This window comes from Sceloporus occidentalis, unplaced genomic scaffold (genome assembly GCF_023333645.1).
Source record: "Sceloporus occidentalis isolate IW3139 unplaced genomic scaffold, rSceOcc1.0.p SCAF_2, whole genome shotgun sequence".
Lineage (NCBI taxonomy): Eukaryota > Metazoa > Chordata > Lepidosauria > Squamata > Phrynosomatidae > Sceloporus > Sceloporus occidentalis.
This window is the reverse complement of record NW_028316982.1, coordinates 50,523,212-50,667,390: the sequence shown is the minus strand read 5'-3', so window position 1 is coordinate 50,667,390 and position 144,179 is coordinate 50,523,212. Positions and strand designations below refer to the sequence as shown.

General features: G+C 42.2%; 1 protein-coding gene across 6 annotated transcripts; it reads left to right on the top strand.

The window, feature by feature from the left end:
- Nucleotides 1-40,567: 40,567 nt before the first annotated feature.
- On the top strand, nt 40,568-140,492 carry SLCO2A1 (solute carrier organic anion transporter family member 2A1). Of its 6 annotated transcripts, none has more exons than XM_089509358.1 (19): nt 40,568-40,872; nt 45,638-45,809; nt 46,866-47,022; nt 47,156-48,762; nt 57,864-58,079; nt 61,292-61,483; nt 101,093-101,230; nt 108,414-108,576; nt 113,836-114,048; nt 115,288-115,386; nt 119,901-120,034; nt 122,585-122,666; nt 124,657-124,821; nt 125,006-125,195; nt 130,782-130,932; nt 131,388-131,557; nt 133,313-133,377; nt 134,677-134,800; nt 139,365-140,492. In XM_089509358.1, exons 5-19 carry the CDS (start codon nt 58,002-58,004, stop codon nt 139,483-139,485), a joined length of 2,085 nt encoding a protein of 694 aa, XP_089365484.1. In that variant the 5' UTR covers nt 40,568-40,872; nt 45,638-45,809; nt 46,866-47,022; nt 47,156-48,762; nt 57,864-58,001; the 3' UTR covers nt 139,486-140,492. The 6 variants fall into 6 exon arrangements, with proteins under 6 accessions (XP_089365484.1, XP_089365485.1, XP_089365488.1 ...); XM_089509359.1 differs by having other exon boundaries at nt 45,634-45,809; XM_089509360.1 differs by lacking the exon at nt 40,568-40,872 and having other exon boundaries at nt 44,900-45,809.
- Nucleotides 140,493-144,179: the final 3,687 nt, after the last annotated feature.

Genomic DNA, 144,179 nt, shown 5'->3' with positions numbered 1-144,179 from the left:
TCCATTTGCTTAAACTTGTTCCCTTCAAACTGATCTGTTTTTCTGATTGATTTTATCGCCCAGTGTTCAAGAACTCCTTTTAATGTTAATTTTAGGGATGGGAGGGAGTGGGAATTGGGAGCTCATTGTATTTTTATCTATTGTTCTATGTTTTTGATTTTATTGTTCTTTCTTTTGTATGCTGTTACCCACCTCAATCCAATACAGGGAGAGGCGGGATATAAATTATTATTATTTTTATTAAATCATAAGTCCAGTATATCACTGAATGTAATGGTAATAGTTGTGACCTAAACAACAAGCAAAATTAAAATTGTATATTTAAATTATAATACCACATGCACAGTCTAAATATATGTATATGTCGATTGTATCATTTGGTTAAAGTGAAAATTTGATAAGATGTGATGTTTTAAAGAAAAATTTTAAAGAATATTTTTTAAAAAAATAATAAATTTTTAAATTTTGTAAAGTGACAAATTTCTCTTCCAACTGAGCCTCGCCCCACTCAGACTATGCCTGGCATTTTAAAGAGACACATCTGAACACATAGTTTTTTGTGGGGGTTTTGGGCTATGTGTCCATGTTCTAGAAGAGTTGCTTCCTGATGTTTCACCAGCATCTGTGGCTGGCATCATCAGAGAATGCTTGCCTGGAAAAGAGTTGGGTATACAGTATATATACTGTGTCACCCTGGGAAAGGAGGAGTGATTTGCATGTATATTGTTTTGTTGCTAATGGCAGGGTGAAGACTCAACAAATGCAAATGAGAAATCTCCCAGGGTCAGGAGCTTCCCAGTAGACAATGAGCACTAATCAAGCAGACATTAATCTTCCCTTGCATATCCTCCCACCCTGAGGTCTGCCATTAGCAACAAAATCTTTGTAAAATGAAGCAGACTGTGCAATGACTAGAGTGTCGCTGGCGGAAACATTGACTTTTGCCCAACAAGACACTCCATAGAAACTTTTTGGGTTCCTATGGAGTGGCAATAGATGCAGCAAAGAATTCTTTTTATGCTACATGTATTGCAACTGCAAAGTCTTGTCCAGCAGAGCTGTTCAGGGTGGTTAAAGAGCTAACTCAATTGCCTCCCACCCTGAACCTGTTAGTGGGATCAACTATGGCCTGCTGTGATGCGTTTCATGATTTTTTCATAGATAAAATCTCTCGGATAAGAGTTGATCTGGATGCGGGCATTATAACAGGAACTGTAAGAGAGATGTCCAGTGACTCCGTGGACTATGTTAAACTGGATCATTTGAGTTTGTAAATACCGATGAAGTGGACAAGCTTCTTGGAAGCATAAGGAGGACAACATGTCCTCTCAATCCTTGCCCATAATGGTTGACTGCCCAGGGTGGGGATGCAATGAAAACATTACTGCAATCCATAATTAATATATCTTTCAGGGAGGGAAAATTTCCATCAAAATTAAAACAGGCAGTGGTTAAACTGGTCTTAAAGAAACCCTCCCTGGACCCCCTGGTGAGAAATAATTATAGACCTGTCTCCCTCTTACCATTCTTGGGCAAAGTGATTGAGAGGGCAGTTGCCTTCTAGCTCCAGGCTGTCTTGGATGAAGCTGATTATCTGGACCCATTTCAAACTAGCTTCAGGACAGGATACGGAGTTGAGATCACCATGGTCGCCTTAGTCAATGATCTCCATCCAGGCATCGACAGGGGAAGTGTGACCCTGTTGGTGCTCTTGGACATCTCAGCAGCCTTCAATACCATTGACCATGGTATCCTTCTGGAACACCTGAGGGAATTGGGAATTGGAAGGTCCCCTCCTAACTCTCAGGTAGACTCCAGATGTTGATGCTAGGGGACAGCTGCTCTTCTAAAAGAGAGCTGACATCTGGTATCCCTCAGGGCGCCATTCTGTCCCCCATGCTATTTAACATTTACATGAAGCCGCTGGGTGAGATCATCTGGAGACATGGGGCGTGGTGTTATCAGTATGCTGACACCCAAATTTATTTCTCTATGTCCCCAACTGCTACAGTGAATAAGGATGGCATCTCTCCTCTGGATGCCTGCCTTGGGTCGGTAATGGGCTGGATGAGGGAAAACAAACTCAAGCTGAATCCAGAGAAAATGGAGGTACTTGCAATAGGTACCCCAAATCCGAGGATGGAGATTTGCCAACCAGTCCTCAATGGGGTAACACGTCCCCTAAAGGAGAAGTTTGCAGTTTGGGAGTACTCCTGGACTCATTGCTGCAGTTGTCATCTCAAGTGGATGCTTGGCTTCAACTCCGGTTGATACACCAACTGTGCCCCTACCTGGACCAAAAGGACCTTGAAACAGTGGTACATGCACTGGTAATCTCTCAATTAGATTCCTGTAATGCACTCTACATGGGGCTACCCTTGTACCAAGTTCAGAAGTTTCAAATGGTTCAAAATGCGGCAGCCAGATTGGTCACCAGTAAATCTAGGTTTGACCATATAACACCTGTACTAAAATCTCTTCACTGGCTGCCGATCAGCTTCCGGGCACAGTACAAGGTATTGGTTATTACCTTTACAGCCCTACATGGCTTGGGCCCCAGTTACCTGCAGGAACACCTCTCCCTACATAATCTGCCCCACACTCTCATAACATCAGGGAAGAATGTACTAGGATATTATAGGACTAGATTAAAAACCACTTCCCATAGAGTGTACACTGCTGTGGCTCCTCAGCTATGGAATAGCCTACAAGAAGAGATTCGGCGAGCCTACCCACTCAATCCTACATAGGGTCTGTCGGACTGAAAAATCAATGTTTTCACTTATGGCTATGATTGTCTGATTATTGCATGATTAGAACTGAATGATGAGATGATAATTTAGTTTTTATTGAATTAATAGTAATTTTAATATTTCATTGAGTGTATTTATGTATTACATAATAGTATTTTGTTGATCTAATTGCATGTGTATTATAGTTTTTATTGATGTAATCCTGCCTCGATTATTTATCTGTAATAAATAAATATTATTATTATTATTATTATTATTATTATTATTATTATTACCATCATCTCACTGACTCTCATGAAATGTTGAAAGGTATAAAAAATGTGAACCTTCAAGGTTGGTGAAATTATTTATCTGAAATACAACTCCCAGAATACCCTAGTGAGTATCACCAATTGCCATTCTGGCTGGGGAAATTCTAGCCATTTTGGTCCCCAAAAGTAACTTGTCCAACCTCGGGTTGAGCACCCTGTGCTGTTGCACTTCATGCAAGAAGATATCTTGGGCTGGGCTCAAAGTAAACATTCAACAAGGCTGGTTTGCTCTTTTCTGAATGGAGTGGAAAGGTGCCCCTGGAAAGCCAAGAAAGACTTGTGTCTGGCACTGAATATCTGGTCAGATCTCATCCAATTATTATTAGCTCTTTTAAAAATAAAATCCAGTAAAAAAAACAAAATCTTTCAAAAATTCCCTGTGCAGTAGCAAGTTGGCTCACAGATGCTAAGAGGGGCCCTCCCATCCAATGAGAGTCTCTGCAAGGAGTGTGTATTTTTCTCTTTCCTTCTTAATAGGTCTCTAGAGGAGCAGGGAGGAGGCAGAGAGACTACAGGAAGATGATGACTGCATCTATTTCCATCAAGCCATGGTGGACATGCCACTTAATGTTTCCAGTCAAGAGAACAATATTAAAGGAAAAGACAGGAGAGACACAGGCAGAAAATTTAAGGGAAGGTATTTCCATAGACGTCTGTCCTTGGAAAAGAAAAAAAGAAGGGGATCAAGGGGTCAAATGACAGGAAGAGTCAATGTAAAAATGGCATCTCATATCACTTGGAGCATTTCTCAAAAGTTAACTTACTTGCTTGGATTTGAGTCATAGTTTTTCCCAGGTCAGGTGACAGGGAAGCACAAAGATAGGTGGTTTTATTGTCTCTTTGGCGCCAGTTAGAGGTGGGTGGGGTCTGTCTGGTGTTAATTAAGGGAAGAATCTGATCCAAAGAAATTCAGTGGAGGACTGTCATCTCCCTCTCCCAAGATGACAAGTCTGCAAATCCAGAAACAAATATTGTGCCTTTGCAGGATAGATAAACTGATTTTATGAAACATGACCATATATCAGACTAAGGATATACATATGTGAGAGTGTAATCAATGGTGTGTGTGTGTGTATCTATCTATCTATCTATCTATCTATCTATCTATCTATCTATCTATATCTTCATGGTCTGCGAATCATACAAATGGGTGCACCTGCGCAGTGCTGCTCGGAAACTTCTGGAATCCCTTATAAGTCCCCTGCCTTTCTGCTCTTTCCCCAGTTCCTTCTTTCTGCCACATTGACTGCTTTAGGAACTTTGCTACTGGAATACACTTTTATTCTCTGGAAATCTTGACCTCGGCTTGCTTGACCATTCTCAATTCTGACCCCCCCCCCCCCATGTGTTGTTGACCAATCTGTACATTCTTCGACTTCGATTTGAATTCTGATTCAGCTTATGATGTCTCCGGCTCCGTTCAAAAAGTGTGATGTGTGTGGTGGTAAGATCCCCAGACAGGATCCCCACTTTTCATGCCTTCTCTGCCTGGGTGAGGGTCACAACACTAAGACTTGTGCCCTCTGCAAATCTTTGACTCCCCAGGCCAGAAAAAAATCGAGACTCTTGCCTCAAGGCTACCTTGTACCAGCAGGCTCTCCTCCCTCCGTCAGCCTCCCACTCCGCTTCTGCACCCGCGGCATTGGTGTCTGTGCCTATGGCTTCTGTTTCTGTGGCCCAGAGCTCCTCCACTGAGCCTAGTGCCACCGCCATCTTGGTCCCTGAAAGGGATGTCTGAATGAGCCCACCTGAAGTCCAAGTCTAAGTCCTCCAAAAAGGACAAGACTAAGCACAAGGACTCGAGCTTCAAGAAGGATTCGGCCCATGACAAGGATTTGAGCTCCCTAAAGGAATCGAGCTCTAAATCCTCCTCTAAAAAGAGGCCTTTGGATTCAGGAGAGGGTTCTCCTCACAGCTCTTCCCACTCCAAGAAAGCCCAAACCAAGACTCCTGAGGGCACTCAGTTGTCTTCCAAGGACCATGCCACCTCTTCAGTACCTAGACGAGGCTCGTCAGTACCAGCTGAACCTGAATCTCTCCAGGCTTGCTGAACGCCGGTTTCAGCTTCGGTCTCTCCTCCTCCTGCTACTCTGACCTTTCACCAGATCTCTAATGACAAGGACGACACTGTTATCCCATACAAGGCTCTTCTCAGGGTTGACAGTCTCCCACACCTGTTCCTCAGGTTCAAATCCACTAAGCACAGGTTCACCAGGCTCCTCGGGTTCTTCAACAGGAAGAATCCAACTATGACAGTGAGACGGGCAGGTATTACGTGTCTGTCAGTCACAACACCATCCGTCGTCACTTTGGCCAAAAACCCACTGTAACACCAATGACTTTGGTACCCTCTGCATCTTCGATACTGAGGTCTCATCCCACTGTGGTTGCCTCTACCCAGACATTACCCTTGTATTCTCAGGCAGTGATTGCTGATGACGTCTTGGAGTCAGACCATGATGTGTCCCAACATGGCGAGTCTCGTGCTTCACGCGCTGAGTCGGGCTCCTCGGATGAGGGCGCCCAACACTCCTCCCAGGAGCTTTTTCAACCAGGTGCTTCGTCTCCCACTGATGACGTCCATTCCTTAGCGGAGCATATCATCAAGATGGGTAACATGCTGGATCTTCAGATCACTTATATGGAGGATGATGCCACCGACCCTATCAAGAGGCGGGTCCATGGCAAGGTTCCGACGCCAGCTTCCATTCCTTTGCTGCCTTTGTTGGAAAAGATAGCCAAACGCTCCTGGGACGCACTGGCTTCTGTGGTGCCCACGACCAGGAAGATTGAATTCTTATATAGGATTTCTCCATGCTAATCTTCTTGGCTGTTTGCCCATCCCAAACACAACTCTACGATTGTTGAAGGGTCTCAGCAATCCTTCACACTGAAGACTTCCATGTCTCCTGCTGACCGGGAGGCTAAAAAGGTTGATGGCCTGGCAAAGAAAGCCTATGCCTCTTCTGTTCTTGGACTCAAAGTGGCCAATTATAATGCCTGTATGGGGGCCTACATACAGTTTTTGATGTTAAGGATCTCCCCTATTATTCCCGACTTCCGGATGACAGTTAGGCCGTCCTGGTGGAGATCAGAGACGAGGCACACTCTATTGGGGGCTGGCTAGTAACCTCAGCCCGACACTCCACTGACTGTTCTGCTAAATCCGTGGCGGCTGCCATCGCCTTGAAGAGACACACGTGGCTTCCTTCTTTGGACCTGAACCTGAACGTGAAGGCCACCATTGAGGACATGCCATTCAACGATGCCAGCTTGTTCAATCATGAGACAGATGAGCGCCTCAACTTCAAATACCGCATGAAGGCAGTTGAGGAAAAACATGGTATATCCATGCCTTCTCAGACCACCTTTCGGAAGCATTATGGAGATCAGCAACAGTGGTATGGCTAGGGCCAACGGCCCTTTCAACAAGACCGGCAATACCAGCAACAGGAGCACCAGAGATAGAGCTACAATCCTCTTCTTCTTCTGGCCACCACCAGCCCCTTGTTCAGTACCGTAAGAACTACCGTAAACAGGATACCGACCAGGGCAAGAAGAGATCCTGAAGGGTCACTGCATGCTCCGTTGTCTCCACCAGGTCCTCTTTTCTCGACATTTTGAGGCCCTTCTCCTGGGCCACTGTGACTTCCGACTCTTGGATCCTTGACATCATCTGTAAGGGTTATGCCCTTGAGTTCGAACAGCTCCCTCCAACTGGAGCTGTTCTTTCCAACCTCCCCGCCCTTCAGACACCCTTCTCAACGAAGTGTGCACTCTTTTAGCAAAAGGCGCAATTTCACCCATGGATCCTTCACAAGCCCCTAGATGTTTTTTTCTCCAGATATTTTACAGTCCTCAAAACCGATGGTGGCCTTAGACCCATTTTAGACCTGCGACTCTTGGACTCCTATTTGGTCTACCATCGATTCCGCATGGTAACTCTCGCCTCTATTCTGCCCTTTTTACACCAGGGCCTGTGGTTCGCGATGATCAACTTGAAGGATGCATACTTCCACATGGGGATTTGGGAGAGTCATTGGAGGTTCCTGTCCTTTGCTGTCGGTTCCGACATGTACCAATACAATGTCCTTCCCTTCGGCCTCTCCACAGCTCCAAGGGTCTTCACCAAATGCATGGCTCCAGTGGTGGCTTATCTTCACCAATGAGGGTCCAGAGTCTTCCCATACCTGGACGACGACTGGCTCCTCACGGCCTCCTCCAAGGATGAATTACAGAGAGAGGTCGACTTCGCCTCGTCACTCCTCTTGTCCCTCGGGCTCCTGGTGAACTTGGAGAAAACACATCTCATCTCAATCAAGCAGATCAGGTTCATCGGCACCATCCTCGACTCTGAAGAATGTGTCGCCTATCTGCCTCCGGACCTTTTCCAAGCTCTTTGCACTGCGGTCAGGAGTTGTCTCGCTCACAGACAAGTGAGGGCCAGTGATGTTAAAATAGCCATGGACACATGGCCTCCACGACAATCTTGACTCCGTGGGCAAGGCTACGGTTTCGGCCCCTCCAGTCATGGCTCCTGTCGGACTTCAATGCTATGATGGACCCTCCATCCAAGTAGATCACAGTTCCGAGGCCAGTTTCTCGCTCGCTCCGCTGGTGGCTCGACTCTCAGAAGTTTTTGTTGGCATGTCTTTTTCACCGTCTCAGCCTCAAGTCACCCTAACCACGGATGCATTCATGGAGGGTTGAGGAGCCCACTCCTCAATCCTCTTCATCAAAGACAAGTAGTCCCTGGACGAACAGACTCTTCACATCAATGCCCTAGAGATGCTTGCCGTGGAAAAGGCCCTGAGAGCTCAACATCATGCTCTGCATCTGGGAGTGGTGCATTCCGAGAAGGATTCTGCTCCAAGCAATCCACTTGCCAGGAAAAGAGAACAACTTGGTCGACCAGTTCAGCAGGTCTTCCACTGCTTGCCACAAGTGGATGCTCCGTCTTGAGATGGTCAATGACCTCTTCAGTCGGTGGGGAACCCCACAGATCGACCTCTTCATGACCGCTCTCAATAGCCACTATCCCCAGTTCTGTTCTCGATCGTGCAATGACAACTCCCTCAGAGACACGTTCATCTTCACTTGGTCAGGAGAGATGCTTTACACCTTCCCTCCATTCCCACTGATTACCAGGGTGGTGTCCAAGATGACAACAGACCACTCGGATGCCATCCTAATCACCCCTTAGTGGCCAAGACAACCGTGGTTCCCTTCCCTGCTCCACTTCTCCCAGGTGGACTTTCTCCAACTCGAATTCCAACCAGATCTCCTCACTTTCCAGGATGGCCGGTTCGACATCCGGACATCACAATCTACCGATGGTGGCGTGGAGGCTCCGTCCCTAGACTCTCTCTCTCTCCCTCGGTACGTATGGTGATCCTGGCAGCCCAGAAGTCAGCCACCAAGAAATCCTACGCTTCCAAATGGAAGAAATTTGCTGATTTTCCCTCTGCAAGAGACCTCTCTCCATCCTGGGTGTTGACATCGGTGGTGCTGGAGTTCCTGATGACACTTCTGGATTCGAGGCTGTGCCTCACCTCCATCAAGTGTTATCTTTCTGCCATCTGCTCCCATTATCAGTTTGATGGCAAGCCTTCTTTTTTCAGGGACCCTCTGGTGAAAAGTTTCCTGAAAGGTTGCAACAACCTCCATCCTCCAGTCTCGGTAGCAACACCTGCTTGGAGTCTGGATGCTGTGCTATCTTGTTTGCAATCCAAGCCTTTCGAGCCCATGGCCACAGCTGATTTGAGGCTGCTGACAGCCTTCCTTGTGGCCATCACTTCTGCTCACCATGCCGGCAAACTCTGTGCCTTGCAGAGGGATCAACCTTTCCTTAGATTCCATAAGGATAAGGTTGTCCTCTGTACCAACATTACCTTTTTGCCTAAGGCGGTGTCACCCTTTCATATGTGTCAGGGCATTGTTTTACCAACCTTGGCCTCGAACCTGACCACCGATACCGAACGTCATTTGCACACCTTGGCTGTTAGGAGGGCTTTGGCCTTCTATTTGGACAGAACTACAAGTTCGAGCCATTCCGAGAGACTGTTCCAGTGCTATTCAGAACCGAAAAAGGGACTGCCTGTTACCGTGCAGAGGCTTTCCAAATGGGTGGCTGGTACCATCCACCTCTGCTGTGAACTGTCGGGTAGACCTCTCCCTGACAGGGTTCGGTCCCACACAACTAGGGTGGTAGTGACATCCTCCGCCTTTTTTAAAAAAAATAATTTTTATTGAAATTTAAAATTATACATTATACATTTGACTGGGGTCCCCTTGGATGATGTCTGTAAAGCTGCTGTTTGGTCCCAGCCCTTGACTTTCATCAAACATTATAGGCTGGACACCAGGGCCAAACAGGATGCAGTCTTTGAGAGGGCAGTGTTAGTTTCAGGTTTACATTGATTTTGCATTGCATTCTCTTGTTGGCTTTATTGTGTTCCAAGTTATTTCTGCCTTGAAACTGCTTTTTACATGCTTGACAATGGCACCTTGGTCAATGCCTTTGTGTTATTTATAAACTGTTATCAACGAGTGTCTCAATTGCCAGAACTGGCATGATTTACAAGATTGACATGGTTTACACATGTGCCTTATGACTTGAACATGTTTGAAAATGTGACCCTATTATTGTTGATGCTTTAAAGTACTATTTACTTAATAACAGCAAACACAGCTTTAGTTCAAAGATCTTTATTGTGTTATTTAATAAACACAGCTCCATTTGAACCTAACTTTGGTGTCATGACACTCCCTCCGCCACTGACCTAAGCTTGTCAGTCTAACCCATTTCATAGAATCATAGAGTTGGAAGAGACCGCATAGGCTATCCAGTCCTTTTGTATGATTTACAGAACCATGAAGAAGAACAGGTTACTCACCTGTAATGGTATTTCTGCGAATGGTCATCTGTGAATACATACAAATCCCACCCATCCTCCCCTCAGTGTCTTGCTCAACGTTGGCTCACTCCTATTTCGCTTATGTGGCATAAAATTCGAAACTGGGGAAAGAGTGGGAAGGCAGGGGACTTACAAGGGATGGGCGGAGCTACCGCCAAAAAGTTGCAAAGTTAACTTTGCCCAGTGATTCCAGAAGTTTCCGAGCAGCACTGCGCAGGCGCAGTACAACCCATTTGTATGTATTCACAGATGACCACTCGAAGAAATACCATTACAGGTGAATAATCTGTCCATATATGCCACTGATTACATTCTCACATAGCTGTATTAAGTCCTTACATGGAAATTAAATGTGAATCCAATTAGAGATAAGACTACAAGTCAAAGTAAAAATATTTTCGCTACTTATGCTTCCAATTGTGGGAAGGCTGTCATCCCCATGTTTATACATAAGTTGAGCTGAACAACAGCTTTTGAGTCTTCCTCAAGTATACCATTCCCCTGCTTGAAATGAACTATGGCTTTTATCCTTGGTCTGAAGAAATGGTTCTCAGCCACTTGTCTTCTAGAAGTTCTTGAATTCAACTCCAGGAATCCCTGTCCACAGGCCAAGCTGGTTGAGGCTCCTGGGAGCTGAAGTCCAAAACACCAGAAGGACCAAAGGACTAGTCTGAAAGGACTAGTCTGAAAGGAATTTGAATGCCTTTTTGACTCCATCATGGCAGCAGAGGTGGTATGAACAAGATTCACAGAATGATGCTCTTCTCTTGAGTTGCCTTAAATGTAAAATATTCACAGATTCTAACAATCATGGGGGCTATATATATATGAGCAGCCCCTTTTTGCCCCAAATGGAGGTAGTGGCAACCGCACGCCACGACTTCCAAACAGCTTCATTTATATACTGCTTTATACTGAACTAACAGTGTCTAAGCAGTTTACAACGGTAAGGGAGGGAACAAAAAGAAGCAGCTTCTTCTTGCTCCCTGAACGGGGTGTCATAGGTGCAGCAGCGCCCCAATGATGCACTGGTACGTGCCACAATGATGCCCTGCCAGTGGCAGTAGGGCTTCGAGCTTGCGGACACTCAGCCTTCGCCCTGCCCACAGGCTGGTGCTTTCCCAGAAATCTTGTGTGTGGCACCTTCAGCAGTGGACTTCTAGATAAACAAATCTTTTTTTTGATTCAATACAAGAAAGCCCTTTGAAGAAGCAAGAGAAACCTTGCTCAGTCTGATGCCCTTCAAGTTCTTTGGATTGTAACTGTCATTATTCCCAGCCACCATTGCCAATCAACAGTCCAAAACATCTGGAAGATAGTAGGTTTGACTGGGTACCACACCTGAACTGTGTGTGAGAAAGAGAAGAAAGGGCAGAAGAGAAAGAAATGTTTGGAGATGATGGGAGGCAATTTAGGAAGCTTCAGTCCAGAGATCAGGATTGGTGAAAATGCAGCTCTTCAGAACTGGTTAGACTGCATTTTCTATGAGCTTTAGCCAGAAAATGATGTAGAAAGATGGGAGTTACAGTCCAACAAGATCTTCTCTCTGTTGCTTCCTTTGCACTTGGGGAGTGCCCTTGCCTCCTGGACTGCTGTGCGGAGCTGTTTGTTTTGCTGCCGGGCGGTTTCCTGGGTTGTGAGAGGTGTGCAACTGCGCACCAGCCCAGGAGCCGCCCACGGACTGCTTTCCGGACTCCACCTCAGCGCACTTATGCAGCTGCGCAGTTGCACACATCTGTGACTGTGCGGAAGGCAGGGGAGACGAACCTGCGCCAGCTACCTGGCAGAGAATGATTGCAGTATCTTCTCTCTGCCTTCATTGTTGTACTGTGGTGGGAGGTGGAGGGTATGGATGTGGGGACTGCTTTGGCTGGGGAGGCAGAGGGTAGTTCTCTCGGTACGAGCGGGGCTCCTATTGAGGTAGTGTGGGGCAGGGGGAGGTATGGCGGTAGGAGAGTGGATCAGCGTTACAGGGGAAGGCGAGATCGATGCTTAATATATCCCTCTTCTATCCAAAGAGATCTGAGGGTCATTCCAACCGTACCACAAACCCTGTCTCTGCTCCTGTGCAATGCCAGGTCTATCAAGAACAAGACCCACATTATCTACGACCTGCTCGAAGATACCAACTGTGACCTGGCTTGCATTACTGAGACCTGGCTTGGGCCTGAAGGGGAAGTTGTGTGGGCTCAGGCCCTACCTGCCGGGTACTCAGTGAAGGATCAGACCAGGTTAGGTGGGCGGGGGGGGGGGGGGGTGTTGCCTTGGTTCATAAGAACACCTTGTCTCTATCCAGGAATCACGTTCGTCAAACTTCCTTTATTGAGTGTATTTACTTGACCCTGAAGGCCAGGGACAGTCTAGGGATTCTGTTGGTCTACCGGCCACCCCGTGCGCTAACAGACTCCCTTAACGAGCTGACACAGTTGGTTTTGGAGCTGGTGCTGGAATCCCCCAGGCTCTTGGTCCTGGGGGATCTCAACATCCCCTTCGCAGCCAACCATATCCCATCTGGTGCGGCTCGGGAATTCATGGATACCATGACAGCCATGGGCCTGTCACAACTAGTCTCGGGGCCTACGCATTCTGTGGGTAATACACTCGATATGTTTTTTTGTACGGACATGGAAATTCCGTGGGCGGAAATAACTAATATTTCCGCCCTGTCATGGACGGATCATTTCCTGGTGGAGGCAAAAATCAAGGCATCTACCCAAATCCCTCCTGGGGGTGGTGGACCGATTAGAATGGTCCACCCTCGAAGGCTGATGGAACCCAAAAGGTTCCAAGAAGCCCTAGAGGGGTTTATGGTTGGAAATGACGGCGATTCTGTTGATGCCCTGACTAACACCTGGGACACTGATCTCTCCAGGGCTATACACAGTATCGCTCCCAAGCGCCCCCTCAGGCCTGCTTCCAAAAAGAAGCCCTGGTATAGAGAAGATCTCTGGGCAAGGAAGTGGGTGCTGTGACAGCTAGAGCGTGCCTGGCGGAGATACCAGCGCTTATCCGACAAGGCTCTCCTAGACCAACTTTTGGAGGACTATGGAGAGGCGATAGATGCAGCAAAGAACTTGTCCTTTGCTGCATGTATCGTGTCCGCAGAGTCGCGTCCAGCAGATCTGTTCAGGGTGGTGAGGGAGCTAACTCAGCTCCCTCCTGCTCTGAACCCTATCCTTGAACCATCTAAGGCCTGCTGTGACCAATTTAACAACTTCTTCGTGGATAAAACCTCTCGGATAAGGTAAGGTCTTGATGCTAGCATTGGTGCAGAACCCGGAGTAGAGGCATCCAGAGCTTCCGTGGACTCGGTTATACTGGATCACTTTGAGTCGGTAAGTACCGAGGACGTGGACAAGATCCTTAGAAGTGTTAGGAAGACAACTTGCTCCCTCGATCCCTGTCCCTCATGGCTAGCGGCTCAGGGGGGACCGGTAGTAACATCCATGTTACACCGTATAATTAATACATCAGTGAGGGATGGGCAATTTCCAGCTAGCTTAAAATTGGCCATTGTAAAACCATTGCTAAAAAAGCCCTCCCTCGACCCCCTGATGCATAATAATTATCGGCCAGTATCGCTATTGCCATTTTTGGGTAAGGTGATCGAGAGGGCGGTTGCAATCCAGCTTCAATCGATCTTGGATGAAACGGATTATCTGGACCCATTTCAAACTGGCTTTCGGGCGGGCTACGGGGTTGAGACTGCCCTGGTCGCCCTGGTCGATGATCTCCGTCTGGGCATGGACAGGGGAAGCGTGTCCCTGTTGGTGCTCTTGGACATCTCAGTGGCTTTCGATACCATAGACCATGGTATCCTTCTGGAGCGCCTGGCAGAGGTGGGAATCGGGGGCACTGCGCTCCAGTGGTTCCAATCCTACCTCTCCGGGAGGTTCCAGATGGTGCAGCTGGGGGACGTGTGCTCCGACAAGAGGGCCCTGACATCTGGAATCCCTCAAGGAGCCATTTTGTCCCCCATGCTTTTTAACATTTACATGAAACCGCTGGGAGAGATCATCCGGAGGAATGGGGCGCGGGGTTATCAGTACGCTGATGACACCCAAATAGTTTTCTCTATGTCTCCGACTGATTCAGTGACCAAGGATGGCATCTCTCCTCTTGTTGCCTGTCTGGAGTCGGTAATGGGCTGGATGAGGGAAAACAGACTCAGCCTGAATCCAGAGAAAACGGAAGTGCTCATGATAGGTTCTCCTGGCCCAGGGATGGCGGTATTTCCACCTGTCCTGAATGGGATCACGCTTCCTGTGAAGGACTCGGTACGCAGTCTGGGGGTGCTTCTTGATTCGTCACTCCACCTTACTTCACAGGTGGATGCGACGGTCAGGAGCACCTGTTATCAGCTTCGGCTGATACGCCAGCTGCGTCCCTACCTGAGCCGGGGGGACCTTGAAATGGTAGTACATGCTCTGGTAACCTCTCGTTTGGATTTCTGCAATGCACTCTACATGGGGCAACCCTTGTACCATACCCGGAAACTGCAATTGGTGCAGAATATGGCGGCTAGACTGGTCACTAATACATCTAGGACCAGTCACATAACACCGGTCTTAAAAGACCTTCATTGGCTGCCCATTCGCTTCCGGGCGCAATACAAGGTGTTGGCTATTATCTATAAAGCCCTAAATGGCTTGGGCCCAGGGTACTTGGAGGACCGCCTCTCTCCATTTAATCCTCCCCGCACACTCAGATCAGCTGGGAAGCAAATGCTAAGAGTTCTGGAGGCTAGATTGGCTACCACCACCAAGAGGGCCTTTTCTATTTCGGCCCCCAAGCTCTGGAACTCGCTCCCCGGCGAGCTCCGCTCGGCCACCTCCTTAGACCAATTTAAGAAGGGGCTGAAAACACACTTTTTTGAGCAGGCATACCCCTGACTTCTGTACGCTCTCCCTCCCCTCCTGACAGCACTGTTGAGCTGGCATGAGATATGGTTTTGTTATTTGTATATGGGGGGATTTTTAATATATTCATGTTTTAATATTTATATCGTATGTTATATATGCTGTTAAACTGCTTTGATCAATAGAAAAGCGGTATATAAATAAAATTTTATTATTATTATTATTATTATTATTATTATTATTATTATTTGAAGAATCATTGAGTATTCTCCACAGAAATTTAGGTCTGTAAATCATTATTAGACAAGCAGCATATGAAACATCCCATGTTCCATTTAGAGAGAAGTGCCAAGTATCTTGGACTGAAATATACAGAAACAGCAAAAATACCCACACAGATATTAAGTACAGTCATACCTCCAGTTGACCCTTCTTCATAGAAATGTTGAGTCAGTATCTTCTACAAACTTTCATCTTTTGCAATAATTTTATCATAGCAGTGCTTATTAATCAACCTGAACCAAGACAGGACCCTTTTTTTGCAGAGGTTTCTCATTTCTTAAAGACTGTATCAAGAAATATATAACATTCTTCCAAAAGATTAAAAACAGAAGATAACTCTTTGCTCACCAAGCTAAAAGAATTTGCTTGCAATGGTAAATAAATGTTTTTCCCTTGATCGCCTCCTACATTTTCTAATTAATATTTATTAAAAGCCTAGTTAGGTAGTGCTGAAAAGCAGAAACACACACACAAACTTCATGCCATAATGCTTTATATAACTATATGGTGCAGCCACACTGTGTGTGCCTTCAGTTGCTTGTCAACTTATGGTGACCTCATGCATTTCATAGGGTTTTCTTAGACAAGGAATACTCAGTGATTAATCCAGTGTAGTTGTCTATCACATTTATAAAACCTATAAACATCCCTAAGTAACAGTAAGGCTCTTCCCAACTGGTGCAGATCTGTTAAATAAGTGAAAAAGTAGTAGGTCAACACTTACATTTATTTTCTGAGTGATGTATTGTTTTGTTGCATGTACTGTAATCTAGATGTAACTGCTGTTTTATGGTTGTAATCCTGCCTCGATTCATCAGGAGAGGTGGGAAATATAAATAAAATTTATTATTATTATTATTATTATTATTAATACTACATGAGTCCCATTTATTCAGTAGATTAACTGTAAATAACAATTGGATTTAACTTGTAACTTGAACTTATATGAAGTACTGTATATGCAAGCCTTTCAACTCACTGTCTTCAGGAATATCATATCGACATGGTATCTCCCATTGCAGGATCTTGGCCATAATATCAACAGGATGTGCAACATTCATACACTGCACATTTATCTATAGTACACAATGTGGTTATACATTTGATATTTTAACTGTCATGGTTCCACCCAGGGATTTGTACTTTAGGGACTTCTAGTGTGATCACCTGAACTACAGTTCTAAGAATTACAGTTCTAAGAATTACAGTTCTAAGCAGTTTAGCACAGTACAAATTCAAGGTTTACATAGGGTTATGTATGGTATTGAATAAAGTATAGTTTTTGAACACGTTGGATTCTGAACTTATTATGATTAAATATAATTTATCATGATGGTAATGGGCCTAACATCTCCCTCTCCCCAAGTATATTATTATTATTATTATTATTATTATTATTATTATTATTATTATATTTTATTTATAGAGTGCTGTAAATTTACACAGTGCTGTACATAAAATAGAATAAAATAAAATAAAAGTGGATCTGCCGGTGGTGTGCATTCTAGTAAATAAAATATAATACAAAATTGATATGACAAAAATAGAAAAATAATAGATTAAAACATCAAATAACAATCAAATAATGTCTGGGAATGCTTCCCTGAACAAAATTGTCTTTATCTCAGTCTTAAAGCTGGATAAAGAGGAGATGAACCATACTCGAGAGGGAAGGAGGTTCCAGGAGTGAGAAGCGACCAAATAAAAGGAGTGGATCTGAGCTGGAGAAGTAGAAAACCTCAGTTGGGACAACAGTCCTTGGTTACCAGAATGGAAGGCACAAATGGGAAGGTACAGGGAAAGAAGATGCGATAAGTAAGGAGGAGCCACCCCATGTAGGGCTCTAAAAGTCATCCACAGGAGTTTATAATGAATACAGAGGGAGAGGGGAGGGATGACAACAAAGAGAAATATGATCATAATGGTGAGCCAACATAATGATACGTGCAGTTGAATGCTGGACAAAAATCAAAGGACGGAGATGAGAAAGAGGAAGCACCACCAGAAATCCAGTCGCGAGACTGCTAAGGCATGGCCTAGAATCTTGGTGGTGGAGGCCGAAAGAAACGTTCACATTTTAGTGATGTTATAAAGAAAAAATCTACATGTCTTAGCTATAGCTTGAATCTGAGGGATACATGACAGGGAGGAATCAAAAATGAAACCAAGACTATGGGCTTCCTGCACAGGGTGCATACAGATGTTGTCAACAAGAATTGAAAAAGAGTATTGAACAGTAAGCTTGGGAGGAAAAACAAAAAGCTCAGTCTTGGACATATTGAGCTTTAAGCGCTGGTGCCACATCCACCGAGAGACAGCATTGAGACAAGAAGATACTGCTCAAGACCCTATTCTACAATTTCCTTTCTCTTTTTGTCTTGTGTAGCTACAAGGTAGAAACCAGAAGTTCTACTTCTAACTTCACTTAATGCTTTTTGAATGTATTAATGTTTTTGTTTTTTAGTTGTTTGTGTCCTCCATTTACAAAATATGTCCTACATTTGTCCTACATTTTTACATTTGTCACAGTTTGGAGGTAAACAGTTGTAGCAACCCTATATTAATTTCAACAGGCCATCTGTATTCAGCAAGTCATCTACCTGTTGTACTGTGGTTCATAGATTCCTAATGCATGGGAAGGGGGTATTTTTGCTAAGATTTGATTGTGAAAGTTCAGCAAGGCTCAAACCTTTCCTCGGCCTGTTACAGACTGCCAAAATAAAGCTGCTTCGGGTCTCTTTGGAGGTATGCTATTTAAATGATGCATGGGTCCTACGAGTCCGGAGGTCGCGCCAAAGCCACACTCCATTCCTAAGCACTGGAGTGCAGCTTTGGTGCAGCTTCCGGATTCTTAGGATGCATGCATCATTTAAATAGCATACAGTGGTACCCCGGGTTACGAAATTAATTCGTTCCGCTGCCGCTTTCGTAACCCAGAAACTTTCGCTAGCCGAAATGCCCATAAGGCGCTAATAGCGAAAGCCGCGATTTCGTGTGAAATCGCGCCGAAAAGCACCAAAAATTTTCTTCGTAACCCGGAATAACCTTCGTAACCCGGAAACATTTAATTACATGGATTTTTTTCGTAACCCGGAAATTTCGTAAGGCGGCGCATTCGTATCCCGGGGTACCACTGTACCTCCAAAGAGACCCGAAGCAGCTTTATTTTGGCAGTCTGTAACAGGCCCTCCTTTCATATTGCAGTGCTGGAAACTATTCCATCCCTGGAAATGACTGTATTAGTGGCAGGTACACTTAGGAATTGGAGATACTGGGAACTAAGCCTAGAACTTCACACATGCAGAGCATGTGCTTAAACTCTACATTATGGTCTTTTGCTGAAGCCATTTTGCCTAGATAACTACAATTAAATCGTTTTTAAAATTGGCTTGTCAAAACAAATGACCATAACAGGAGCCTTCATCTTCATATAAAGATCACCAAATTTAAAGATGATAGTGGGTAAAAATGCCTCTCAAATTACATCTGTTTTAATGCTGTGTGCCTTCAAGCCATTTCTGACTTATTGTGACCTTAAAGTAAATCTTTCACAGAGTTTTCTTGATAACAGAGGGTTTGCCATTGCCTTTCTCCAAGGCTGAGAGTGTGTGACTTGCCGAAGGTCGCAAGTGAATTTCCATGGCTGAGTGCGGATTTGAACCTGGGTCTCCAGAGTCTTATTTCAACACTCAAACCTGTGCACCACATTGGCTCTCTTTTGAAATTAACTAGAAATTTCTTCTTGTTGAACCGGTAAAATAACTTGCTCTTACTCATTACATTAATTTTGGAGTGTTCCTTTGTTATACCTTCACTCCTCAGTCAAGTAACTAGTTATAGATAGCTACATGACTTGTAACTTTATCTTTCCATGTTCTCAGGGAGTGAAGGCAGTCTGCTTCTGTTAAACTCTTATCACCTAAATCGGGATGAAACCAAATTTGCATTTTGTGAAGACACACCCAACTAAAGATGGTGGCAGATTTGGGTGTGCAACGCCGGTACCCTGGTGAAATCAAACTCTTTTACCCAAAAAGGCTCTGATGCTGAATGTAAAGTTCAAAAAAGGGGGAAGTTTAATTTAAAGAACAAAAGTAAAGAATTTTCTCCTCCCCAGCTCTAGATAACTTGAAATAAAAGATACTTTACAGTTTGATTTTTAGTAATCTTCAGGATGTCATCTCTCTGGGTTTGATCTTGGTTTGATCTCCTCACTCAATGGAGCTGGTGCAGGGTCTTTCAGCTCCTGATTTCTTTTACTTGTTTGATGTAGGTAACTAATTTGGCTAACTTGTTCCTGGTAACTAAATCAGCTAATGTGTAAGAAATGCCCTTTCCGGCTGTCTGGGCCTGTTTGCCACCAAAAGACAGCTCTCTGCAAGCTCACAGCAAAGACTGCCTCAAACTAAAAGCCTCTAGCTAACACAGAACATGCTGGGAAGGGGCAAACCAAACCTGGAAAAATGCAGGGAATCCTACAGCTTCTCCCACAACTAATACAATGAACATTTCCTATACTAAAACATACTATGGCCTGAACTAATATGAAAGAAAATGTAGGGGAAGATTCAAACAGTCCTGGCTGGACAGCACACATGTATTTATTATAATGTTCTTTTCTCAGGATGAAAACATGTGAATAAAAACTCTTCTTTTTGAATAAACAAACAAGTACTGGAAGGCTATCCACTCCTGCAATATTATTCCACGATTTAATAGTAATTTTCTTTCTTTCTTTTTAAAAACAGCTTGTTGGGTGACAGAGTACATATCCTCTTCCTCCATTCATGGTGCTTAAAATAGTTTCACTGTGTAAATGCATCCAAAGCGACCAGAAGCTACATTAGAAATGGAAATTATGACCTGTGTTGCAATGTTTACCAACTTCCTCTGTGGTTTTTCAGAGATCAAACCATCCCTTTGACAGTAATGTTATTCTCCAAATTCTTTGTCATGTTTTTAATATTTAGCAATAATATTTGAAGGAAGGAAATCTGAATGTAGCACATGAGTGACATGACAAGGGAGGGATTTAAAAAGCATATAAATTGTGGAAATAGTGGTTAACAGTACTATCACAAAAGACTGGGAGCCTCCAGCGAACCATACTTATAATGAGCTGCCAATGTGACCCTGTTGTAAGAATGGCTAATGCTATGTTCTGTTGTATGAGCAGGTACAATGGCCAAGCCTGACCCATGGGGTGATAGTAGCTAAATCCAGAAATGAGTACTGTATCCTCCAGCTCTTAAATCCTTGCTTCCTTGTCTGAGGGTCCCTCAGTGTTGCAAGAGTAGGTGGGAAAGCAAATGTAACTGGCTCTGTTTTCTGTGACCTTTTGGCTCCTGCTCCACTGACTATGTCCTTTGCCCTATAAACCAACAAGTGCAAACTGCCATAGTCCGGTCTCAGCTTCTTGAAACTGAAATTACAGCAACCACACTTGGCAAAGAAGAAGTCCAGGCTCCTAGTATGTATGATTCTTGGCCAGTCCAGAGGCTTCAGGGTGGAACTTTGTTACCTCCAGACTTTGTATGGGCCATACAAACCACATGTACTGATTGAGCTCTCAGTTGAGACCTCAGTAGTCAGATGTTCTTCTTTACCCAGAACAGGCCTCTGTTTGGAAGGCTGACAGCAGTCCCCTCCATTAGAAGATATCCTTTCTTTCAAGGGATACCCTGTCCAAGTTCAGCTTAAAAAACAAAACAAACAAAAAAACCCACCCCTCCTTCCCAAGAAATGAGAACCCTAAGAAAAATGTTCATCAATAACAGGTAGCCACCCAGGAAGCTGATTTGACCTGAAACACATCTCAGCTGGTCACAGTCATCCATACTATTGTTAGATGCTGTCACTGTTGCTGTTATCTACTTTGAAGTCGACTGACTTATAGTGACTCTATTATAGGGTCTTCTTGGCAAGATTTCTTCAAAGGAGAGTTAGCATTTATTTCCTCTTAGTGTGAGACAGTCTGACTTGTCCAGTCGTTCAGTATATTTCCATGGTTAAATGGGGATTTAAACACTGGTCTAGTCTTAGTCCAAAATTCAAATCACTACATCACACTGTCCTGCAGTGTATTATACTCCTATTATATTCTTATAAGTGTTTTATATTTCTATTTAAATTATAGGCATTATTTCTAAATTTGGATCTTGACATATTCAGGTTTTTTGCATTTATTCATGCTCTTTTTTGAGTTATGCTTAAGTGGTTACTCTAGTGCTGGTTTCATAATCTGAAAATGTGCAATATGTACAAGTACACAGGAAGGAACAGACAAGAATGTAAAAGCCTCTTAACCTTCATTCACCAGGACAGGACATTTTAGCCCCTCAGAGTCATGTCTTCTTAGAGAATGGAACCAGAGATGCAATATAAGATTTCTATAACATTGTCATCACTACAGTTGTAAGCAATGTCCCCAGATTTCGAGCACTTGCCACATACATTGTTCTTTTCTTTTTGGGTCATTTCTTTTTCAATATAATTAGTGATTTTTGCCAGAATGCATCCATTTGCTTCAATAAAATGTCCCCCAAATATAATAAGACATTTGTTGGCCTTATATGCCCCCCTTTTTGTTGAAGTAAAGTGGATCTGCTCTACTTATGAACATCTTGGCCCCATTTGAAGGAAATTAAAATTTCTTCCTTTGGGGACACACTGGACTTATGAAGTCAGGAAATTTCCCAAACACAAGAAATTATGCTTCATTTCACTTCATTTAATTTCCACCTTGTATTTTCTGATGCTGGATGCCTGATTCTGATTCTGTGCAGACAAACATTGCTTTGGACATGAGACATTTTTATGCCACACAACTTATTGCAATTCTCACTGACGTCAGAAAATACCCAACAACTCTCACAATGAACTATTTTTTTAATCTTAGTACATGGGGGTTAAAGAATGATCCGTTATTGTTGTGTGCCTTCCAGTCATGTCTGACTTATGGCAACCCTAAGGTGAACCTATCATAGGGTTTTATAGACCACACCAAATTTAGCAGAAAGATTCTGCAATATTGATACAGCCAAAATTATTGATTTTTTTTATTTTTGCAGATGATCTCTCACTATAGATAAATTCATAGAGCGGTATCCCATCTACGTGTCTAAACACAACTGCATGTGACTGTAAATCCCCTGAATTAGTAGATTTTTATGGAGTTTTGAAAAATCTTTGCAAATGTCCATCTATGACGGGGCTAAGCAACTTCTCAAAATCTGGGGTCATGGATGCTGTCTTCCCTGGACCTCTGTAGAATATGTCTCCCACACCCCACCTCCAATTAAAAAGAAAAATCTAGAAAAGTCTCCATGTACGTACACACACACACACACACACACCAGGTTTTTGTAGGACACTTTCACCTGCTACTCCAGTGTGATTATTTAGGCCAAGAGGAAGCCTGTTTTTAAAAACCAGGAGAGTCCAGAAGTCACCTCCAGTTTAAAAAACTGGAAAGAAATTCCCTGGGGCCCAAAGCAGTTTGGGAAAGAGAGTCCTCACAGTCCCCACAAGGTTGGACATTATGTGCCTTTCCTAATATTCTTGGACTACATCGTCCAGAAGCCTTGACTATTATAGCCAGAGGTGAAGAATACTGCATGCTGGTTGTAGCATTTGGACCCTCAAATCTCAAGGCCTGTAATGCTCCTGACCTCGCAACTAAGGCCCTGTCCAGACCAGCCTAAAAGGCCGGCCTGGGGGCAGAGTCAGAGCGTAGCATCCTGATGATGCATGCCTGACTCCACCCACCCACCCCCCCCCCCCGGGGTGCCTAGACAATGCAGCATCAAAGGGCCACTGCTGCTACAGCACTTTTTCAAGGATACAAAAGGGAGACACTTTTTGCAGCTCCTTTTGCGCCCTCAGAAGGCTGGATTGGGGCTGCGTGTGAGGTTGCTGCGGCCCCAATCCAGCTGAAGAAGAGGAGGCTGGAGGCTGGAGGCCGCACCTTCAGGGCTGCTTGTACAACCCCAAAGGTTGCCAAATTTCAGGGTCTGACCCTGAGTCTCAAGTTCTCATGGATCATTTCCAGGTAGGACATGAGGGTGCAAACTCTCCAGTTTTGGGTGAGCTCAGTTCCAAGAAAAGGCTATATGCAAATTTCCAGCTCAGCTAGTAGAGCAGCAGCTTACTACTGCTCTCATGGCTTAATTGATTTGTTGCTGCAATTTGCAAAGACTCTTTGAGTGGTCTATGTATTTACTCAGCTTCTTTATTTCTTCCCAGTAATTGTTGTACCATAGCTCACCCCCCCCCCCCCCCAATTCTGGTCTCCATCCACTTTCTCACTAGAAACAAGTAGGTTAGATTAAATGCTCCTTATCCCAAGTCCCTAAGTAAATGGAATAATTTTTCCTTGATCTAGAATACCTTGATCTAGGTCTAGTATCATCCCCTTTAGCTAAGATTTTTGTCTTAATATCCAATCAGGTAAGTATGTTTTTTCTGTGTTTGACAAGCTATGAACAATTGAACGAGGAGGTGCTGAAAAGTTCTCAGCCTGATCAAGAAGGGAATTACAACCCATGGAATTTACATGCTATTCCACATATTCACCCCAAAGTTCAATGCACTTGGCACATAATTTCCAAAGTTTCTTCACCCACCCACCCACCCCCACAAAAAAACCAGATGTCTGGTCACTGAAATACTGCTCTATTTACTGCTCTGAATCATTCAAAAATTTCCTTCCTTTCAAACTCTTTTTCAGGTTTGGAAACAGGAAATAGTCAGGTGGAGCATGATCTGGAGAGTAGGGTAGATGTTCTATGCACTCAAACCCCACATTCTTCAAAACATCCATTGTTTTGTCTGCTCTGTGAGCTGGTGCATCATCTTGCAAAAAGAGAACAACTTCCGGCATTTCCCCTCACCTTTTAACTTCAGCGTCTCCTTTAATTGGCACAGCAAGTTAGAGTAATATTTTGCATTAATTGTTTAGCCCTTCTCAAGATAGTCAGTCATCAAAATACCTTCCTTATCCCCCCCCCCCCAAAAAAAAAACTGTGACCATTAACTTTCCTGCTGATTTTTGAATCTTGAATTTCTTTGACCGTGGCAAACTCAAGTGCCCTCACTGCAAGGACTGTTGTTTGGTCTCCGGATCATAGTGATACAACCATGAGTTGTTCCACGGTGTGATGAGTTGTTCCAAAACAATATCACTAAATTGCTCAAAATACTGCAAAATCAACTTAGAGGTATCCACTCCATTTCACTTTGGGTCAGCACTCAAGAATATAGACAGTCACTTGGCTAACAACTTTGGCATAGCCAACTGGTCATAAACCCAATACTTTCCCAGGATCTCTTTTGTATGTTAGCATTTATTTTAGCTGAGATCTACCATCTACCAAAACCAGTTAATGATTAGCTCAGCTATTTCAGGAGCTGACATTGTTGAAGGCTTCCCAGAACTTGCTGTGTCTTCAGATTCAAAATCTGAAAGTTGGCACACCACTTCTTCACAGATGAGTATAATGGTCCCTTGCCACTTGATGGTTGCATCGTACACTGAAGGATTTCCTTTCAAGTTTTCTTCTGCAGGAAGAGGAAGTTCATGTTGGCCCAAAGTTCAGCATTTAAAAATTCCACACTTTTAGTTGACAAGGGTCCTGTCTGCATTGGACAGGGTACTCTGGGGCAGCCCAGAGTATCCTGGCCTTGGACCTACCCCAACCTTTGCCAGTTATGTCAGGCCCTCCATTCCGACTTTGGTGGCTCTTCACACATGCATTCTGATGTCTGGTGTGGTAACAGCAAATCATTCATGCCTGAGTTTAGAACAAGGCACCCAGTATCAGTCTCAGTGCTGTACCCCTCATTCCACCCTCAGAGCAAGCAGCCCATTGCTACATGACCATAGTGGGTGGCATAGTGTGATGCATTTCAGTAGTGTGATGCATTACACCTGAAAGTAGAAGCAAACAGGGATTTTTTTTAAAGGGGGTATATCCTGGGTATATCAAGAGGGGTATATCTTGGGTTTATCACATGGGGGAAATCCCATGCAAAAACAGGACTTAAAAGATAGAAAAAACTGCAAAAGCAGGTTGATTTTCAAACATGTTGTTGTTAAACTTGTATTAACCCAAACAGAAAGTAAACAAAAGCTGCTCCTTTTTATTTCAGGATTTTCTAAAAGTAAAAAGGAGTGGCTTTTGCTTACTTTCCCTCCACTTTCCCTTTGGATTAACAATAATTTATCAAAGACGCTGTGTGAAAATCAGTTCCAATTTAAACCCCTGTTTTTGCACAGGATTTCCCCCATGTGATAACCTTCAGAGACCAAGAATTTACTACCTCAGAGGGTGATGAACTCTCCTTCTTGGGAGGCCTTTAGACAGAGATTGGATGGCTATTTCTCTGGAGTGCAGTTCCATCTACTCTATGATTCTATGATTACCAGTATAACAGTAGTAGCAACCAAGGAAAACTAGTGCTTTAAAGCAAGATGACCTGTGTTCCAGGAGATTTTGTTGATAAACTATTAATTGAAGATATCTCTGTTAATTGCTGTTTCCCATGCTCAAAAGTCTAAAGCCTGTTTAAGTTCTTGACTCCCTGACAGACAGGAATAATTTGAGGGATAATTTCAGTACATTTGAAGAGGACATTGTTCTGCTATGCTCTAATCAGGCTTCAGTCAGTACAGTTCACCTTGTTTGGGATGCTGTGTGATTCACAAAAGACATTAATAAATGGATGACAGTTCAAAGGACAAAGGTAAGAAGTGTTCGGAATGCAAGACCTATGAAGAAATGCTGAAACAACTTGGCATATTTTCTGAAGGAAAGTGTGAAGTGTAAAAGTGATAAATGCTCTTTGATTTTTTGCAATGAGAAAGAAAGCAACAAGGTAGAGGCAGGGCATAGAAGGACTCATCTACCTTTCCATTCCTGCTGTTTTAAAACCCAATGTGATTTTTCACTCCTCCTCAGCTTGCAGATAGAGAGCCAGGAAAGCTTATACTGTACTATATGTGGGGGGATGCACTGAGTACCTTTGAGCAAGTTACACACTCTCAGCTTCAGTGAATCCTGTCATACGTTCACCTTAGGGTCACTACAACTCCCAGGGCTCTGGGACTTCTGGTTTTTTTTTATTTCTACTCTGCCTTCTTCTTAAAGCTGGAGCTCAAGGCAGGTTGCAAAGTAAAAAAAAGAAACAAAGGTAGACATATACGTAACTAAAAACATGCAAAATTGTTTAAAATAGTATTAAACTGTTACAAAATGCAGTAAAATAACAAAATAAAATAATAAAACAGATAATAAAATAAAGCATTCTATAGAATTCATATAGCAAGGACATGTCAACTTGAAAAAGGACTTTCAGGAGCCTGAAATTCTCATTCTCTCTCTTTTTGTTTCTGTTTCTCTCTCTCTCTCTCTCTCTCTGTCTCTGTGTGTGTGTGTGAAAGAGAGAGAGAGAGAGAGAGAGAGAGAGAGAAAGTGTGCTTTTCCTACACATTTTTCCTACTGTTCCACCTTAGCTCCATCCTACAAATGTCACAAATAAGAGGATGCTCTTCAGACCTTAGTCCAATAACTAGTCCTAACTAGACCAAGCCAGCTGAATCAAGGAAATAATAATAATAATAATAATAATAATAATAATAATAGGAAATGTACATAAGTGTAAAGCAGCATACCCACCAAGTCTCCCAGTTTGGCAGGAACAATCCCAGTTAATCCTACCATCTCATTTTCTCAACTGCTTTTAAAATGTCCTAGTTTTATTTTCTTCCCTCCTTTTCCCCTTTCATCCTCGACTTGCTGCCAATTGATTTCAAAGTGCCAAAGTAGTTGGCACTGTATGAACTCAGCAGGAAGAGAGGAGAGAGAGGGTGGAATCATGCTGTTTCTAGTAAGCTCTTTTTCCCCTTCTTCTTCAGCATTTCCTGAACTCAGTACATATGTTCCTCTGCTTAAATGAGTAGTTTTGTCTGTTCTTCCTCATTAATAATTTTTCCTTCTTGTAGCCTTGCCACACACTTTTGGCCATGCTCTGATGTTGTTCAGCTGCATGTCTCCTGTTTTTACCCGTGAAATGTTGGAGGGTATGAAGCAGTGAGACCCAGCATGATGTAGTGGTTTGAGTGTTGGACTACAGCTCTGGTTATCAGGGTTCAGTTCCCTGCTTGGCCATGAAAACCCACTGGGTGACACTCAACCTGAGAAAAACCTGTGATAGGGTCACTAGAAGTCAGAAACGACTTGAAGGCACACAGTGATGACGACAACAACACAATAATGAAGCAGTTGCTTCAGCGGGAGTACTGTAGTTGAGAGTAGCAACTGAATTTAGTCTAAGACTCTTAAGATACATAGGGGCCATTCACATTACCATTTACACCGGTTCTGAAATCGATTCTTCCACGTGAAGTTCATATTGGGCCTGATTCCGTCACAATCCATGTTGAGGCTTGCACAAGGAAATGCCCCTTACCCCGGGGTATCCAGAATCGGGCTAAAATCCGTCTTTTCTGAAAAGACCTGGGTTCTGCGAAATATGAACTTGCCCTCAATCATGATCGGGGCAAATTTAGGGAGGGATTAAGGGCAGAGGGTGGGTAGAGGGCAGAGCATTCCCTCCCCTCATCGGAGGGGAGGGGGAGAAGGAAAGAGCCGAAGGAAAAAGGGGAATCTGGATGCAAAGGGTGACAGGAGGCAAAAGGGGAAATCAGGGTGACGAGGGCTGCAAAGGGCTGGCAGGGGGGGAGATGGAGAAAGTGATGGAGGAGGAGGAGGAGGAGGAGGAGGAGGAAGGAACCGTGGGAAGAAGGGAGCCATGGAGGGCATCCTATAATGGAGCAGGAGGAGGAGGAGGATGAAGGAGCCAGGGCAGCTCAGAGGGAGGTGAGGGTCGGAAAGAAGGAGGAGGAGGAGGATTGCCCAGGGAAATAGGGTTGTGGGGCCAAGCTGGGGGATGTAGGGAAATGGATGCAACAGGAGCAGCCTCTGGGTGCTTGCTTATGCTACTTTAATTTCATCTTGCTCCTGGATTATTATTATTATTATTATTATTATTATTATTATTATTATTATTATTTGAGGATGGTACAGTCAGAATGCCTTTGCTGCATTTCCCTTTTATTCCCAATTGATTCCATGGGTCATTTGGAACTGACAGGTCACTCTCTCTCAGCCTCAGTGGAAGGCAATGACAAAGTGTAAGCAGGAGGAAAAAGGTCAGTTCAGTTCAGGCCAAAGGCAGGGCATGAACGGAGCTCCCATCAGGCACTTTCCTCCCTTTTTTACTTTTTTAAAATTAATTTTGACAAAATGTGTGCATGTTTTGTTTTGTTTTTTCTTTTTAATTATTTTTGGCTTTCTATGCATATGTTCTTGGCAAGAGATATATATAGATATGTAGATATATAGATAGATGGTGAGCAGGAGCAAGGGTCAATTCAGGGCAGGTGGGGGGGCAGAGCAAGACAAGCCTCCCCTATCCATCAGGGACCTTTTCCCTTTGATGTGTATTTTTTAAAAATTATTTTTCTCTGTCTATGCGCATATTCTTTCCTTTGGAATGACTGCTGGATTGCGAATGAATGTTACCAATCGAATGTAATCTTGCAACTTGGCAAATTGATACAGCTTTTGCTAGGGCAGCCTATTTTTTCCTTTGAAATGATTGCTGGATTGCGAATTAATGTTACCAATCGAACGTAATATTTCTCTTTACAATTATGTAAATTGGCAAATTGATACAGCTTTTGCTAGGAATTCAGGGGTAGCCTGGGGACAGCAAAAAAAAAAATACATCCTTTTCTGGCATTTCGAGGTGAGGATTTAATATTATTGTTATTATTATTATTATTATTATTATTACCTGTGTATGAGGTATTCTGGCGTGGCAAGTAGTGGGGGATACTGGATGCATTAGCTTGCATTTTGGGGTTGAAAATGGGGCCAAGGGCAGATCATAATCTACAACACTGACCAAATGCCCACAACACACACACACACACACACACCAGAGGTTTTTAAATTTGACAAGTGGTGCCTGGTCCTTTAAAAAAAAGGAGGGGTGGAAAGCACACTTCTGATGCCCCTATCAGTGCTGGAAACGTTACCTATGACCATCGCGGAACTAACTTTGATTGACAGCCAGGCACCTTCACCTTAAACCCAAATTCTCCAAGAGGGCATTCATGTTAAAATGCCCCTGATTGGTAGTCAGCACTTGCTTCCGGAGAGATTCGGGAGGGGCCCCCCCCGAATTTGCCCAGTTCCTTCCAGAGCAATGCCGCCAGTGTGAATGAGCCCATATTTTACCATTTTCTTGCAACTCATTGAATGGCATACATGTTGTTCCAAGTGACAGTTCTGTCAGAGCCAAGTACTTTTTTAGTTCAAAAAATCAAGCACTGCAACTATTTGCTTTAGAAAACTTCCTGTCACACAACACCTAAGAGCCACAGGACACCCGTGAGACTTCTTGTGACACATCTGCTGTCACACAAAGGCTGCCATTCTGATGGTTGGCCTCAAGTAGAATAGACCAATCCAATCAATTGTTTAGAAAAGTGAGTCAACATATAGGTAAATCCCACTGATTCAGTCGGTCTACTCTAGTGAGGCCTAACAGCGGGGTTTGGGTCAACATCCGTTTTAGACTGCATTGTGCAGTTGAGGAAAATAAGAGTTAGGAATTCAGAGCACAAACTATGGGGACATTTTTCCATGTGTGCTCCACTGAAACAAATGGAATGGTCATAATTTTGCACATGCCTGATTCACTTCAATGTTTCCCATACACATTGGACAGGAAAACCTCTCTAAGGATGACTGAACTGCAATATTTTCTGGCCTCCTAATTTGTCATCTCACTGACATTTGGTGGACTACTACATCACTTCCACAATTCTATGCACATACATCTTGTGAGGAAATACAGGGTGACGCATACAGAAGCATGTTGGAACTCAGTTCTGCTTTTTTTTAATGGTTTCTCAGAAGAGTACTGGTTGTGCAACTGAACAACCTAGCAAATTCAATGTAATCATAAGCACATCACAAGCTCTTTGCTATATCAGACCAAAACCCTATCTTGACCAGCATTCTTATTCTATCTAGTCCAGCCAACCAGTAACCTCTGGGAATAAATGCAATTGCACTCTGGCTCCCCAGAAATTGGTATTGGGAGTCACGAGTATCTGATTTCACAGCTTTCAGTGATTATGGCTAGTAGTCATTGATTGTATCATGTTTGTAAAAGGAGATACATGATAATATTGCCACACTTTTCTTTTAATCCTTCAAATAAAGCCAGCAGATTATTGTTATACCTTTTACTCACTCAGTGCTGAGCTGCCCTTCCCTTTCCCTTTGTCTAGGTTTCTAGACAAAGGTTGGTAACTATGACCGAGACTCACCCTCCCTCTCCCATTGATCTAAATGACCATATCCATCCATCCATCCATCCATCTTCAGGGTGTCTCATTTCAGGATGGTCTTCCAAAGAAAAAAGCAGTTCGTACTGCATTCGCTTTTCAACATATCAATGGATTCAAACTGTGCTTAGTTTGGCCAAAAAAGAGAATGACTAAATTAACTCAAGGGCTAAAGAAAAAAGCACAACTCCCCTCCCTCCCTCCCTGGTCTTTATTTTTACCCCACCTTTGTCCCAAAGTGGGGCTCAAAACAGCTTACAAAACAGAGAAAATTGCAAATAAATCACATATGGTTAAAGAGTGATTAAAATAGTATTAAACTATCCTTTCAACAAAAATGTAACAGAGAGTGAGCCTAATCTCACTAGGAAAGGCATTCTAGAATCCAGGAGCAGGCACAGAGAAGGCTCAGACCCACCTATGTGTGCCTGTGAAGGTGGGGAGCAAGAGAAATGCCTTTCCCAAAGATCTTAGAACTTGAGTAGGTTCATAGGAGAAGATACGGTCCTTCAGATATTCTGGACCAATATAGTACATATAGGTCATGTAGGTTTATAGGTCACAAATAGTACTTTGACTTGTGCTTAGAAACAGACTGGCAGCCAGAGCAGCTTTTGTAATGAGGAAGTTGTGTATTTATCTCCCCACAAATGAGTTCAGATCCATATGTTTCACACAAACACAAACACACACAATCAATTCTTCACTCTTGCAGACTCTGGATATGAGGTGCAGATTTTTTTATTTTTTATTTTTTTTTTATTTTTTTTTTGAGAGAGAGAAAGGAGTCTGCTGCAACCACTATATGGTGTGTTTAAGGGATGAAGTCACAACCATGATGAACATTTATGGAGAAATGGTACCCAGAGACATAGCTGCACAGTGCAGAAGGTCACTTCCTCTTTGATTTTGAAACTATTTGGGGTCTACCTGCATGCAGCAATAATTCCTGCCTTTAATAAACAATTGAGAAATCTAGAATTTATTGTATGACATGTCTACTACAAAAGGTAGCAGCTTTCATTCACACTCAGTTTTCTGTCATACAGGTGTGCACACACACAGACAAAGGCGCGTTACAGACCGCCCGTTTGGGGTGGCCTGTATCCAGCCCTTGCCCCACTGGATCGGGGCCTCAGCTGTCACAGTGGCAGCCTCTGAGGCCCCGATCCGCCGCTTTCCAAGCCATGGGGAAGCGGCAAAAGGCCGCTTCCCCACAGCCTGGAAAGGGGTGTCCTTGGGGCTTCATGCCCCAAGAACACCCTACGGCGGCAGGGACGCTGAGAAAGGGGCCACTTGGCCCCTTTCTGCTATGCGTCGCTGGCGCAGTCGTCTGAAGACTGCGCCAGCAACACAAAGCTGGAAGGAGCTCCAAAATGAAGCTCCTTCTGGCTACGCGGAAAGGGCGCCCCAGGCACCCTTGCACAGAGCTGCGACGAAAAATTTGCGCGGCCCTGTTTGGAGGCGGCGCGGTGGTGATGTCCCCATCGCGGCACCCATGTAGAATGGACGCTGCCATTTTGTACATCCCCAGGACGTACTAGGGTTAGGACATCCAGAATGGACGCCCTTTCCTAACCCTAGTATGTCCTGGGGATGTACTTTACGCCCATCTGTAACGGGACAAAGACACCTTTCCACTAACTCTGTAAACATGTTATAAATCACTCTGCCAATGTAGGATCCATCAGTATACTGATGGGGGAGTGGTTTCCTGTGGCAAAACAATATGCTGGCTGCAAAATATCTCATAGCTGGCTGGGAGGGAGAAAAATGCACAATACCTCTACGATGTAGCTCAGTGTTGTTACCCAGTTTTCTGGTATGTGAGAATTTGTTTTTATCTTAAGTCTTAATAATAATAATAAATAATAAAATATTTATTTATAGCCCACCTTTCCGTAGATCAAGGCGGGTTACAACAATATCAGTTACCGGATAAAAACACGATAAACAGTAAATATACATTAAAATCACAATACAATCCACAATATCACAATATAACAATATCCAGCTAGCATAGGATGTTCAACAGCAAAAATAATAACAGTGGGGGGGGGGGAGGAAGGAGGCTACAAAGGGAAGAATTAGGGGAAAGCTTTTTGGAACAGGAAGGTTTTTAGTTCCTTCCTGAACCGGTCAAGGGAGGTGGCCGAGTGGAGCTCACTGGGAAGCGCGTTCCAGAGCAGAGGAGCCGAGATGGAATAGGCTCTACGCGATGTTGTGGCATATTTTGAATCTGGGACTCTCAGCAAATGCTTCCCAGCTGATCTGAGTGTGCGGGGCGGGTTATATGGGGAGAGATAAAAGTCTTAAGACTTAAGAGAAATGCAGATCATGAAACTGTAAAGTTAAGTATAAAAGGGAGGGAAGGAGGGAGGGAGGGAGAATTAAGCTTAAATCCTATTGGATAGTTCCAACAGAAGTTGACCCTTTGAACAAGGAGTAAATGCTTATGTAAATCTCCTTGATTTAACTAGGGCTGCATCTGCACTGCAGAATTAATGCAGTTTGATATTGCTTTAACTGCCATTGCTCAGTGCTATGTAATTCTGGGATTTGTTGTTTTGTGAGATATTTAGTCTTCTTTGTCAAAGATCTCTGGTGCCACAACAAACTACAAATCCTAGGATCCCATAGGATGAAGCCACTATAGTTATAACAGTATCAACTGCATTAATTCTGTAATGTAGCAGCAGCCTGGGACTAGCAATTAGATTCGGGCCTTAGGCTGCAGTTCTACGCACTTACCCAAAAGTCTCGTTTATCATAATGGAACTTTCTTTTCTAAGAAGACATGTATAGGATTGTGCTGTGAAACTCCAATCCTATATTCCACTTTGCCTCAGGATAAGCCCTTGGTGCATGAGTTAGACATCCATAGGATTAGGGGATGGAGAAAAATTTTAGACAGGTTTTTAAAAACAGAATATATTGCCAGATCAGGGCCGCAATGGATCTTGGAGCTAACAGGCTGTAGCGAGGTCTGTACTGTGTCCTTTAATGCTGAAGTCACATCCAGACCTTTGAAAACTTCCATTTTTTAGATAAAATGAAATGGGAACCTCTGGCTTGCCTGTTTCCTTCCCCAAATTCAGCAACTAGCATGGCTGTTCTGGCTGAAGAATCTGGGGAGCTGTTGTAAAAAAAAAAAGTAGGTTTACCAAGCTGTGTACTTCCCACTCTTGTGCATGTTTGTTGCTGTTCTGGACTACACGAGCAACAGTACTCACTGTCTGAATATTAGAAATAGGTGCAGGTGCAGGGGGAGATAAAATGAAATGGGAACTTCTGGCTTGCCTGTTTCCTTTCTAGTAGGTTACTTTTCTCTAATAAGTTGAAGGGCAGAGAGCCAGCAGAGGTCTTTGCCTCTGCTCCTTAGGAAGTTTTAATGATAACCAGATCTTAATTCTCTACAACCCCCCTCCTGCCCAGTTTCCAAAGCTGTGGCTTTTGTGCATCCAGACCTTCCTGTGTTAAAGACAGACTGTTATTGGCTTGTCCATCTGTTTTTAATCCTACCATGGACAACAGCTCAATTCTGTGCCACATTTCACTGCCCTCTCCTGACCTGACCTTCTCTCTGAATGATTCTTGGCCTCTGGGGCTTGTGCATGAACACACCATATGTGTGCACACAGACACAGGTTACAAGGCGTTAACTGCGCAAACTAGCACTGCCAGTGGAAAGAATAATATTGTTCCTGAGTGAGAAAAGATATGGTTGTTTGTTCTCTGGGAGGGAGCCCCAATTTCAATAGCAGCAGCAACAGCATTACAGTATTTGGTACATGCGGTTTTGGGAGGTCATCAACTTGTTTTTTGGAAACAAATAAAATGCTGTTTTCATTAACAGTTTTGTAAAATAAATACAATTTTGTTCAGTCCATCCTTCCAGTTGACTCTCTGCTTAGTACTGGACCAGGCTTTTCCAGTCAGGATCACCACTCTTGTCTGAAGCCAGACTGAAATGGTTTTTCAGGTTTGAGAGACAGCCAGTTGGGACCATTCACAGTGCCATAACAATATAGCCATCCTGCTGGATTTCATTTCATTTCATTTCAAAATGCTTGCACACTGTCTTTTTCTCTCCAAGTCAATTCTAAGCAGCTTGCAGACGCAAACAAATACCATTCAACTAGGGCAGAGGGGGGGGGGGGAATATAACATGCATTTGTATAAGTAATCAGGCTCAGATACAAAGAAGGGGAGTTGGAGTTACATGACAAGGAAATGTAAAAACGACTGTCTGTGACAAGTCAGCTAAAATCTTTTTTCAGCCCACAGGCACATTTGTAATTCTGCAAAGATGACGTGGGTTTCACCACAGAATTGCTGTTGTGAGGGAAGTATTCCAGTTACCATAATGGTTGCCCCCTTATTTCTCTTCTCTCAGAATTGCATCTCCCATTATGAAATCCTACACAAGTTTACTTGGAGAAAAAGTCCTACTTTGTTCTGTGAGACAGACTTTGCATAAGCATTAAAGTAATATGCTAGACTCACGGTTCTCCAATGGTGGGGTGGGACCCCCCAGGGGGCAAGAATTGCTCAAGCAGAGCACAAGACTTGGGAGCCCTGATTCCCCCACTCCTCTTCACAAACTTTTGCTATCCTAGAAGGGAAGAGAAAGGCAAGGAGATGTTTGGAGCAGCTGCTGCTGCCTAAGGGAGGAGTAAGAAAGCAGGGAAGCTCACTGGATCGTGGCCTCTGGGGATCCATCCTGAGCCACGCTGCTTCCTCCCCCACTCTATCATCACTGCCCCAGTTCTTGGGATGAGGCATTGCTGCAGCCTCTACACATTCTCACCCTGGGTACCTCTCTTGCAGCCTTATCACATTAAAAACAAACCCAGCAGGCAAATGGAGAGAAGCACATTTATCTTTCAGTCTCAGCATTACTTCAAAGCATTTTTATTCTCTTCCAGTCATAAAAGCATGAGAGAGGATGGTATAACAATGTCCCTTTTGCCAAGTGGATTTTTGCAGCTTGGCAAAAAGGAAACTTTTATGACACCTTTATGACCCTCTCCCACACTTTTCTGAATGGAAGAGAATGAAAGAGCTTCAACATCATGCAGAGACAGAAAGATAAATGCATTTATCTCTCTTTGCCTGCCGTGTTTGTTTTTAATGCAGCAAGGCTCTTGGTGTGTGACTGACTTTCTGCCACACACTAATTCTCTCTCACACACTCAGTAATGCCCTTTTTCTGACTCTGTCGCTCATATATGTTCATTCAAACACAATCTCCCTCACAAATTCTGTCTTTCTCCCTCCCTCCCTCCCTCCCTCCCTCCCTCTCTCTCTCTCTCACTGAATCACACTTTTAATCTACTTTATTTACATACTCACATATAATAATAATAATAATAATAATAATAATAATAATAATAGATTTATTTCTAGCCCGCCCAATCACGAAGAATCCAGCTGGGTTACAACAATAAAATACAACAAATTACAATAGAGTTAAAAAATCAAACCCTAGACCTACCCCCCCATTCCCAGTACTAAAACAGAATTAAACAGTAATAATATTAAAACATTAAAAACATTAAAAACATTAAAAACATTGAACAAACAAAAAATAGGCAGAAACATTGGCGGGGGAAAATAGACAGATGACGGGACACTTGCATATACACAAGTGAATGTTTCTGTGTAACCGTGTATATGAGGGAGTAAAGAAGTATGTATGTGATAGTTAAAGAAGAATGAAAGAGCATGACTGAGTGCATACACATCTGTGAACATTCACTTATGTGATGCAGCTGTGTGAGAGACATCTGTGTAAAATGTACACATGTGATAAGTATTGCATTTATTTAAATAAAATTGTTTCAAATTTGATGATGCTATTTCTTTATAAAATGTTAAAATGTGAATATATATAAATGTACAAATGAAAATATGCACACTAAACAAATTATTTTTATTCATATACTATGTCAAATGGGCACAATGTCCACATGTAGATGTAAAGGGGATCACAAGGGTAAAAAGTCTGAGAACCACTGAGCTAGACAGACTTAAAATCTAAAGTGGATGTTTAATTAGTCTTAACAAGAGATGCCAGACTGAGAATTGAAGAGGGCTCCTGCACCTTATGTATAATGTTTATACATAAGCAGGAATTTCAGCAGGTAAAGTTTTGTTACACAATGAGTTAACAAGCAACACCTACTAAAATTAAAGGCACAGGAATCCTCACCAGTTTTTATTCAGCAAAAATATCCCCCCCCCCCCCCAATCTCTTGCTTAAACTACTGCAATCTTATCCTGTCTGGTCTTCCATTGTCCCACTTTGATCTCCTTGTGTCTAGTCATCTGCTTTGCTATTCTGATCATGTGACAAACCTCTCATTAAATTTGTACACGCATCCATCCACATTTGCTAGGGTTAGGGGTACAGGATCCCTGTGAATGTGGAAAAACCACAAATAGCAAAAACACTATCATTTCAACTTATCCTTCTTTCTTAAAAGACTGCTCTTTCTCCTTAACTACCATGGACATCATTCCCAATGGATGCTTAAATCTACAGATGGCAAGTCTGTGGACAGCAAGGCCCCAGTATACCTTTAATGAAAAGAACAGGAATCTTTTTCTCTTATATTTTTGTCATGGACCTTCATGTCCAATTATTGTAGGGTTTTTTGTCTTTTTTTTCTGGGAGGAAGTCTTTTGTAAACTTCATGGCTCTTACTTGCCTATTTCAGACTGAATTAGTCCAGCATAACCTTGCATTTTCCAGAAGTCTGGAAAAAATCATTTCCCCATAGCTACATTGAGAATTGCAGCTAAATGCAGAAGAAATAAGGCAGGGTCAATGGGTGGAAATTAGGTAGAAATCTGTCTGTTTTTGTATGGTGTGGTAACAACACAGAAACAAGAATGATGATCAGTCTTTTAAAAAACAACACTACTTGTGCACAAAAGAAATCTAATATCATCCCCTTGTACAGGGACTCCCAATTATGTTGAACTGTGTAAATTTACAGCGCTTTATAAATAAAGGTTAATAATAATAATAACTACAGTTCCCTTCATCCTCAAATAGCTTATAATTTTAAACTTTCAATAAAGATATTATAAAAAAAAACAAATAGCTTGGTGGTTCAGGATGATGGGAGTCATAGTCCAACCCAGCTGTAGGGTGCTAGAAGGCATCTCTTTTAGCAGTACCCTTGGCACCAGCATATTATATGCAGTGGTAAGAAGCCCACACCGGGCATGCTGACTCTGAGATTAGACAGTTGTAATAAAAAATGTAATGTTTATGCTCTCTGATGGAAAGCAATCAAAGAACAGTTGTTTCCTACTTATTTGTACTATATCTCTGGATTTTATATGTGTTTACTTTATCCACCAAGGAATATGCATTTTAATTGTTGTACCATTTGTTGTCTCTACATGCTCATGCTCAGGTCTGTTAGTATGGGAGGAAATTATTTATATTTCTTTTCAGGTGTACATAAAACATGCATGTTTATACTTTTGTTATTTGAACACTTTTTGTCAGCTGCTGAAGAATATTTTGCTTCGAATGAGAGCTGGTAAAGAGACTGAAGGAGATCAAAGCTGCAGATACAGGATAATGCAAATAGCATTAGCACCCACCCACCCACATAATTTGAGCATGTTTGCTTTTGATCCTTCAGGAATTTGTCAGGAATGTGTCACCTGCCCCTGAGAGGGACAATCATTTCATCCTGTAAAGAGTGAAAAGAGTCATAAAATTTCCCACATGCTCCATCAGCAAGGAGAATTTTACAACACTACTGTTCACTCATACCAGGCGATATCATGGGAGGCAAAGAATTATAATATATGTGCTATCACCTCCAAGGAAGAACTATTTGCAGGAAAAGAACAGAGTGTTGACCAGACTCCAATTATTCTTCAGGGACCCAGAAGTGTTTTAAGGCATATAGGAGAAGTGCTCTGATCTGCCTTTTACATTTGCTTATTTAATGGTCAAACCTTTACATGAAGAATCAGCATGATGTAGTGGTTAAAATTAACTCCTGAAGCTGCTGTAAAGCCCTGCTGCAACCATAGGCAACTATTGGCAAATATAATGTTGTGAGCTTTCAAGTCATTTCCGACTTCTGGTGACCCTAAGGCAAAACTATCGGGGGGGGGGGGGTCATGGCAAGGTTTATTTGGGGGAGGATTGCCTTTGCCTTCCTCTGAGGCTGAGAGAATATGACTTGCCCAAGTTTGTCCAGTGGGTTTCCATGGCTCAATTTGAACCCTGGTCTCCAGAGTCATAGGCAATTAGTGGACAGCACTTACCGCTGCCAAATTAAATTCTAATTCAGGATATATCCTGATATCTTCGCATACATTTTGCCACCAACACCGCCAGCTGGGTACAGCCTGGGTAACTTCCGGCTAATATCTGAGCTCAGCCGGCCTTTTTTCAAAACCAGGAAGCTCCCAACTTTGCAAATCAGCCAGTTGAGCCTGGATTCTAGCCGGAAATTAACCAGGCTGCACCCGGCCAGCAGCCCAGCAGCAAAATGCATGCAATGATATCAGGATACATCCTGAATTAGAACTGAATCTGGCAGCAGTAAATTGCTCTATTTAGATATGCGCTAACCTCCTATAATCTAGCACTCAAACCACTACAGTACACTGACTCTGTGATAACATAGGACATGATAATATATAAGAGAGGTCTTCTTTTTCAAAACAGCTTCCAGATAAATTCCAGTTTAAAAAAAATGTTACCAATATTTTGACACTTGTTGGGACAACAAAAAATGGATCTGGAGGGCCACATGTGCCCACACCTGTTTTAAAGCATTGATGTTTCAGCATGGTAGTTTCTTTATTTTTTATTTTTTAATTAGTTTTTAACCCACATACCTTATTTTAATTCATGTTTAGCACTGCCTTAGGTTTCATTCAGGAGAAATAAGATATAAATACAATACATATACATATATGCATATAAAACTCTGATAATCTGCCATCTCACACTGCCAGGGACTGCGGTGGCTAGAGTTTTTCTGAACTGTAACCTCAAAAGTAACTTTTCCAAATTCTGAAAAATGGAGTGGTGAGTGTACCTGCACAAATTTAGGATTAAATAGGCAAAATGCTGTGATAATAGAAGGTGAGAAGCAAAATAATAATAATGAAGTGGGACAGCATAAAGCATTCATTCAGATGAGTTCCATGAAGGAATGGTTTGTTCCTTTTTATAAGGTCCCAACTTTCACATTAAAGTACAGATCTACTAGGAACTGGAGAATTGTGAAGTTGAAGGCTTTCATGGCCGGCATCCATAGTTTTTTGTGGGTTTTTCGGGCTATGTGGCCATGTTCTAGAAGAGTTTCTTCCTGATGTTTCACCAGCATCTGTGGCTGGCATTTTCAGATCTTTCTCTGGAGATGCCAGCCACAGATGCTGGCGAAACGTCAGGAAGAAACTCTTCTAGAACATGGCCACATAGCCCGAAAAACCCACAAAAACAAAAACAAAAACTGGAGAATTAACTGCTAACACATCACAGAAATATATCTAGAATGGACTAATTCCTGTAACTTGTTCTAGTGACACTGATATACATTTAATGAACAAAATCTCTTCAGAGCTGAGCAGACTGCCTTTAAGAGATCCTCTAGAATTCTGGAAGTCTTTTTTTTAATAAATAAATCAGGAGCTCCTTCAAGTGAAGTGGTCTGAAGTGATAACATTCCAGAAACAAATTCCACTAGACCATGCCCAGCCCTGGTATGAGAGAAGGACTTGATCTGTTCAGAACACTGCAAATGTATATTTTTCAGTCCTTGACATCTTCATTGGCTCTCAGCCTGTTATTTGGTTTAATTCAACATACTTTTTAAAATCGTTTCATAGCATGGGTCTCTGGTAATTGAAAGATAACATTGTCCTATGTTTACTTCCCTAGACACTCAAATCTTTATCTGAAGCCCTTTTTTGAGTACCCATCCAATGTGACGTATGGTGTATGAGTAAAAAGGCCTTTTCAGAGGTTCTCTACAGAGCAGAGGGCCTTTCACACTACATACCTTCAAAGCTGATTCAACTTTAATTGTCATGGCTGCATCCTAGGGAATTTTGGAGTTGATACTTTGCTGAGGCACTAGAGCTCTCTGGGTGTAAATTCTAAATACCTCTTCCTAATCTATAAATCCCAGGGTTCTATGGAAACTTGACAGTTAAAGTGGAATCTAGCATTTAAAATGTAGTGTGGATAGCATGATGGTGCCTACTTTAATATCTTGTAAAGTGCTGGGTAAAGACTTTTTTAAAAAATTCCCCAACTTTTGAAAAAGTTGTAGCTTTTAGGTGAGTAGCCATACAACTCTTTTGACTTCTTATTTTCAGTTCTTTGATCTGTTTTTAATCTTGTTTGGTGTTTTAATGAGTTTTTTAAAAATGTTTTGTATTTTAATCCTACTTTTGTATTTTTACTCTTTGATTACCTCTTTTGTTGCATGGAAGACTACAAATAATATAGATAAATCAATGATGCATTTTTGGGCTGTCCTTGTTAACTGTTAATGAACTCGAGGTTGCTGTTGTTGTTAACTGCTACTAAGTCAACTTCAGCTTATGGTGACGCCATGAATGAGAGACTGCCATGTCACCTTGTCATCAACAGCCTTGCTCACATCTTGCAGACTAAGGGCCATGGCCTCCTTAATTGAGTCTATCCATTTGAAATGCAGTCTTCCACTTTTTCTACTGCCTTCTACCTTATCAAGTATTATTATCTATTCTATTGAGTCATATCTTTTCATATGTCCAAAATACAACAGTTTCAGTTTAATCAACTTGGCTTCTAGGTAGAATTCAGGCTTGATTTGCTGTAAGATCCATTTATTTGTCTTTTTAGCAGTCTATGGTATCTGTCAAACTCTTCTCCAGTACCACATTTCAAATGAATTGATTTTGTTCCTTTTAGCTTTCTTTACTGTCCAGCTTTCACAACCATACATAGAAATTCAAAATACAATAGCATGGACCATGCTAACTTTAGTATTCAATGGTATGTCTTTACATTTCAGGATCTTGTCTAGTTCCTTCACAACTGTCTTTCCAAGTCCTACCCTTCTTCTGACTTCTTGACTGTCCTACTCTCCACTTTTTATCTGAGGGGTTTTTGCTTACATCCACAAGTGTTACAGAGGAGAATACACTAAGCAGACACCATCTTTTCTTTCCATTTCAACTTGTTTTATTGGTGTGAGACCTGCTCTTTCTCTTTAGAGAGCTACTAGCATATGCCATAATGCTTTCACTCCTTGTGGCAAGAAAGGCAATTTTCACCTAAGGGAATTCAGTTTAACATTGCAAAAAACAGCAATCCCAGGAATGCTCTAAAATATAGATGTACTAAATCATACATATTTTTTATTTTGCCACTAGGCACAGTATAACTTAACAAAAGGTAATAAAAGAGCCAGAAATTTAATGCTGCTTCTCTTTTAGATGCAGTAAAACTGCTTGCTATTTCCTCTGTGTTTAAGCCCATTGTCCATCTGTCAAAATTCAAAATGAGAAGAAAAATAAGATAAAATATAAGCAGCTCAAGAATCTCAAAAGAAGGGAAAGTAACAAGGGGAAAGCAGTGAAAAATGAAACAGGGAAATCTGTCCCCTGCTGTCTTAGGAGTTTTCCTTGAACAATTCCAGGACTGTGTGAAACCTGTTTCTTAGGTGCTCAGTATCATACCCACCATCCAACAGCAATTGAATGTTGTGTCTCTAGCAATATCTCCTTTTCTAAAATGAACATTTCTAGACAAAATAGATATTCACCAGTGTCACCGATAGCAAGTCCTGGCTCATTACACACATTTCAACACTATCTGACCCACTTCATTTCCATACACAAAGGCTAGTTCCCAACGCCTTTGTCCACAGATGATCATAGTTAAAACTGGACTTGTGACGGATCTCTTCTGGAAGGCCTATCCACCCAATCTGCTCTAAGAGAGTTAGAAATACCCCACCTCTGTTTGTAAAGATATGTATTTTAAATGATGATTTAGTCTCTGTATTATATTGATAGTGGTTTTACTGTTTTACTGAGTGTATTTTATATGAAATTGTAGTTTTTTATCTTGTAATGTTGTTTCTATTGTTGTAATCCCGCCTCAATCCACAGGGAGGGGTGGGAAATACAAATAAATAATAATAATAATAATAATAATTATTATTATTATTCACAAAGGATTTTGAATTTGAATTGACATTTTCACAAACCAATGGCTTATATATGTCTGTCCCTGGTTTCCACTCTACCAAATGCCTCTGAGGAAGTAGATTTATGTCTATGAAAGCTCATGCTGCCAACTACTTTCTTTAGTTAGTCTCAAAGGTCTAGATGTTCTATCTACATCAAAATTAGGACCATCCAAGCCATCATGTTTTCCATCACCATGTACAGATGTGAGAGCTGGACAGTGAAGGAAGCTGAAAGAAAATCAACTTGTTTGAGATGTGGTGTTAGAGAAGAGTGCAGAGGATACCAAGAAGAAAAATAAATGGGTCTTAAAACAGATCAGGCCTGAGCTCTCCCTGGAAGCCAAGCTGACTGTTGTCATATTTTGGCCACATAATGAGAAGAGATGGTAATAATTCTAGGAAAGGTAGAAGGAAGTAGAAAAAGAGGAAGACTGCATGACAGATGAATAGACTCAATCAAGGAGGTCACAGCCATGAGCCTGCAGGACCTGAGCAGGGCAATTAAGAACAGGGGGGCTTGGAACCACAGCGTCTCTGTGAGTTGAGGCCAACTCAAGGGCAGTTAACAATAACAACAGTGGATTTTATATAGTGGGGGTACTGTGATTTGACAGTGAGTTATACCTTATCCCAGGCCTCTCCTTCTGAGGCCCCCTCAGAGGCCGGGAAGGAGCCGAAGGAGCCGCCTGCGCGGGTGTCCCCCTCCTTCTTCCCGGCCTCTGAGGGCCTCAAAGCCCCTCAAAAGCCGGGAAAGAGCCGGCAGAGCCACCCGCGCGAGTGTCCCCTTCCTCCTTCCCGGCTCTGAGGGCCCCGAGGCCCCTCAGAAGCCAGGAAGGAGCCCTTGGTGTTCTCTGTGCAAAATCCCCTCTTAGCACCTTGTGCCTTTCTGGGTTGAGACAGTGTGCATGCTTTCTGCCTTTTATTTTGAATTGCATTTTAGTAGTTTCCATGCTTGTAACTATTATTATTATTATTATTATTATTATTTACTTGTCCTTGGTGTTCTCTGTGCAAAATCCCCTCTCAGCGCCTTTCTGGGTTGAGACAGTGTGCATGCTTTCTTCCTTTTTTTAAATTGCTTTGTAGTAGTTTCCATGCTTGGAACTATTATTATTATTATTATTATTATTATTATTATTATCACTCCGGGGGTGGAGCATGCGGCCCCGCCCCTGGAGGGTGGAAGCTCCACCCCCAGCATGCAGCCCCGCCCCCAGAGGGTGGAAGCTCCACCCCCCAGCTTCAGCCCCCCAGTTGTCTGAGGGACAGCAACCTGGCCCCTGGCTCAAAAAGGTTGCCTACCCTTGCCTTATCCTATGGTTTATGGTTATCACATGAAGTCATCGATATAATAAATATGGTAACTGCTAATGCTGCTCTCCAAAAGAAATCAAGAGAAGAGAAAAAGATTTGCCTCAGGTGCAGGGGCAGGTGTAGAGCTTCACTGTCAACAGTGATGTGGCCCCGGACAGAAAGGATTGAGGACATCCTAAGTACTCCTCCCCTGCGTCACTCACAACTCTGCAACTTGACAAGCATAAATAGCTCATATAGTGGCCTTATTTGCCAGCATATCTTTTATGATAATGTGTGATGAAACTTCCACTGAATCCTATAACCCCACATGCAATGAACGGTCAATACAAAATCATTCTTTAAGTTTGTCATTCACTTAGGGCCTGAACAGACAGGCCAAAATAAAGCTGCTTCAGGTCACTTTGGAGGTATGCTGTTTAAATGATGCATGTGTCCTAAGAGGCTGGAAGCTGTGCCAAAGTCATGCTCCAGTCCTAAGGTGATCCATTCCAGACACACACTGTCCAATAAGGGAAATACTGGGTATTTCACAGAGCATTCCTTACATACATCAAACCTGCCTTCAGAGCCATGATATCTAGGAGCTTCCCATTTGTTCAATCATTCTCATTTCAAGTACTCTAGTATTCCATGCCACTTTCAAGCAGTTTAGTGGCATCAAGAGTTGTTTTTCCCAAATATTCTCTCTCTGAAAGCAAGCTGTGATTCTATATGCATTTTACATGGGCGGTTACTGAATTTCATGGAAATTAATTCCAAGTAAATGTGCAAAAAGCCAAGGTCTGCATGTCCATTGCTTTCTTGGCATAGTTAGTTCAGGAAATTCAGCAGAAAATAGATTAAGTCTTTTTAATGCAATGAGATATTTATTTCTACAATGCTTTCACTTCCTCTGACAGCAATAAAAAAATCTTTATCAGTTTGCATGTGCAGGCCAGCACTGACTGTAATGTGAATTCAGTTCATTAGAAAATATATAGATTTGTGAATAAGATAGTAAGCAACTGATAATACAGAGATGAATGTTCGGTTTTCAACCCTTGCTTTTTCAGAGCTACCTCAGATAATCAGCTTCTATAGCAGAAGCTCAATCACTTATGATCACTCACTAATCAAGACCCTTCCTCGTTAACTGGCTTTCACTGCAAGTTTGCTTCATTTTAAGTGTCCTTATTAGTTTCATTTCACAAGCTATTTCATCAGGTTTTGTCTCACCTTTTTTCCAGCCAAAACAGCTTATAATCAAAGTCATGTGATGATTTCTTTTCTCTTTTTTGGAGCGCCAGCATGGCATAGTGGTTTGAGTGTTGGACTACGGGGTTGTTCTCACTAGGTGAAACCCCGCGTTCTGAATCGAATCCAAGGAGTGGAGTTCCTATTAGGATCCGATTTAAACCTAGAACGGTTCTAGAGCATCCCGCAATCGTCCCCACTAGAAATCGAATTGTAGAGCGGGATAAAAATTTAAATCGAGTCTTCCTCATTTAACGCGTGTTAAAAAAACACTAGGGTCCAACCTACGTTTTTCTATTGATTCGAGTTAGGAACCGGAGTATTTAAATAGGAACGACAGCCTTGGAATCGTGTTAGATGGATGGGAGGAGCGGACTGCGATGGGGGCTGTCCTTGGGGGAGTTGCCCTTTCTGTCCCCATCCTTCGTGACCGCCGCCATCTTTCCTTTGTCCGTTGCTCAAGCGTTGATCTTGCAAAGAAAGGTAAGGACTTGTTTTATTTTTTTTAATATTTTATTTTTGCCAGAGGCGCTCGATCCCTGAATTGTTCAAGCGCCTGGATCCCCTGTTAACTAAGCGCCTGTTGCATCTGTCAAACAGAGCGCAGCTGGCCCTTCTCCAAAAGGCGCTTGCAGGCTTCTTTTTCTTCCCTATGCTGTGTGGTAATATTATCCTCCTATAAATAGTTATTGGTTTCTGTAACCATAAATTTCCGCTGTGCTACCTAGTAACCATCACTTTTGATATTTTTATTTGGATGATGTTTTATTTTATTGTTACTGAAGACGGTAGAGGGTGGAAAGTTATGCAGTAGGTGGAGGGTTTTCATTTTATTTGCTTGGCCAGTTCAATTCTATTTATAACTGAAGTCTGAAGGGGGGTAGGAAGCAATTCAAGCGGTTTGGTTTGGGGGAAGAATTTTTTTTTTTGCTGGTATTTCAAGACAAGCCTTTAGGGGGAGTTACAAGCAGTAGCGGTGGGAAGCGGGGGATGGGTATCTGTTTTCAGCATCGTTGGTCCATGCCTGGCATAACAAATGACGGGAAAGGGCTACTTCTTGTTGCCATGGGGACACATTTCAGCAGTGCTTCAAAGGTGAGAAATTAGCACCTTTGCTGCCTTGAACCCTCCCCCATTTCCGCCTAAAACTTCGAGAGCCATTTTTGAAGCCACTTTTGAGGTGAAGACAACTTGTGCTTGCTATAGCCTCTTTCTCTTGGTTTCCTTAAAACTAATTTAGCTATGGAAGACAGAACACAAATTGGAGGAAGGGGCGCTAGCTGGAAAGTAGATGAGACTAGATGTTTGATTGCTATTTGGGGAGAAGAGACAGTACAGATGCAACTTAGCAAAAACCACAAGAACATCTGTGTGTATGACAAAATTGCGTCTCAACTACGTAAACATGGATTTAATCGTTCTGCTTCAGAATGCAGAACGAAGGCGAAATCTTTGAAACGTGTTTATAAGAAATCTGTTCAGTTGTCCAAGACCAGTGGTATGGGAGCTATTGATTTTCCATTTTTCCGTGAACTCCAGGATGTCTTTGCTGGAGACGCTAGCACTGAAGCGAAAAGAGCAGCAGGGGGAAATGCTCTAAGGTTTGAGAAAAAAAACAACCCTTCGGAAATGCCGCCCGACACGCAAGTTCTTAGCTCAACACCTGATGCTTCCTCTGAGGATCTATTCACTCCAGGTAACATTATTGCAAAATTGGTTTACTGTAATTTTTTTTTGGCGCGTACGCATTTCCAGATGTTTAACCTTTTGTAAATGGGAAAGCCCTTTCATTAATTACTGTACCACCCACCCTTTTTTTCATTCCGCAGATGCAGTTCAAGAACACTTTGTTTTGAACTTGACTTCTGTACAGGAACAAAGAGACGAAGAAACGACTCAAATTGGCTCTGAGGAATATAATATTGGGCAAACAGGAGAGTGCATCCTGGAACAGCCCATTACTTCTGATGGGGAGCCAGATGAACCTGAGTTTCCGAACCTTCAGCCTGTTCAACCGAGCGGTTAGAATGAGCAAGAAAGGCTTTATGGGATATCCACCATCGCCCAAAAGAAGCGGCCCGACCTGTTGCCCTTTAATTGTCAATGTCGGACAACCGGGAACATACAGTCCAGCTTTTAATGCGTGGTAGATAGGGGATTCCTGCAGGACATGACTGTCGTGATTTATTCCTGCATGTTCACAGAAAAGATCGATAAATTTCCCAGTGTGATCACATGTTGCCTGTAGAATCATAGAGTGTTGCTGTTTACGATTTATGTACTGCAGTCCCTCGTGAGCAGGTGCCTTAATCGTGATGTGGCATCCGTCAATTGCTCCAATCACCTGGGGAAACCCCAGCGCTTCAAAGCCAGACATATTCTGTGATTGCAAAAGAGACTATAAATATAACATTAGTAATATAATAATTACAGTACATTCTTTATCTCATCAAAAATATTTAAGCAGATAGATAGATGGAAAGATAGATGGATAGATGGATGGGTAAAAAGACATAACGACAGGCAGGCAGACAGTCAGAGAGACTAGCTGAAAGAATGACAGACTGATAGATAGATAGATAGATGGATGGATGGATGGATGGATGGAAGGGTAGAAAGACATAAGGATAGGCAGTCAGACAGACAGAGAGACTAGCTGAGAGATTGAGATAGATAGATAGATAGATAGATAGATAGATAGATAGACAGAGAGACAGGAAAATAGAAGTAGAATAATAATGAATAATCATTACCAACGTTGGAGGAGCTTGATCCCATGACAGATCAAGCGACCAGAACACAGGACAGGAGATTTTAAAAAATGAATATATATAACGAGATAAATTTCCACCAACCTTTCTATAGTCTCCAAGATAGACAGCCCTCCGCAGTAGAACCATTTCCATAAACAGGAACACCTGAATGATAGCCTTGTATGCTGTAGACTTTCCTACACCGAAAAAAGTTCCAACTGTGGCATATGAACCACCATGTGCCAGGTACAATATGGCCATGGCAATTTGCTTTTCTACAGGAACTGCCTTACGGAACCGTGTGTTTTGCCGGGAAAGATGGGGACGCAGCTCGTCAGCAATCATTTTGAAAACCGCGCGCGGCATTCTGAAGAACTTCTTCCAATTAGAGTCAGACCAGACAGTTCTAGCATAGACGTTCCAGTGCACATCAGTCTTGGGGTATATCCACCACCTTCTAGCCATCGGCTGAAAGCAGATCTGGGCGCCTTGCCGAAAGAAAGGAAGCATTTCATCCAAAATAAAAAGATAATTTCTCATTTCTGCAGCATGCTCTCCGCTTTCACACAATGTCAAAACAGCTCTGCATTGGACCATAAATTTCTCTATAAGCAATATGATCAAGGAAAACATATACTCAAATTTCTGATGATGATCCATGATTGTTGAGATCTCGAGCAAAGGTAAACCAGGTACCAGTGGGAGGGGAAGGAGGGAAAATGTATATAAGGCTAACAGCGCTTATGACGTTTGATCGATTAAGCGCCTTGATTGGTCCACTTTTTTTAAAAAAACCGCCAAAAATAAATCGATTTACAAACGGTCAATAAAATGGAAACGAGGACGAAAGATAAATCGCTTCCAAATAATCCGGGTTAAGGTTACGTCATTCTGACGTACTATTGATTAACAGCTCCAAATAAGGTATGGAGGAGAAAAACTGCTTTATTTAAACACCGATTTCATGCCAAGTAGGAACGCTTGCAGGTAAAAACATCGATTTAAATAATCAGATGGGAACGATGAAAAAAGCGATTCGGATAGCGGGATAAGAACAGTGTTATTTTGAATCGATTTTATTAAAACCGTTTTATCTTAAATCGTTTCAAATCTTAAGTGAGAACAACCCCTACAGCTATGACTCTAGAAACCAGGGCTCTGATTGCTGCTCAGCCATGGAAACCCACTGGGGGACCCTGAGTATGTTACACTCTCTTAACGTCAGAGGAGAGCCAAGACAAACCCCTTCTGAAGAAATCTTGCCATGAAACCCCTGTGATGGGGTCACCATATGTCAGAACCAACCTGAAGGCACACAACAACAATTTCCTAGACTCAAGGAATTTTATAATATAAAATTATAAAAGAACATTTGTTCAAGATGGAATGCAGTGGGTACACCACATGGCGAAAGGCATGGTATGCTGTGAGCACCACAAGAATATGTAGCAGCAAACCTAGATTTATAAGAAGCACCACAAAGAGAAGAACAGGTTGTATACTTCTGCCCTGGGTGGTGTTTAATAGCTACTAATATCCTGGCCATTTAACAGCACCACTTCTATTTTGTTTGGATTAGGCTTTAGTTAGCTCTTATCTAGCCCATTACAGACTTAGGAAGGGTACATAAAAGAATAAAGGCCTGTTACAGACTGCCAAAATAAAGCTGCTTCGGGTCTCTTTGGAGGTATGTTAATTAAATGATGCATGGGTCCTAAGAGTCTGGAGGTCACACCAAAGCCACACTCCATTCCTAAGCACTGAAGTGCAGCTTTGGTGCAGTTTCCGGATTCTTAGGATGCATGCATCATTTAAACAGCATACCTCCAAAGAGATCCGAAGCAGCTTTATTTTGGCAGTCTGTAACAGGCCAAAATGCTCTGTGTTCCCCCCTCCTCTAGCATGTTTGACCCTTACAAACCAAGCATGTGCATGCTTCCAGTCTGCACAACTAACTCCAGTTAATGTGTGTGGTGTTTGTGTGTGCATGTGCCTTCAAGATGCCTGTCGACATATGGTTTTGTTGTTGTCATGTGTGCCTTCGAGTCATTTTTTTACTTCTGATGCCTCTAAGGTGAACCTATCATGGGGTTTTCTTGGCAAGATTTGTTCAGGAGGTTTGCCATGACCTTCCTCTGAGGCTGAGATCATGTCACCCAGTGGATTTCATAGCCAAGTGGAAATTGAACCTTGGTCTCCAGAGTCGTAATCCAATACTCAAACCACTACACCATGCTATGACAAACCCATGAATTTCATAGGGTTTTTTAAGGCAAGGAATACTCAGAGGTGATTTTGCCAGTTCTTTCCTCTGAAATACAGCCTACAGAACCTGACATATTAGTTTCCTGTCTTAAAAGATGTTCTGTTAAAATAAATCAGTTGGATATGTGTGTGAAATAGGTGGCTGGGTGGAGGACCTCTGTTCTCTGGGACACTGCCTGTCCTCTTGACTGTACACTGTAATACTAAACCAGGAGCATAGGAAACCCCAGTATTGATGGGACTCAGAAACAAATACAAGCAACATTTTATAATTGTTTGAGATGTGTGTCAACTTCACTGTTAAAGGACACAGTGAACAATATCACAGAAACTGGCTAATTATTTGTATACACATTTCAATACAATCCCATTTACCCATCTTTTAATTACCGAAAGGATTACCAAAGGTATCCTCCCCTTCACAGAACTTCTAAAATTCTATTAGCTGGAGAAGAATGGCAATTCACTTCTTCTGTTTCCTTGTTATGTGCCATCAAATTGATTTTGACTTATGGAGACCCTATAAATAAGAGACCTGCAAGAGTCCTAGGAGATCATCAACAGCCTTACTCAGGTCTTGCAAATTCAGGGTCTTGAAAACTGAGTGGTTTCCTGGATTGAATCAATTCACCTGTGATGTAGTCTTTGACTTTATCTCTTATCTTAGACTTTACCAAGAATTATCCTCTTTTCCAGTTAGCCATGATATATCCAAATTATTACAGCCTCATTTTCATCATCTTGAACTAGGAGTATTAGTACAGGCCTGATTTGCTCATTCATTTGTCTTTTTAGTGGCCCATGGTATGTTTAGAAATCTTTTCCAGCACCACACTTCAAATAGTTCATTTTCTACCTGTCAGATTTCTTCACTGGCTAGCTTTCACAACCCTACATGGGCCCAGTACATACGGGCCTTTTAGGCACCCTCATCACGTGCTAGGGATTGGCTGAGAGTGGAACGCCCACACGCCCACAACCTTCGCACGTGACGAGGGCATAACAATGGCGATGCCCTGTATACATGGGTGCTGCCATTATTACGTAAGTGCCATGTGGCGTCCGCACAGCACCGTGCAGCACTTACATAATGAGTGCACCAGTGGTGCACTGGTTACGCTGCCGCCATGGCTTCAAAAGAACCTGCTTTTTGCAGGTTCTTTTTCTGCAGTCGGGAAATCTCACAGTTTGGCGGCTGAGGCTTCCCTCCCGCAGAAAAACAGGCCGTGCCATAGAAACTGGAAATACTATGGTATGATTATGATGTTGATATTTAATTCTGACTGATATTTAATCACATATCCTTACACTTGGAACCTTACTGGGTTCCTTCATGCCTGCCCTTCTGATTTATTCACCACAGTGTCAATTTTTATTTCTTGTCTATGGTCCTCTTTTGTTAGTGACACTTAACAGTTAGTATTTCAAGCTAAACATACACACCCATGCCACCCTGTGGTGCATGGTAAAAATTTGTAGATTAACTGTATTACATTTGTACCCTAACCTTTCTTCAAAACAATAAGGGCAGCATATAGGGTTCTCTTCTCTCCCTGTTTTATCCTTCTGACAACTATATGAGGTAGGTGGCTTAAAGTGAAAACTACTTATTGATTCACAACCACCTAGTGAGCTTCATTGCTGAACCCAGGACTTCCTGGTTAGTTTAATATGCTAATCCAGAGCATGGAAAAATTAACAGTTCTGGCAGTCAACTGCAAGTCTCCCCTAACCTATGCAGCAACCGGCTCTAAATTTAGAATTTCACACAATGATACATTCATAGGAAACTCAGATCCTTCAGAAGTTGTTTAACTGTTTAGCTACTTTGGGTCCCATATTGGGGAAATGCATGGTATAAACAAATTGAAAATCCAGCATCATCAGGCAACCCTTTGAAAAACAGGGATGGAAAGAATATTTGTAAAAAAAAAATGAAAAAATTATTGAATATCATTTTTCTTTCTTTTTTAAAAAATCAATATATCTTTATTGATTTTCCATTTAAATACAACAATGACAAACATAAAAGAATGGATTACTACCATATCGACTGGTTGATCGAATATGATAGGATGCCTCACATATAATTGTAACATATGCTAGAGAATAGGGTTTCCTACACCTCCTCAATTGTTCCTAAAAACATACATAAATTTCATAGAACAACTCTTTATTTATCCCTCTTATGCTATTCCAATATATCACAATGGGACGCCAATTTTTTTCATAGTGAGTTATGTTTCTATTTTTTATTTCATATGATAGTTTATCCATCTTTTTCATTTTGTGTATTCTTAGTAACCAATTTTTGATGTTGGGCGCCTCAGCTTTTTTCCATATAGCTGCTATTTCTAGTCTTGCGGCCGTGATTAGGTAAAGTAATATTCTCTGTATTTCATTTTCTTTAGGATTCTTCATAACCGATGTCATATTTAGTAAGTAAATCTCAGGTTCCTTGTTAAATTTGATCTTAAATATTTCCTGAATTGCTAAGTGTACGTTTCCCCCAAATTCCTCTATAACTTCACAAGTCCACCACATGTGATACGTAGTCCCTCTAGCCTTGTTACATCTCCAACATCTATCTTCTTGCAAACTGAACATTTTCTTAAGTTTAACAGGAGTAAAATACCACCTGATATAAATCTTCATAAAATTCTCCTTTAGATTATAGGAGGAAAATCATTTTTCAAGTGTTGAGAAACCGTGATGAAAATAATCCTGGACTGATAAGAATCTTTGCAGTTCTTCTACGTAAATTCACATAGGGCTATTTCACTTTAAAAAAACACAAAACCAGCATTTTCTGCACAGGAAATTGTGTTTTCTTCATGGAAAATAATATTTATGCAGAAATATTATTTTCTAGGCAGAAAATGCTGTTTTCTCTGCAAAACAACCCTGTGTGATATTGTGCAGAATAAGGCCTCAACTGTAGCATTTTCTGAACATAAAATATTTCTCCATGCAGAAAATGCTGTCTTCTGTACATAAAATGCTGTTTTATGAGCAAAGATACCACATGCAAATTTTGTGCTAAAGAAGTATTAAAAAAAACCCGTAATTTATAAATACTTTCTTGCAACCAGATGAAAATTGCTAAATTATCTGTTGCTTTCTTCAAAATGAAAATTACATGCTGGGAACTGTAGTTCAAGAACATCTGAGGGGTCACTTGATTCTCATCCCTGATATACACACTATAGAAAGGAACACCTACTGAGATTGGAAAGTACTGGAAAATATGCCCTATTTCTAAGTAAGCATGGCACAGGCTGTAATCCCATTCATTTTGAATAACTCAATAGAATTCAGAGGGCAGTTTTCTTAGTATTGGACTAAGATTCTGTAGATCTGGGTTCAACTCTGGTCATGGGAACCCACTGGGTGACACTCTCTCAGCCTCAGAGGAAGGCTATGACAAACCTCTGAACATATCTTGCCAAGAAAACCCTGTGATAGGTTCAGATGAGGGCTATTATAAGTCAGAAATTACTTGAAAGCACACAGCAACCAACCAAACAACAATAATGGAATTGAGTACAACAATTTCTGAGTAAATATGCATCTCATTAAAATGATCTCTCAACACTCATATACACATTTCCCTGATTACAGCTACTCTAAGAGAAGACAGATGTAAAGAAGACAAGGCTTTGGCATCTTAGCAGTTTAATGCAAGTGGTTGTTGCTATGTGCCTTGTAGTCTTACAGTGACCCTTAGGCAACCCTTTCATGGGGTTGTCTTGACCAGATTTGTTCAGAAGAGGTTTGCCTTTGCCTTTCTCTGAGGTTATAAGCATGTGACCTGCACAAGGCATCTGGCCATCATAGCTATTCCATTCTGTTGGGAGAGATGTCTTGTATGAAAAAATAAAACCCCATCAAAGATACCAAAAATAAACCCAAGTGTTAGAACCATTTCTTTACTTTTGATATCCTGCTGAGTCTTTATCCTGAAATTCTGCCGTTTGATTTATTTAGCCTTCAAAGCTAAATGGTAACTTCAAAGTTAAATGTTGTGTGTTATTGTCCAAGGGCTACTGTCCTCAAGACAGGTATTTCATAAACAAAGTTCTTTATTTACAGATTGAACATTACCAGTGGGAACCTGGCTTACGTATATTAATTCTACTGTAAAATCAAGTTTTTTTAAGAGAAAAGTTCTACTGGTTTCAATAGGTCTGGTTTCAATAGGAATGGGAAGGGCAGCTATGAAAGAACTAGGTAAGATCCTAAAATTCAAAGATATGACACTGAACATTAATATTGGGATCATCCAACCCATGGTATTCCCAAGCACCATGTACAGATGTGAGAGCTACACAGTGATGAAAACTAACAGAAAGAAAATCAACTTAGGCCCCATTCCCACTCACCCATTTGCCCTGGATGGAACTGGGCAGATCCAGGTCCCCCCTCTCAAATCTGCTCGAAAACAAGTGCCCACTATGTTTTACCTCAATCAGGGTAATTTACCCCTCTGAAGTTCACATTTACAATACCGGTTTAAAATGAAGGCTCCTTTGCTGTCAATCAAATTCACTTCCGCTTTCGTCAAAGGTGACATTTCCTATAACCATAGGCCAATTGAATGAGTGCTTTCCCCCCTCCTTTTTAAAAAAAACTGGCGGCAGTGTGCACATATTCTGTCAACTTGTCAAATTTAAAAACCTCCAGGCATGTGTGTCTTTTGTGTGTATTTGGGTCACTACAGATTATGGCAACTCTAAAACGACCCCATCCTGGGGTTTTCTTGGCAAGATTGGTTCTGAGGAGATTTGCCATTGCCTTTCCCCTGAGGCTGAGAGAGTGCGATTCCCCCAAAGTCATGGGTTTCCACATGCCAGCCTCTAGCCTCCCCTTTGCTTCCAGTCCAATGCTACCTCCGAAGCTCTTGCCTCCCCCCATGCCATCCTCTTCCCATCACAATAACAACAACAATAATAATTCCTCACCCCAGAATGCCATCTCTGCATACTCTTGCTTTGCTTTCCCTCCGATTGCCACCCCAAAATGCAATCTATCCTTCCTTCCTCTTTGGATCTCCTTGCTCTGCCTCCGATTGCCACCCCAAAATGCAATCTATCTTTCCCTCCTCTTTGGATCTCCTTGCTCTGCCTCCGTTTTCAAACCCCAAATGCCATCTATCCTCACCTCAGAATGCCATCTCTTCATCCTCTTGCTTTGCCACCCCAGAATGCCTCACATACACATACACATATGTAGCAAAGCATTCTGTATCAATTTGCCAAATTGAAAGAGAAACATTTGTAACATTCGCATTGTAGCATTTGCATATTACACAATTTTTTTTAAAAAAAGCCTCTTGCAAAGTGAGATGCCGTGCCGGCAGCAAGCAAATGAAAGGGAAATGTAGCACAAGCAGACACATTCTATCAAAATGTATCAATAGAACTATTTGCATAGTCTGTCAAAAATAAAAAATTACAACATCAAAAAAAGAGAGAGAAAAAGCTGCCTGTGAGAGGGGAGGCATGTTCCGCTCTCTGACCTCCTCTGACCTAATCCCTCCCCTAAACTTGACTCTTCATCCTACTCCTTCCTCTTTTGCCCTGATTCTGCCCTCCATGGCTCCCTTCCTCCTGCTCCTTCCTCCTCCTCCTCCTTCACCCCGATGAAGGGGAGGCATGTTCTGCCCTCTGCTCTCCCTCTGACTTAATCCCTCCCTTGAACTTGACCCGATCATGACTGCTTTCAAAAGACCCGCACCAAGGGGCATTTGTCCCTGAATGGGTGTGAAAGCCTTGATTTCTATTGTGGAAGAATTGGGGCCAATATGAACTTTCCAGGTTTATTCTGGTTTCTGAACCGGGGTAAAAGGTAGTCTGAATGCCCCTTTGTTCAGATGTGGTGCTGGAGAAGAGAGCAGGGGGGGGGGGGGAGTCTGTACTCTCCCTGGAAGCCAAGATGGTTAAATTGAGGTTGTCATACTTTGGCCACATCACAAGGCAGGACTCATTAGAAAATACAATAATGACAGGAAACGTAGAAGGCAACAGAAAGAGAGGAAGATCACATGCCAGATGGTTAGACTCAGTCAGGGAGGCCATGGTCCTGAAACTGCAGAAGCTGAGCAGAGCAGTTGAGGACAGGGGATCTTGGAGGTGTCTCACCCACAGGGTCGCCATGAGTCCAGATTGACTCAAAGGCAGTTAACAACAACAAACTCCAACTATGTCTAATTCTGGACTGTGCCCACACACTTCTGGAATTGTCAGTATGTTCAATATCTGAAAATATACTAACATTACAGCAGTCATGATGATGCATGTTTCTGTTTTTCTGGACCATGTATGTTGCTACACAGAAGATGCCTATAACATTGCAGTAGCTTTAAAAAAAAATGATTTTCCTCTGGGGTGAAAAAGCAGCCAAGGTAACCAAGGAAAGCCTTCTTATTTAGAATTCTAAACACAACTATCCTGAGAAGGTTATGAGTGTCCCTCAGAGGCTTCATTTCACAAGGGGCATGTGCAGTAGAAAGATATTTTTAATGCAGGAGATGGATAATCTTGAGAAGATCCTGAAGACAGTGATGAAGATAAGAAAGGGATTAAGAAGGTAAAATATATGAGCATCTTCTGAAAAGAAGAGATGATGTTTTTAGAAAGGAGAGAGAAAGTACATAAGTATATGTCAAAGGATATCACTGAGATAAGGGGGTCACCAATTCCCAGCCAGGACAAAAGGAAGTGTTAAGATTAGTCATTTTATTGCAAAAGGAAAGTCTGGATGAGAAGAGGTGGGAGAGTGATGCAACTAGAAGGCAGCCAGAGAGAAATGGGCAGAATGGACAGAAGCAAGAGGTGTTTTTCTTCATGCCCTTGTTGTATTCAGGGCTATGGAGCTTGCCTTATTTAGTTAATTTATATTTAATTAATGTATTTAGAAGATGCCTGTCTGGAAAACCACTCAACTACAGTTTACTTTTTACAACAGATCAAAATACTTGATGCTACATAAGGGGGAAAAAGGCGAAAATACAAATAATCAGCTACTAACACACTTTAATTTTACCTCTCCTTACTCCTAATTTCAAGTCTTCGCAGCTTTTCATCTGTGTGTTTGTGTGTGTGTTCAGAAAAGGGTTGGATAAAAAGGGAAATAATAAAAAATGGACATCTTGTAGTCTCTGGGTCAGGTTGCCATGTAACATCCAGCCTGACCCTGCCAAAGTCTTCAAAAACAAGAAAGAAAACCTATTTTAAGGTAGGATGGGAACTGTGAAGCTGTTCAGATATTGCACTGCAGTTCTTATTAGTATATAGCCAATGATGAAGAATCCTGGAACTTGCTGTCCAAAGGACTAAACAATTTCCACCTCTTCTTAGCTTTGTTCCATCTGATGTTGTGTGGACAAACAAGTACTTGGGTATTATTTTGTTTTAGGGTAAGCAACAGAAGCTTTAAAGAAGTTTGAAAGGATGATGGGATAGCAGCCTTCTTTCTAAGGAGAGAGAGAATGAGAGAGTTTCCTCTTTCCCCCCTATAGGTTACTATAAAAACAATGTAGAAGACTCCTGCCTCACAAGTACCATAGGTGATGACAGCAAAGATGACTGCTCTCCCTCAGTTATCCTAGGGAAAGACAACTAAGAAGACTGCACCTCAACAACTGCCACATGAGAAAATGACTGAGAAGCCTGGTCCCCAGCCATTATCCCAGGAGAAGCCAACCAAGGAGGCTGTTCCACAACAATTACCAAAGGTAAGGTATTGAGAATTTGATTTGATTGGAAGGTGGATATTTTTATTACAAGGAGGATATTTCTTTACCTTACAAGAGCATCCTGCATATCTTCTCCTGTTTCTACTACAAGCTTAAACTTTTTAAATTCACTCAAACTTGGAGTCCTCCTCAGTTAAAAGTTCCTTAAAAGCTGGAGGAATTTGCTTAGGTCAAGAAGGCTAGCGAAAGGCAAGGTAACTTGAGGATCATTTCCACCTATGTATAACAGTACTAATTGCGGACGACTCCAAGTTTGAGCAAATTAAGAAGGTTTTTTAATCAGAAATATGCAAGAGTGTAATTACAATAGTAATCCAGACAGACACACCACACAGAGCTAACCAAAGTGGAAGTATGGAAATTTGTTGGAAAATCATTGCATTTTCTCTCCCCCTCCTCAGATAGATAGGATTTTCCTGCATGCATCCTTACTGTCTTCTATCTCTGTTTGCATGCCATTTGGTCCTGCTAAATTGCAGGGGCAATAAATACCTTTGTAAGTTGGTCAACAGATCATGTGATCTAGCTAACTTCCTTAGGAAGTTCTCTCACACAATAGATCTCTCCTGCTTTTTCTTCGGTCTCTCCATCACCATGCTCTCTCAACTTTCCTTCAAAAGATGGTGAGATACAAACTCCTTCTTTTACCTGAACTATCCACTAGATAAATGAAAGTGTAGCTTCCATGCATATGTAGATTTAAGCCATTAGTAAAGCTTTGTTTTTAAATTACAAGCTATTTGTGTCAGCCTCAGTTCTTACAGAAGCATCTTAAGACAAAACACCGTTTCCGCTGCTCTGCTGATTTAAAAGCAAGACCCTAACAGGCTTAGTTTTGATATTTTTGATATTTTTGTTTCCTCACCAAGGGCTGAAGACTTAGGAAACTTGAATTTCCCCAACAAAATTGGATAGTAGGGTTTGAGGGCTAATATTTTCCTATTGTGGAGAGGTGATGACAGAAAGCAGGTTGTGGCTCAGACTGGGGTCTGAGGGTGATACAAAGGGTCTCTCTGGGCAAACTGTACTTTCTGTGCTCAGAGAGGCTCAGTTTGGAACTGATATTTATACCTGATATCCTAGCTTCAGGGAGTGCTAGGTGTTACCTTGCAATGTAACAAAGACCAAAGGTCTTCCCAGGAATTGACAATGGGATTCTGAACCAGTTGATGGCTTTAAATTTTGGGTTAAAAAAATGATTGGATTGGGAGAACCTCAGGGTGGATGGATAGGGAAGTTGGTTGGGAATGCAGCAAGGAGTAGGCAGGAAGTGTTTAGCCTTCTGCCCCCCCCCCCCCAAGTGATGCCACTGCTTAACCAGTTTGCACTGACTGGGCTGCTCTTTCCCCCCTTAGGCTGGAGGCTTGGAAAAACCATATGGACCCCCAAGGGTAATAAGACCCTTCTCGTGTGAACTCAGTGATACCAGTTTTCTTGAGTAAATAACTGGTGGCTGACCCATTGGCAAGCGGCCAAGACTGTATCAGCATTGCAGAAATAATCTGGTTTGACACTATTTTAACTGCCATAGCTCAATGCTATGGAATTTGGGGGCTACCATACCCAGAATTCAATAGCACTGAGCCATAATGGTTAAAGTGGTGTCAAACCAGATTATTTCTGCAGTGTGTATGCATCCCTTGAGATTCCAGGTGCATAAGTTTGCATCCAAAGGGTGCCTAGTTGGATGGGGTTTTGCCAAAGGTGAGGCAGGAGCCAAAGGGAACCCAGGACCAAGAGTCTGGGACTTGAAAGCAGTGTGGTGGTGGGCTTGGGAGGTCAGTCCATTGGTCACGCTCCTGGACATTGCCTGCATTAAGTGCCAGGATGGGAGTCCTGTGGCCCAAGAGATTGGCTGGATTGTAAACCCTAGCCTGCGCACAGCTCACAAAAAGGAATGCTGAACACTGAAGTCCAACATTTGGAGAGTCCTACCCCTGTATTAAAGACATGGGCAGAGCAACCCTATTCAGAATCATAGAATCATAGAGTTGGAAGAGACCCCAAGGGCCATCCAGTCCAACCCCCTGCCATGCAGGAACTCACCATCAAAGCACCCAAAGGATGGCCATCCAACCTCTATTTAAAAGCCTCCAAAGAAGGAGACTGCACCACTCTCTGAGGCAGCATATTCCACTGTTGAATAGCTCTTGCTGTCAGAAAGTTCCTGCTAATGTTGAGGAAGAAGCATAACTACTTGGGGAAAATTACTTTTTGAACTGCATCTCCCAGAACCCCCTCAGCCAGGATGGCAGAAGGGATTCTGGGTCTTATACCCTCCCCCCCCCCCCGCAACTCACTTTCTCTGATTCAAGAACTAAGCGCCCCAGAGTTAAATGGGGTTTACTTGCAAGGAAAGCAGGCCAGAGGAGTGAGGCTCAATGACAATTTTTTGCAGGACTGAGGTGCATCTACATGTGTAAATATTGCAGTTTAACACCACTTTAAGTGGCATAGCTCCATCCTACAGAATCCTTGCGATTTGTAGTTTTTCATGGTCTTTTGCCTTCTCTGCCAAAGTGGGCTGGGGCCTCACCAACCTACAAATCCCAGGTTTCTAAAGGATGAAGCCATGGCAGTTAAAGTGGTGTCAAAGTGCATTATTTCAACAGTGTAGATGCCCCCTTCGAAAGGTGCGCTCAGGACAGGGCGCCCAGATGTCCTGACTGCAAAGAAGGACAAGGCACCACAAAATGTAGGACCTTCGAGGGAAAAAACGTAGGATGGTGCCAAAAAAAGAGAGCTAAAAACACGTGTCAAATCGCAACTCGTTCTTCTTAGTGCTGCTCAAAATGGAGGACATTGTGGAATTCCTCCTGGAGAGAGAAGGCTGAAGTGGAGGACAGGCCCTGGAAAAAAGGAGGATGTGTCTGGGCTGGAGAAATAACCCGGTTTGGCAGCGCTTTAACTTGTTGTCTGGCTCTTTGCTATGGAATTCTGGGAGTTGGAGTTTGTTGTGGGGACCAGAGCGGGGTCCCCACAACAAACTCCAACTCCCAGAATTCCATAGCCTTGAGTCAGACAAAGACTTAAAGAGCTTCCAAACCGGGTTATTTCTCCAGTGTGGATACAGCCCTGCAGTCCAGGAAAGGCTTTTGAGGCGGAGAGGAAAAGAGGGGAGGAGAGAGAGAGGCAAGTTCCCTCCTCAGCAGGGACTTATAAAAGCCACCGGCTCCCGCTCTTTCCTCCAGGCGCATGGGACGCAGGCAGAGGCAGAGGCCACAAGAGCTGCCCCTGAGGAGGAAGAGGAGCCCCAGAAGCGGAGCCCTGGCCCCGGGGAGCCCGCCATGGGAGTCCAGCCCGAGCAGAGCAAGGCGCCCCGGAATGCAGAGCCCCCTCCCGCCCTCCAGCTCTGCTCCGGGAGCATCTTCTGCAACATTAAGGTAAGGCAGGCAGGGAGGGAGGGGAGAGGGGAGAGCCAGCTTGGAGGCTTCGATGGAGCACCTTTGAGACGAACTGAAAGAAAGAAGTTGGCAGCATGAGCTTTCCTAGACTTCAGTCTTCTTCCTCAGATGCATTTAGTGGAGTGGAAAGCCAAGGACAGTCATATATATACACACACATATATATGCCATAGGTATGTGAGAATGTCAATTCAATTTCAAAATCCTTTGGGGATGGAAATGAAGCGGCAGGTCCAGTTGTAAGGATGGTCGTTGGTGGACAAAGACATTGGGAACTGGGCAGTGTGTATGGAATGAAGAGGCAAGACCACTTTGGCTTTGGGAACTACTTGCTACTTCATTTCCATACACAATACATCTGAGGAAATAGGCTGAAGTCTAGGAAAGCTCATGCTGCCAACTTCTTTCTTTCAGTTAGCCTCAAAGACGCCACGAGATCTCTCCACATACTGATTCTACAGACACTGCTGTATCTTTGAGGCTTCGGTCACCCATCAGCATTTACAAATATTTGTCAAAGGATGGAAATAGACTTCTTTGAGATGGGCTCCATGCTCCTTCACCACCGCTCAAGCGCTCTTCTGGAGACTTGTGCTATTTCCAAACTTTGGTCCTCCAGGTGGGGGGGGGGGGGTTGGACTTCAATTCCCAGAAGCCCCAGCCAGCTTGGTCAATGGGCAGGAAAGCTGGGAGATGAAGTCCCAAACTTCCTAAGGACCCAGGTTTGAGAAGCACTGCTCCAAGATGTTTAGTTTGTTGTTGTCAATGGGCAGGAATGCTGGGAGTGGAAGTCCTAAACATCTGGAAGACCAAAGTTTGGAAACCACTGCAACTGGTCGGTTGTGGTTGTAGTTGTTGTTGTTGTGTGCCTCCAAGTCATTTTGACTTACAGCAGCCCTGAGGTGAAGCTATCATAGGGGTTTTCCTGGCAGGTTTAGAAGGGTTCATTCGTTTTAAAATAAAATACAGTTGTAAAAAGCTAACTTGCCAAGAAAACCCCATGATAGGATTCCCTTAGGGTCATCATGAGTCAGAAATTACTCGAAGACACACAGGGACAACAACAAAGCTTCACTGATGCTAGTAACAACTACATAGGAATAAACATGTACAAGAGTGGGGTCAAAAATTACAATTTTGTGTTTACTTTGGGGTCAGGAGTAATTTCCCCATGGAGAGCAGAAAGGCAGGATATAAGTAAGCTAGACAGATAAATGACAACTGAGCAAAGAGTGGAGATGTTGCTTTGTTTGGAAAGCACTCAGTTGAGGTTGTAATGTGGAATGCTGTCAGATAAATCTTAAATTTTCGCCAGGAACAGAATGCATAGTGCCAATTGCCAAGTTCCTCCTTCCTCATGAGTAAACCCGGGCTTTATTTACGTACAGCTAGTGCTTCCTCTCTGGTTCACCGTTTGGTTAACCTGGAATACCTGAATATAAATAAACTGGAACTGGTTTAAATCCAAGGACGGTGTTTTAATTGGATGGTGATTCATCTGTCAGTGAGCCAACTACTGTGCTGGCATAGATTAGGTGTTTTCCCCCCCTTCACCTCTGGAGTAGAGACTGTCCTAACTTTTTTCATCTGGAAAGCGGGTTCTTTGTAAAAAGCTACAGCTTGCCTGGGGCTCTTAGGGGAACAACTGGGTTTGTTGAACATGGACCTTATCACACATTGGGGAGGGGGGGGTTGTAGCTCAGATCCGCAGTCATTCCTGTTCTAGCAATGCAAAGCGTGATTTTTTTTACACCAGATCCAGAGTCACTCCTCTCTAGCAATTCGGATTGAGGTTAAAACGTCATGTTTTTCCACACCTGGCTGCCTTTCTGTTGTCCTTCCGAAGTGAGGGAGAAGAGAAGTCAGTTTGATTCCAAGCAAGTCACGTGATGCGGACTCAAGCAAAGGAGAGTGAGCGCACATTGTATTACCACACCACAGCATACTTTGAGGGGTCAACGATTTGAATTGGCCCCCTTGCACATGCTCAGTGGGGCTCTGGGTGCTATCCTCCTTCCCTGCCCCCTCCTTAGCTGTCATCCTTCATCGGGGTCTAGGCGAAGGCAGGGGATGATGGGATAGGTGTCTGGGGGTTGCTGGGGCCATGATCAGGATGTAGGAACAATCAGGGGATGATGGAATAGGTGGCTGGGGGTCCCTGGGGCCAGGATCAGGATGCAGGAGCAGTCAGGGGATGATGGGATAGGTGGCTGGGGGTCCCTGGGGCCAGGATCAGGATGCAGGAGCAGTCAGGGGATGATGGGATAGGTGGCTGGGGGTCCCTGGGGCCAGGATCAGGATGCAGGAGCAGTCAGGGGATGATGGGATAGGTGGCTGGGGGTCCCTGGAGCCAGGATCAGGATGCAGGAGCAGTCAGGGGATGATGGGATAGGTGGCTGGGGGTCCCTGGGGCCAGGATCAGGATGCAGGAGCAGTCAGAGGATGATGGGATAGGTGGCTGGGGGTCCCTGGGGCCAAGATCAGGATGCAGGAGCAGCAGGGATAATAGGTTAGGTGGCAGAGGGGGCGAGATGGGGATGCAGGAGCAGTCAGGGGATGATGAGTTAGGTGGAGAGCGGGCGAGATGGGGATGCAGGAGCGGTCAGGGGATGATGGGTTAGGTGTCAGGGTGAAGGAGAGGAGCAGATGGGGGGCTAGGAGAAGGCAGGGATGATGGGATTGGTGGGAGGCTGAAGGAGGGGAGCAGATCGGGGTCTAGGGGGATGCAAGGGATGATGGGATCGGCTGGTTGGCAGAGAGGAGGAGATGGCATGAAGGAGGAGAAGGGGAATGATGGAGCAGGACGCAGGGGCTAAGGGGGGTGGCATCGGAGTGCTTTTCCACACCAGACCAAATCGCAGTGCAATTAAAGGCAGCCAGGAAGCGAATTCTCTGAAGCCACTTTTTTTTCGTTTTAACCAAAATGAGGGTGACTTCAGAAACGCTGCTGAAGCAATTCACAAGGAGCTCCCATAGAAATCAATGGTGTCTGATAAAACAGTCCCTTTATGAGGTGAAACCGCATCCTTGGAAGTGTAATCACTTCGGAAGTGAGCTGGAACTGAGCTACAAAACCACCCAAAAGCTCCGTGTGATATACTCCATGTGTATTCTGTCCTCTGGGTGGGTGGGTGATGATGATGATGATGATGATGATGATGATGATGATGAGAAAGTAGCAGTTCCTGGTACTCTTGCTGATAGAAGAATGTAACAATGTCCTAAAGGATGCTGGCTTGGCAGAACTGAATCTAGCTTTGCAAAAGTCATGGCTTAGTGCTATGGAATCCTGTGAACTGTAGTTTTGTGAGACATTTAGACGTCTCTGTCTGGGAGCTCTGGTGCTGCAACAAAATGCACTTCCCAAAATTCCAAAGCACTGAGCCATGGCAGTTAAAGTGGCACCAAACCTAATTATTTCTGCAATGTAGATGAGTCTTTTCATCTCCTCAGCTGGCTAGCAGCTGCCCCCTGCCCAGAAAAATCTTTTGCTAAGTCAGACTGAATTCTGCTAAGCCAGCATTCTTTAGCACTTTTTGACATTCATTTTTTAAAATGATATCAAACTGGATAATTTTTGCAGTGTGGATAAAGTCATAGAGTCTGCACCCCTCACTTAGCAATGAATGACCACCAAGGAAGTTCATAAAAAAGTTGGGGAATAGAAGAAAAGTATAACAATTGTCCTTACTGGAGGTAATATCCGTGAGCCAAGTTTAGCAAGTTACACTGAATGAGTGGTTTGTATCTGTGTGTGTATAGATCAGGGATTCAAACTGTGTGGTCCTCCAAGTGGTTGTTGAATTGTAGCTCCCAACATGCCTTGCTACTTATCATGCTAGCTAGAGTTGCAGGGAATTGAAGTGTGGTACTATCTAGAGGACTAAATATTTCCCAGCCTTGATGTAGGTCAGTGGTTATCAAACTCTGCTCTTCCAGGTGTTTAGACCAATACTTAGAAGCCCTAGTTAGCTTGGCCAATGGTCAAAAATTCTGGAAGCTGAAATCCAGAACATCTGGAGGACTAATGTTTGAGAAGCTTTGATGATGATCATGGCTAGTTCCAACTGTTAGTCCCAAGTACAGTGGATTGAATGAACAAATGGATATGTTAGATAAGTGTACCTGTATGGGTCTACTCCATTTTGCCACAAGAACTGGATTTAATACCATGACAGGAGAGGACTACAAAATGGGTAACAAGAGTTCAATCCACTCTAAATCCCCACTTGAAATCCTTTCCTTTCCTTTTTAAAGAGAAACAAATGCAAAACATACCTTTTAATGTGCCATGCAATTTAGTGCAATCTTTCCAGTTCATACATTGTTAAGAGCACACAGGAGAAATCCATATCAGCATAAAGTCTGTTCACAGTATGCCAACTTTACAGTTCAAAAAGCAAATATTTGATTCCATACAATAAGGAGAAGTGAAATTTAGAAACGTGAGAAAGCTCACTAAAAATACAATGTTCATGGTTAAGAAATTCAAACCAGATGAAGATAAAATTAAAACAACCAGGATCTCTTAAATGTTCTGCTTAGGTCTTTGCCAGTCTTCATGTCTTGGTCACTAAAAGTTGCACTGAAATCAACGAAACTTGCTCAGACGGACTGCTCATAACAATGTAGCATTAGAAATCATGATGGTTTGTTTTGGTTTGGTTTGGTTTGGTGAATAGACATGCTACAGTATAAAATCTCAAAGGTTTGCCTTTGGAGAAAAAGTAGCTTTTGTTTATACAGTAGTTTACTAAGGAAGGAAATGCGCACAAGAGTGACTTTTTTTTTATAAAGCAAGTGAAAAATTAATATCCAAAGTGCAAAATAAGAAAAAGCAAAAGAGCTACAAGCAAACATACCCATGAACTTGTTAAGAGTGAAGATTATGATCTAGAATAGATCTTGGATAAATTGCTTTGTAGGGCTACAGATTCCAGAAGCCACTAACAATGCTGGTTGGGGCATTCTCACAACTGTAGTCCAAAAAGTAACTTTTCTAAGCTTTGATGTAGAATAAAAATGGCAAGGCACCAGTTATTTCAAGTTTAAGCATTTTGGAGATGAGAGGGAAGCTTCCATACACAGACACCTTAGTGCAACCAACCAGTGTGGCCATCTCACCAGTTAATTTTAGGTGTGATTTTTTTTCTGGAAAGAAAAATGTGGGGAAAGTCAAATGGTGGTGGAAAAACATGTGAAGCTTCAAAGTGTTAACAACAATATATGGAACCTGACCCACCCCCCTCCATGAATGAATGGATGAGTTATTGTATGATAAAATGCCTCATCTGGAAGCACCCTGAAGTGTCAGTGATCCTATCATAATAGCATAGAATGGTTGTAAATGGTTGTAAACTGCCCTAAATCCAAGGACAAAAGTGAGAGACAAATAAATAAAATTTGTGATGATGGAAAAACCGACCAGTCATGGAAAATGGATGATTGTGATCAATGCACAAATGTCCTACCCAGAGAGGGAATCAACCCTACATTTCTTTCTTTGAAGGACACACCAGTGGATATAGGTTTTTTCCAGTGATTCTCACTAGCACATTCCAGAGCTAATGGAGAGTAGAAATGGTCTGTTGGCCACTATCATTATGTAATGCTTTGTTGACACTCCTGACAGTAAGCACCACAAGGAAGAATTTGTCAGCATTTCCACAATAAACCTGAGTTTTCATGAGGCAGACTAACCAGTTATAAGAGTTTGCCCCATGTGAACTTGCAGGAAAGAAAACTTCTAGACACACTGTAGAGAACAAATGTCTCTTGCCTTGCATTCTTCTGGGCCAAAAGCAAGTGCCCAAGACTTATCCCTCTCTTGCTTTCTCAGGCTGGCCTTCACTAGGTTACATTTTTCCAAGGAGAGTCAGCCATGAACAGAGATAGCATGTGAAGCTGTCTTGGACAGAAAAGCAAGAGCTGCTCACATGGGTTCCACATCATTCCAGATAAAATGAATTTGGTGTAAAGCAATGTGTTCTACATGGAATCACCTGTATTAGTGAGTACAAAGTGAATAACATCCACCATGGGCTTCATAAAAAAAAACTGAGCACAAACAAAACCTGATCAGGCACCAAACTCAAACAAGAATATTTGGAGCAAGTCCCCTAAGTCACTCTCCCTACAGATCCAGTACTACTTCTGGTGTGTGTGTATTGTGTGCCTTCAAGCCATTTCCAACTTAGGGCAACCCTAAGACAAATCTATCATGGGGTTTTGTTGGCAAGTTTCTTCAGAGGGGGTTTGCCATTGCCATCCTCTGAGACGGAGAGACTGTGATTTCCTCAAAGTCACCCAGTGAGTTTTTGTAGTCAAGAGGGAATTTGAGTCCTGATCTCCAGAGTCTAAGGCAGCATCCGCATTGCAGAAATAATCCAGCTTGACACCACTTTAACAGTCATGGTTGAATGGTATGGAATTCTGGAAATTGTAGTTTGTTGTGGCACCAGAGCTCTCCAATAAAGAAGGCTAAATGTTTCACAAAATTACAATCCCCAGAATTCCATAGCATTGAGCCAAGGCAATTAAAGCAGTATCAAACTGCATTATTTCTATAGTGTAGATGCGGCCAGAGTCCAACAGTGAAACCACTATATGCTGCCTACTTCTGCTATAGCAAGTTCATCTCTTGCCTTGGCACTTTCCAGCATAGATAGTTTTCCCAATTCCTCCCCCCAAATTTGGCTCCACAACTCTGCAAGTTAGTGAGGTTGAGCCAGAAGATTATCCAAGATAAGCTAGTGAGATCATTAGTCAAGTGGTGATTCAAGCCTGGGTCTTCACAGTGGCACTCCAGTATTCTAACCCCTACATTATACTGATGCTTTCATCTGCAACAGAAGTGGGGAACCTTATGCCTTCCAGATATTGCAAGACTCCAGTTACCACCAGACCTTGTCAGCCCAGTCAATGAGGAGGCATGATAGGAATAAATCAGCCTCTGGTGGGCTACAGGTATTCTCACTCTGTTCTACACTTAGTAGACTGTTGGAATTGTAACTTGTTCATAAGCATCTGTAGAGGTTCATACCTATGGCAGTATGACAACAGGTGAGGCTTTCTGAAGAATGAGGGAGGTGTTTGTTTTACATGGTTTTTGTCTTCTGATATCAGTAAGCATGCTGGGGAAACTATAGGAACATGTTGAAATATAACAAGTTGTACTTTTATTTGCATCACTTTATGTTTCTTAGAAATGTTGATGGAATGATTTTTGGTTGCCTAAAACAGTTATACTTTACCAGAATGGCTTGTTTGCATGCCATGGGATTGCTTCTGACCTATTTAGCCGACTTTTCCCATCTGCAACCTGTTGACGACAAACATTTTTTCTTCATAAGGGTTAGCAGGTGCCATGCTGTGTATGCACATACAGCTCTCCTTTGTTGTCTCTGTGCAATAGGTGGATCAGTGCCAAAGCCTTACCTGTGGAGAGCGTGGCTGTGTCAGAAACTAAACAAACAGCACCACTCTTCTACGCACCACTGGCAGCTGCTCAACATTTCCTTAGTTCCAGTCCGAAAAAAATTCTCTGTTGAGAAGCTCCGGTCTGTCAGCTCAAGATAATGGAGCTCCTGTTTGTTTTATGGCACATTGTTTACAAAGTGCCTTTCTCAAAAGTTGTTCCAGAAATAACAAACATAGCCTTTTCATATATAGTCCTGGATGCTATGTACTTCTTTCCCCTCATCCTATCCCACTCCATCTACAACCTCTTCTTAATCTCTTGTAGGGAGTCAAGCATACGGCTGAATCACTTGCACATGACCCTTGAGGTATGAGCTCAATGGGTTTGTTCAGCTGGATTTGCTGATGGAAAAGGAGGAGCTAGTCCTCTCTTATCATTGTGCTTAGATATCTGTAACCAGGACTGTGGAAAGTTCATTATGACAGATTGATGGATAAGAGGCAGCAGTTAGCAGTGAGAGTGTGTGAGTTGGAGAACTGGCACCAACAAATCTTAGAATCCTAGAATCAGAAGAAACCTCAGGAACCATCCAGTCCAACCCCCTGCCATGCATGCATTCCTGGCAGATCCAGCCTCTGCTTAAAAACCTCCAAAGAAGGAGACTCCACCACTCTCTGAGGCAGCATATGCCATTGCTGAACAACTCTTACTGTCAAGATGTTCTTCCTAATGTTGAGGTAGAATCTCATTTCCTGTAGCTTGTAGCTTGAATCCATTGCTCCAGGTCCTATTTTCTGGAGCTGCAGTAAACAAGCTTGTTCTATCCTCAATATGAGATCCCTTCAACTATTTAAACAGGACTAGTATACAGCAGGCCCTCCTCTTATGCGGGAGGATCCATTCCGGATCCCCTCACATAAGGGGAAATCTGCATATGCTTGCACCCCACTGGAAACAATGGGGCATGTGCTCACGGCTTGGGGCAGCTTGCATGCCATGGGCGTGCGTGCCATTGCTTTAATGGCAACGTGGCTTCCGCATAAGCTGGAAGCCACATATAGTGTGCCTGTGTATGGCGTGGGCACACTGTATCACCTCTTAACCTTCTGTTCTCCCGGCCAAATGTACCCAGCTCCCTAAGTTGCTCCTCATAGGGCATGGTTTCAGACCTTTTACCATTTTGGTTGCCCTCCTCTGGACACGCTCCAGCTTTTCAATTTCCTTTTTGAATTGTGATGCCCAGAACTGGACACAATATTCCATTTGAGGCCTGACCAAAGTAGAACAGATTTGAAATTAATGATGAAATGAAGTTCTGAATTAAGTAGTCAGATCTCATGAGGAAATTTCTTACACCAGAGAGGAGGCAGGCTAAAACAAACAGAATGACTATTTAAGTTTCATAGAAGTCCGGTTATGATGCAAGGGTTTATTAAGTTAGGCAGCTGAGTTAATTATAATTTTATCTTTCAGAGGGTTAACTGTATTGTCAGGAGCAGAAAGAAATTTCATCTGGTTTGCATTTTTCAACCAACCAACCAACCTAACTGTCCCATCCTGAACTAATATGGAGATGAAACAGGGTTACCCTACAGGCTGTGTATATTTTTGAGTTTTGTGACGCAGTTCTTGGTTCAAGTTCTGTATTTGTTGTATTTGCTGTCAAATCAGCTTCAATCTATGATGACCCTATGAATGAAAAACTGCCAAGAGTCTTGATCATCAACTGCCCTGCTTATACCTTACAAATTATGGCTTAGTGTCCTTGATTAAATCAGTCCATCTGAATCCTTCCTACTTTCCTACTGCTTTCCAATTTGTCGACCATTATAATCTTTTCCAAATTTTATATGCAAGTTGCATATAAAAATCCTATTGTTCCATAATAAAATCCATATGCTAGTGAAAATTACATCAGAAAAAATGGGAATTTTTGTTCCTTGTTTATGTGAAAGTTAGAACAGGTCCATGTGTACGGAACTGACACAGACCAGAAAGAGACTTATAAGAGATTTATAAATGTATTGTGATGTCAGCTTTCATGAACTAGAGCAATCCTTTCTGACTTAGTGCTCTCAAGATGATTTTTTCAGTGCCTGACATTCCCAGACGGCACATCCAGTTTCAATCCAACACATCTGGAGAGCACCAGATTAGGGGAAGTTGGAGTAGAAACTAGTCTTCATCAGGAATGTGGACTGTTATCCACAGACAGAAGGTATACATACACCTTGTTGTTGTGTGCTTTTATGTTATTTTGGACTTATGGCAACCCTAATGTGAATCTGTCACAGAGTTAAAGTTACAGAATCATATAGCTGACAGAAGCGCTGTGAGCTGTTGAATCCAGCCCCTTGCTCAGTGCAGGACATCTAGCTAGAGCAACCAAAGTAGGTAACTGTCCAGCCTCTTTTTAAAAATATCCAGAGAATGAGACCCCACCACAGCACTAGGCAATTGGTTCCATTGCTGAACTACTATTACTGTCAAAATGTTCCTTCTAGTGTTCAAATGAAATCAGCCCTTCTGTAATAAAATCCATTAGACTCGTCGTACCCTCTGGGGCATCAGAGAACAAACCTTCACCCTACTTTCTGTGACAGCCCTTGTAGTAAACAATGCAATCATGTCACCCTATAGTCTTCTCTTCAACAAGCTGAACATGATCAACACCTTCAACTGTTTCTCATTATTTTTTGTTCTCCATACCTTATTTGATTATTGGTGCCCTTCTCTGAACCCTCTTTACCTTGTGTATCTTTCTTAAACCGAGACAATCAGAACTAAACTCAGTATTCCAGATGAGGCTTGACTAGTACAGAATGTAGTGGAATTACAGTATTACTTACACTTATCTTGTTGCAGAGGAGAACAGAAATGATAATAACAGTGACCAGCCTGCTAAAGATACCCTCACCAATACCATATTAACTAAGGACAGAAACAACAAAATGCAGGCATCTTATTAACATCTCCAATTTTTCTCCTGTTTGGTATGTAACATCTTGCCTAATGAAGAAGCAGGTGGAGCTTTGAAAGCTTGTAACAAGTATATTGTGCATTTCGGTTGGACAATAAAGGTATCACTGTTTGGTTAGTTTTTGTTTGAATTCACAAATTTCAGAGTTTGTGTTGCAGTACTTTCAAAAAGGCACAAAATTTTCAGTGCTAACTTTTGAAACTGTAGTTTCTTCATCAGACAGTGATATTTTATTTTTTAAAAATATGCAGAGTGGAATGGGGTTGCCATAGGGGAAGACTTCCCTATGCAGTCTCATTCAGTACAGATCACTAGAACTGAAGGGCCAGGGTTGTGTATACTGTATTCTGAATCACAAATACAGTAATAAAAATTCTAAACCAAGGAAAAGTGGCTTTGGGGTGTTATAATATGTTTTGTGTAGACATATTCCCTGCTAGGCTTAGGGAGTGTCATGGAACTGTGCAGGGCACTGAAGGCTTGATGGGTGAATACTGCTCAGAATTCTTCCTTCTGTGTTTGTCTCAAGCTTCTTGGGTTTCACAAGGCATTTCTTCACTACTTTCAAGTCTCTCTTCTCATCCACAAGGACTAAAAACATGATTTTAAGGATGGGAATAAAACTGACTGCATCAACTAGAAGTTTTGAGAGAGGTAGGAACTGTATGTCCCTTTTGATATTGTTGAAATGCAATTCTCAATAGCCCTTGAGTCAGCATAGATACCGGTAATAATGGGGCATAATGGGAGTTTCAATCCAACAACTGGAGGACAATTTTCAACTGGAAATAGTTTTTTTAAAAAAATAAAAAATAAAACTCCCTTCCTCACATTATTTAACTGATCTGAATTGGGGCTTCTCCAGCTGCTGAGCCTCAATAAAGAAGAGACAAATCCAAATGATAAGAATGAAAGGAGTGACTAGCCTTTCATGAAGTAGCAATAATCTTTGAGAATTCCAGGTGAACAGGAGAAGTCCCAGCAAACTGGAGGAAGGCAAATGTTGTTCCCATTTTCAAAAAGGAAGAAAAAGAGGACTGTATAGTCAGCCAGACATGAATACCAGGAAAGATTCTAGAGTAGAACATTGAACATACAGCCTGTAAGCATTTAGAAAGGAATGCCATGATCACTAAAAGTCAACATAGGTTTCTCAAAAACATATATTTGCAATATGATCCCCACTGCCTCTTCCTTTTCTGAACTCAACTTGGATATGTGGTTTTTCTTGCTGCAGGATCTGTCCTGTGCAGTAGCACTCTAGATAGCTCTGGGTGAGTTAGTACTGTGCTGAAGAAGACAATGGCAAACCACTCCTAAGTGCCGATACTTTGAAAATCTTATGATAAGAGAAGCCAAATGAGACTTTGTGGTATTTTTACCTATGATTTCTCTATACAGTCCTGCCCCTCTTTCCTAGATTGTTTAAAGAAACTACCACATGAACAGTGATTCCATGAGAATGTCAGGAGATTGAGGTTCAGATTCTCGCTGTTCTAAATTCATTGTGTGATTTTGGGCTAGTCCCTATTGGACAGCCTACCTTATGGAGTTGTTATAGGCATAAAATGGACAGGAAAACCAAGCATGTTTCTTTGTACTCCCTTACAGATGGGCAGGGTTCAAATTAGAAAAATAACATATGCTTGGTTAGAAAGTTATTTGCTTTCAGCAGCATCAGACAAAACTGCTGCTGCTTTTGCATGGTCACAGCATTATGTCCTGGTTTCTTCTGTTCAGGTCAGACTTTTTCATGTGGTCATGGGCACTGCAGAAGAAATGACTTTGTGAACTAGCCAGCAGTCTTTTCTGTATCTTTGGTCTGCAGTGTAACTCCAGGCTATGATTGCAGCAAGTTACAGCAAAGTTACTCTGGACATGAAAGTTAAATCATGAACATTAAGTTGAGTTCGTATTCAGAAGCAGCACACCTCCAAGTACAAATACTATGTACATATTAAAGGAAGTAGTCATTACCTCTTGAAAACAGATTTGAACACCCTGGGTAGAATTTAAGAAACACAACACCATTGTGAAACGTAATGCCTTTGGAATTTCTTTATATATTTTACATCCTGACTTTCACTCAGTATTGTTATTGTGTGCCTTCAGGTTGTTTCTGACTTCTGGGGACCCTAAGACAAACCCTTCTGGGGCTGAGAATGTGTGACTCACCCAAGGTCACCCAATGGGTTTCCATAAAACAAGCAGGGAATCAACCCCAATCTCCAGAGTTGTAACCCAGTGCTGAAACCAGTCACCATGCTGGCTCTCAGGCCTACAATACAGATTAAGTTAAAACATAGCTAAAACAATTGTAATGCAAGAATATAAAAATATTAAACAAACAATCCAGTTAAAACAGTTAAACACATTCAAAGCATAATAAAGACAAAAATAAAATATGCCTCATTAAAAGATCTGTCTGTCATGACCAATGAAAAGCTGAATGCCTATTTAATTTTTTTTAAAGTCTGGCTATTGATGAAAAGACAGTGGAGAGAGGGCCAGCTGAATCTCAATTGGGAGATAATTCAATAAAATTTGGAGCAGTCGCCAAGAAAGCTCTCTCCCATTTCCTCACTATATGGGCCTCTGTGGGTTGTGGCACCAAGTGAAAGATTGTAAGACTCAAGTAGGCTCATATGTAGGGTTGCCATAAGTCAGGAGCTCCAAACCGGGACAAATGTAGGACAAATATAGGGCAACATTTTCAAATGTAGGACACATTTTTAACAAAATGGAGGACGTGCAAAAAAATTGAGGATTTTTTTAAAATGTTAATATAAATGCATGTTTTTAAAGCATGATCAAAATGGAGGACATTTTGGCATTATTCCTAGACAGATGGCAGAAATGTATTTGCCCTCGGGTTCAACTGTACTTCTCAGAAGTGTGTACTTGGTCAAGGGACTGTGGTTTTTCTTCACTGCGCATGAGTTTGTAAAAATTACAGCAAGTTACATTGGCCATGCCTCAGAGGCTTGTTGATATCAATATCACCACCATCACTATAATTGGCCAAGAAAGGCAGACTTGTTAGCATTCAAAGTGTCATAAATACACAGAAAATGCACTTCCATACATTTAATAATAAAAAATAATGGGGAAAAAATAAAAAACAAGACAGGGGTGTATATGTTTCATAATAAAAATTAATAAAATAAAATAAAACAAGCAATAATAAAAAATAATGAAATAAAATAAAACTAGCAATAATAAAAATTAAAGAAATAAAAAAAAGAAAAGCAATACTAAAAATTAATAAAATAAAATAAAATAACTATTTTATGTTTTTAAAAATAATTTAAAAACCCCAAAAAACCAAGGCAGACCTAATGACCACTGACTCAGCTCTCCTCCTCCTCCTCCTCCTCCTCCGGCCCAATTCTGCCCTGGCCCCTTCAAGGCACCCTTCCTCCGGCTCCTTCCTCCTCCTCCTCCTCCTCCTCCTCCTCCTCCTTAGGATGGCTGGCGCGCATGCGCGCGCGGAAGGAAGTGGGGCAGGCACGCACGCACGCAGAGGGAAGCAGGGCAGGCCCCCCTCGCTGCCACTGGCCCCTGCTGAGGCCTGGGTGGTGCGCGCCAAGGAGCCCGTCCTCTTTGGCCAGCTGGCCAATGGCTGGCTGGCCAAAGCTAGGGACGAGCTCCTGTTATGGAGCCCCGTGCGCGCGCGCATGGGTGGGCAAGCCCTGACGCGGTGGCGGCGGCACTTCTGCCGCCGAGGCGGAGGAGGAAGGCGGAGCCGGAGGAGGAGGTGGGTTGGCGCTGCCCAGCCCACCACTAAAAGGAGGAGGAGGTGGGTTGGCGCCGCAGCCAGCCGTATTAGCGGCAGCGGCTATGGCTGCAGGAGGAGCGGACCCCGAACCAGGAACAAGGCGTGGGGGCCCCCCAAACCAGACCGTGACCGTGAGGGGCCCCCCAAAAGCGTGATTGTCACGGGGGCCGCCGGGTTATGGCATCCCTACTCATATGGGGAGTTACTGTTCCCCCAAACAGTAAAGCTTATCATCAGACTTTCCATATTTTAATGGATAACACAATATGTAGATACTGAGGCTGTATTCACATTGCAGAAATAATCCAGTTTGATACCACTTCAACTTCCATGGCACAATGCTATGGAATTCTGGGAAGTATAGTTTGTTGTGGCACCAGAGCTAAATGTCTCACAAAACTACAAACCCCAGAATTCCGTAGCATTGAGCCATGACAGTTAAAACAGTGCAAACTGGATTATTTATTCACTGTGGATGCAGCCATAATTAAATATTACAACTGTAAAAATATTTGTATAGGCCAGCATTGTAGCTTTACAGCACTCATATATTTTTATTGGTATAACATTTTATCTAATATCCAAATATGCTGCTAGTCTGTGATACTGTTATTATTTAAATAATACACTTTCTTTTGTTTATCATAATATTTATGGTTTCTATTTTTAACTTTTTTCCCCTTCTTCCCAGATTGCCAGATACTACGTGCGTAGGTAGCACAAAGTGCAGTGTTTTACACCTGTCTCTGGCACTGGTTGTATCTGCAGTTCTGATGCTTATAAAACTTGACTTCATTCCTATAAACACTTACTTGCGACTAAAACCTGTTAAACACATCACGACTCACCTGTGAATAAACATTCATACATTTGTTCTATAATTTCATGAATATGTCCAATAGCAAGTTTTATTTACAAACTAGGGCTGCATCTGCAGTGCAGAATTAATTCAGTTTGACACCACTTTAACTGCCATTGTTCAATACTGTGGACTTCTGGGAACTGTAGTTTTGTGGGACATGCAGCCATCTATGCTAGAGACTTCTGGTGCCACAACAAATTACAGTTCTCAGAATTTCATAGGATGGAGCCACAGCTTTTAAATTGGTGTCAAACTGACTTATTTCTGCAGTGCTGATGTTATAGGTGATTCAATTTATGCTGTTAAAGTACCGGTAGTAAATTAAGTTTAAGTTCAATAAGAATATTAACTATTGCATATATTTCTGTTTCCTCAAATTTCCATCTTTTTTCCTAAAATTACCCAGGATTAAAATTGTTGTTCTTTAAAATTTCTGTAATGCTAACATCTCTAATTGAAAGCAGTATAGTATGCTAGGTGGACCTTGGATGATACAGCTAGGCCATTCTTATGTGGCAGTTCTCAGTGCTGCAGTTTTGTTGACCTTTAGATAAGTGAAGCCAGGATAAAGACCATGACATTGCAAGTATGGAAGAATGTTCTTTTAGCAGGGTATTGTTAGCAATAGCTGAAGAAACTAGAGGAGGGCAATGATGTCAGATGGGATGAATAAAGGCAAAAGAAAAATGAGATGACAATAATATAAGATTCCATAGATTTACTTTTGAAAAAAACTGTTCTAATTTGAATTATGTTACTTTTTTATAAAGTTTTAAAATATGAATATCTATATGAATGTGTGAATGAAAAATATGTACATTAAATAAACCACATTTTTATTCATATACTACATCAACTTTGGGGACCAGGGCATCTGCATGTAGATGTAAAGGGGGACGTCCCAAGGGTAAAAAAATGAATACCACTGATGTAATAGATATAGAGTATTGGATTAGGTGAGAAGTGAGCAACTGTGGTCCTCCAACTGCATTTGGGTGTAACTCCCACCAGGGACGTAGCTAGGATTTTAGAAAGGGGGGTCCAGACTAAGTGCCACCATTATAATGGGGCTTGAGTGCGGAGGCGCAGCAGCACACACCATTCATTTTTCTAATGGAAGGGGGGGGGGTCCGGACCCCAAGAACCCCCCCCCCCTTGGCTATGTCCCTGCTCCCACCATCCCCCATAATTGCAATTTCAGCTAGGGCTAGTGGGAGTTGCAAACCAGTTAGAGGCCCATAGTTGCTCACCTTTGGTCTAGATGTAGAGAAAGCTGGATTGTTGAAATTCCTTTGGGACCAGTTAGATGCTTTTTGCCTTGCTATCTCATGAGTTTTTGGGCGGGGGATAAAACTGAAAAAGCTGTTCACATCCTGAGAAGAACAGTAGTGGAAATAGTAAAATGAAACAGGGGTAACTGTTCACTGCATACGTATTGGGCAGAAAGGAAGATTAGGATGTTATCAGAATTTGGTGTGGGAATGTTATGAGGCAAAACAAAGCAAGACAAGAAGGAAGACTGTGGATTTGTAATGCTGCTGAGTATCTGACAAATTGGAAGGAGAAGCGGCAAAATCTTTGTCACATTTTTAGAACTATAGAGAAGCATACTTGTAATAATTGCAAAAAGTGCAGGCTGTAATGACAGTGCCAGAACTGAATGGTAGCTTTACCCATTTGGGACATGTTCATGAGTAGCATTTGTCTGGTTACCAGTGGTGAATGAGCATCACTTCTGAACAGTCAGGAATCAAATTACTGTCACTAGGAAGAGAACTGAATGATTTTGGCCCCATACAGACAGGTCAAAATAAAGCTTCTTTGGGCCACTTTGGAGGTATGCTGTTTAAATGATGCATGCGTCCTAAGAGTCCGGAAGCCGCACCAAAGCTGCGCTCCAGTCCTTAGGACTGGATTGTGGTTTTGGCGTGGCTTCTGGACTCTTAGGGTGCATGCATCATTTAAACAGCATACCTCCAAAGTGGCCTGAAACAGCTTTATTTTAGCCTGTCTGTATGGGGCCTTTATGTTGCTAACATGGATATGGAGGACAGAAGGGATACTTAAAACAAATAAATCACTTGACAGCTGCTAAATTTTGTGGATTTTTTCACAAGGATAATAAGCTCAAGTTCTTTGCTCAAAATGTGATGCCCTTGTAACACAAAAACAATTCCATCTATTTCAAGGAAAGTATGCAAAGTCAGGAGAAAGAATACAGAAGGAAAGCAGAACTAGACTTGTTAATACATCTTTGCAGCCACCGGGCACGTGCCCTAACTGATGAAGCTACTGCTGATGCCATTCCTTGGGTTGTATGCATTTCAAAGACATTTGGAAGTCCAGTTCCTTCCAAGTCTTGAAATGTCAACCTTTGCTTAGAATTCTTTGCAGATTGAAGGATGTTGCAAGGCACTCTTGTATCATCTTTACCTGGCTGGGGAAACACTAGTAGGAAAACAAGGTGTCAACAGTGACTGTTGTGATTGAGTCAGGACATGTGTTTGGCTTGGCAGCAGTGCCAAGACAGGTGGGGAGGCAATTTGGAGGACCAAAGGTCACTACAAATGAGAGAAGGTCTACATCTTTCTTGTGCCAACAATACTTGAACAGTAAAGAAAGAGCTGAAATGAAATGGTGTGGGTGGGTGTGTATAAAGGACCAATTTATTTGGTACTTCTCAGAGATAATTCCATTTAATACACTATAAACTGTCCTGTATTTTGTAGGGCAGGGGGAGAAGGCTATTACAGCCTACATTTATGTATGGCAGCTTAGACTCTCTGGTGTTTATCACACAGAGGTTTTTGCAGCTTTTTGCAGCTCTGAACCGACGTGACTGCGGGTCCAACGATGCAAATTCACGTGATAACATGATGTATTATCACATGTGATTGCTTTCTATGGGGGGTTATTCAGTGGCACTTCTGCAGTGATTCCAAAGTGACTCCTCATTTTGGTGAATTCGGTAACAAGCAAATTCACAGAAATTGCTTCTAAGCTTACTTTGATTTCACTCCGAATTGGTCTGGTGTGGAATGCAACTTTGCTTCCACCCCGGTACACCTCCCCCCCAAACCTCCAAGGTCCCACATTTCCTATGATGCTGCACTGCAATTTGCCCCAATTGCTTCCGTTGCTTGGAAGGGTAGATGACAGGGATGGAGGGAATGAAACAGGAGGCTGGGGGGAAAGATGGGAGCAACGGAGGGGGCCATCGGAAGCTGGGGGGAGCAACAAACTCCAGTTCCCAGAATTCCATAGCCTCAAGCCAAGAACCCCACAACAAACTCCAATTCCCAGAATTCCATAGCACTGAGCCAGGACAGTGAAAGTGGAGTCAAACTGGATTATTTCCCCAGTGCAGATGCAACCTAAGAGAAGGCAACTGTTACAAAGGGAAGGAGAGTGGATTGGATTCAGGAAGGTGGGTACTTTAGGGAGCATGGAGAATAATTATAATAATTATAATTTAAAAAACAAAAATGTTTTTAAAATAATAATAATAATAATAATAATAATAATAATAATAAATTAGTTTGCTGAGGCACCAGAGCTCTCTGGCAGAGAAGGTTCAATGTCTCATGACACTACAGTTCCCAGAATTCCATAGCACTGAGCCAGGACAGTTAAAGTTCAGTTAAACCGGATTATTTCCCCAGTGCGGATGCAACCTAAAAGAAGGCAACTGTTATAAAGGGAAGGAGAGTGGATTGGATTCAGGGAGGTGGTACTTTAGGGAGCATGGAGAATAAGGGAAACTGGATCAGTTCTGCAATCCTTCAAAATGGGTCTCCTTCAGAGCCAAATGATTTACTTCCAAGTAAACCTGCAGCTTCTACACTGATTATTTTGCAGTGAAAGAAATTTAATAATAATAATAAATTCCTTAACAATAATAATAAATGGATGGGGGCTCTGATACGGAGGATAGATGTAGATGTGGCTGAAATGGATGAGGAGAATGAAAGGAGGATGTAGATATAGCTGAAATAGATGAAGAGAATGACAGGAGAATCAATGTAGATGTGGCTGAAATGGATGAGGAGAATGACAGGAGAATAGATGTAGATGTAGATGAAATAGATGAGGAGAATGACAGGAGAACAGATCTAGATTTGGCTGAAATAGATGGGAGCTCTGACACAGAGGACCCATTTGAATTTGGCTGCTAGGGATGGGAAAATAGAAGGGAGGAGGAAACGTGAAGTGTCTTTCATGTGAGGCTAGCATTCACGTGAAAGTGGAACCAGAACGTGGCTCCCTTCTTCACCCTGGAAGTGCAAAGGTTCATGATGGGTTCAGACCCCCACTGAGCATGCACAAGGGTCCCAATTCGAATCATTGAATCCTCATGGTATGTAGCGGTGTGGTAATACAATTTGCACTCATTCTGCTTTGCGTGAATCCGCATCATGTGAATTGCCTGGGATTCGATTCCCCTTCAGTTCGGAAGGGCAATGAAGGGCAACCAGGTGTGCTAAAATATGTGTGTGATAATGTGAATTTGCATAGCTGAACCAGGAGTCACCCTGGATCTGAGCTGCAAAAACCTCTGTGTGATAAACACCTCTGAAAGCTACGTTTAACCCCCAGGTTCAGTGGGACCTACTCCCCTGTGGGTGAATTTAGCATTGGTGTGTCATTGTAGCCCAATCCTATGCACTCTGACTGAAGGGGGAAATCTTGATGAGCTCAGAGGGAGCTCTAAGGAACATTGCATAAGATGGCAGCATCATTAGGTATGTTGTTGTTGTGTGCCCTCAAGTTGTTTTCAACTTGTGGTGACCTTAAGGCAAATCTCTCATGGGGGTTTCTTGGCAAGGTGTGTTCAGAGGCGGTTTGCTATTGCCTTCATCTGAGGCTGAAAGTGTGACTTGCCCAGGGTCACCCAGTGGGTTTCAGTGGCTGAGTGGGAATTGAAACTCTGGTCTCAAGAGTCTTTAGTCTAACACTCACACCACTACACCATGCAGGAGTAAGCTTGAAGTTGGAAAAACACCTCAACAAAATTTGTGGGATTTTAAAGATCTCTTATGGCATAAACTTTGAAGAGCTAAACTCCATTTGATTGTATGGAGCTTTGGCCTTCCAGATGTTTTGGTCTTCAGCTCTCAGAAGCCCCTGTCAACATGGTTAATGAAAAGGGATTATGGGAAATGTATTCCTAAACATTCTCAAATGTTCCCGAGCACTCCTCTAGAAATTAAGAGCTAATTTCACAATAGATTGGTAAAGATGCTATAATTGTCATGACCCCCCCCCCCCCATGTCCTGTGCTCTTATACTTGTGTCTTTGTCAAGTGTGATGTCAAGTGGCAAATTAACAATTGCAATTGATAATCCAAGGGCAGGTCAGGTCCAAAGGCAGCAAGAGCAACTATTGTAAAGCTAGCCAGACCACTTATGGGAAACGAGAGCGAGAAGGTCCTTTTTATTGTGGGCGTGGTGGATAGATGCCTAAAATGTCAACAAGGAGTGGTCCCTGTAGATAAGATTAGTAAGAACAGAATAATAGGGAAGGGTGACTGATACTGGCAGCAAGGACCTAGTCTGTGATGTTGGTGTGAGAAGAAAGGTTGCATAAGTGCGTAGGTCAAGAAAAGCAAAAGGAACCGAAACCTCAGAGGGAACTGATATCGCTTAGTCCCTTATCTACATGGTAAAAAAACACAGAAAGAAACAGTGAAAGTACAAAGATTCTGTTGTAGAGTGAAAACATACTCTAGTACTAAGAGTGGAAACATGCACACAATGAGGAATTTCCAGCCTGCAAACAAAATGATGGATTCTTAGATGGGTAAACTAGCAAGGCAGTTTCTCCTGCACTGATCACAGCAGGAGAAAGGACACTTGCAAAAAGACAAAACAATAGCTAACTGCACCCAGGGTAAAAATCCCCTAGCAGCATCCAGGTGAGTGCTTATAAATATGCTTTGGTCATAGTAGTAGTCACTCAGGGCTTAGAAAGTTCATTTTTCGGATTGTATCTCTCAGAAACACTGTGGCCATTCTGGCAGGCAAATCCTGGGAGTAGTTGAAAAAGATAATTTTTTCAAGCTCTCTAAGAATTGGAGGAGCATTAGAAGAGTAAAGTTGGATCAGGCAAGTGGCATAGCTGCTATTTGTCACAGATGTTTAGACATTTATTCATTTAATTTTATCCCCTTTCCTCAGGGAGTTCAGAATGATGTACATAGGATACATTTTCTCTCTCTTTCTCTTTCTCTCTTTGATGGTCTGAGTGTTGGACTATGACTGTGGAGACCAGGATTTGATTCCCAGCTTGACCATGAAATCCACTGGATGACCTTGGGCAAGTTATACTCTCTCAACCTCAGGGGAAAGGAATGGCAAATCTCCTCTGAACAAATCTTGCCAAAAAAAACCTCAGGATAGGGTAGTCTTAGAGTTGCTGTAAGTCAGAAATAACGCGAAGGCACCCAACAACAACAAATCCTCAGAACAGCTCTGTGGGGTAGGTCAGCCTAAGAACTTTATCACACGTGGGAAATTCAAAAGGCACTATCCAGGGAAAGTCATATAATTGCAGCTAAGATTATCCATGATGTTGCAATTAGAGAGGACTTATCCCAGGAATAACCAGGGAATAACCAGTAATAAATGATACATGGGGAAATCCTGGGAATAATTTGTTGCTGGTTATACCTAAAATAAGCCCTTTCCAATCATGATATGTGTGATAATCTTAGCCACGATCGCATGACTTTCCCTGGATAATGCCTTTTGAATCCTCCGATTTTCCACCATGTGATAAAGTCCATGAAACAGTGTCTTGCTGAAAATCTTCCAGTGAATGTCATGACTCAGTGTGCTTAGTTAGATCTCCTCAGTGTTAACACTCCATCCTTTGGTAAGAAACCACAGCAATAGATTTTTGTGGGTTTTTTTGAGCTATGTGGCCACGTTCTAGAAGAGTTTATTCCTGACGTTTGGCCGGCATCTTCAGAGAATGCTGGCATGGAAGAGAATGGTGTGTGTGTGTGTGTGTGTATATATATATATATATATATATATATACACACACACACACACATACCCCACTCTCTTCCATGCCAGTATTCTCTGAAGATGCCAGCCACATATGCTGGCAAAACGTCAGGAATAAACTCTTCTAGAACATGGCCCAAAAAACCCACAAGAATCTATGGATGCCGGCCATGAAAACCTTCAACTTCACAAACCACAACTCATCAGAAATGTTTCAGGTCTTGTGATGTGGAATCTGCTTGTGTACTAAGCACAGTAGCTTATGGGCAAAGAAGACAACTCAAGAACCACATGAGCGCATTGCAAAAAGTTCCAGCCTTACTGCACATGCAGTGTAATTCATGACTTTTGACCTGACCAGTATCAGCAAACTAGAGTTTCTCAAAGGATAGCTAGAGAGTAGAGCAACAAACATCACAATGTTAACTTCTGTTGTCTAGCAATTTAGCAGCAAAGTCTTCAAACCTGAGCAGACTGGAGCATTGCTTGCCTCACAGATTCAATGAAAATAATAAAGATTGCTTTCCTTTAGGAACTGCAGGCCCTGGGGATGAATCTGGCCCTTCTGGACTCCTTCCTTCCCCATGTGATCAGATAGTTTCCTAGGGATTGTGGAGGTTTATTCCAGTGCTACAAGGCTGAAATGCTTCCACTGCTCCTTACCAGATCATAAGAGCTTTCAGCTGAAATTTGCAGTATTTTTAATCCTATCCTTTTCCCTTTCACCCTGCCTAGCACTGGAATGTGCTCCCCTCCCCAATTTTTTTTGTGAAATGGAATTCATCCCTCAGGCTGAAAAATATTTCCCCACCCTTGCTGTAGGGCCCAGGCAGTTGTGGTTGCCAGATTGCCACCTGGAAATTTCCTGTTGACCTTAACATCTCCTAAATGGAGATATGAGGTGGTTATGGCTTCTCTTTGTTGTTGTGCCTCCCCTGACTCTTGCTGAGTAATATTCCAGCTATTTCAGTGTAGTAAATGGTGGTGCTGACTTGGACCAAGGTGACAGGGGGTTGGACTGGATGCCCCTTGTGGTCTCTTCCAACTCTATGATTCTGTGGCAGGATACAGACTGCCCCTTTGGGGCGGCCTGCACCCGCCCCTTTCCCCAACAGATTGGGGCCTGAGATGCCACAGCGGCAGCCCCAGAGGCCCTGATCCGCCGCTTTCCTAGGCCTCAGGGAAGTGGCAAAACTCCACTTCCCCACGGCCTGGAAAGGGGTGTCCTTGGGGCTACATGCCCCAAGGACACCCTGACAGCGGTGGGGAGACAGAGAAAGGGGCCACTCGGCCCCTTTCTCTTCAGTATCGCTAACGCAGCCATGTAAAGTCTGCACCAGTGATACGTGGAGCGAAAGGAGCTCCGTTTTGGAGCTCCTTTTGGCGCCACTGAAAGGACACCACAGGCACCCTGCAGCGGCGCCAGGACATAACGGCCGCGCCATGCCGTTTGAACGCGACACGGCCATTACGTCAAAATGGCGGCGCCCATGTAGACAGGGCGCCGCCATTTTGACGTACTGAGTACGTCCTAGGGTTAGGGAGCGTAAAAGGACACTCCCGGGCAACCCTAGCACATACTCAGTACGTGCTTAATGGCCCATTTGTACAGGGCCTATGATTCTAAATCACCATTCAGCAGTGAAGCTTGCAGAAGAACTTCAGATGAGTCAGTGTTTTGGTCTAATCTTCCTCACAAGGTTGTCGTGCAAACAATGTGGACAAAAGCCATGCATGCAGTCCCAAGGGTTCTTAACTAAAGTAATGATAAATTCTGGCAGTGCCTTCAAATGTTTCATAATGATTTTCATTTAGTGGATCAGCTGTAAGACAGGCCAAGGAACCAACCCAAAAAATATAAGGGATGTAACAAGTACTCTGTAGTAGATAATGTCCTGAACAGTGGGCTTCTAAAAGCTTAACAGATCATTTTTTTTTTTTTGGGAAAATACAAAAGGAATAATCACAGCAAAACAAAAAATAACTAACAGCAAAATTTAGGTCTTAAGAGACAGGGATAGAGACAGGAATTCGAACAGCAAGGCTTCATTGTGTTCTACTCTGCCTTCCCATGACTATTTCTCTGCATGTGGTGGAAGAAAGGGGTGGGGGGAGGCAGTGCAGTATTTGTAAATGTCTTTTTGGACTATTGCTCCCTGAATTGGTTCTAAGCATTGGAGTCCAAAAAGTAACTTTTCCAAGATCTGGAGAGGTGGAGCAGACATTTGAGCTAGAGAGAAGAACCATCCGTGCCCTACATGTGTGCAATGATGACACAGAGAAAAACATTCCCGAAAGGAAAATTGTGCAGTATTGGGCTGTAAAGCGGAATGTCACAGAGCCTGGGCTTTTATAGTTTCAACATTAACATTCCAACTGCAAATAAAACTCAAAGTTTTTAAATAGTGTCTCAGAGAACAATCAGGGAAAGCAAAATAATTCCTGAATTGGTGCACAGACAGCTTTCACCCTCTAATTGTGGCCCTAAGCACAAAGCACTCAAGACTGTCTCTAGACTCTTGGCGTTTCAGATCAGATAATCTCTTCAGGACATTAATTGGTCATTTTCTGAATTGTAATAAGGGTGTGGGGAAGCATATAACAAGAATTTCCTAAAAAGGCTAGTGCTTTTCCAAACATTGACTTCATCCAAATTCCACCCTGTTTACAAGTGGATCTCTGTATAAAAACTTGTCTCCCGCCAGCTCATAAATCAGTGTCTTCAGTTAGGTGGGAACAGCTTGACAAGTTCTCCAAGTGTCTTGACATCCTTCATTGATTTCAAGGCAACAGCCTGATATGATATATGAACTAGAGAGTAATTATTTGGATACTATAGAAAACAACCCATATGCTCCTATTAATGTGTAGGTGCCATTCATATGGATCTTTTAAAGAATTACTTTCCACATTGTTCCAATATGTATTTGCTTTCCAAACTGCTTTCATTCTGTTTCCTTGCCAGAGTATTGTGGAGGTATAATCTTGAGAGCTTCCCGTCATTTCCATAATATACCACTGTCAACAGCAGTGTCAGTTGATTTTCCTTTTTTTAAATAGGGGTGCAGGAGCTGGATCTACAGTGGACCTTGGTATCCACTGGGGTTTGGTTTCAGGATTCCCCATAGATACTAAAATGCATAGTTGTTCAAATACCATTATATACAATAGCATAGTAAAATTGTGCCCCTTATATAAAATGGCAGAATCAAGGTTTGTTTTTTGAAATTGTTAAAAAGTATTTTCAAGCCATGGATGGTTGGATGCATGGATAAGGACAGTCAATTGTATTTTGGTTCAGTCTGCCCTACCCCTTTCCTAATCCTCCCAGCCCTAGACTGTTCAGCCTTATAGTGTGGTCATCCCAGTCTCACTTGTCCCTCATTGCCAGATAGGTAAAAGGTAGTCCCTTGGCGTGAATGTGTAGTCATAACCGACTGTAGGGGACAGTGCTTATCTCCATTTGTAATGACTGGGCCCTCCAGTCATTTGGGGACTTCTCCTGGACCACAAAGGGTTAATGTGGGGGAGTTACATGCTAATGAGAGCTGACATCACATGCTAATGAGCAGCTATATCATAGCTGACGTAAGGCTCACCTGGCCAGTCAGCACTGCCAGAGCGGCCTTTTCAAGAAGGTTCCAGGAGAAGACTTTAAATACCCTGTAGGACCATGCTTCCTTTGTTCTCCATCTTTGTGTCTGGTTGGGGAAACCAGCTGTGTGCTTGCACGGAGGCAAGCAAAAGAGCTAGGCCATGAGGGCCAGCTCCCTGCATCCAAAAAACTCAACACGGACTGCAAATCCCATCACTGTGTGAGTAGCTAGGAAATGTGTTAGTTAGTGCGTCTAGGCTTTTATTATGTTATCTAATAGCTTGCCTGAAATGAACTCTTTGTAACTATGCTTTCTATACCTGCAAGGCAAGAAGGCTTTGCATGAGTGATGTCCTCTTATCCTAATCTATTTCTTTAAAATAAATATCTTTCTTTAAAAGTATCTGCTGTCTCTCTCTGCTCCTGTACACGCGTCTTAAGCTCGGTTTACTGGTTGCTGTAAGCTGGCAAGGAAAGAATCTAGAGATCTCTAGCAAGTCTCAGTGTGTGCTTGGGGAAACGTAGGTTGTTTGGAAAATTCACTGAGTGGTGGCAGCGAGAGATAGGACCTCAAAGGGGTCTCATTCAGCTCAGCAGGGAGTGAGAATGGAGACCTAGGAGATCCTAGAAGGGAAGTTTAAAGGGACTCCCTGGGAGTAAGAGCCACGCACAGGGCTAATTGCCCCCAGGGATCACTACACCATTACTAAGCTGAAGAGCCGGCATTGTCTGAACACGACTCTGGTGGTCATGTGGCCAGCATGACTGCACTGAATGCTGTTACCTTCCCACTGAGAAGTATTACCTGCTTATCTCCTTGCATTTGCATGCTTTAGAACTGCTAGGTTGGCAGAAGCTGGAACTAGTTATAGGAGCTCACCGCATCATGCAGCACTCGGGCCTCGAACTGTCAACTGTCCGATTGTCAGAACTAGCATCTGAATTACTAAGCCACTGCATCCTACATTTTATTGCCAAATAACAAGGCCTTTAATTCAGTTTGATAGTTAGGTGTGGCCTCTCAATTGAAAAAGAGCAGTGACAGGAAAGGTGTTTTGATTTTTTTAAGAGAGGAGATTTTACCCCCTTACACAGGATGCCTCAGGTCTCTGCATTAAATATACAGTAATATTGTACCACGATGGAAAAGGAATAATCTTGCAGGGGAAAAATTGGGACCTACTGGTGTCTGTGTGTGCAGCAGAAGAAATGTTCTGAGCCTGTCTTCAAACATTGGGTTCATACTTTGCACAGTTAATAGTTTGGATACACACACACACACACACACACATTGAAATGGTGAAAGGAATTATTTTTGTAAAAATTGTGTAGAAAGTACCTTCAGGAAGTCTATAATTGTGGTTTGAAAGCAGCTCCCCCCTTACACACGGGGGGGGGGGGGAGAGACTAATGTGTGAACATGTAAAAAACTGACACAGACCCTTAATAATTTGAAGCATCCCAATTTTCAAGTTAGTGATGGTCCTTACTGTTAAATAACTCCCCCCTCTTACTGTGGGGATGGGTGGGGAAGCAGGAGCTAGGAGAGAAGAGACATATACATCAACATGCCTATAATGAAAGTGACACTTTGGGGAAAGTGTGCAGGGTTTTTAATTTGTTTATTTTAATTTAGAATTTATTATAAAATGAAAATAATGTGGCTGAAATCACAGAATTTTGTACTCTGCATTGTGTTAATTTGAAATAAGAAAGCCCAAAGAACCATACATGAACAAGCTCCAGACTAACCTGCTCAATTTTGAAGATACATCATTGCAGTTGACCATTCAGTGGAAATGCAACTTCTATTTTAAGATGCTGTTAGTAGATGTTACTGAAATCTCAAGCACAAAAGTAGCTGGAATCCAGAGACCCACCCACTCACCATCTTCCAGTAAAGTTTTTTTTTTTATTTCAACCATATGCTTCAAAGATTTGTATGTAATTAGATTCAGGGTCTACCAAAACAAACAAAGAAAGAAAGAACCAAACAAAACCCTACAAAACCCTCAGCACTGAATTGAAAATGCAGCTCTTCAAGTCTTGGAGACTATTCTTATGTATAAGTTTGCAGTAAATCATATGTAGCCTGCACTTTGCCATGGAGAGATTCATATTTATATACAAATCATATAAGAGAGACTGGCAGATGGCTCCTAGTCCCAAATGTGCAGAGTATGGCAAAGCCAGTGGTATCAATTGATCACGTAATAAAGAGACAGCAGCATCCATAAACCTGTATATTCTGAGAGATAGTCTCAAGACTGGCATGTGTTGGAGTCTAGACAATACTGAAATTTGTGCAAACTTCTATCTAGTTAAATAATAGGTACTTGGTGCACTGTCAAAGAAGCTGAACTTGAAAATGTTGCTTTTGGGGTACTGTTCCCTCTATCCACAGCCATTATGGTCAGAATACATGCAGATGGAAATCTGGTACCTTTTGCCCAAAAAAGTAACTATTCTGAGAGCGGAAAATAACTTTATTGTGGCCTGTAGAAATCACACTATAGCCGAGGTAGGAATAATCTTTGCCTTGAATTCTAAACAGATGAGTAACTGTAACTCCCAACATTCATCACCATTGACTATGCTGTCTAGAACTGTTAGAAGGTGCACATTGTGCACATTGTTCCAGATCCTGATATAAAACAAGGCAAAAATGAGTTGATTATGAGAAGGAAGAGTCTGAAAAATGGGGGAATAAGCTGGAACAAGGTGCTGTGCCATTGAAGGATTCAGTGAAGATTTTCATTAAGACTGCCAAATTTAGTAATGTAGATTAATCATTTTAAACCATTGTGGACAGTGAGATTCAGTGATTAATTGGGCAGAAGTTTTTATTTTATTTTTCAAATTACACCCATCCCTTCATATTTGTGGCTTTGAGATTTGCAGATTTGTTTATTCATGGATTTGTCTATTCATGGATTTGATTGATATGTTCTCTCTCGGAATATCTAGGTCCTCCAGTGAAACTGTATGGCCAACTTTAACTAAAAGTTGCACTGAAAAACCTAGATATTCCTAGAGAGAATACTCTACTAGGCATTTGTAGCTCCTCCAGTGCAGATCTGTGGTCAGTGTCTGTTGGATGTTGACCACAGAGTTGCACTGGAGGACCTAGAGATTTCTAGAGAGGTGTCCTCTCAGGTAAAAACATGGTGTTTTTGTTATTTGTAGTTTTTCCATATTCATGGGGGTCTTGTGCCCCTAACCCGAGTGAATATGGAGGGACAAGTATTTATAAAAACTGCCAATGAATATATCATTACAGATGGAAAATTTCATACTGAAAGAGAGGGGGGAATGCTCCTTAAAGGATGCCTGCTTTGAAATGTGCGTACTTTACAGTCTAAAAGCTAGCTCTTTTTTTTCTTTATATCTGTTTTGTTATAAGTAAAATTAGGCAGATATGGGCATAAGTGACTCATCTGATTTCTCCCTCTGGTGCATCTGAACACCAAACGTTATATAGTGGCTTAATAGCATGTTGTTTGGGCTTAGAGCTAAATTACATAGTGCATTAAGTATGTGACATACAGCGAGCCTCTAATTTATCTCAGTGCAAAGTAAGCCTATTTGGGCCTGATCTGGATTGAAACTAATATATGCAGGTAAGGGAAGTTTAAACTCCCCCCTCCCCGCTGCTCATCCTAAAGTTGCTGCTGTCTGTCTCCAAGATGCAAGGCTGCTTCCAGGGAAGTACTGTGGGTTTGCCCTGTTAATCTGTTTTTGCCTCAAAGTAAGCAAAATTCCATTATTTCCCTGAAACTTTGGGGTGCAGGGGTTTGGCCATGAAGACAGTATGGTATAGTGGTTCAGTGTTGAAGTAGGACTTTGAAGACCAGAGTTTGAATCCCAAGTTAGCCATGTAAACCCACTGGGTCATCTTGGGCAAGTCACACTCTCTCGGCCTCAGAGAATGGCAATGGCAAACTCTCTCTGATGAAGCTTGCCAAGAAAACCCCATGATAGGTTCATCTTAGGGTCTCCATAAGTCAGAAACAATTTGAAGGCACACAACAACAAAACAACAAACAGTTTAATCAGTCCCAATTTGGGCCAAGCCAATTGTCCACCCTCCAAGAGCAGAACAGGGAAAGTGGATGGCCTATCCATGCAGCCTCCTGGACGTGTCCAGCCATGCATTCAAAGTGTGTGTTGTCCTTCTGTCCTCCCCTCTTGCTGGTTGCATGGGCACCCATTCTGTCCTCAGAAGAACTGGTGTGCCACAGCCTTTCCACGGAGCATCTGCTAGTGAGAAAGTAGCAGTGATAGCTGCTAGGGATGGGCCAGAAGAACCTATTGGTGGCCCAGTGTTGGCCCAGCTGGCCCATGTGGGCACTGCTATCGTATCGCACCTGATTCAGCCTGATGCATGTAGCCATACTCTGTCCCTGCTTTTTGGCCTGTATAGACTTTCCCTCTGTTTCCCCTCATGTACATACCTTGCATTTAGCATATTTGTTATGTGACTTCAAGGTCAAAATGTACTTAATATGTACCGTAAGTTCTGACCGCTGAGGCATGTATCTTTGAGGAAAGCCAGTTGCTGGAAGGAGCATGTGGTAATCACAGCAAGCATACATTCCTGTTACCACAAACCACAAGGTTGTGAGTTCAATACCAGCCAGGGGCTCTGGGTCAACTCAACCTTGCATCCTTCCAAGGTCACTAAAATGAGTACTCAGATTGTTGGGGACAATTAGCTTATACATTATAAACCATTTAGGAAGTGCTTAAGTGCACTGATAAACAGTATAAAAATGTACTTGCTATTGCTTTTACTATTAATGTCTGATTTCACTCCCAGTTTCTATACTGTAGCTACAGAGTCTATCATAGGCTGTTTTCTCTTCTTTTAACTTGGGTCATAAAGTTTCTACTCCTCCTTTTGTTCTGTTCACAGCATATCCCAGCTGGGTTTTCTTTTGCATCCCTCTTATCCCTTCACTTTACTTGCCATGTGTGATGATTTAATTAAAACAGATTCTGAAGTTCCATATAAACTGCTTATATTTAAAGAATATAATTAAAGCTCTGTGGTCTAGTAGATCTACATTAGGAACTGATTTATTCATTATGCTCATGCAGCCATTACTTTGCCTCTTCGAATATATATATTATAACTGTGCAGTTACTAAGTAAGCTTTTGTACATGACTTATTCCTAGATACTCTGTGTAAGACAGAGAAACATAGAATGAATGCCGGAAGCCTGAGTTCTGCTCTTGTCTCTATCTTTAGTACCTCTGTCCAACTGTTCATCTTATTCCTTGTTGCTTGCCTGGTCTGCATTAGAGAAAGAATGTTTCAACATCCTTCACTCTCTTCAGTGCTACCACTCTTTATATTTTGTGACATATTGGTTGGCCAGATATTTGTGTCTTAGAAAACTAACAGAATGGTTTAGAACATAAAAACACAAAGCCCATATCCCTCAGATTTTGGGATTTTATTACTCACAAACAAATATGATCCTGCAAATGGAAGTCACTAAATCAGAGACTGATATCTTCTATTACTCTGTGGTCCAAATCTGAGACTCCCCAGCATCCTCCTGTATTAGTTGTCTAGTGTTGTTGAAGTGGATGCAGCAAAAACTAATGTTTTCCCCATGAAAACAAGAAGCACAGGATGTATGCATCAGTTCCGAAACTAATAGCATTAATGGAAGCCTGCTGGAAACACTTATTAGTTTCAGAAGCAAAGCAGATGTGTCCTGACTCCAGTGAAAACAGTGCTTCAGGGAGGGAATATTTGCACTTGAAACAAGGTGCATGTTGTACGTTCCACTTTGTTTTGAAGGCTCCTTAGTTTGAATCCATTTCTCGCTTCAATTTTTCTCTTGGAAACAAAGGCGTGTTACAGACCGCCCAGAATGGGCGGTCTGCCACCGCCTCCATTTCCACCACCAGGAAGCTGCAGCCTCCAAACGGGGAGGCTTCCCAGCGGCAGAAAAAGAAGCCACAAAAAGCAGCTTCTTTTCGCGCCGTGCTTGCGACGCACAAGTGCGCAAATGGTGCACTCATGATGTCGCAAGGCAAGGGGGACGTGCGGACACTAAGCGTCCGGCACGTAAAAATAGTCGTGCCCGTGTGTATAGGGCGCCTCCATTTTTACGCCCTCATCATGTGATAGGGGTGAGGCCGGTATGGATGCTAGGCCAACCCCTAGCACGTGACGGGGGTAGTGCAAAGGCCCGTGCGGAACGGGCCAAAGTTTCTTGTTGTGTCCTCCATCTACCTCCATTTTCCTCATGTTAGAGACAGGAAGAAACTTTGTTTGATTTTGCTCAGACAAGGTTTAATCTCAGTCCTTGTAGATTCTGGGAGAAAACAGTTACCTGCTAGTTATTTGGGGTGTGTTGCCACTTGGGATTTATCAGATTTTTCCTTCACAGTATCTTTGGTAGTGCCACCTATTGAACATACACAAACTCACATAGAATTTTCTATGGCTAATTTTTATCTGTTTGTACAGATGTGCCGAGAGAGGCCCTTTTATGTCATTACAGCACAAAAAGTAGCTCATGATTAGGCTTAACTGTACTTCCCCCCTACCCACCCACCCCCCATGAAGGACTTTACCTACTCTTTGCCAGTTTCCTAGCTTTGACAATTATGGAGATGGGTGACCTGTGGACCACCCATCTGTTTTCCAGCAGCTATATTTGCCTTACTGCCAAATTTCAGCAGTATCACACTTAGGGTTGCCATAACCCGGCTGCAACCGGGGTTTTCCCAGTTTTGGTGGCACCTGTCCGGTCCCAGCACGGGTGCAGCCAAAAACCGGGAAAAGCCCGGTTGCAGCGTGGTTGCTAGGCAACCCTCGGGGCCTAGCTGCCCTCCTCCTCCTCCACCGCGCATGGCCGCGCGGAGGAAGAGGAGGGCAGCGAGGCCTGGGGCGGAGGAGGCTGCAGGGAGGCCAACCTCCCCGCCTCCCTGCAGCCTCCTCGCCTCCTTCCTGGTCCCTGCGGGGGCCAAGAAGGAGGCGAGGCCCTGGCGATCGCCGGCGGTCTCCTCGCCTCCTTCCTGGTCTCTGTGGGGGCCAGGAAGGAGGCGAGGCCCCGATCCTGGCCTCCGATCGTGGCGAGGCCCGGGGCCCAGGCGGGGAGAGAAAGCCTCCTTAAGTGGAGGCTTTCCCTCGCCGCTTGGCCTCCGCTCCCTGCCGCGATCGCGAGGGAAAATATAGGACAAAATTTTCAAATGCAGGGCACATTTTTGTGTGTCCTACATTTGAAAATGTTGTCCTACATTTTTCCCGGTTTGGAGGTCCGGCAGTATGGCAACCCTAATCACACTGGGGGGGGGGGGGAAGCTTTAACGTTGCTTTAAAGCAAGGGGCCTGGTAAATGTATAACTTGTTTTCAAATTGATTAGTGCTTCCTGAAAGTAATATTGGAAACAATATTCCCCATACTCCTTGTTTTCAAGCATGGCTTTATTTATATTCTTACTAAACTGCCAGAATTTGACGTTTGTTTAGACTAGATCCTCAATTACTCAAATCAGTACTGCTGTTCTGGAACTGATAAAACTCAAACTCATCAACTGTTTTTATATAAAACCAAAAAGGAAACCTTCATTTATTGAAAACTAAGACCTATAAGTTTCCCCCACTGGGGATTCTTTACTATTAATTGATTCTTTTACTCATGCATGAACTTTGGCTTGCTAGCAAATGTTACAGCTGTAGTCCTAACTACCTTTTGCAGGCCTTTGCAGATGTTACAACATGGACTACATTTCATAATAGATATTTAAATGTAGCCTTGGAAGGGTAAACAAGGTTGTCAACTATGTTATCTTACATAAGCTGTAAGTGAAAAGGTATCCATGCTGAAAGAATACATCCAAAGTTATTTTGTGTATAGGTGGCATGTTGTCACTTTGCTTGAAGACAGACTATGCTCCAATTTTTACATGTTGTCATAATATTTTGTAGAGCCTAAACAGATTCCAGATTTTTTTCTGTTTTTCTTACTTAGCCAAATTGAATGTATGTAGACAAGAATGTATTTTTTAAAAAATATGAATGCAAAACCCTTATGCCTCAAGTTCACAGTACATTTATCAGGATCAACCAAAATATCCCAAAACAAACAAGCAAGCTTTTGATTCCTCCAGAACTCTTCCATCCAGTTAAATGTTCTACAGAGTGGAGTATGGGTGAAGATGGAGAAACACTCTGGCATTGTGTTAAAAGCCCAGAATCTCCAGTGGCCACAGTCTTGAGATGCAGCAATGGAAGGCATCACTGGATTATCAGTTAAGGTTTCAGGTTATTGCCCATGATACTGAAACTAAAGAAATACCATGGTTGATTACTTGCAGTGACTTAGAATTGCCTTTAACATAGTTAATCTCCATTTGTAGTCAATCTGAAGGTGATACTTAATTATACTTGAATTAAGATATTTTATGATGTTGGGTAAGGGAATGTCAGAATGTAAATCTAGTAGAAGATGGTCAGGTAGCAATAGAGAACCCTTTTATCATCCAGGGACCATTTTATATTGCACAGTTCAGTGCTATGGTTCTATTTTAACCACCACAGGAACATTCCTATGGAATCCTGGAGTTTTCATTTTAGGGAGGTGTACTGAGAATTCTTAGCCAAATAGCTCTAGTGCCTCACCAAACTGTAAATCCCAGGATTCCATTGAGTGCAGCCATGGCAGTTAAAATGGAATCATTGTTTTATAATTGTGTAGCGTGAAAGGGTCTCAGACAAGGCCTACAAGTCTTACCAACCTTACCCAGCATGGCTATTGGTCAACTATTCTAGGAGCTGAAGGCCAAAATTTGGAAAGGCCAAATAATCCTCCCTGCACTGGTTTCCTTTTCCCAGACCAAAGCATCGTAGGAGCTGTGTGTGGAAGTGCCACAAGAGATGTTTGTGTAGCCTCTCCCATTTTCAGACTAGATTGTGGCTTGGAAAATAGCTGAGCAGCTTATATAAACAGCCTGCAGTCATAATCATTCAGCTATCATTAAAATAAACATCAAGGTGATTATCAAGTGACTGAAGAAAGCACAGATGGATGTGCAGAGTGATGGGTGCTTGTCTCAGTTTCTGAGCCTCTTTTACAACATGCTGGAATATGTCTGAGGTTGACGTCAAGAAAACATGACCCTGCTTGGAGATACCTGGCTCCCTGCTATATGAAGGTCACTCCCAGTAACATAGTAGGGATATTTTATTGGTGCCACGGTATTTCTTTTACAGTTTCTAAATTTCCTGTGTCAACATCACATACAACATGGCAACCTTGCGAGAGTTGTTCATTTGGACAATTGGCTGAATTGGTTAGCTTATAGATCCCATTGTCAGCAGTTCCTGTGATCATAAAGCACAAATTTTAGGGCACATTTCTTTTCTCCTTTCTTTTGTGTAGGTCAGGAAAGGCACTAATAATGCTCTGAAGTTTATGCTGCTGATGGAGAAAAACAGGTACATTGGAAATGTACTGGGTTGTATCAACAGGAACTGATGTTGACAGTTTCTTAAATTTTCTGCTGAGGAGCTTGTCAACTTACATTGTACAGTATTTAGAGAGATCGATTTTGGAAGCATTTAAATACATAAATACAGATACTTTAAAAATATTAAGAAATATACAGTTGCTGGATGGCAGATATGATGATGAGAGGACAACCCAACCAGGCACAGACTGGTTTAGTTTCAGCAAGGTTGCTACACCATGTGCCTTTGAAATATTTGTGACTTATGGCAACCCTATGACAAACCTATCAAGGGGTTTTCTTGGCTTGTTCAGAGGAGGTTTGCCATTGCCTTTCTCTCAGGCTGAGAGAATGTGACCTGTCCAGGGTCACCTAGTGGGTTTCATGGCCAAGCTGGGAATTGAACCCTGGTCTCCAAAGTCATAGTCCAACACTCAAACCACTATGACACACTGCCTCTCCTGTGACCAAGTGCTTTGTGTGCATCATCTCACTAACTCTTACAGTCAATTTATTTTTACCAATCCTATCCTGATCTAAGGGATAAACTGTATGATGCATTTTAATGCATGAACAACTAGATCAGTAATCACACTATATGGTTGGGCTTGTGTGCCGTTTTCACTGGGAGTTCAGGGTGCAGAGAAGGGAATTCTAATCTTTCCAAACCACCTTCCATTTAAAATTGTCCCTAGTATTAAAAAACATTAAATTGAATTTTTAAAAAATGCTATTTGCTGAGCCGGAAGCTGATTTTTAAAAGTCTCAGAAAAAGAGAGAAGGGTTAAAATTAATCTTCCATACTCTGTGGTCCCAATGAGAACTAGAATTTTTCGACTGGATTTTACTTTTTCTAAAGTATTAGATTTTGCTATTTAAAGTAATGTCTGGTCTGGCCCTTATCTTAATTAAGTGCAACTGAAGTGAATAGATGCCATTTCCCCACTTACCTTTGCCCTATCTTCCTCCCTTTTTTGTGTCTACCTTCTGTCATATTTAAGACTGTAAGTTCCTTGGGGCCCAGAAACTGCCATGTGCATTAATGTAGTATCTCATGCAGTATTAATGTAGTATCTTGAGTGAATACAAATTGAAGGACTTGTAGTGCTAAAGGCTCCTAAAATGCAAATGACGTGTGATAGCAACGTGTTTGTTTGTTTAAGCCTAGATTATCCCAATAAGGTGCATGGCAGAAAGTGCGGCTCTATGAAACAGAGCATAGAAGGGGGCTGAGCCCTCCATCTCTCAACCTTAGAAGGGCAATGGGCCAATGGTGGAGCACATGCTTTGCATACAGAAGGCTCCAGGTTCAATCACTGACAACTCTAGGCAAGAACTGGAGAGACACACCTTGGCCATTCCATCATGGTTGGCGGACTTTTGGACTTCTTCTTTCTTCCTATCCCATAGTTTTAGTGCCCTCATGCTTGATGAAGAGTTCCAGTGAATTTTTAAAAACTCTTTTGTGTCAGTTCAATGGTCCTAACTAAACACACACACACCCTTCTGAAATTTGTCCTTATGAATTAACAGCTGGTTTGGTTTTAGTTTGGTTTTTGACAGTAAACTGTGGTATTTCCCCCTCATTACACTATATATTTAAAAGCACCAAATCTACCTTTAATAGGACAGCTGATATTAGCATTCACAGAGGAATAAAACCTTGGTGAACATTCCTTTAACTGCCCTATAACACTAGCAGTTTGAATTCCAAGGAATTAAACCAAAGCTCTTATTTCGATACAGTTATGAAACTTCAGTGCCTGCTATTTTGGCCTGGGCTCAGATCTTGGAAATACTTTGATTTCCTTCTCGGTATCCATTAATAAGCTTCCCAATTTATTCTTTTCCATCCAGGCTTCTTGTGTAATCTCAGCAATTATGTTTTTGTTTCTGTTTAGGAGATTGTTGTGTTACTGTTTGTATCTGAAGGCAAGGAATGTTCATCAAGATTTTTTGCACAGCCCTTTGATTTTGTCTTGCGGGTGTCACAAACTTTAGTTTCCCTTCGGTTTAACTTTCCTGCTTGCCTTTTATATGCTATATATGTGGTTAGAAGATGTCCCATTTCTTCAGAAAAATTGAAGTTGGCTAAATATAGATCAAAACAAAGAATAGCCTACTTGTGCCTCAGAATGTGGAGAACTTCCTTTCTTTGTCGGGCTGTAGTCTTATCTCTCTGGCTTTTCTTCACGAATGAAGATTCAGGAAGGACTCATCCTGCGCTTTCTATAAGTGCTTTGGTGACTAAAAAGACCAATCCGAGATAAACAAGTCTGGTTGCAGAAAGCACAGCAGAAAGTCTCCTTGGGTGATGTTTTCAGGTTGTCGTTTCTCTTCGAGACTCGTTTGGTGTGAGTTTTCAAAAAAGGCTGCAGCATCGTGGATAGTGCGTCTCCATCTCACCTGACAATAACATCTACTGAGTTTACTGGCACTTAACCTATAGGTAGACATAGATAACAGTGCACTGTATATGGATCATATATTGATAAAGTCATTCTGCCTTGTGTTCTGCTTTCAGGGCAGCTTCCAAAAGAACCACTGTGTCATTGAACAGATGTAATCTGCTAGCACTTGCTGCTACTCTAATCCCCTCTCCTGCCTTTCTGTCTTATTTGCTGAGTGTTAGCTGAGTTAACAGTTGTGGGAAAGGGAAGGAATGTTCCAGTGGTGGCTATGGTTGAGGAACTGTTTTTTATTCTCAGTGCATAAACAAAAAAGTCATGCTATTAAAAAAAAGAATAAAAAACCCAAGTAATACAACAATACAAAATACTACTGACAGTCTTGTTGCTGAAAAAGGGATAATAAGAGAACCTGCTCTGTGTTGCATGTGGCTTTTGAAGACAGTTGCCTTTTATCAGGTTTCCTAAGGACATTTTTTATTTTATTAAAAGTGGTGCGGGTTGAGTCTCGCTTATCTAAAATGCTTGGATTCAGAAGTGTATTATTTTTTAAAAATTCATTGTGGTCAAGTGCATTTCTCGGAGGAGAAAGTCACTAGCTTCAGCTTCTTAAAAAGAGCCACAAGCTCAGAAAGGTTAAAAACTACTGCCAGAGAGGGGTTTTGTTTTGTTTTTTTGGCAATTTCAGTACAAACCTTTCATGACAATTACAAAGAATTTTCTCATCCTCAGTCTTCATATCCTGCTGCAAGTGTGCTACCTTCTACCAATGTGATGTGCTATGGATTATCCATCTGTGATGTTTGACCATGGGAGCTGTAATCCAAAACATTTGGACGGCCAATTGATCACTATCCTCACCTAGACTCTAGTTAAAATGGGATGTTGTTGACCCCAAACAAGTGCCATATCACTTAGAAAAACAGTTTGATTGTTCTGGACATGAGACCCAATCCATGTTCACATCATCTTTATTCTCTTCTCAAATGTTGCATGACGTTAGAAGATGGATCCCCAAGTTTCTTTAGATTCCATGAAGCAGAAATAATATGGAGTGGCAATGTCCAAAGTTCTATCCAGTTCTTTTCTATGCTAGAATACAGCACATTTATTGCACTAACAATTTAACAGTCAGACTTTTGGAGAGTATCACTTTGTCTGTGTCTGTGGTCCGTAACCATAGAATACTGAATGCAAGAATGGTGAAAATGGAAGAAAGGTGGTGGAAGGGAAGAGAATATTTTGGGAAAGAGTATGGCTAGCTGGATAGTACAATAAAGACAAGCACTCTAGACAGAACATTTTTGTTGCATGTCACACTTATTCTTAGTGCCAAATTCCTACCTTTGCTTGTTTTAACATGCACCCATTTTAAAAGCAGACAGTGAAGACATGATCCCTGTGTCTAAACAGTAGCTGATCAGATAACTGGCAAGAGACTGTGTCTGTCAATCTGAAGGTAATGCCTCCAAGACTCAGAATGTATGTTCTGTCTAATGTTCATTCACTGATGTAAACCTGCCAATCATTAAATCACAAAAGCAAAGATTTCCCATCCTCTTTTTAATGTCTGTCACAATATTTGGATATTTTCTGATTGCTGTGACTCCTAGTAGTATCTAATGGGTGGGAAAGCTCAGTATTAACGACTGAGCTCTGGATTCACAGGAAACTTCCATTTCACTCTTAGTATGAATTTTGTGATTTCTGGTTGACTAAGCAAAGGTATTGCCATAATGTGCACTTTGGAGTAATATCTGAGTCTTTGTATTTTAAGTGAGAGAGCTGAAGATATGACCTGTGTGAACCAGAATCCCACAAAAGTCTCAAAGGATTTCTATGGAACAAAAGTTGCTATTCAGATAATTAAGACAACCAGTCTCTGTCTCTCGCTTGCTCACTCACTTTTGCTCTCTCTCTCGTTTTGTTTTATATGCACAAAAACATTGTTTTGATTGTATTTTAGTTACCCCTCAGGATCACTGTGGCAAGGATGCTCCAGCCTAACATTAGTGATTTCCAGAGTGGATCGCACTCTTAATTTGTATCATTTGTTTGACAGATGTTTGTACTTTGCCATGGCCTCCTACAACTTGCCCAGCTCCTCTACAGTGCCTACTTCAAGAGCAGTCTGACAACCATTGAAAAACGCTTCGGCCTCTCCAGTTTGTCCTCTGGCTTTATTTCCAGTTTACATGAGGTAATTGCATCAGACATGCATCTTTTAAGACAAGATTTGGGGGGACTAGTTTTCTAACCTATTTCTCTGTGTGTCCCTCACCTTGTCAGACATCCATGACTGATAAGGTATTGGATACTGGCCTGAATTCACATTGTGAAAAAATTACTTCTTAATTTTAATTGTTTTACATAAATTTTATAAACATACACATATGTATGTGTGCATATATTACTGATGTTTTGTATGTTTTTCATCTGTATTGGTGTTAGTATTTTGTATGCCACTTCAAGTCCTAGTACTGGGGAAAATGGGATATAAATGAATAAAATAAACATTTTTACAACTCCCAAAAATGGAATTGCAATCCAAAAAAGTAAGATTTCCAGGTTGTAGATAGAGATAGAGTAGATGTTAGATGACTAACTTACAGTACAAAACATGATTAGGCAAAGTTTGGCCCCCAATGTTATTTTACTGCAACCCTCAGTGTACCTTGCAATTGGTTATGCTGGCAAGAGCTGTTGGGAATTGCAATCCAACTGCATCGGGGAGGGGGCATCATTGGCCCACCCTAATAGAACGACACTAAGGTTTGTCTTGTCTTGTTCACTGCCACTACTGAAGGACTGCTGTATTCAATATTAGAGCATTCTTCCTTTTACCTGGTGGCCTTTAGATATCTTAAATTGCAACCCCTATTGTCCCTGACTGTTTGTCATGCTGGTAGAAGCTGATGGAAGCTCCAGCCCAAAGATATGGAGGGCACTGAGATTTGGAACACTGTAAGCAAAGCCAAGTCAAGAGATTTCTGTTAACACACAAGACAGCAATGTTCTACTAAATACTTTAATACTAGTTATTGTAAATGCTGCCAAAATGACACTGTGTTTCGCTTTCTACCCTTCATTAATATCTAGTAGTCCTTCTGCATTTCCCCTGTTTCACATTACTGGTAATTCTTACTGGTAGATAATGGGGAGGGGGTGACATTTTGTGACATTGCAAAGTAGATAAGGGCTGCTAAGAATTATGGAGAAAGGGGGACCAGGTATGTGGTTGCTGTTTGGGCAACAGTCATCCTGTCATGCAACTGTAATGCCTAGTTTGCCTTTGAGAAGCTGCACAACTACTATCTATAGCAGAACATTTAACTGTATTATTGTCCTTTAAAACAGTTTATCTGTTGCTACCATTGTTAAGAAAGTCATACCAATGCATGCAGGATATCCTCCCCCCCCCCCCCCATCATACTGCACCAGAGGCTCTGTGTTGGTTCAAAAATGGGGTGATACTTAAATTCCCCAAGTAGAACTCTTTGATTTTACTGCTCATTTCATAGAGACCACATGTGGCAGCTTCAGAAATAAGCTATCTTGTGTGTTCCAGAAGGTGCAGTTTTAGAGAAACCAATGTGGAAACAGCTTTGGACTCATACTGTACTTTGTAAACACAGTTCCTCCCATAGCAAGGATCCATGGGCAGAACTCTTCCAGGGTAGGAGAAAGTGGGAAAGAATCCTTTTGGGGGCCCTGCAGCTTCTTGCCATCCATCTGTTCCTCTGAGAAAAAAGAAAGCATGACCTACATTTCTGTGCCTTTCTACAAACGGAGTCCTGCTACACCCATGGATTTAATAGATAAGCACTTTCTGCCAGGCCCTCAGAAGTGTTGCCGCATCTGATGTGTAATGCTATATTACCCACTAATGGTATATTAAAAGAAGGTGCAAACCCCCCAATTTGTTACAGAGGTGTGAGTCAGACCATTACAGCATCTCTTGCCTCTTCCAGCACTTAAGACTGTCTCTTTACATATGCTGATAGGCTTTATTATAGCAGTGCAGTTTGTAGTACCCCCATAATTAAGCTTCTGTCAGTGTTTCCCATGAGAAATCCTTCTTCCCAAGGGAATGTCGTCATCATCACTTTGGGCTGGAATCCAGCCTGTGGTTTTGCTGTTTGAGTTATGGTTTTGTTCTGCTTCTTCCAAGCTTTCTTTGGAATCTAGAAGACCCTCTATCTCTATGGAGTTTATCAAACGGGAGGAATTTCTCTTAAATTCGAATGAAAAGAAAGTGGGGCCAGAACGCATTCACTTAAAGTCGCTAGTTTCACACAATTACATGAATACGCATTGCATTCGAACTGGCTCCCCATTGCCTGAAAATAGCATACCATTGCCCGAATTTGCATATGACAGTCTATCATGCAATAACGTGAAACCACATGATTGCGTTTGGACTGACTTCCCATTGCCCAAATTTGTGCATAGTGGGTTATTACGCAATAATGTTAAACCCCATGATTGCGTTCAGATTGGCATCGGATTATACTTCCAATTCCCCTTGTCTGATAAACTCCCAGGTCTCCTTCTTAGACACAAGGTAGGAGATGCTGTAATAGTCTGACTTGCACCAAGGCAACAAATTGGGGGGGGGGGGGGGTAATCCAACCCAATGGTCTTTACATTGCTTTTTCCGTGTGTGTGTGTGTGTGTGTTGTTTTGTTTTCCTAGAAAGGCTAATGATCTTGCTCTTTATCCCTCACTAAGGTCTATAACTGTTAGAGACCCCAATGCACAGAAGGAGCATCTTCAGCCAGGTCAAGCAAGGTTTCAGCACCTCTGTTTCTCTTCGTGTCCTTCAGGGAGCCCAACCACAAATTCCTGTCTACCGGAGTACAGACAAAAGGGAAAAATAGCTCTGGTGGATTCAGAGTCCTAAAGCTGAAGTGGCTTTGGTGGACCTGTACTGTAGAATTCCAGTAACTTTCAGAGGACCAAGAAAGGCAGAGACACAGTTGTGACCTATTTACTGATGGCATAGGTTGTGGTAACAAAGTCAGTACGATGAAATAGGTATGGTGGAAAAAGATTCAGCATCCAGTCCATCCCTGGGTGTTCCTGCTTTAACTGGACTCGAAAATAAATAAAACCATCTTAATATCAGAGTTACAATGATGAGCCAACAACCATAGACAAGCAGCCCTTGACTGTAGGTTTGCCCACATGGCATTGTTTTGCAGTACCTGGTGCTCTAATATTGTTCTGGCTTTGCTGAAGCAGCTTTCAAGTTGGAACTTGGCTCCTCATGACTCAGAACCAATTAGAGTTTTGATTTCAACTGGCAGCACACCTGGAGTCTTGCAAGAAGTGCTATCAAATTCTAGCAGTCATAGAAGACAGAGTACAAAACATAGGCATTTTAATTAGCAAGACCAGTTGTGAACTTGCACAGGATGTACTTTCAATGTGTAAACAGCATGTACCCCATACATTGTCAGAAACACATATAATGTATAGGGGATGAAGGAAACATGCATCTTTTGGTATATGTTTGGGTTTTGGTGGCTATGCTCTTCTTTTTTGTTTCCAGTGCTCTCCAAAAAAGAACAAAGCCACCAGCACCCAAAGGCTAACAATTAGCCATCAGGGTGGGCAGTATTGCCTCATATAGTTTCTGCAAGGGGAAAAGTTTGCCAAAGCCTCACATTAACTGAGAACAGAAGGACAGCTAAACTGTATTAGCAACACTGTCCATCTGTTTTGATTTGTTTCACACACTGTTCCACAAGACTGTTCTAGAGAAGTAATTTCCAGTGGTCTAAGTTGTTTTCCTCCAGCACTAAAAGTTGCCAAATACTCAAGACTGGGAGCTGACAAATGCATATACAATGCACTTCATTGAGAAGGTCCAAGGTAAAGGAGATAATGAGATATCTTGCACAAAATGGAAAAATCAAACTTTAATGTTCACACTGTGTTTGTGCCTTCTGTATCTGTATTCAGAGTTGCAGATTGCTGCACCTGAATCGATTTCTCTTAGACCTATCAGCAATCACTTTGAAGAACACATTTGTGGTCTTCACCCTGGGTAGCAAGGCCAATAGAACTAGACAAATAGAAGTCTTCCATGTTTCTGTTGTATCACATGCAGTTTGTGACACCAAACTATATTTTACAGTGTTTCAGTTCATCAAACAGTTTCATCTATACTCATTGATCAAGATTTGTAGGATCACCTCTGAAGTCACTTTATAAAACTATAATATAACATGTTGTAGAATTTATCTTCAAACTTCCTCTCTCAGTGAAGTTTATTTTTAATGGGTAGAAAACCATGCTGAATCATAGATAATGTGCTTTGCTTCCAGATGCAATCTTTGCCATTACCAGAAAAGGCTGGGAAAGACTTGCCGGTCTTTGGTGGTGTGTTGCTACTGCCACAAAATGAGACTAACATGTGGAGGTGTGTTTGAATGAGTGCAGCCTTGTACACCTTGACTTTATGCACATTCCTACAAACTCCTGCTTCCTTCTAATTGATAGGAAAAGCAAGGTAATGGTTTTCCAGTATGGATGGTTCCCTGATAGGGTTCTTTTGAGAGTCCTCAAAGTAAACAAACATTAGAGCTATCTGTGGATTGAGATCTCCATAGCCTGAATGTGTCATAATGAATACCTTGCCTTTGTCAGTTTCCACAATTCAAGATATGCTAGGAAAAGAACACACTGGGAATGATTTGCAAACACTGCTTTAAAAAGCAACAGAAAACTTACAATTTGAAATGTGTCACAAAGTAATCAAACAAGCAAGCTCTGGTCCCTGAAATGTTAAACCCCTGGCATATAGTGCTCAGTTCACAAGGTACTCTCTAAAAACCTTTTACACTAAATGTTGACTTGTTATTCATAGCATCTGCTTGTACACCCAAAGGCCAATGGGCACCTAGAGGGCTAAGAAGGAGGCAAATACATCAAGGACATTCTTGATAGTAACATAAAAATTTATAGTATTTCATGAGTTACAGATTACAGCCTTTGAGGCTTCATAGGGCCAGCGTGTTGTAGTAGTTTGAGTGTTGGACTACAACTCTAGAGACCAGGGTTCAATCTCAGCTCTGCCATGAAAACCTGCCCAGGGATCTTAGGCAAGCCACACTCTCTCAGCCTCTGAGGAAGACACAGGTGAACCCCCTCTGAGCAAATCTTGCCAAGAAACCCCTGTGATAGGTGCGCCTTAGGGTCACCATATGTTGCAAATTACTTGAAAGCATAAAAAACAACAAGGACATGGATCCAGTCATCAGGCAACCTGCTTGCCAACTGGTGTACCCATCCTTCAGTCTATGTGCTGTAGGTAACTGAGAGAGTAGCAGAACACGGGAGGCACTAGAGCCTGGGAAGAGCCATGAATCCCTGCTGTCAAATTTGGGAGTGGTGCTAGTATGAAAAAGCCTTAGTGAATGAATGAAGCCAAATGAAGAATTGCATTTGTCTCAGTGCCGCAAGTAGGGAGCAGCTAAATACCTGTCTCCCTCCAATTCTGACAAAGCCTATTCAAAATGGAGGAAAAGTACTTCCTAAATACTTTTGATGCAAAAAAGATGTTGACTTGTTCTTGGGAAGACTCCTACCCCTCACAGTGTCTCCTTTGTGGTCTCCTCTGGACATTTTACTATGGCAATATTTATTCCAACCCACACACAAGTAGTTATCTTTGCCATCCTGTCCAAATTAATTTGGTTTTGCTTCCAGGGCACTTTTTAAAATACTTTTATATGGGCTCCCCTGCCTGGCTTTTCCTGGTTTTCTCATTTATTTGTCAGAGTCGATCTAAAAGCCACAGAACAAAGTGGAAGGAGGGGCACAAGTAAATATATAAGAGAGGAAACCAAAGTGCAATTACTATAACTTAAAATGTTTCATGTGCCTCAGCGCCTGAACCTAAGTCATTGTAATTGCAACTTTATGTAACCCGCACATTATTTGTAACCATGCAATATGCAGATGTTTTGAAAAAACAAATGGGACATGGCTCATACGAAGCCCCTAAATCCAGATACTACCAATTACACGGATTCTAAAATCCAGACTCTTAAACAGACACCAGGAGGAGGAGGATTTGAATCACATGTCCATCTTCTTGCACAACAGTGACCATTCAAAAATGTTCAGTCCAAATGTATCTTCAACATGCTAAAATACATGTGGGACACATCTACATGATGTAAGCTAAAATCCTGAACTGAACTGTGTTCACCTCTATTATATGAAAGAGCACTTGGTGTAAAAGTATGGAAACTCCTTGAGCAATCTTACTTGTTTTGAGATGTTGTTCATGCATGGAAGTTGAACAAAATCTATCCTCAGTAATGAGGTAGCCCTTTAAAAATCCAAGTTTGAGAACAATAGGTTAATGTAAGAACTTAACAAGAGCTGTGCTGGACCAGAACCAAAGCCTGTACTCTCAGTGGACACTGATATTGCCTTTGGAAGCTCTGTAAACATACCACATACACATTCTATTGTTTCTATAGCACCAAGTGGTGACTTACATGTGTATCAGTCTTTATATATTTAATAACCAGATCAGATGACAGATAAAACTTTTGAATCACCTTAGTGCTTTTCAGTGGGATCTTTCATTAAATCATTAATCAGAAACTGTTGAGTAATCTCGTTATATGTGAATTTATTTTTTGGCAATATTCTGCCCTCCACTTTTCATGCAACTAATCCTTCCCTCTCTCCTTCTACCTACTCCAGTATGCTTGGTTCTTTTTTTCTTTTTCCATCTTTGTTTTGTCACTTGATGTTGCTTCAAGCTTTCAACTGATCTTGGATGGAGAAGAATGCAGAGGAGTTATCAGTTTACCACAGAAAACCAAACTGCTTACATTCACTCTCCCTTTGTACACAGTGCCCTCTGAGCTGTTCCTGTTTTCATCATTCTGATTGTTTGCTATAGCCTGAAGAGGCCTCACTTTGGAGGGCACGTGAATAAAGCAAAGGTCTTGGATCATAAAGAGGGCCAAGGTACTCTTCCCATGCTCTCATATACAAGAATTTCTAATCTTCAGCAAGATGATGAGAGATTGCCTCTTATGGGATTGCTGTAACCTGTCTCAAGCTACACAGAACCAGATCACTCTATCCCTCCAAATGAGGAGGTCATTTTGGAGATGTGATACTTCCAGTCTCAAATGTGGGAGTAGGCATTTTTCTCCCTGAGAAAGACTGTGAGCCTGAGCTGGCTTTCCTCCACTGCTTTACAGAAATGGTACTGAGGGCTTGTTTAGAATGAGATAATTGAGGAAGTAAAAGCAAAGATGCAGTGCCCCTTGTTAAATATGGTTACTGATCAGTCTCCTCTTCTAGGTCTGTTTTGAGGGTTTCATCTATGCACTTTTGTATCTTCACAGATTGGCAATGTTGTCCTTATCATCTTTGTGAGCTACTTTGGCAGCCGAGTTCACCGACCTAGGATAATTGGTCTGGGAGGCCTCCTGTTGGCTCTGGCAGCATTCCTTCTGACACTTCCTCATTTCCTCTCAGCGCCATATGAATACTCTCAAACAATCATCAGTAGGTACCCTCTCCTCAAATATCTCCTGTGTCCCAAACTTCCTCTGAAGCTGTGAGAAAGTACATTTTGTTTTGATATCTAGCCCACCGTTCAAAGGATCCCCAAGGTGGCTCAAGTAACATAATAAAATATATATTACACTGGGACCATTACTGCTCCTCCTGTACAACTATATATGTCATCTCCTGCTCTTGGTAATTCTTAAGCAAGGTGCTTCTAAGTTTATGCTTCACAGGTAGATTGACTCATGCAGTATCCTATGAGGTAGGTGTGTTATACTTCTCTGATAAATAAGTCTGAAAATATAGTTGTACATTTAAGTCACTTGGCTCTTAGCCATCCTGGCTTTTAACATACCCTGAGGCATGCTGAGGTCTCTGTGCAATGACTTGCCTGTCATGGGTGTGCCAAGTTGAATGGGTGCCAGGAGAACCAGAGGCTATGCATGTTTTGGTTCTTGTCTGGTGTCAATGGATGCTGTCCTGTATTGAATTGCTCCTTTAGAAGTGTCAGTCTGCTTTGACGCCACCAAGTCATGCAAGACTCTATCTGATGATGGAGCTCTAGATGCAGCATTACAGCACCATAAATACTTCTTCCCCTGCCAAATTCCTCTGGCACAAAAAGGGAATGGTGGAGCTTTGGCTCTTAAATTTTTCTGTCATTTTCATTTGAACTGTTGCACAGTAAAGTAGTCAATTGTTAGAGAAGATTTTCACACCAGCTCAGAATCGCTGGTAAAACATTGCTGCATCATTGAGGAAGCATGTGTGAAAGCCTGGCATGCTTCCTCAATGTCAGGGAATTGTTCGGCTCCCCTCTAGCATCACAGAATCATTCAGGGAGAGGCAATTTCCTCTGAATGCAGATTTTCCATTCAGAGGAAATTTCCTCTCCCCAAACAATTCAGTGGCAGTAGAGGGGAGCCGACAATTCCCTTTCACACACGCACGCTTCCTCAATGATGCAGCAATGTTTTACCAGCACTTCTGAGCTGGTGTGAAAATCTCAAGAGTTATGTGCCGTTAAGTCAATTCTGACTTCTGGTAACCTTCAACCAGGGCTTTGTTTATTGCTGGGGGGTTTTGTTTATGGGATGGTAACATTTCTTCAAAAAAGGTTTGCCATTGCCTTCCTGTAAATGGGTTTCCGTGGATTATTTGAACTCTGGTCTCTTAGAGTCCTGGCCCAAACCTCAAACCTATACACAATGTTGGCTCAACTCTTCCTGCCAGTTATCATATGTGGGCCATTTGGGGGTTGAAATGGTCACATCAGCCCCAAAATGGTCTAAATTATCTGGTTGACAGGAAGAGTTGCTTGCATGTTTGTCAGTTCATCGAACCGGTGAACTCTTCACAAAGACAGATATGTGCAGAGATGCAAGAAGGTAAGGGAGTTTATCCAAGATGCTTTTTCAGATACATGTGGCTCCTTCAATACCTTCCAATCATACATAGAATCATGTAATGACAACTCTTAATTCTGCTGTCATGATACTCATCTATAATGTATTCAGAAAGTAAGATGAAAATCATTATTCCCACTTGCCCTCCAAAAGTAAGGAAATCAAGCTGTCACAAGTCATTGGTAAATTCTGGAACAGCAGTCTGCTCAAACCAAAATGATAACTTCTGATGTACCAGGATTGCATGTGGAGATTTCTAGTGCAGATGGTCATTGAGCTGATTCCACAGCAACATCTTTCTGCCCAGAACCAACAAGAAATATACCAGTGGAAAGAAAACATACTTGAAAATGCCATAAACTTGAAAATCCATGTGGATTTTGCAGGAAAGATTTTGTGGAAAGAATTAAGCTGAATCTTACCATCCAACTGATGGGACACCCCCCCCCCCCCCGGTAAAACCCATACTGTATTAATTTCCTGTAACCTAGCCTAGTATTTTTCAACCTCTTTTCTTCTATGGGAATTACTCTAGAATAACTTCTTTAGCTGGAATAGGTAAATTCTCTGACCTAGTGTTTTCTCCATGTTTTTTTTTCTCTATGGGAATTGTTCTAGAATACTTCATTCATTTATTTACTTTACATTGATTTTTACTACAAACAACCTCTCCAGACATTGATACATCAAGTTACATTTAATACTGAATTACACAGCCATAATGCGTAATTTAAAGATTATTTTTCTATCTTTCCATTAGCCATTTGAAGTTTATTAGTTAATTTTTGATCAAAGCTAATTACCACATCTTATTATATGAGACCATAAAAACAAAAACAAATAATGACCATCCTAGCACCTACTAATAAATTCCCAATTCAGGATGTATGCAATACATTTGCATTGTCTCCTTGGGGACAAAAACCAATCCCAAAACAAGAGGGTCAGTTCTGGAATTTCTATAAGGTATTGATGGATAATATTATTTATGTCAGAGAAAACTGCATTATTGAAACAGAGACACTTTAAAAAGTGAGCTTTCCCAACATACTACCCCAATTTTCCTTATCTAGACATATATTCCAGTCATTTTCCCATCCCCTTCTGAGACTATTTGAGGAATCTATGTCATAATCAACCTGACTAGCATGTGATCTCTAGTACAGAGAATACTTCAATTAAACTGGAATAGATGTATTCTGTATTGTATACAGTGCACAGACTATCACGAAATAACTGTTATTGGAAAGACCATCATTCAAACAATGACACGTACAGTCCCTAAGAAATAAGATTCATGGGAGGTTCTGGCCATATTTCTTGGAGTAGGAGCTAAAGGAAGATGGAATCAGTGATTGTAAACATGTTAATGCCATCCTAATGACACAAAGAAAATTCACTTTTAACCGAGTAGCAAGAGAGACTTCTTGTATGTCTCTGTAGAAGGGGATGGTATTTTAAAAAATACCAAAAACTACTATAGCTACATGTTGTACCATGAGGGAGAAAAAACTCTTCCAACAACCTCAGTTTTAGGACAAAAAAATGGATACGAAATAGTGTGTTCCCCAGAACTCTGGACCAGATTGGTGCAAACTGAATAACTGAGTCTGTGACAAATGCTTCAAGTGTTAAGTTACTCCTATGATTGTGGGACAAAGATGTGGTGGATAAAAGATGACCATATTCTTTAGAGATGTCTCAAAGATGTCAGAGCATGCTGTAGATACTAGAAAAGATCAGCCCAGTTGATTTTGAAAATAATTTTATCTGTGAATGAGAAGTTCTCTGAGAGAAATGGTTTGAAATTTGGGGAAGCAACTCCCAATACATCCCCAGGATACTGGGCTGGAGAAGACTACTCCATAAGGATAAAACCATTCTTCATTGGTGATTTAATTTTATGGGTTTTCCCTGAGAAACACTGCACAGTATGTTTATCTATTGTTCCAGTCAAGAGCCTCATTGCCATTTCATGTCCTGATGTGCAAACCAATTTTCCTCTTACCATATACTTAGCCAAAGGCCCATCTTACCTTGGCTTTGTGTGTGTTTCCTTCAGGGCAGGAAATGTCAAAGCATCTCATTAGTATATGAGGGAAACCCAGAATTGGGAGCATTTACGTAACCCAAAATGAAGTTGGTTTAGTTGGCATTTCTCTTCTCATTTACCCTAAACCAGTTTCACTTATTAAAATTATCCTTTGGCAAGGAAATGCATCTCTTAATTTGGACCCCTTGGCAGTGTAAATGTATAAAAATTTGTCTAAGATGATTAAAAAGGCCCCTGCTGCTGGAGTCTCATGCTATTGTAATGACCATTGACAAGAATACTTGTGGCAGTGTGTTATTGCATATAGATATTATAGCAGCTGAAACCCCTAAATTACCTGGCGGACCTTTTTCTTTTACAATTCCACAAGCCTATAAGGCCACTCATTAAATGCTACAAGCTGATGGGAATACTGGAACAATTGTAAAAATGACTACAATTTTTTTTTTAAAAAAAAGGCTGAAGATGTGGGGGCGCTGACATGTATGGCAAGGACATGTGTTTTAATGTTGTACTGAATGTGAGGTCTGAGCTTCCCTTGGGTTTTTAAGCATTGTTTTGTTCACTCTAATAGGAACTCCAAGTACAAGTACTTCAATTAATAAACTGGAAAGATTTTCATGATTTTCCCATGAAGATCTTGTTCACCATTAAGTCTAATAGGTAATTTGAAAGTACATAAGAATCCTGGACAAACCACAGCTATGCCTCCGTCAGTAATTATCCAGTTGCCTTTTGATGTCTTTTTCACTCCTCCCCCAGGGAAAAAACACACAACTAGATTCAAAATACACTGTTACACTTTTGTTCATAACCCTTTCTGAACATATCCCTGTAAGCAGTGTTGTGGTAATACCTTGAAAGAAAAAGGTGATGACAGCTGCTAATTAAATTGAGGAAGTTCATAGTTCTGGCAGGTCTCCAACACCCAAGAATGAACAATGAGCTTAAATATGCATTTCACTCAAGAAAGTTTAGCTCAGCCTCGATTTCTGAGGTGCACAAATACCATAAGGAACTGTAAAGCCTTGTTGACCTTCTGAAGATATCTATGCAAAAGATACTGGACAGGATCCAAAGGTTTCTTCTTCCTGCAGCCACCCTTTTAAAAAGCTCTCCTCAAAAAAACCCTCTGCTCAGATTTGGAGAGATGAAAAGGTGCTATTGGGGGGGGGGGGGGGAATCAAGCTGTTCCCCACCAATCCTCTCCAAATACCAGCCTTGGGTCTGATGTCCTTTGCCCAGTGTTGTTAAAAGGTTTCTTTGGTCATCATGACCCTGGAAATGCATGGAAAATAATGTGAGGGGATCTGGGTTCCTTCTACATGTGCTACTCTCCATTTTAGCTTTTGTATGCTGGAGCTTAACCAGTGAAGCATGGGAAAGACTTGAGCTTGAACTGCAGCACAGGTAGGCTTGCAGGGGTAATTTGTCTGCAGAGTGCTTCTTAAGTTAGATGTTTTCCCATTTCTTCCGGATTTAATTTTTCTCCCTTTCGTAAAGTCGAAGGCTTTCATGGCCGGCATCCATAGTTTTTTGTGGGTTTTTTGGGCTATGTGGCCATGTTCCAGAAAAGTTTCTTCCTGACATTTCACCAGCATCGGTGCCAGCCACAGATGCTGGTGAAACGTCAGGAAAAAACTTTTCTGGAACATGGCCACATAGCTGGAAAAACCCACAAAAAACTATTTCTCCCTTTTGTTTGTAAAGAAAAATCATCATGGCAGCACTAGATTTGATATGAAACTTGTGGGCTTTCACACATTTTTTTTGAATTATTGTGTTCTCTTATTTCAGTTAACAGCACCACCACCACCAGAAATGAGATCTGCAATGGTGATTATAAATGTCCAAATGCCACTGTGAAAACCCAGGCAGAAGGTGGCACAATGTGGGCAATAATGGTAGTTGCTCAGCTGTTGGCAGGAATTGGGACAGTCCCCATCCAGCCTTTTGGGATCTCTTATGTGGATGACTTTGCTGAGCCAAACAATTCTCCCTTGTACATAGGTAAGCGTTTCCCACAGAAAGGGTTTGATTGATATTTAGGTGAGCCATGTAGCTTCCCATCTGGCTTGCACTGATTTATCATCAGTAAATGAGAGAGGAGTGTTGCCTTAATATGTTGTGTAAAAACATCATCTAGTCCTTGCTGATGTTGAAGGGCCATTTCTGATATATATAAAAAAGATATGTTTATCAATCTTACAATAAAAAATGCAGGCATAGAACTAAGCTATTAAAAGACTAACATTAACAATTAAAAGACTAACATCGCTTTAAAAAAACTAACAATGGCCAGTGGTCTTAATTATAATCAGAAATGAAAAAGTAACAGAATAGCAGTTACCAGTGTAATGTATTACTGTAAAAACAGTGCATAATGAATAATGAAAATGAAGTATAATGTACAACCAAGTACTTGATTTTATAGGACAAACTGAGTATCCCTTATGTGAAAATCCAAAATGCTCTAGAATCTGAAATTTTTCATGGATGGCTAAGATAGTGACAACTCTGCCTTCTAATAGTTCAGTGTACACAAACTTTGTTTCACGCATAAAATTATGTAAAATATTGTATAAAGGTATACCCAACACTTTTGTGTTTTACTGGGGAGTGGGGGTGGTCACATAGTTACTTGGTTCTTTATATCTTAATATTAGTGTCTTCCAGTACTGGAAAGATGAAGCCTTTTTAATAGCCCTTGGCATGTAGATGGCAACAGCTTCTCCCTTCTGTTCTGACAAACTAATCAATAGTCCAGTCAAATAGTTGCTGCCAAGTATGAGTCCATATTCTAACACTAGAGGAAAAGAACAATCTGGCCTCTTATTCTGGCACACATGAGACTCTTAATTCCTGAACCATTGTCCTGTTGCCACTTTATAAATAAAGGATTCGTAACTTCTCAGTAATCCACAAGCTTTGTATTTGACAGGTCTTTTTAACCAGCATTGTTCTTTTAAAGAAGGGAGAAGCTGCATCACCCTTCCTTTTGACTGAATCCAAACTATTTCCACTGTGGAGCTTATTCCTAGACCAATGTATATGCATTTTCATAATGCAGAAAAATTACTGTTTGGATTATAACTCTAAAAATCCTCCATCAGCATGGTGATAACTGGCAGAGGGATTCTGTGAGTTGCAGTAAAAAAATGGTAGTATTCAAAATATAGCCATGTTAATGTGTTTCAGCATTAAAAGATGTAATTTTGTAATTCACTAACTTCTCTCTTTCTTTTTCAGCACTCTTATTTGCCATTGCAGTGTTTGGCCCAGCTTTTGGTTATTTGCTTGGCTCTGCAGCACTGAAAATATTTGTGGACTTTGGGAGAGTTGACCTGAGTGAGTCTCTGTTTTAGCTTGAACCAGTTGGTGGAAATCTCGTATGTGTTCACAAGCCAATGAGATGAACCAGCTGATATGTCCATACCTTCCAACAGTCCTGATTTGGCAGGGACAGACCCAATTAATCTTCTGTCATCCTACTTTATCAGCCACTTTAAAAATCTCCCAGTTTTCTGTCTTCTGATTTTCCCTCCCATTTCCCTAGTTTATTTAAATTACTGCAAGCTGAGTTCAGACTGCAAAAGTAGTTTGCACTCAATTAACCTTAGTAAGGGGAGAGGAGGTAGTGGAATCTTACCCTTCCCAGTAGGCTCAGGCAAAAGCAAACTGCTGCAGCATCTCCTAGTTTGTGAGTTCTTCCTGTTTAATAACTTTTTTTCGCACATTGATGTTGCTTGGCCACATGTGTCCCAGTGTTCACCTGTCAAATGTTGGAGGCTGTGTAAATCTGAAATAAGAAAACTTAGGTACAGCAGAACAAAAAAACAGCAACAAAAGAGGTGGCTTTATTGAGCAGACTGTTGCACATTCAACCCCATTGACACACTTTGTGTAGCAGATACTCTGCCGGAAACATTGGTGTGGATTTGTGGGTAATGGGCATGCTGTGGCCAGCAGCGATTCAGATCTTGTTTACATGAATCGCACATTCATGTTTGACAATAGTAACCTGAACACACAGTGCACGTAAGGTGGAGTTATCAACAGCAGGGTTGGGTCCAGGGGATGATTGTGGCTTCCCCAAGTTCCTCCATTTAAAAAAAAAAATCCAAAGCAATTCCCTTTGCCCTAAAATACCACCAAATTCCAGAAGCAGATGGGGGGGGGGGGGGGGGTAATTTCAACCATGTTTGTGCCAGGCTCTTTTAGATCCAGCAGATGCCCTTTTGCCAATAGTAGGTGACTGAGACGTTGAGTCTGTAGTAGCTAAAATGGCCCAGACAGGATAAAGCTATGGTGAAATCCCCCATGCATGCCTCATAGGGATTGCATTTGGGCCACAAACATTTAGATTTGGGGTGGAAGGTATAGCCCTCCCAAGGCCCCCTGAGGGGGCAATATGGCCTTCTGCCTCCAACAATAGTCTACCCTACTCTGCAAATCTTTTTTAAAGGCAGATTCCCATGGTAGTTCTGACTTCTGTTCAGGGAATGGATTTCTTGACCTCCTTTTCTGTGGTAGGATATTTATATTATTTTATTTTATTTATATCCCGCCTTTCTCCCTGGAGGAATCCAAGGCAGCTCACAGATAAAACCTTTCAAATTATTATAAAATTCAAACAAAAGATCTCTATATAAAATCATATTTTATATATATATATATATATATATATATATATATATATATATATTAAAAAAAATATAGTTAAGTTTGACAATAGGAATAGGGACTGGATTGTAGCTAATCTGTTTGGAATGGCTCCAGGGAAGCTATCGTTTCTAGCTTTCCTTCGTCCTCCCTTCCCCACTCATTATCTAATGTCTGTCAAGGTTGAGGGGGAGATTTAATGCGATTACAATCTCAGACTCTGATACATCACAAATTATGCCGTTTTCAGCTTTGGAGATGTTTGCTTTCAGGCTGATGACTGTTTCTATCAATTCTGTCCCCTACACACCTAAATGTGCAATGCACATATACTCCATGCTAATCCTCCTGTGTCTTCCAGGCAGTGTGGGGCCACAGAATGATCTTTATCAACTGGTGCAAGATTTATGAAATTTTCAAACTGGGAACAGGAGGTGTGTCAGTGATTTTTTTCCCCTTCTCCATTAAGATAAGCAACATTTATTACCTCTTTGTGGTCGCCTCTTGATATTAGCCAATCTCAAGTGGGCTATTTGCATCCAGGGAAGCTGCACCATTGTTTTGGTGATGTGTGGGCTCCCTTTGCCTGCATGTTTTTTTTAATCCTGAAGGGCAGGAAATCTGAACTGAGCTGCAAAAGGCTTGAGATGGGTGTTTATTCCTTCCCACCCATTAACAGTGTGGAGACACACTTTCTGTTCCAACCCAATGGAGTGCTGAATCCTTTGAGCGAGGCCTTCTGCCTGGAGGATGTCAGCTCTCAAAGTGTCAGCTCTCAAAGAGACTCGATGTCTCTTCTCTAAGGTCCCTGGAGAACAGAGGCTCAAGAACCCAGACTCATTAAAACTCTTGCTCAACAGAGATCGGTGTGACCAAGCTTGGGCCTGACACTCAGCCAGCAGAGCTCTGCCCAGCCCGGAAACAATGGGAAAGGAGATTATTTCCAGGAAGAGAGCAGATCATATTTCCAGCTGCTCTCTTGAAACAATAGTGCTGGTTAAGCAGTTTCAAAAGCCATCAGGCATCTCAAAGGAAAGAGGACTGGAATAAAACCAGTTTCTTTAATTAACTTCATAATTGTACAAATGAATTGGATACACCATCTGTCCCCCTTACTCTCACACCTTGTTCGTAGCCTACCTAAGGGATATATTTTTTTAAAAAAAATCATTCACAATTTAAGATTGTTGGGTTTTCACTATTTTTTGCCTTGTGAAATGCTCATAACTCATAACTTGGAAATTCTACCTTTTTTAGACTACAACTTCTAGAATCCCCTAGTCAGCCTGGCCACGGAATATTTCTAAGGTCTGTTCATGACCTATGTTAATCTTAGCCATGTAAAGAAATTTGTTTTCTCTGTCTCCCTTCCTGTTTCCCCCTCTCCTGCCAGGCCTCTTTCTTCACAATTCTTTTAAATGATTTTCTGGAATGGTTCCCAGTGTTCCCAGTACAAAGTCATCTTACACAACACCCCCCACTTTCAACAGAAGGCTATGCTCTCCAACTTCAGCTACTGATTTTAGGACAAGGTGTCACTGTAATCCCCTTAACCCTAGTTTTGGATTTGACCATGTTTCTCCTCTATTATCATCCCTTCACTGGCTCCCCTTCCCCTTCCATATTCAGTATAAGCTTTTGTTGTTGACTTTTAAAGCCCTGCATGGGCTGGCCCCTCCTTATTTATCTGAACTTCTTTCTCCTCACATTCCCACTTGTACCCTCAAGGCCTGCTCTCCCAGCCTAGGATTTCCACTGGCCCTTCCTGGATTTGTCCCTACTCACTTGCTGTCCCTCACTCCTGGAACCTCCTTCCCCATGAACATGGGTCATCACTTCTTTAACCATTTTCAAAACTGAGTTGAAGACTATATTATTCAGGGAAGCATTCCCAGGCATTGTGTCATTGTTTTCTGACTGTTATTTGATATTTGCTTGATATTGGATATTTGATGTTTTTAATTTGTTGCTTGCTTATTTTATCTAATGTTATCTTGTATTATTATCTATTGTTTTATATGTATTTTGTTATTATCCTGTAGAATGTATGCCATTGGCAGGTTTCATTTTTTTATTGTATGTACAGCACTGTGTAAATCTACAGTGCTATATAAATAAAGTTTAATAATAATAATAATAATAATAATAATAATAGTTTAGTGAAACTACAGAATTCTTTATCTCATAATGGTAGAACCCTGAGTCATCCAGAGAAGTTCAGTGGTGGGAGATGCAGGACAGATACAAAGAGTACTTTTTGCATAGTGCACAATTACAATGTAGAATTTGACACCACACGTTGCAGTGATGGCCACCAATTTAAATGGCTTTAAAGGAGGATGAAACAAATTATTGGAGGATGTGCCTACTAGACTATATATAAGTTCCAGCATTCAACGGAGTGTGCTGAAGGACATGGGTAAGAAGGTGCTATTGCACTCATATCTTGATTGTGGGCTTCCAGTAAAGCAGCGGGTCAGGAATGTGAGAACAAAACAGTGCACTGAATAGGGTATGGAACTATTCTAGCAAGGCTCTTCTTGTGTTCTTATCTCTGTCCCAGATACTGGGATCTACTACAGTAGGTGCTTTTTTGTAAGACTCTGATTTCAGGGCAGAGATTAATAAAAGAAGAAGAAGAAAGATGTAGTAGTAGTAGTAGTGAGACTAGATGTCATAATATTGTCACTTGTTACAGGAAATCATCAGGTATGGGTATACTCTTGTGAAATCAATTGATAGGCCCCAAATCTGGAAATATTTGGTGTTGAGTGAAATCTAAACAGACCCAAAGGAAATGCATAGTGACTGTAGTTTAAGGGTAGGCTGAGTGCACCATCCCAGGTGCTGTTGGTCAACAATGGCATCCAAAGCAGTCTTTTGATGTCTTATTTAGCTACACAATAACTTAGAAGACTCTCCTGCAATCTTTCCTACCAGATGTGTTGGACTGTAGCTCCCACAATTCCTGGATGGCATAGGAATTGTAGTCCCACAGTTGAATGGCACCAGGACATCTATCTTAGAAGAAGAAATAGCACCTGTAGGATTGCATTTTGCCCACTTCTGTTCTAGTTGAAGGCACATATTCTCAGCCTACATGAAACACAGTGTTCCAATCTATCTAGAACATCCTCTAAATATCAGGAAGTGGATTCACTAGAGTTTTCATCATGCTTTCTCTCTTTTGTCTCTTTCAGAGGATGTGAACTTGGTCCCAGGAGACCAGCGCTGGATTGGAGCATGGTGGCTGGGACTTCTCATTGCCTCTGGCTGTTTGCTGCTTACTTCTATTCCCTATTTCTTCTTCCCCCGATATATGCTTAAAGGAAGGGTAAGCTTTGATTGCTGGAGTGGAATAATCCTTCTGAATGGCAACCACTAAGAGAGTAATCAAATAGCAGAACATATCTTCTGTAGAGATTAAAGCTGGACTTCGGAAAAGTGATTTTCCAAACTCCTGGATGCTTTCCTTCCCAACTAGCATGGTCTGGCTATGTTGGCTAGGGCATTCTGGGAGTTGTAGTCCAAAAGGTGCCTTGAATCCCATCTTGGGAGAAAGGCAGGGTATAAATTCAGTAAATGAATGAATGCTCCTTTTCCATGTTTAGCCACTAGATCTTAAAAAGAAGAACCGCTTTTGGAGAACTTCAGTTGCTGATGCACAAGGAGAAAGTCTTCATTACTATCCTTTTGCTGAGTGGAAAACTCTCCTGAGTGGTCTCTGCATGGGGCAGGATACTCCGGGAGCAGCCCAGAGCATCCTGGCCCTGACATCTCCCCCTGTTACCTATTGTGACATTGGGTGACTGTTTGCAAATAAATCCTACTGTGCCACCCAGCGCAGCCATTACACTAGTGTCACTCTGAGGTCGGAACAAGGTACCCAGCATCAATGACATGACTTGGCACCTTGTTCTGACCTGAGAGTGAGTGACATGCTGCTGCTGCCCCCACTACACTGGACAGCAAAACAGCATTGCAATGGAAGGCTCCAAATTTTCTGGGAAGATCTGGAACAGATAGTAAGGTGGTTTTTTTACTCTTTTTAAAGAAGAGTATACTCCAGGGTTGGTGCTGAATGGACCAGACATTGTCCAGACTATTTGCACCAGTGTCGGGGCTTGGCACCTGCATTGTACTACCTGCTGAGCAGACAGGGGGAGGCCATTTATTTGCCCTATGCAGACAGGGCCCTGGATGAGGCTATTTTTAATAAGGCATCTTAGCTGTTTGCCTCCTGCCTAGGCTGCAAGTTGCTGTGACTAAGAAATCCTTCTGGTGATCTTTATTTTCTCCTCTGAACATCATTTTGGGAGGTTATTAGTATTCCTTTCCATGGCAATGGGCATAGATGCTATTCTGATCATTACTGGATGGGGGGGGGGGCAGGAAATACAAGTGTGCGTGATTTTGCAACTTCAATTGAATGGCTACCTATATAGGACCTATATGCTGCAATTGCATTTTTATTGCACAAAGATTTCACAGTCAGTAGAAACACTGAGCTCTTCCAGACTGGTCTAAAAATATGTGACTTCTTGCAGTCTAATTCCTTGAGTTTTATTTCTTCTTGTCACTTCCAAATCCACTCATTTGGATCTTTGATGTGTTTTGTTTTTTTGTTTTTTTTTTGGGGGGGGGGGGGCTTGTAGTGATTTTTTAAATGCTCTAGACAGTTCTTCCAGCCAAATAAATAAATAAATTGGGACATAGTTTGTTGAAGTGGCCCTGTTAAATATTTTCTTTTCTCTTTTTTTAAAAAGTTATATTGCAAAACTGCCATTTCACTGATGCGCTCTAACTAGTTTTTTAAAAACAACAACACAACAACAACAGCAACAACAATTAAGGAACAAGGAAACCCCCCCCCCCCTTTTTTTTTTTCCTGGCATGTCTTGAACTTAAAAAGAAACCTACTTTGGGGGTGTGAATAAAATGTTCCAGCTGCTTCTAGGAATTGCCAAAAAAATAGTTCTGGACAATAGAAATGTCATTAGACATTTAAAAAACAAAAAACAAAACTGAGAGCCACAGCAACCAATATCACAACTTCTTGATACATTTGCCACATCTGGAGCAGCCCATCTATGACTTTAAGTCTTAAATGCTTCTGTGCATAAGGTTTTTGGAAGGTGGTAGCCATGCTGGAAGTTTGCCTCAGAAGATTGGGCTTGGTGACATGTTGGCATGCAAATGCAAAACTCCACCCAGTTTTGATCCATGAGGATCATGATTAAAACTGTGATTCCACCTTTTCTCTTATTACCCTCCATAGTAGCATAAAGCCCCACCAGGAAATAAGTTTTCCACTGTTCTTCTTTGCAGCACCCACAGGAGCCCAAGTAGAAGGGTTTTGGTGTGTTAAATGGCTCAAAGCAACTCCTAAAACATTTCAGTCAATTATAAACAGGGGAGAGGAAAGGAGTGAGGTCAGCCTTAGATTCCATTTGTACTGTCAAATCTCTTGGGTAAATTGGGAACAGAGGATTCAGCCTTGGTAGAAGCCAAATCAAACAAAATATATTTCAGGTGGGTGGGATGGCATTGTGCAATGGCTGGCACAGTGAATTTACTCAGACAGATGCACTGGTCCTTTTGTTTTCTTCCCTCATCCCTCCTTTTGTTCTGCTGGAGGAAGAGCACACATTCCACCCTATTACTCTGTTGACTGGATTGGGTGAAGCACAGGAGAGCCTGGGCATGCTTTTGTGTTGGGCCTGTCCTGGAATCTACATCCTGTTTCTTGTTCATTCTGTGTACTTGGGTATAATAGTTCCCAGGGCCCTCTTTCATCTGGACAAAATTCACAACTGTCATTCTTTGCTCTCCACCACTGTCATTCTGGTCAAATAAAACATTTCTCTTTCTTTCTCTCTTCCAGCATTTGGAATATGAGGTGGACATACTAAAGAAGATTGAGAAAACCAGGGCAGAGGAAGGCTCCTTGGTGGATTTTACTAAAAGTAAAATATTACTCTAAATTTCAGTATTCAGATTTGTTCTTTCTCCCCCCAAGCTTCTGCTGGAAAAAAATACAGGAACCCTTAGCATATGTAGCTGCCCTTTTCCTGGGATTTGTTTGAGATACCTTTCCTAATTCAATATGGTTTTGTTATTTAAATGTTCTTTTGAAAGCCTTGTAAACTTCAGGCTTGTGTATAGAACTCAGCACATATTTCCTGCACTTTAAATGCATCACATTTTATAGGAATGTGAGAACCTTGCCAGATAAGGCTATAGGCCATGACATGGAAATGTTATCTTTTTAGACTACAGCTCCCAAAATCGCATTGCCAGCATGGTTCCTTCTAGGAGATATAGTCCAAAAATGTAATTTTTCCAAGCTCACACATCTAGTCTAATCCTTTTTCCCACATTGGGCACCTGTCTGCCCCTTGGATGCCCACCAACTGGACATGAGGGCAAAAACCCTCTCCTGTTGCTCACCAGCAATTAGTCAAAGACATCATTCAGAGACATTCTTCTACTGCTCCTGAAGGTAACAATATAATCCTTATGACTCCTTGATAATCCTTGTAGTACCTTCCAATATAACACTCATGACTTCTTGATAATTATCTGTTTCTACAACAGATAATGTAAAGATAAATCTGACACAGCCTCTTTCTCCCTTAAGTGTATGCAAGGTAGCATTTGCTCTGCCTGGTTTCCTGCTGATTCCTTCTGCAACATTTTGATACCAGAGAGAATGGTTCCAACATATTTCCTCTCACCCTGAAACAAATTTGATTTGATTTTCACAGCTAGAGGCAAAAAGCAGGATTGCTGCATGTGAACACTTGTTTTTGCTCTTACATGGCTTCAGTTTGACTCTGATTTATGGCAATCTTATCCTAAAGTTTTCTTGCCCAGGTATGGATGATAACGATTACCATATATACTCAACTATAAGTCGACCTCATGTATAAGTCGAGGACAGGTTTTGGGGGCAAAATTATGGATTTTGTTGTGACCCTTGGATAAGTCAAGGGTAAAATGTAGGGATATACAACAAAGGATCTAAGGTATGAAGCAAAGAAAAGCAATGCCAAAGAACCTATGAAATTATGGCAGGCATAACTGTTTTGGCTCACACTAAAGGCTGGATGGAAGAGAGAGTAGAGGGAGGTCAGTGCTTCCAGGACAGATTGCACTCTTGCTTTTCAGGGGATGGTTTCCTTTTAAATATAGTATTTACATAGTTAAGGTATAGTACTTACATTGACCCATGGATAAGTCGACCTAGGTTTTTGGGGTTAATTGTTTGACTAAAATTTCTAGACTTATACATGAGTATATACAGTAAGTTGTTTGGTTGTATCATTCCAGTATGTAGTGAAGGTTTTTTTCATCTACTCTTGTCTCCCTATGTTTTTGTTTTGATCTAGATAATGTATTGTTTTTAAAAAAACACTTTATTACTAGAAAGAGATATATTAGTAACTGATGATGTAGTGGGAAAGAATATTCTACTGCAAATGAGATGTGTAATAAAATGGTAAAGCCCTATCTGTCTAACCATCCAGCATGCCACTCAGTGCATGTATTCATTCACTTGCGGTGGAATAGGTCCCAAAGTCTGGATAAATTACCTTTTTTGGACTACCATGTCAGCAAAGCATCATTGCTACTGGTCCATGCTAGCCAGGATATTCCAAACCTTTCAGTTTTCCAAGCTTTAGGAGCCATTGATTCAGACTGTGACCCTTGCTTTAAGGCAATGGTCCCCAAACTTTGGCACTCCAGATGTTTTAAACTTCAGGTCCCAGAAGTCCTAGCCAACTTGACCAATGATCAGGAATTCTGGGAGCTGCAGTGTAAAACATCTGGAGGACCAAAGTTGGGAGCCATGAAGGCTGGGACACAAGGAAGCTTCATGGAATTTTGTTCTCCTTGGTCCAGGCACTCCAGGCATATTAACTTGGCATCTTGCTCTACTGTGTTTGTTTCCAGAATTCCCACGAGGCTTCCTAAAGCTGTTCTTCAACCCACTCTTCATGTTGCTGGTCTTGGCCCAGTGTAGCTTTTCCTCTGTTATTGCCGGCCTCTCTACTTTCCTGAACAAATACTTGGAGAAACAGTTTGGTACCACTTCTTCTTATGCAAACTTTCTCATTGGTGAGTGAATTGTAATGGCTCTGAACTAAACAGGGCTAAGAACAAAATTCAGTTTTCTCTAGGCCATTTATAAAATCAACTTCATTCCCTTTCTGATACAGGTTTTGCTTGTAGTAATAGAGCACTGTCTCTCATTACTGAAGATGGATGCCTCATTATTTCTCCTTCTTTCTACCCTTTGCAGGAGCTGTGAACTTGCCTGCAGCGGCTCTCGGAATGCTCTTTGGAGGTCTCATCATGAAGCGATTTGGTTTCTCCCTCAAAGCCATTCCACGATTCTCCATTGTTGTGCTACTCCTGTCCACACTGTGCTGCCTCCCTCTCTTCTTTATGGGCTGTTCCACACAGAAAGTGGCTGGAGTTTATCCAGCCAGGTAATAATGCTCCACTCTTCATAAGCACTTTATAGAAAACAAGAACTTGGATTAGTTAACCTTCAAACTGTAGACCTTCATACAAATATTTCCATGCCCACTTTAATTGCCTTCTCTAAATTATATCCCCCTTTTTCATTTTGTTTTAATTCTGTAATTAATTAATTAGACTAATTATCTATTTAAGTATTTCATGAGCAACATAATAGCATGACCAGCACTAACATGGATTACAATGTAGTGTTCGCTAGACAAAGGATGTTCAGTTTTCAGATCGCCAAAGGAAGGGGCCTGTTTATGAATATTTGGATCTCACACACTGAAATACCCCTACTTGCTTTGTGTTCTCAAATTCACCATAGCATTCACAGTTTTTATAAATGCTTGCATGAACTTCAGTTGCACCAAACATGTACGTAGCTCTACATCCCAGTGAAACCTGCTGGTCAGAGTAGGGCAGGGGGTCTGATTCTAAAATTTCCAAGTGAGACTAAAGCTTGGGTTCCTTCTGGGAAAAAGTCAGCATACAAATGAAATAAAAATAAACAAACAAACAAACAAATAAATAAATAAATAAATAAAATCAACCATTGGCCACTGCATTCTGCTTGGTTGGGGGGGGGGGCGGTTCTCTAGCAGAACGATATCATGCAAAGCAGCATTAAGTTATGAAATTCCTTGTCAGAAGGAGGTAGCTACAGCTGCTGGTGTAGATGGGTTTAAAAGTGAATTAAAAATATTCATAGAGGAATAAGATTCTCAGAAACTGTCAGCCAGAAACCACCAGATTTGAAAACTTTCTGTCAATGAATAGAAATTGCCAGAGAACAACAACATGGTGGAACTATGACCTTCAAGCTCTGATTATGGACTTTTCAGAGGTGTCTGGTTGACCACTACTGCGTCCAATACACCAGCCCTGAGACAGAACAGCAAATGGGACACTGCCTCCCCCAAGGTGCATAATACCCCAAGCTAATCATGTTATTTTGGCACATGAGATAAGAAATTTCATATGCACCATTCCCTGCTCCTGACTGTAAAAAATGGTAAATATCTCTCTTATTTTAAACTAAAAAATATTTTAATAAATATCTTCATTTTTAAGAATAAAATATTTAACTTAATAAAATATATATTATTTTACTATAATAATAAAATAAAATTATTTTAATATAATAAATAGTACAAATAATAAATATACTTTAAATATCTGGAGGAGTATCAAACTACAGGAGAAGAGACTTTACATAAACGTTAAGAAGAGCTTTCTGATGGTGAGAGCTGTTCAACAGTGGAATACAATGAATCAGAATGTGATGGAGTCTCCGTCTTTGGAAGTTTTAAAACAGATGCTGGATGTCCATATGTCAGGAGTACTTTGAATGTGTCTTCTTACATGGTAGGGGTTGGACAGGATAGGCCTTGAGGTCTCTTCCAATTCTATGATTCTAGATTAGAAGATGGAATGAACTTGTTTTCTGCTGCAGTGGAGACTACAACAGGAACCAATGGATTCACATTACAAGAAAAGGGATTATACCTAAACATTAGGAAATTTTTCAGCAATGGAGTGGGTAGTGAACTTTCCTTCTTTGGAAGTCTTCAAACTGAGTTTGGATGGGCATCTTTCAGAGGTAGAGTCAGCTCTCTTTTTAATGGTTTGCTTCTGGACATTCTGCTATTTTTACAGATCTAAATTAGAGTCATATATCACACTTCTGAACCCTAGTCTGCTCTTTCAACCACTCCTGCTGCTTTTTTCTTTCAGTTGATTCATCACACTGGGTGTGTTTTTTCTTTCCGCGTGCTGGGGGTGGAGCTTCCACCCTCCGGGGCAGGGCCGCATGCCGGGGGCGGAGCTTCCACCCTCCGGGGGCCAGGCCTCCCCATCTTTGCTGGCCCCTGACGGGGCCCCAGGCCCCGTCAGAGACCGGCAAAAAAGCTGGTGGGGGCCACCAGCGCTGGAGGGCCCCCTGGAGGGCCCCAGTGATGGCATCAGGCCTCCCAGAGGCCCCCTGCCGTCCCTCGGAGCCCTCCTGGAGGGCCCCAGGGATGGCAAAGGGCCCCCCAGAGGCCCCCTGCCGCCCTCGGAGCCCTCCTGGAGGGCCCCAGGGACTGCAAAGGGTCCCCCAGAGGCCCCCTGTCGCCCTCGGAGCCCTCCTGGAGGGCCCCAGGAAGGGCAAAGGGCCCCCCAGAGGCCCCCTGCCGCCCTCGGAGCCCTCCTGGAGGGCCCCAGGGACGGCAAAGGGCCCCCCAGAGGCCCCAGCCGCCCTCGGAGCCCTCCTGGAGGGCCCCAGGGATGGCAGCAGGCCCCCCAGAGGCCCCCTGCCACCCTCGGAGCCCTCCTGGAGGGCCCCAGGGACTGCAGCAGGCCCCGCAGAGGCCCCCTGCCGCCCTCGGAGCCCTCCTGTAGGGCCCCAGGGACAGCAGCGGGACCCCCAGAGGCCCCCTGCCACTCTCGGAGTCCTCCTGGAGGGCCCCAGGGAAGGCAGCGGGGCCCCCAGAGGCCCCCTGCCGCCCTCGGAGCCCTGCTGGAGGGCCCCAGGGATGGGAGCGGGCCTCCTAGAGGCCCCCTGCCACCCTCAGAGCCCTGCTGGAGGGCCCCAGGGACGGCAGCGGGCCTCCTAAAGGCCCGCCGCCGCTGCCGCCGCTCTGGGCACCGCCATTTTGGGCGGCAAAATGGCGGCGAGGTCGCGCGAGATTTCGCCGCCATTTGGGGCAAAAAAATGGCAGCGCCCATAGCCCTAGAGGCCGCTATGGGCGCCGCCATTTTTTCGCCCAAAATGGCGGCGCCCAGAGCAGCGAAAAGCCGTGACGGGCGGCTGCAGTGGCAGTGGCGGCAACAACAGCCAGGGGCCAGGCGGCAGTCCTCCGCGGGCCGCATCCGGCCCGCGGGCCGGAGGTTGCCGACCCCTGCATTAGACCATAAGGTAAACATGAGTCAACAGTGTGATGCAGCAGTTTAAAAGGCCAATATGACCTAGGCTGGATCAATAGGAATGTAGTGTCTAGATCAAGAGAAGTAACAGTGCCACTCTTCTGCTGTAGTGAAGCCTCACCTGGAATTGTTTACAGTTCTGGGCACCGCAATTTAAGAAGGATGTTGACAGGCTGGAATGTGTCCAGAGCAGGGTAACCAAACTATTGAAAGGTCTGGAAGCTGTGCCCTATGAGGAGCAGTTTAGGGAGCTGGGTATGTTTAGCCTAAGGAAGAGAAGGTTGAGGGGTGACGTCATAGCCATGTTTAAATATTTGAAGGGATGTCATATTGAGGATGGAATAAGCTTGTTCTCTGCTGCTGTAGACACTAGGACACAGAGCAGTGGATTCAAAGTACCAGAAAAGAGATTCTACCTAAACATTAGGAAAAACTTCCTGAAAGTAAGAACTGTTCAACAGTGGAATATACTGCCTAGGAGTATAATGGAGTCTCATTCTTTGGAAGTTTTTGAATAAAGGCCAGATGGCCATCTGTCGAGAGTGCTTTGATAGTACACAGCAGTGGGTTGGACTGGTTGGCCCTTGTGGTCTCTTCCAAGTCTATTATTCTATGATTCTATAAACTGAAAGTTTTCCCTCCAGTAGATTACTCAAAATATCAAATTGCTTTCTACCAGAAGTGGGGAATGTTTTGTTTGCATGTATGTGTGAGTGTTAGAAGTGTTAGGAAGACAACTTGCTCCCTCGATCCCTGTCCCTCATGGCTAGCGGCTCAGGGGGGAACGGTAGTAACTTCTATGTTACACTGTATAATTAATACATCATTGAGGGATGGGCAATTTCCATCTAGTTTAAAATTGGCCATTGTAAAACCTTTACTAAAAAAAGCCCTCCCTTGACCCCCTGATGCATAATAATTATCGGCCAGTATCGCTATTGCCATTTTTAGGGAAGGTGATCGAGAGGGCAGTTGCAATCCAGCTTCAATCGATCTTGGATGAAACGGATTATCTAGATCCATTTCAAACCGGCTTTCAGGCAGGTTACAGGGTTGAGACTGCCATGGTCTCCCTGGTCGATGATCTCCGTCTGGGCATGGACAGGGGTAGCGTGTCCCTGTTAGTGCTCTTGGACATCTCAGCGGCTTTCGATACCATAGACCATGGTATCCTTCTGGAGCACCTAGTGGAGCTGGGAATCGGAGGCACTGCGCTCCAGTGGTTCCGATCCTATCTCTCTGGGAGGTTCCAGATGGTGCAGCTGGGGGACGTGTGCTCCAACAAGAGGGCCCTTACATCTGGGGTCCCTCAAGGAGCCATCCTGTCCCCCATGCTCTTTAACATTTACATGAAACCGCTGGGAGAGATCATCCGGAGGCATGGGGCGCGGGGTTATCAGTACACTGATGACACCCAAATAGTCTTCTCTATGTCTCCGACTGATTCAGTGACCAAGGATGGCATCTCTCCTCTCGTTGCCTGTCTGGAGTCGGTAATGGGCTGGATGAGGGAAAACAGACTCAGCCTGAATCCAGAGAAAACTGAAGTACTCGTGATAGGCTCCCCTGGCCCAGGGATGGCGGTGGTTCCACCTGTTCTGAACGGGATCACGCTTCCCGTGAAGGACTCAGTACACAGTCTGGGCGTGCTCCTTGATTCGTCGCTCCACCTTACATCTCAGGTGGATGCGACGGTCAGGAGCACCTGTTATCAGCTTAGGCTGATACGCCAGCTGCGTCCCTACCTGGGCCAGGGGGACCCTGAAACGGTAGTACATGATCTGGTAACCTCTCGTTTGGATTTCTGCAATGCGCTCTACATGGGGCAACCCTTGTACCATACCCGGAAGCTGCAACTGGTGCAGAATATGGTGGCAAGACTGATCACTAATACACCTAGGACCAGTCACATAACACCGGTCCTTAAAGACCTTCATTGGCTGCCTATTCGCTTCCGGGCGCAATACAAGGTGTTGGTTATTACCTATAAAGCCCTAAATGGCTTGGACCCAGGGTACTTGGAGGACCGCCTCTCTCCGTACAATCCGCCCCGCACACTCAGATCGACCGGGAAGCAATTGTTAAGGGTTCCAGAGGTTAGATTAGCTACTACCACCAGGAGGGCCTTTTCTACTTCGGCCCCCATCCTCTGGAACTCGCTTCCCGACGAGCTCTGCTCGGCCACCTCACTGAACCAATTTAAGAAGGGGTTAAAAACACATCTTTTCAAGCAGGCATACCCCTGACTCCTGACTCCTGACACCCGATGTGTCCCCCCCCCCCCCCCCGGTCAGCATTGTTGAGCTGGCATGAGATGTGGTTTTATCTGTGGTTTTATTGTGTAATGTTGGTGCTTATGTTGTTTTATACTGATGGTTTTTATATTGTACATGTAAATGTTGTTAACCGCTTTGATTTGAAGAAAAGCGGAATATAAATAAAAATTTTATTTATTATTATTATTAATGATTGTGACCAACTTTACTAAAAAAAAACACTTTTGGACTAGTAAACTAGATTTTAGGATTGCAACGGCCCAAGAATAACAGACTGTGAAACTGAGGTTAATCACACAATGCATTCAAGAAACCATTGTATCTAATTTCACTTGATTTTCTCTCCCTTTCTCCTTTTCTGACATCTAGTTCCCAAGAAAAGGACCAGTGCAGCCAACAATGCTCCTGCTCCAAGCATCTCTTTCATCCAATCTGTGGAGACAATGGTGTGGAGTACCTCTCCCCCTGCCATGCTGGTTGCGCCAATTTTTTCTCTAATTCTTCCACACCCAAGATTGTGGTAAGTAGCATCACTGGGAACATTGGGGGCTTGAAAGTTTAGGTGTAGTTTTAATGGCCACTAGTTTATCTTTATGGGGTCATGTTTAAGGAGTGTTCAGCTTTATCCAGCATAGCTAATGGTGAAGAATCAAATCAGCAGAAACAGAAAAGTTAAATTTTGGAGTACAACTCCCAGACTATCCTGGATGGCATGGCTAATAAGAGTAGTAGTACAATGTAACTTTCACCATCTCTGCCTTGAAGTCTAGTGCCATCAGGAGAGGCTAAAGTTGCCCACTCCACTCTGCACTGGCCAGTTATAGCTTTCCAATGACTCAGAGAGAGGCATTTTAACCTGCTAGCTGATATTTTAAATGGAAATGTCAAGAATCAGACATAAAGCCTTCTTACAAAGAACATGTTGGACTAATGAGCAATGGTCGTGAGATGAACTTACTGTGTTTCTCCAACTAGATCTACACAAACTGCTCCTGTATTGATGCCAAGAATGGACAGTCCTCAGCAAGGACTGGATCATGTCCACTGAGCTGTGCCCACCTGCTACTGCCTGTTATATTCCTCATCTCATTCGCTGCACTGATTGCCTGCCTGTGTCACAATCCTCTGTACATGATGGTGCTACGGTAAGGAAGGCCTAAGTCAGGGTAGACAACTGTGGCAAGTCTGGGGGCCGCTTTTCTGGTCACAATGCCACGCTACCAGTTAGAAGTTGCACAGACTGCCAAAAACGCCACAAAAACACCCAGAAGTCATCTGCTTCTGGTTTTGAAAAAAAATGATATTTTAAAATAATAAACCATGCTGGGGCAAGGGGTGCAAGCTATTTAAAGGGGGAATTGCTGCACCTGGACGAAGGGGCAGAAAGGGTAGTCTGAAGTTGCTGAGGGCCTTGTAAACTGCTTTGGGGGCAATGTGTATTCTCAGGACTGCATTTTGATGTTTCCTGCTCCTGGCCTAGTGTTCATCACACTGCATATGAATATACAAGTACACCTTCATGAATGAAGGAAATGTGTTCCTGGGCATTACTCCTTTTAACAGAAAATTTGGTACCAGAGGCAGAAATAACATGGAAATAATATATATTTCAGCAAACTAGTTATCCAAAATCTAATAGTTTGTTGTTTACTTTGTGCTTCAAGTTGTTTCCATCACTATGCAAATGTGAAATCATGCAACCAGGTCTGGTAACTCTTGCATAAGTAAACCAAAGCATTTTAAATCTTCTAAACACTACTTGAAAGATTCTTCCAAAATATATGCAAGGATTATTAACCAATCTCCACATTTCTTAGAATTTCCATTTTGGTGACCAGACTTATAGAACTACACTTTTTTAATTTGCTAGGACTAGCTGGTGAAACAAACTTATCTTTTTCCACCTTTCTCTCTGTTTTACTTTCCATGCATGCTCAATAAGGGATTCTGGAGGTATCTGCTCTCTACCTGCCTGTTGTAGGCAGGCCCACACAGCTACAGTAGAAATAACCTACTTTCCCAGCTCAAGCTTTATTGTATTGTTTACAATACAATACAGTAAAGTCCTCCTCTATCATCCCAATGTCAGTGTTGCTAAAATAACAGCCAGTTAGAAAGTGGACAGAGAGGAAGAAAGAGTATTGAATGGGCATAAAAAGAATGTGTAAGGTGTTTCTTTGTTAAAGGCTTTGCAAACCTCATCTGTTCTTTAGGGAATTCACAGGCTTTTGTATTTTTTGTTTATTTTTTCACTCATTCCTATCTGTTTCTCACCATAAAATTATAGCATAAACATGGAAATAGAAATAAATGCACAAAGTCTGCAAGCACTGAACAATAACTTTGTAAGCTCACTGAAACAGAAGAGAATAACTGAAATCACAAATGTATATATTTATGTCTTTTAACATCCTCTGAAAGATTAGGAACATGTGGCTTTGGCTGGCCTCTCTGGGAAGATCATTTTACTATTTCAGTACTGCCATTGTGAAGGAGCTGGTTTATGAACTTTTCTGCATAGCTATAGCCTGAAGCAAAAAAGTGCTGTTTTGGAGCATTTAGATGACATGGCTGAAAGCTGCACTGATGACATGCTGCCAGGAAAATACCAGACCAAAAGTTCTGCTTCCAGTAGCCCAGTTCAGGACAATGGTGGCGGCCTGGATCGGGACCGAGCACATGCAGTCACCACGATCCCAACACGAACAGAGCTGGCATGGGCCTGCTGTGGTCCTTTTGGCCCATCTGCTTCAGGCCAACATTAAAGATAGTCCACCTTTTAGCCTCACTTCTTGCATGTAATAGAAACACAAAATATATGCAGACATCTTAGCTTTCCTGCAGAACCTCTGAGCCCAATGTCTTGGATGTATGATAAGCTGTATTTTTACCCTATACAGGGTGGTGAACTATGAAGAAAAGTCATTTGCCATTGGAATCCAGTTCCTGTTGATGAGATTGATTGGTGAGTGCCAGTCTGAGGCTATGACCCTAAGCATACTTACATCAGGGCAGGGATTGTTATTGTTTTATTATTAATATTTATTTATAGAGTGCTGTAAAGTTTGCACAGTGTTTTACATAGTAAGGGTAAAAAAAAGAATAAAAACCTGCTAAGCGGCGTACAATCTAAAACAACAACAAATGTTGGACAAATTTGTCATGTTCAGTTCTGCTCACTTTCCCATTTTTCAAGAATTAAATTCATTCTAGCCTGTTTTCATATCTGTTTGCATTTTTGACATTAAAAGTTGCAAACTTTTACTTCACTTGTCTCTTAATGTTCATATTTTTAGGCACTCTTCCTAATGCACACTTTTCCTTATGCATGTAATTTCCTCTGGTATAATGTATTTCTGTGCTCTTCCCTTAATAAGTACATTTATGTGAACATTTTCCCCTATTGCATGCATTTTTATGCACATTTTTACTTGTGAAATTGGCAGAATTATAGAATTGGCAAAAATGTGACCATACAACTGCATTGCCTTTTGTTAAATCACAGTATAACTTGAACCCATTTCTTATTCAGACCGTGAGCCAGGAAGTGTAATTTCCCCAGCTGACCAAATCCTTTGTATCCTTATTTGGATGCCTTGGCAAATTACATTATCAGGATTCTTAGTACTTAGGATACTATCATTGAAATGTTTGAAAGGTTAGCAAAGGAGGGAGGCCGCACAGCAGAGCTCCTACAAGATCTCGTCATTTCGATACCATCATACTTCTAATGATGTTATCAAGCCTGCATTGGGATTCAGCTTTGCCACTGGCCTCAAAGCTATTTTATAATTAGGGCAGGAGGGGAGACTTCATTTGCCAATCTGAAATCCAAAGGAAGCTTTAAAAAAAATTGATGTGCAGAGTTATATAGAAAAGGTAGTGGTGTGAATGTGTATTTTAAAGAAATTATAAATTAATTTTAATTAATTGTTTAATTATTTAAACAAATCACTGTCCATGAATCTGAATTGATATCTGAATTGGCCTTTAAATTAAACAAGTCACCATTCCTAAAAATGAACTGATATCTACATTGGTTGAAGGGACCGGCTTTTTACACCTGCTAATTCACATAAACAGTCTTTCCTGCACCCCTGCTCAGATGAAGGCTCAGCTCCTTGTTTCCCTGGAGACAAAGACCAGGAAAGGAAGTTCCATATTGAATGTTTCTCCACAAGGTTTCTGTGTACTCAGACCTAAATGTACAAAATGTAGGCTGTGCTTTGAGGCCTCACCTTTTTCTTTTTTCTTTGCTCTGAAGCCTGGTTGCCAGCTCCTGCTCTGTTTGGTTTTCTCATCGACACCTCATGCATCTGGTGGAGCAAAAGATGTAACAAGAGTGGTGGATCATGTTTTTACTATGACAATAACTTCCTCCGTAGCAGGTAAATCGTCTATGCAGTTTCTGTTGAGTTAAAGCAAGGAATTTATTCACTTAATATATTAGAATGTTCATGAAAATCTCATTATTAATACCAGCCTTTGTTGGCCACATTCATATCTCAATCTGTACATCCCCCAAGGAGCTGAGGTATGCATATGCATTTACCAAGGGATGAGAACATATAGGACATCTGCAGCTCTGGCAGAGGATTTGGTGGTCCTAAATGGCCACTTGACTTTATGAGGTTGTTGTTGTTGTTGTTGTTGTTTTAAATTGGCTTTAAAATGCTGTTCTAGTGTTATTTCAGCCCCACCCCAAACCACTTGAAAATTACTGGGAAGTGACATTTTCTAAAATGACAGTAGTGTGGTTTTTATCGATTCAGGCAAAAATGGCCCTCAGGCTACACAAATGTGCTTGCCCCTGGTTTATCCCATCTTGTCCTCTGAAAAACTTGGGAAAGTAGATTAATCTGAGTTGGAATGTCTTCTGTGTAGGAGTTTTCTTACTGTGCTTGAGAGTCCCAAATGCAAGTTTGCTGCACTAACATTTATTCCACCCTCCAAAAAGTGCAGAGTAGACCTAAAAATTAATCATTGGTTGAGTGAAAGGGTAAGCAGAAGAATTCTTGGTTTCTAGTGTGGCTTGTGTGTGTATTGGGTGGCAAGGTAGCAATTTATTCCCCTTTCAGCATACATATTGATGCTGTTACCCTTGCAGGTGGCTGCTTCTCAAAGGAAGTTGCTTGATGCCAGATCTCTACCACACACTCTGATTCCCTACTGTGCTAATCCATGTGTGCAACTCTATCACACTGAGCCTTTAGGCTGCAATTTAAAAGAAAAACTCCAGACCTAAAACTACTGCATGATGATTTCCCTTTCTGTTGGAGTCCCAATTATTTAGGCTCCTGGGGCCATGTGCATGAATATGTCTCTTGGCATACTCTTATACTCAGAATGTTTTTTTTTTTCCTTTGCTTGTGAAAATCTTTTGAGAAGGACTTACTGTGACTGTGATCTAGGGCCAGGCTTCCATGTCTAGGAATTCCCCCTGAACCAACACCCAGAAAACCTTCCAGATCTTCCCCTTTCTCTAGAAGAGAATATCACTCCCCAGGCCCTGCTTTTATCCAGAAGAATGTTGCAGAGTATTTTATATTATGCAGATGAATGTCTACCAAGCCAAAGATTAATACAGTACTTTTATTTATTGAATGTGCATATATCCATTGTCAAAATCCCAGTGAGAAAACCTCCCCAACCCCATTCTTTATTCATGTTTATCTGGCTTTGGGATATTTGGACTGCCATCACAGAGATGCAGCCTTCTTTCTTTGCCTCTTGGGGCAGGCAGCTGTTTTTTCTCCTACCTGCCTGTCCAGAGAAGCACTTGCTTTGGCCTCTAAGTTTTTAACCCAGCATATTCTGCAAAGTCTTCATTGATGGAGGTCAAGGAAGTGAGGTTCTCTGAAAGGGAATCCTAGTGTATCAAGTATAGAAGGGCTCTAGCAGCAATGGACTATAGACTTGCCCAAGTGGGTTTAAACTCATTCAGTCCAGTTGGGAGAGGTGAAAAATTGCCCACCACTAAACATAATAGTTTCCAGGAGTGGCCTGTAAATGTAGAGGAACTAACAAGTACCAGACGTAGATGCTTGGGACAGGAGCTATCACTGCCATCTTTCATATAGACATGAGGGAAAAGGGAGCATCAGAGATCTTGGAACTGTTCCTGGTGTTCATTTGTTTGTTTTTCCCTGAAGCAAATATCCCTCTGATGGACCAAGAGAGTTTTAGTGATATGGAAAAGAATTCTGAATCTGAGACCCTTTCACATTATACAATTGTAGCACTATGACTAAACTTTAACTGCCCTGGCTGCATCCTATGGCATTGTGGGAATTTGATGAGACACTAGATGAGTTCTCTGGCACAGAGCTTTAAACCTTCTTTCCTAAACTACAAATCCCAAGATGCCTTAAAAATACTGATTTGTTTGACAATAACTATAAAATCAAATGAAAAGAAATTAAAAAGGGCTTACAGGCGTGAGACAAATTAGTGTCACATCGAGGCCATTGAAATGATGGACCTACCAAAAATGAACTTTCTGTTTCAAACAATTCCAATTTTGAATAGTGATACATCCATAAAAGAGTGGCTAAAAGATATTTGAAATTTTATTTGGAATAATAAAAAGGCAAGAATAAATTAGAAAACTGTGACATGACAACGAGAAGAAGGAGGAGGAGGCATGCCAGACTTGGACCTCTACTACCAAGCAAATGTATTAAATTGGTTGACAGACTGGATCTGGTTGGAAAACAGAGAATTGCTTAATTTTGAGGTGTTTAACAGTAGGCTTGGATGGCACAGATATATTTGGTATGCAAAAACAAAGGTTCATAGTGAGCTTTGACAACATGTGATCAGGTGATCTCTTTTAAAGATCAGGGGGAGGGATCAAAAAGAAAATATATAGGAAGATTCCTCTATGGATCTCAACACATAAAGCTTGCATTGGTAGATGGAAATCGCTTGATAAATGATTGACCTACAAAGACATACTTTTTAAAACTGAAAATGACAAGTATGAATTGAAACCAATAGAAGACTTAACTCAGTTGGATCCTAAGATGCATTGGTTCCTATATATTCAATTAAAGGAGAGATTTAAAATGGAAATTAAGACAGAAGAGATAGGTGAAGATTCTTCGGAATTTGATAAACTTCATTTCAGTAAGGAAAGTAAAAGAACATCAAAAATCTACACATTTCTACAAAACTATGAACAAGAGCAAGACCTTATATCCAATGTGATGATTAAGTGGGCATCCAATTGTGGACAAAGTATAGATTTCAAAAGCTGGAAGTATGCAAGGAAAAAATCAAAGAAATTCACACAGTCCCAAAATCTAAGAGAGAACTATTGGAAAATGGAACAGGAATGGTATTTGACTGCAAACAGATTTGCAAAGATTTATAAGAAGGATTCTGATTTATGTTGGAAATGTCAGTCAGCCAGAGGGACTTGGTTTCACGTATGCTGGTGCTGTCCAAAGTTGAAAAAATATTGGAAACAAGTCCACATATTGATTGAGAAGATGTTACAAATAAAAAATGAAATGAGGTCTGAAATATATTTATTGAATATGTTAAACAAAATTTCTCCCAACATTGAAAAGAAATATCGGCAAGTCTTACTATATTTAATATCGGCAGCCAGAATGATAATAGCACAATATTGGAAAAGACAGGAAATGCCTGAGATAGATGACTGGTTATTAAAACTCTTGCAAATTATAGAAATTGATAAATTGACTTCCCTTTTAAATCATAAGGATATAGATGCAATTGAGAGAGAATGGTTTCAAATTATGGAATATTGCAAAAGAAAGTGGTTGTAAGATGCAGGAACTTTTATAATGTTATATACAATATATGAGCAAATAAATTACATTACTATTTTAAGATAGAAAATGTTCTAGGAGGACTGTGTTTTAAAATGTAAGTTATATTTAAAATCAGGAATGGAGATGACGAGTAGATTAGGGACATGATAGTGGAGAAGGAAGTCACTTAGTAGAACTGGGGGGGGGGGGGGTTATATTTTATATTTTTAAAATATATAATCGCCTGTTAATTATGTGATGAATATGTTTTTATATATATTTTAAAAATTTAATAAATAAGATTTTTTAAAATCCCAAGATGCCTAAGGATGGAACCATGGCAGTTAAAATGGAATCATAGTGCTATAATTATGTATAGTGCACCTGTGCCACACGCAGCTTTCAGCTTACGCTGAAGCCATGCAGCAGTAGAATGAATGGTGCATGTGCCGCCATATCTGAGCCACATTATATTGAATTGGGTTGAGCATACACATTTTTCGGCTTTGCGGGGGGTCTGGAACAGATCTGCCACATAAGATAAGGCTCCACTGTAATATGAAAGGATCTTCTATGAATATTCTTACATAAAGAGTTTCATATCACCAAGTCCACCCCTAAGCAAGGCTCTTTTCTCACCCAGAAACTCCTTTCACAGTCAGCAGAAGTCTAGGTCCTCTTCCTAGATGAGATATTTAGGTTTTGTGGACTCCAAGAAACATCAGGGGTTATCTCAGGATGAGAGGATAAATGAGAAGCCAGGCTGGGTCAGGAAGTGAGGCACAGTGTGATGTAATGGCTAAAGTGCTGAACTGTGAATCGGGAGATCCAGGTCCATGTCTCCACTGTCATGAAATACAGAGAGTGATCTTGAACCAGTCACTCTCTCAGCCTGATCTCCCTCACAAGACTGATGTGAGGATATGGGGAGCATGGATGCTGCCTTAAGCTCATTGAAGGGAAGTTGGGATATAAATATGAGGCATATAAGCCCTCCAGATATCCAATCCACTGGATCCTATTACTATCATAGTCTCATCCTTGAGAACATGGTTTGTTATTGTGAGTACTATTCTGAACAAACTGACTTTGCATTTCCACTCAGAATCTGTTCTGTTAGAATTTCACCATGTAACTGGGTATCTTTTTCCCCTTTCTTTTTTCTTGGCAGGTACTTAGGTCTCCAAGTGGGTTACAAAATTGTTGGGATTCTTCTGTTATCCCTCATCAGCTGGAAGCTGACAAAGAAAAAGGAATACAGTGTCCAAGACAAAGCTGCTGGCCTGGTGTAGCTCTGTACTGCAAGATCCAGCTGGAATGCCATTTTGTACCATATCTGTATTTACTTAACAGTACTTTGCCCTTGTGGCTTCTCCTTTTATTTTATTTTATTTTATTTTATTTTATTTTATTTTATTTTATTTTATTTTATTTTATTTTATATAATAAGGGAACAATATCATTTTAGCAGCTGAATATAGAACTCTGGCATTATCAGCTTCCACACCATGTAGTCAAGCTAAATGGACTCATCTTTGTTCATAAATGGAAAAAAAGCAGGACTTCTGATGACAAGTATCTAATCAGTGTTAAAAGACTTGGTGCAGCATCCTCATATCTCAAGAGAAATTCACCCTGAACTGAAAGATTGCACAGAGCTAGGAAAAAGACCCCCCAACGTGCTATGGCCATGCTGTCACTTTTGGGATTCCATTTCTGTTTTCCACAGCTATCCTGACATGCTGAGGAAGTGGATAGTATTCCTGTTGTTGTTCTTCCTTCTCTTAATGGATAGGTCAAATAGTCGGGGGGAAAGGCAGCCAAATCTCTTGAGAAACATTGGACCTCTGGAAATGGTGAATGAAAACTGTTAAGCGTGAGATGGTTTAGAAGTTTGCTGAGGAGGGAGTAGTCCTGCTTACAAACAATTCCTTGTACTGACTAAGTTGATCCAGTGTGTTGTATTGTATCCAGGTTAACCAGGGATAGGAAACCTACCATCCTCCAAGTGTTTTGGATTGTGATTCCCAGGGTTCCTGGCCACTGGCCATGGTGGATGGAGTTTATGGGAGTTGTAGTCCAAAATATCAGGATGACACTACAATTGTCTTTCCTGGGCCAAGGCATGGAATCAGAGAAGGAGATGAGGTTGTAACAGCTCAGCCTGCCCTGACTTTCATGCCTTCTCTTCTCATCTATTACACAGGTCAGAGTGGACATAAGCTCCACTTATTGTATAAAGTTAGTGTTTGTGATATATTGAATTTTTAAATAAAAGCCATTTTCCAGTTTCTTCATACCATTTTATTGATTTTTTTCAAAGGTATCAACTCACTAATATTCTTCTTGCCTTCAGATCTGTTGCTATAGTGACACCATGTCTAATGCTGGAATTCAGTGAAAGGTGCTGATCAGCATTTGCATTCATTGAATCTTTTACAAAATATATTAATTTGTTCCAAAGTAAAAAAAAAAAAAGTCTCATGGCCATGTTGGTGAAAGATCTCATTTTGTATTTTATTTTTAAAATGAAAATGTTTGATTACGTGCACAATTGGTGAGCGTAAGAAGAGCTTTTTGTGACTGCAGAAATCTATCTAACTAAACATTATAAAGATGCTCTTTGGCTAATGGTACATAGAGTGTGTTCTTTGGCTGCAAGAAGTTAGTTCCAAGAGGTTGCACTGTTAGCTTTTTAAAAAGATGTTAAGGGTCCTTTCACACTATGCAATTATAGCACTTTGATGCCACTTTTATTGCCATGGCTCCACCCTATGGGATTCTGTGATTTATAGGGCCCAAACAGACAAACCAAAATAAAGCTGCTTCGGGTCACTTTGGAGGTATGCTGTAAGAGGCCGGAAGCTGCGCCAAAGCCATGCTCCAGTCCTAAGGACTGGAGTGCAGCTTTGGCACAGCTTCTGGCCTCTTAAGATGTGTGTGTCATTTAAACAGCATACCTCCAAAGTGACCCGAAGCAGCTTTATTTTGGCCTGTCTGTTCGGGCCCATAGTTTGGTGAGGCACTAAGCTCAGTGACCACACTACAAATACCTCTATAGCGTAAAGCCATGGCATTTAAAGTGGAATCAAAGTACAATAATTGTGTAGTATTCCAGCTTTCCCCAACCAGCATGGCCTTTGAAGGCACCGGACTCTATCCGGTGTGTCTCTCTGGCTTTGCTTCGCGAACGAAGATTCAGGAAAGACTCATCCTGTGCTTTGTGCAAGTGCGCTGGTGACTAAAAAGGCCAATCCGAGACAAACATGTCTGGTTGCAGAAAGCACAGTGGAAAGTCTCCTTGGGTGATGTTTCCGGGTTGTGGTTCTTTCTGCGTTGTCGTTTCTGTTCGAGACTCGTTCGCCGTGAGCTTTCGAAAAAGGCTGCAGCATCGTGGATAGTGCATCTCCATGCCTCCCAACGCGACACCAGGGCAGACCATTGTTGGTGATCAATTTGGCCAAGCCTGAGATGTTGTTTCAGGGAGTCCTTGTATCTCTTCTTTGGGGCACCCCTCTTACGCTGACCCGTGGCGAGTTCACCGTAGAATACTATTTTCGGGAGGCGATGGTCCTTCATCCTAGAAACGTGTCCTGCCCAGCGCAGCTGCGTCCTCAATAGCATGGCCTCAATGCTAGTGATCCCTGCTTGCTCAAGGACAGCAACATTTGTCACATAGTCAGTCCAGTGTATAGTTAGAATTGTGCATAAACAGCGCTGATGAAAGCGTTCAAGGAGTCGTAGGTGTTGGCGATAGGTGACCCATGTTTCAGACCCATAGAGGAGAATAGACAGTACAATGGCTCTATACACACTGATTTTTGTGCTTCGCCTCAAGTGTTTGTTACTCCAGACTCTTTTGTGAAGCCTTCTGAATACACTATATGCCTTTGCCAGTCTGTGATCGATCTCTTTATCAATCTTGGCATCTGAGGAGATGATGCTTCCCAGGTAGGTGAATTGCTGGACGGACTTAAGCACAGATGTGCCTACAGTGATGTGGGGATGGTAGTGTTCTTCCTGTGGTGCCGGCTGGTAGAGAACTTCTGTTTTCTTCAGACTGACTTCCAGTCCAAAGAGCTCTGCAGCTGTTGCAAAATAAGATGTTAGGCGCTGCAGAGCTGCTTCCGTATGGGCAACGAGGGCAGCATCGTCAGCAAAAAGCAGCTCACAGACTAGATAGTTTAGAGTCATAGTGCGGACCCTCAGGCAGCTTAAGTTAAACAGGCTACCATCAGTACGGTAGCGTATATAAATGCCATCTTCTTCTTTGAGATCTTCCTTAGCCCTTTGGAGCATCATGCTGAAGAAGATTGTAAATAGAGTTGGAGCGAGAACACAACCTTGTTTATTATTATTATTATTATTAACCTTTATTTATAAAGCGCTATAAATTTACACAGCGCTGTACATACAATCTTTTTAATTAGATGGTTCCCTGCCCTCAGGCTTACAATCTAAAAAGACATGACACAAAAAGAGAAGGGAGAGTGGTGGGGAAGGGGTTCCACACCATTAGTTACTAGAAAGGGCTAAAATCCGGTGTGTATATGTAACACAAAATGTTAAACTATCTAAGACCTTGCAGCAGAAGTTCTGGCTAATAATCTGATAGGAGAGCAAGCCTTAAGGAATTATTTCCACAAAAGCAAACTGGTTTTCCTGTTTGACTGACGGAGATGTGTAGGGTACTTACTCCAGTCCCTGGATTTCCTCCCTTAAGCAAAGAGTTGGCCTGGATCAAATGGTTTATAAGGCCCACTCCAACTTTTTGTGCTTATGGATAAAATCAGTTCACCACAAGGGTAAATCAAGGGTGAGGAACCTCTTTCAAGCATGAAGACAAAATTCAGTTTTAGAGAAGAGTTGCATTCCAGTGGCAGGCACAGCCAAAGGCAATTGGGTACGACCAAAAATTCCAATCTGTTTAGCTTAAAGCACTTGCTGACAATTATGGCAGTGTACAGACCACCCCTTTCCCCGACGGATCGGGGCCTCAGCTGCCACAGTGGCAGCCCCAAGGCCCCGATCCGCCGCTTTTCCAGGCCGCGGGGAAGTGGCAAAAGGCCACTTCCCCGCGGCCTGGAAAGGGATGTCCTTAGGGCTTCATGCCCCAAGGACACCCCGACAGCGACAAGGAAAAAAGAGGGGCCACTCGGCCCCTTTCTCTTTTGTGTCGCTGGCGCAGCTGTTTAAAAGCTGCGCCAGCAACACAAACGAAGGAAGAAGCTCCATTTTGGAGCTCCTTCCGGCGCCTCTGAAAGGGTGCCACAGGCGCTCTTCAGCAGCGCCAAGATGTCACGTCCACGCCGCTCCATTTGGAGGCGGCACAGCCGTGATGTCGTAATGGTGGCACCAATGTAGAAAGGGCGCCACCATTACAATGTACTAGGGTTGCGGGGCATCTGGAAAGGACGCCCCGAGGCAACCCTAGTATGTGTGCAGGCTGGCGCTTTGCGCCAGTATGTACAGCACCAGTGATGCCTTAAGAAAGGTTTCATCCTTTTAGAAAGTGGAGAAGAAACCACCAAGAGACTTTGTCATAAGAAAAGGAAAATGTTCTTCTGGGGAATCCTGGGGGTGCTGATTCAGTCTCAGAGCCTGAGTTTTCACACATCTAGTAAAGCATCCTTTAAATGGATGGGAAAGGGGAGACTCCAGACACTGGGCTACAAGCCTCATCATCTTTCACCATTGGCTAGACTGCCTAGGGCTCATGAGAGTTTCAGTACAACAATATCTGGAGAGCCACATGTACCTCACTTATGACTTAAAGATTTATTTTCTAGCTAAGCTATTAGTACAGCCATTCCACTGCAAAACGTTGCATTTTTCCATTAGTCTTATTTTTATCTTATGTATCATATTTTGAGCATTTACACCAGGAATAGGAAATATCAGCATGTCTGGGGGTTAATTTTCCACAGTCTTCTGCGAGCCCCATGGACTGTCAACAATGCCCCCAAATAAAGCAAAACCATAGTTG

Coding starts and splice junctions, on each gene's coding strand:
- SLCO2A1 (XM_089509362.1), top strand. CDS start 58,002: ATGACTGAGAAGCCTGGTCCCCAGCCATTATCCCAGGAGAAGCCAACC. Junction 115,387..119,900: donor CTTTGGGAGAGTTGACCTGA/GTGAGTCTCTGT, acceptor TGTCTCTTTCAG/AGGATGTGAACTTGGTCCCA. Junction 122,667..124,656: donor CTTGGTGGATTTTACTAAAA/GTAAAATATTAC, acceptor GTTTGTTTCCAG/AATTCCCACGAGGCTTCCTA.